The sequence below is a fragment of the Molothrus aeneus genome, chromosome 6 (assembly GCF_037042795.1).
Source record: "Molothrus aeneus isolate 106 chromosome 6, BPBGC_Maene_1.0, whole genome shotgun sequence".
NCBI classification, from domain to species: Eukaryota; Metazoa; Chordata; class Aves; order Passeriformes; family Icteridae; genus Molothrus; species Molothrus aeneus.
This window is the reverse complement of record NC_089651.1, coordinates 51,637,847-51,782,025: the sequence shown is the minus strand read 5'-3', so window position 1 is coordinate 51,782,025 and position 144,179 is coordinate 51,637,847. Positions and strand designations below refer to the sequence as shown.

General features: G+C 37.8%; 2 long non-coding RNA genes across 2 annotated transcripts; both read left to right on the top strand.

The window, feature by feature from the left end:
• Positions 1 to 40,129: 40,129 nt before the first annotated feature.
• LOC136558324 (uncharacterized) lies at positions 40,130 to 116,674 on the top strand. Its single transcript, XR_010783853.1, has 6 exons — positions 40,130 to 40,194; positions 40,440 to 40,466; positions 40,850 to 40,953; positions 98,558 to 98,660; positions 115,719 to 115,784; positions 116,564 to 116,674. It is a non-coding gene; the product is annotated as an uncharacterized lncRNA (long non-coding RNA).
• LOC136558325 (uncharacterized) lies at positions 57,419 to 81,903 on the top strand. The gene is made up of 4 exons (XR_010783854.1): positions 57,419 to 57,441; positions 60,643 to 60,717; positions 61,197 to 61,265; positions 81,846 to 81,903. It is a non-coding gene; the product is annotated as an uncharacterized lncRNA (long non-coding RNA).
• Positions 116,675 to 144,179: the final 27,505 nt, after the last annotated feature.

Sequence of the window (144,179 nt, the reverse complement as noted above, 5' to 3'; positions counted from 1 at the left end):
TGCCATCAGCTGCCTGCATGGTATGTTGGCTGCTTTGGATTAAATTCGGAGGCATGGATTTATCCTCTGAATTGAATAGAGAGCCAAGACTTTCCTTTTTGAATTTTCCAGTGGGATCTGATATACTGAAAGATAGTGCCTAGCACTGAATTCCCTTACTCCCTTACTGGATCTTGCCCAATTTAGCTACAATGTAAATTATCATACTTATGAAGCATGGCTGATAATTATATGGACATTTTTTAAAAGAAAAAGGTCTTAGGAATCAGTATGTTAGCAAGAAGCTTATTCTGCATAAGATTCCTGAAGGATTATGCTGCAGAATAAGCAAAAGAACCCCATTACACTGTCCAAATTATCATATCATGAAACATTACATTTTATATGCAAATAAATAAAAGCAAAAATCTTAAAGGAGAATCAACAAAGCAAAGCTGTAATTTGCATTATTCCTGGGACTTTTTTCTTGCCTTCTGCATAAAAAAAATTATGAAAGAAGGACAAGTAACTTACCACATTCAGTGGTATGGTCTGGGACATCTTTATGATAAGCATTATAATCTCAGGAGCATGTAAGTGAATCCTCTTCACACACACATACATGCTGTATGAAGTGCTATCTGGAGATCTGTTTTATCTTGTTTTGCACCTCATATTTTCCTCCCTACCCCTAGAAAAAGCAGGTAAGTAGCAAACATTAGTAACTCATGTACCAATGTAAATGACTTCACAGAAAGAACAGGGTAATTTTGCAGTTGTGATACCCCTAGTGGAAATAATTATCCCCAGTTTAAACACTATAAATCAGTGTTTAAGGAGGTGCATGTTAAAATAGACTTTTCTGTTTAGGGCCAAGTCTGCTTTCTCTCAGGAGTTAGTGCCTGAATGATAGGTTTTCTTGCTACTGCTTTTCTTCATTGGTCATGTATTACTTCTTCCCAGCTTGCCTCCTGCTGAAATAATTGTGGTGCTAATAACAATGTGTGGGGAAATGACCAGATGTGCTAGTTTTTTTAGACAATTATACTAGTTTTTCCAATTTTCCAGACATTTTTTCATTTCTTTATTAACTCACCCATGCCAGGAATTGGATTTTTCCAGTACATAAATCCTAATTAGCAAGCCAGAGAATTGAGTGCTCCATTTTACTCCTGATGTGTCATTTCCCCTCTGTTTTTGGTTAATTGGCATTTTAAAAAGCCAACTCTTGTGTTTTTAAGGGTAAAAAAGGAAATACAGGAGTATTTTGGGACAGAAATGAAAATATGGTAGAGGGACAAAAAATTAAAAGAAGTTGAAGTTGGGATCAGGGCCTTCTGGTAGCTCTGGGATTGCAGGACATGGAGACCTGCAGAGTGGCTAAGCTGCTTGAGGTTCAGCTTCATCTTTCTGGCACTAGGGGTGAGTGAACCCCATCCTGCTGTGCCCGTGCTGCTCTCTGCTTGCTGTGGGCATGGAGTGATTTTATTAAATGGTGCTGGCCCTGAGGAGCATCTAGAAAATGATTTGGTAGAGCAAAGGCAGGGTTTGGTGCACTGCTGATGTGAGTTGCTCTTACAGGCTTTCCTTGCAGCCTCCTTTTCTCCTTATCAAGGACCAGAGATAGAATGGAGTAGGAGGAGGAGGCAGAGGCTTGTCAGGAGTGAGGGTATCCTCAGATTTTGAGTCTAAGGATTCTTTCAGCCTTAGTATGTGCTTAGGATGCCCTGAGCCTGTGGGAGGGGTTGGTGGAGGGTTGTCAGGGCAGGAGGAGTGGTTGTGAGTCTCAGGGAGGATGAAGCGCTGTGTCTGGAGAAGGGAATGGTACTAAAAGGTGCTTTTCTGGATAGATAGGATTACAGGAAACAGAAGAGGTTTATGAGGTTCTGAGATTCAGAAGAAGGAAGAGGGAAGTTATTCCATTTATGAGCGAGGTAAAAAAGGTTGTGTGTTCCTGTTGCCATTGGTACATTGCAGTTTGAGGCTAAAAAAGATTCTCTACAAAAGACAAGATGACAAAGAGGAGGTTCTTGCCACTTTGTACTGGGCAGTTTGAATCCTGGGGGGAAAAAGGGGAGACTGTGAGTAGAAGGTGGTGTCCTTTTATAGCTTCTACCAGGGTGCTATAAAGGACAAAGGGAAGGGAAGCAAGCCTGATAAATGCAGTTCCACAACTTAGATAGCAGTTGGTAAGAAGGGAAATAAATAGCAAAACTTTTTCTCAGCTAGGAAGGGGTAACAGTTCAGATCTTGCCCCATCTCCATAGAGGTCCAAAACTTGGGTCTTTTGAGGTTCAGAAAAGGATGATTAATTTTTTTTCTTTTTCTTTCTTTTTTTCTTTTTCTTTCTTTTTCTTTTTTTCTTTCTTTTTTTTTTTTCTTTTTCTGTGCTAATGCATTAATTGGTTCCAGGCAGACAGGGAACAGTAGAGCCAAGATATTGCAAGCAAGACTGCAGTCCAGGTAATTTGAGGGCTGTCAGGAGACTGAGAAGCACCAGAGGTCATGGTAAAACCTGGAGTCTTTCATTTTCCAAAATGTTTCATAGGTCCAAGAAGTCTGAACAGTCATGTTTTCATGTTTTTGGGTGCTCAAATAGAAAGAAGGAAGGAAGGAAGGAAGGAAGGAAGGAAGGAAGGAAGGAAGGAAGGAAGGAAGGAAGGAAGGAAGGAAGGAAGGAAGGAAGGAAGGAAGGAAGGAAGGAAGGAAGGAAGGAAGGAGAGAGAAGGAAGGAAGGAGAGAGAAGGAAATGTCAGAGTACTTTGGAGTTATTCCAGCGCTGCTATGCTGCCCTTAAAGGGAACCTCAGGAAATTGCCTCCTAACCCTGGGGACCATATTTCTGTCTCCTGGGATCATCCCAGCTGGACAAGATGAGTCCTTGGCACTGCATTCTGCACTCCCTGACCTGAGACACAGGAGTTACCTTTGCTTCTGACCCAGCTGGGTGCTGGTGTTCCTGGCTGTATGTGCCTTTCCCCTCTAGCCAAAGCCTGGGCCTGTTATTTATTTACTACTCACTTTGGTTGTTGCTGTTTTAAAATATGTCATTGCAGAATTCATGCCTAACAGGTGCTCTTCCCTTTTATCTGTCCAACTGGATGTATTGTCCTCGTGTGAGTGCTGGGAGAAAAACAGCCCAACAAGAGCCTTTGGGGGGTTGCATGGCCAAATCCAGCACACTATCAGCAAACCACAAGAGCTTTCATATGAGGCTTTTATTTAAAGGAACTAAAAAAGCATGCTGGTTTTAGTCATAATTATTTCTCTTTTTTATTAGCTTTTAGGGAATGAACAACAGTTCAGTGAGTTGTGTTTGTAGCAATACAGGTTATGAAATAAATGTATTTCATTATTTGCTCATTTTGCAATGAAAGACTCTCCAAATTTGTCTCCTAAATGGTTTAACTCAACATTAGAAATGATGCTGCCAAATACCGACTGATTCAATAGATGATGACTTTCAAATTCCTCTTTTACATGGGGAATGTGATATAGAACAATGACCTCAATTTTCAGCTGTGTCCTCAGATTCACCTCCTTTTTGGCTGTCTCTTTTTCTTTTTCAAGTTATCATAGCTTTTCAAGTCCTGAGGGTCTTAAGAGGGCACTAATATTTAATAATTAGGCACTATATCTCTGATGGTTCTTTTGGTGACATCTTTTACAACTAATGAGCATTTAATAGAATGTAATTAGAAGCTCTGATCCTTAAACCTTGACCTGTCTAGACCTTGTATACAACTAAGTGACTAGACAGCCCTTAACACTCATTAGGAGTTATCTGCACCCCACTTTACAAAGCTATGTGAGGAAACTGTTTAGATTTAGCCTCAAGCCACCTGCTTCCTAATCTGTTGCTGTGCACTCAGTTGATCCTGCTGTCCTTACAGTAACTGGAAAGCTACCAATGATTTCATTTTAAAGCAAATATTCTAATTCTGGAAGCATAGGATGGAAACCTGGTTGCTGTATTTGGCAGTATGAGATCTTCAGAAAGCATGTAAATAGGAGAGATTATTTTGATGTTATGGAGAAACATCCAAAGGTAGTTAGGGAAGTTAGCAAAATGTGTTGATACAGTATATTCATCTGAGATATATTTAATAGGGCTCCTTTTACAGGTAATATATTTGTCGTCATATTTCTGGAAGCCCCTTATATCTTTAAAGTAAATTAACTCTTTTTGTTACCGATTTTAAAAGAATTTAATTAAAAAAAAATTTATATGCATTTATGAGAACCAGTCTATTTGGCATGCCACCAAGAAACACAGAGAGCAGGCTTCTTTCTTCTCCATTAATTTTTTAATGTATAAGTGCCTATATTGTCAAATATTCTTGAATATATTTTACCTAGTCCATATGCCTATTTTGTCTCTTTGTCCTTTTTCTCACTTTAGTTTCATTCTAATTGCATAGACTAGTTGTTGTCTGAGTTTTTACTCAGACTTTGGAGACCATTACCATTCCACATGTCTAGGGGTTTTTTAAAGATAAATGCAACAAATCATGTAACAAAGGAAAGGAAAAACAAAATTCTCAGTGTTTCTTTGATAAATTTTCAGTGGCTTAGGAAAAGGATCCAAATACATTCTTAATACATTTCATCTTAATCCTTTCTGGAAATGATTATATGTAACCAAATGCATCCATATATAGAAGACAGATTTTTTTAAAAGAAAGTGTCCAAATGATCTTGCTAATGCTGATACAACATTTCAATTATTTGTCTTTTGAAAAGGGTTCTGTTTTGAGATATTAGTTGCAAATAGAGGAAATGAAGTGTTGATGTAGTAAGGAATAATTTACTGTGTCTGGAGAGTTCTAAAGCAAAACATCTGGATCAATTTGTTTACAAAGTCCCTGCAGATAAAAAGCACTATCTCTCCAAAGGATCAGTTTGTGCCCTTTCTGAAGAATCATTAAAAAAAAAAAAAAAAAAAAAAAGAAAATTTGTTATCATACACAGAAAGCTCTTGGGAATTTGTTAGTAGGGAATCCAATTGATGGTTTGAAATCCTGTTACATAGGATATCAGCTAGTTGCTGAAAATGTCGTGTGGCTTTGTGATCTTATTTAGTCTGTCCTTCCCTGTTTCTCTGCTTCCCCCAAACCCTTCATCTTAAAAAATAATATATTTTAGAAGCTGAGAGTAAGTACAGCATGTTAGAGATATGGCAGAACTGGATGTGGAATGAAAAATAAAACCTTTGGTTTCATATGGACATGAACATCCTCTCATAACTGAAGCTTTTTGAAGGTCCATCCCTTGGTGCTATTGAATTTAGTGGTAGGTAACCCCTGACTTAGACATAGGTAGTTTGAACTTGTGCTTGAAATGTTCTTTAGCAGAACAAAACAAGAACTTTCTTGTATTCACCTGTCACAACTTGGAAGAGCACAGAATGCTCTTTCTTGATACTGCTCCTGCTATTGAAAGGTAAAAGGTAAAGAAGGTAAAGAAGGTAAAGAAGGCTTTGGATCCTTCTTTAAAAAATGTAGCCACAGCAATTAATATCACATTGGTGAAGTTTGCAATGACTTTATCAACAGGTTAAATTACAAGACTGATTTATTTAGAATGTTGGTACTGTCTCCTTATGGTACTATAGATGTTCTGCAGGGTCTTTGAAAGGCTTCTGTTATATTTAGTACAAGCAGCAGTTTAGCTGTGTTAGCAGTTAGTTGGTGCTGGAGGTCTGTACCAAATACTCAGTATTTTCAAGAGCTGCTTCATGCACTTCCCTGACTTATGTTTTTGGTTTTTTTTTTTCCCAGATATTGTGTTCATTTATAGGAATTTTCATGGAAAGTGAGCCTGAGCCATGGCAGATAAAGACTTAATGGATATTTCCCCCTAAGAGGACACTTTTTTACAGATCTTGTATGTTACCTTGATTTTTTTTTTCTCTTCCAAGTTTGCCTTTTATGGATCCTTTTAGTTAAAACACCGATCCAAAATACTAACACTGAAATTCAATTTTGTGATTAGAGAATTTGCATGCTCACCTTCTTCCGTTACTTTCTTGAAAAGGTCAGAAACATGGGCTGGTAATGTCTATATGGCCATCCTTTTTCAGCTCCAAGGGCTTTCTTAGTATTACATCTTTTCTGCTGTTGAGAGAGGCAAAACCTCCATCCCTCCTGGGGGATGTTATCCTTGGAGTGTCAAGGGAATGAAACAACCATGTAGAAGAAGAATGGCCCTGGGACAGAACATGGGTCTCATTCCATCCTAAGTTTGGTCATGAATCTGAAGGTTGTGGTTCAGACAAACTTCAGAGCCATTTAAATTCAATTTCAGCTCAGGCATCCACAAAGCCCAGCTGAGAGTCCCGTTGTTGTTGACAGTATACTGAGCTCATAAAAACAAACTGGATCATTATATAAATCAAAAAAAAGATGAAAGTAGAATCCACATCTTCCAGCTTGAATACTAAAAGTCTGCCAGGAGGAATAAAAGATACTTCCTGTAAGGGTGATGAGTTGAAAGCCTTTAGATTTTTCTTATTTTACATGGTAAAGAGAAGGGGAGAATGTCCTTATTAATCCCTATGTATACGAATGCTTTCTCATTCCAACAGGTTTATTTAATATTAGCAACCTGTTCCTACTATTTTAATTCATTTTTTGACACCAGCCCTGAAAAATGATGCTGGCTATCTCCATCTTGGGGCTCTGAAAGGATGAAGGAGAGTATTTTTGTTTCCCAAGAAAACACAGCAAAGTCATTATACTTGCCTGGACTAGATGTCCTGCTGTTTCTAGATCATGCAGTATTTATTTAATTCTGTGTTCCCTTGCAGAAGGAGTGTGTTTTCATGCAGATGCTGTGTAATCTCTCAGTAGTGTGGAGGACATTGCAAAGATTTTTGTGCAGTGTTTGTATTTCTTGGTGTGGAAAAGCAAAGTGTGTGCATATACCTGGTTAATTAGGTGTCTTTATACATTTGTTGATACCAGTTAAGCATTAGATTTTATGATCTAGCAACAGTAGGGTCTCAGAAGTCACTACATATATTTTTTATTATAAAGTGGTTTAAGCACTAGAACCAGTGTTTTAGGTTTATTTTGCAGATGTGTTTTCTTTCATAATTCATTTCAGACCAGAAAAACAATTTAATACATTCTTTATTTTGTTGTTTTGTGAAATAATCTCATATTCTTTTGATAATTGCTGGAGAAATTAATGGAGTTTTTGGAAAAGGTTTTATGATATGTAAGAATTTAGAGTGAGATCCAAAAAAGCACTTAGGTGCATAAAGAAAAGCTTAGGCAGAATCTAGATACCCAAATCCAAGGGAGTGATCCAAATGCTCTGTGCAGAGACCCAGAGACTGCACTGCTGAGGCTTCTCATGTTGCTGAGAGCCCAAGGTTCTGCTGCTGCACGTGCCCCAGAGCTGTGTCTGTAGCGCAGAGGATGCAGTGTCATGCAGGTGTGGCAATACAATGGGCATTAGAAAATGAGCTGCTGCAGCCAATGAGGCATGGAAGACCTGATACAACCAGCTTGTTACAGTTTTGCTCTTACAGACCTGGCATGCTAGAGAACATGTGCAGTCCACAGAGAGCAAGAATTTGGTGCTGCTGTACCTGAATGCAGTTACTGCTTGAATTCAAATTGCAGAGGCTTGTGCTTTCTTTCGTTGATGCAAGATCTATTTCAGCCTTATTGAAAATGGAAAAGTGATAGAAGGAGAATTTTGAAGGAAGAAATCAGTAAATTTTTCATTTTCTACCTTCCACAAATAAACTAAAATTCATTAATTATGTTACTTACAATTTCTAGAGACATAATGTTTTTATGCATTAGCAGTGAGAAGATACTTAAAAAGGGTACGTGGAGCTAAGAAACAATAGCAAAAGGGTTTCAAAAACTGTACTGAGATTCATGTTTTGTCTTTGAAATGCTGCTAGTTTAAATTTTACCTGTCTACTTGGGGAGCTAAACTGTCTTGGCAAGGCCAAGATTTTCCAGGGCTTTCACTGCTTGTGGTGATTTATAGCATGGGCCAAAGTCCATTTGCTGGACAGGGGCAATGCCTGCTCAATATGTTAGGAACTACACAGTTTGTCTCACTGATGTGTTGATTGCATCTCATTCATATGTGAGAAAGTGGTTAATTCTTTTACTCTGGTGTCTCCTAGGAATTAACCCATGTGCATGAACTGTAAAGAGAGCACTTCTAGGTGGAAATATGAGTGTGACCCTCTGCACAGGGGAGCCTCCATCACACTTTTTCTTCTTCCCTAGTAGAGCTGGGGAGCAGAGTCTGGTGGAACTGACCAGTCTAGTATAGGTGACAGCCCAGTCAGGTGTAGAAAAGGACTTGAAGGTACAAACTAACATCATTTGAACCAGAAGTCCCAGGGATTTTGTTATAGGAAATTATTAAAGAGTGACTTCTTCTGATAAATTGCCTCAGATTAATTTTCTGCACAAATTCTCAGACAAGTCTGTGCAAGACAAATCATACCAGAAGTTGCTATCTGAGGGCTTAATCTGGAAGATTTGCATTTAAATTCATGCTCTGCTGTAACCCAAACTAGCTTCTCTGTGTAAGTCAGTCTTCACATCTGTCAAGATACTGGAACTTCCTTTTCTAGTTATTCTTAAAAAACCCCAAAAATGTATTAGTAAGCATAGTTATTTGTTCCCCCTGCCATCCGAGGCAACTTGAAATTGTCACTGAATGGCAATTTCTGCTTTTAATACAGATGACACGGTACCCAAGGTTTTGAATAAATTACACTGACTGTTAAATTAACTGGCACTAGAAGTCAGTGGCAGCATTGTAATGAACTGTTACTAGATCATTTACAGTCAGGGAGCAACCTTATAGCATTTACGTGCATATGCTGGTCTACTGACATGGAAATTGGTCTGACACACTTGACCTGTGTTAGCTGTGGAAATTCTAGACTGAAGCCAATTGCTACACTTCCCAAATGCCACAGGCAAACCTGCTCTAATCCGGGAATCTCATTCCATGATATAAACTTCCATGTACTTTGGAGCGCAAAACTAGAATGTATCATGCTCTGTTAAAATACTTGTTCTTCAGTGGATGTCTTCACTGCATTCCAGCTGCAGGAGAGAGGAATTTGAAGATGGCTTACTTGAGCCAAATTTTGCATTGTTTAATTGAGCAAAATATTCAAAGGGCAATATAGTTCAATATCTTTTCTCTTTTGCAGTTATTTAAAGTGACATGATAGGCAGAGCTCTTCCGCTGTCATATTAACCTAGAGAATTTACTTTCATAAATTTCCTTCCCAGATCTCCAAAACATGTATTCTTCCATGGGACTTAGAAGAGAGATCTATGTGCAAAAGAATGTTTAAGATTGACACTGATCTTGTTTTGGAACACTGCTGGGAGTCTATGGGTTTCAAGGAAACACTTGAGGACAGCAGCACATACTCATAGCTTTCTCCCACCTGCCCTCCCACTCCTTGACAAATACCTAAATCTGTCATACTCACTGCATTTTACTCCTCATCTGTAAATGCTTTTAGGCAGAAAACCATGGATGCTTTTACCAAACCCTGAAGACTGGGGTTGAATTTTGGGTTCACTAAAATGTTCCTTTAAAAAATTTAGAGAAAACAAAACAATCATTAAACCATCTGCATTAAGCACTGTTGATAGGTCAGAAAAGAACTGGGAGTAACATAGCTTAAAAATTTTCATATAAATTCTTTATTTATACAAATAACCTCAGAAAACATTGCAATGATGGTTTTTACAAACCACTGTTTTGAGAATATAATTCCTGTAAATTACTATGGATTAAAAATCTACTTTAAAGTTATTTTGGGCATGTTTAAAACCACACCTCCTCCCTCTGTTCTATTTTCTTCTGGCAGATAAGCAGCAAAGTGACTATATTTTAAAGTCATTCTTTTACTGTTATGAAAATAATATTTTACATTACTCTGTCTTGTTCCTTACCCCCAAGGATCTCAAAGCATATTAGATACCATATTGTATCTGTAGCAAGTGGTTTGCTTCCTACTGAAAAATATCCACTTGTGAGGCAAATGCAGCAACACATCAGAGTTCATTTGAGGGGTCTATTCTGAGGCCCAAGGGGAATTTCTTTTGGTAGGAAAGGCAGAATTTCTTATGCAACTGAATTTGAGCATGAACTTGAGGAACAAGAGAGGCAAGGTCTCATCCCCATCCTCTTTCTGTCACATGCAATGAAGAATCTCACCAATATGGCATTTGATATGTAGATGTAGCTATGTTGATTATTTGTTGCAGAAGATTGAAGGTATTGCTTTTTTTTTTTTTTATTTTTAAGAACTAAAATGAGAACTCTTCCTTTACTTCTGCTAAAGTAGGCACAGGGTAGAAGAGTGTTAAACCTCATAGTTCAGCCAGTTTCTGTTAATCAGCAGGAACCTGGGAAGAGCACATATTCACTCTGTATCTTAATTGCTGACTAAAATGGTTTAGATAAAATCCCTTATCAGGACATGTATTCCAGTACTGAATGAGTGTGTACAGCACATCAAAGGGGTAAGGAGATAGCATGTTTTAAAATCCAGGTAGAATGATGTCAACACAGCTCTGTTTTGGGCTCAGTAGTCCTCCTGAAAGATTTGGATGTTGAACCAATCACATATAATGAGTGGAGATCTGGTGTGAACTTAGCTCCTCTGAGTGATTGGCAGGGAGGCTCTGAGCTGGAATAGTCTTGCTCTTGTGGAACAGAGGACTCCTTGACTAAATGGAAGGCCTTAGATTGTGTGAATGGGAGGGCTGAAAATTCCCAGGAAGCAATTTGTTTGTCTTCAGAAAGAGTACATGCTAAGCATGGTTTCTGGCACTATTTGTATTGATTATGTAATAGCAGGTTGTACCATCTGTTTGGCAGTGGTCTATCATGCTGCTTGCTTCCGTTGTATATTTCTATTGCTAACTTACCTTTGGGTTTCAGTTTAGGTTTGAAGTAATGGATGTTTCAAGAGAAAAATGAGCCCTGATCCTCTTCAGGTCTCTCTTATATTTTCTTGAAGTGTCTTTCTTCTATTTGATGGGTGGACAGCAGCATTTCTAACAGATGTTTTTCACAGGCTATTGCATAATTATTTTTCAAGTGGCTTCTAAAAGCAGATGTTTCCATGTCTTTGATCTTTCTCCTCCTGACACTTTAACACAAACAGCAGATTCCACTGCTGCTGTCCTTTAGGTCCAGTGAAAGAAAATACCATAACAGTGATGTTGATTTTTTTCAGCCTATTTGGCAATAATAAACATGTGCAGGCACAATTCTTCTCCCTTTCTCCCTTGTCACTAGCATTGCTTACAGATACTATCTCAGGCTTTCGCTTTTAGAAATGTTGCCTTTCTCCATGACCTTTGTCCATAATTTAGTATTTGATCTTTATTTTCTTCTACAGCTTTGTTTCTGGTAACATTCTGAGTGTGCAACTGTGAATCTTTTACTCTCTGGAGCTTCAGTGTATAATTTTTTACCTCATGCCAAGGTAAATCGCAACATCACTGTGGCATCTTCATCACTGTGAAGACCTTTTGACATGATATTTTTTTCCCAAATAACCTCATTTTATTTTCCTCTCTTGTGAATAGCTATTCAACAAATGGACTTTTTCATTGTTTGCAGAAATAACCCTGCTTTCTTGTAAACCATTTTGTAAGAGGACTTCCTAATTTGACTACTTGTTCCTCAAAGACTAAGGGAATGCAACTAAGAATGAAATAAAGGGCAGGCCCAGACAAGTTTCATCCAGCCATAATTTATAATTACAAAAGATGAACTCTAGCTGTTGGTCTAAAATTATGATAAATGTTTGAATCAACAAAACAAAAACTTTCTAGTAAATCTACTCTCTGTCTTAATTTAAACCTGATAGATTTTCCCTCCAGCATGTAGAACGTCATCTGATGATGTCACATTGCAGCTACCTGACAGACATTCTATTCTCATTCTGGCTTATTTACTAATTAGTGTGGGTGTAGTAACAAGGATTCTGTTTTCATCTGTACTTCCTATCACTGACTGCAGCCCTTTGAGCCATTCAGCTGATTGTCAGCCCACCTTCCTCTCCACTTATTTAACTCATATTCATTTTCTGTAAGAATTGTATCAGAGATAGTGTCAAAAGCCCTCCCAAAGTTAAAATAAATTTCATCCAGTCTGTTTGTCCACCAGACTAATCTTATCATAGAAGAGGTGATTTCCTCTTCCTAAATCCATACTGACGAGGGGCTGTCACTTTTTTGTGCTGAGTATGTTTGGAAATGGCTTTCAAGATTGGCTTCAACACCTTCCCATGGACCAGGGTGAGGCTGACTGGTCTGTAGTTCTCAAAAATCTCATTCTTATTCTTCTTGAATACAGGAATCAGAGTTTTTCCCACATAGAAACCTGTTCTGAGCACCCTAAGTGTTCATAGATAATTAAGAACTGTCTCACAATGGCATTGGCCAACACAAATGTGTGCATTTTATAAAGTCCCATGGACTCATAGGTGTCCAATTTGGTTAACTGTTTCCTGATATTAGTTACCCTTGGTGGAAGAGTAATCCTTGGTCTAGACTTTCCCACTGGTGTCTAGGGACTAGGATACATCAAGGTAAACCTTTTTCTTCTATTAAAGACTGAGGTAAAGAGGGCATTGAATATAAAATCATGGAATCACAGAATCAGAGAACCGTAGAACAACACATGTTGAAGGAGATGTTGTAAGAACATATATATGGTCCAACCTTTTGCAGAAAAGGGAGTCTAGAGGAGATTATCTAGCACCCTGTTCTCTTGTATCTTGAAAAGTTCCAGTGATGGGGACTGCACTGCACCCTTTAGGAGGTTATTCCAGTGACTGATTGTTCTTATGAAAATGAAAAATGAAAAAGGTCTTTCCTATATCACAATGAGCGAGTTGGCCTTTTTGATGTACCCTGTATCTTTCAGCAGCTGGCCCACTTTTCCCCTGGTTTTCCTTTTGCTGCCACTGTACTTGTAGAGGCTTTTCTTGTTCCCTTTCCCATCCTTCAGCTGCTGGTGGGCTTTGGCTTTCCTAATCCAATCTCTGTGTGATTAAACACTGCCTTTGTATTCTTCCTAGGTTCACCTGCCTCTCTTTCTACATCCTGTATACTTTCTCTTTGTGGATGAGTTTTTTCAGGACCACTCTTTTCATCCATTCAGGCTTCCTGCCACCTTTGCTTGAATTCCTGAATGTGGGAACAGACAGTTTTGGAGCATAGAGGAGGTGGTCTTTGAAAATTAACCCTCTATCCCAGACCCCTCTTTGCTCCAGGACTCTCCCACAGGATTCTTCCTAAACTACTTAATCAGGCCAAATCTGCTCTTCTGAAGTCTAATGTTGTGATTCTGCTTCTTGATGATTCTCTCTCCTCAGGATCCTGAATTCCACCATCTCATGGTCACTGCAATCAAGTTACGCAACCTTCAGGGCCCTGACCACTTCTTCTGTATTTACTCCTTCTGTTTCTGGCACCAGGAGGACAGCTTGAATGAATGACAGGTCTTTACTGATCCCAGGAATCTTTGAGCCTTCTCTTTCCCAACAAAAATTTGAAGCTCCATGAAATCTTGGGTTTTTTTTCTGCTTTTTCATTTTCTTCTTTCCTGGGTTGGTGATTATCTTAGTGTTTTAATTTTCTGGCAAAGTTAGTGATCACATCGCCAACAAAAACAATTTTTATCAGTTTTATAATGACATAAAAGTTTGATGAAGAATGAATTTGCATTTGACTTTTCACATTGTTGTTCTTTTCCCTGAACTATTTATCCTGTATCTAATTGTTTTTCCTGCTGTGTGATAAGTCCTGATGACCACAAAAGGGTGGGGCATGACAGAACATGTAACAAATGAAGATGTACTTTGTTTCAATTTTTCTGTTCTCCAGGTATCTCTTGAATTATCTACTCATTAAGATGTTCTACTTTATCTGGTCTTTCTCATCTGTTTTTTCAGGCTCAAATTTCTTTTTAAAGTGCTGCTAGGCATTCTTAAGCCAAAAAAAAGAGACATGTTTACTTCAGCAAGTAGAGATATAAATGCAGTTGTGCAAAAGGAACCAACTGGTCAGCCTTGTAAAACCATGGGAAACTTTCTTGCAGATTACAGAAAATGAAAGAAGAAAGTTTGCTAATTGTAGTATATTTGTTAACTATGTGGAACAGTCTAACCATAATCCCAGCTGTACCAAAAAAAAAAAAGGAAAAAAAAGGCTAGTGGCTGCTGTACTGTAGTATTTCCTTCTTTTCCAAAGCATAATCCAACTTTTTCTTGAATTAATGTACACAAGTCACTTTAACTGCTGGCTGCATAACTTTTGGCAGTTTGTTTGATATTCCAGCCAATATTTGTATAAAAAATAATCTGAATTGTTTATAAGTTTGTCCTTCTGTCTAGAGTTTATTCCATAATCTCTTATTTTGAAAACAACTGTACTTACAGGATGCTATTAAGTAGTTTGGACATTGCATTGAAAAGCTGTGGTTAGTGGGCAGGAGATTCTTAGAAGTTGGAATCATTAGACACATGTTTATCAACAGTTGAAAAAGAATAAAATAAATGAGGCAATTTCACCTAAATATTCTCATGTACTATTCTAATTGTGCAATATGAAAATGATTTAAGCTTTCACAATTAACTCTTTTTTGTTTTCTAAAATTCTTGGAAATATAGAGTTACAAAGAAATAAATGGCTTGTTAATTACTCTCTCCACATTGAATGTAGGATGGAAAGGGAGCTAACTATGAGATGAGGTTGATGATTATTATGACTATTTCTGCTGATTCTTTTTCCACTTTCAATGTGTGTATTATGTTGCCAAGGTAGGTAGGAATTTTTGGACTCTCATAATTACACATTCATGAAATTTAGTAGTAAGCTGGTGTCAAGACTGTATGCAAGCATGTAAGCAACCCTTTCATTTGCTTAAGACTATTGCTTAGATTAATCTTGGCTTTGTGTTTGATTGAGAGGAAAGACAGTAGATGGAGGGCATTGCCATTTTTGAATCTGACCTGGCTCTGGCTGAAGTCAATGATGCCTCACTGTGCAAAAAACCCCTCTGGACTGTGTTTGAAGATTTTTATTTGCCATCTAAAAGCATTGATGCTTAAAGACTGGATGTGACATGGTTAGTTAGTGCCATGGTTTAGTTGATAAGGTGTTAATAGATTGTAGGCTGGACTCGATGAACCCCAAGGTTTTTTCCAAATGAATTGATTCTGTGATTCTGTGGCATTATTTTGTGTCTGGGATAAATTGCTCCGTGGAATAGGTTTAACTAGTTCAGATGCCACATTTCACTGATATTTCTGCACAGTGCAGTAGTTTTTGGGAAGGAAAGATATGAAATAATTTTTTTTTAGTCATCAGAGAATCCAAACGGGGCATTTATTCCTCATAGCCATAAGACTAAATCTGTATGTGAATGATCCAGCTTTGTTCCTAGGCAATAAATAACACATGCTGCTAAAAATAACCAGCCATTTCCACCAATTGTTTAAAAAGGGGAGAAAGGTTTTATTGAAGGGGCAATTAAAATTCCGAAATAAAACGCTTAAAAACTCAGGAAATTGCAAAATGAACCTTCATGGTTCTCTGTGTATTTTCACGAAGTTGCAGGTTTTAACTGCATGGTATTTAACTAACTTAATGGTTTCAGATTGTCTGGAATTTATGTAACACCTTTAGAGATTTTTAAAGAAAGTGAGGTTCAGAATAATTATAACTGATAACTCACTGAAGATGGGTGAGAAAAAGGAAAAAGGTAGTGACTAGCTTTGGAAAGGAGGAGAAAGAAATGTTAGAAAGAACAGACTGATCAATATAAATACAATTTCCCTCCAAATTCTGGAGAAATTACAAACAACCTAAATTCAAACACATAGCATACACAGACAACAGCACCCAATGTATGAACAGTCAGTAACTAATTGCATCAGTCCTCTGTGTCAAGCCAATCTACAACAGAGCAGCAGATCCTGGATACTGCAGAATTAGCAAGATTTAAAATATATACAGATTTTAGTAAGATCTTTGATATTGCTTTATATAACATTCTAATGAGAATAAAGGCAAATATTCTCAGTGGGTGCAAAAGAGGCTTACTAAGTGCATCTAAATACTACTTTTTATTAGTTTTTTAATGTATTGAATGAGTATCTGTTGAGGACTCCCAGTATTCAAGGTTTTAAGTAGTGTCCTTTATGATGATATTGAATAGGCTTATAAAGTTTGCAGTTGATACTAACTCTATATGCACTAAAGAAAATAATTAGAATTCAAAAATACATTTAGAAATGAAGTTCAGAGATTGTTTGACAGACAAGTAGAAGTTATTGCACTTAGCCAGGAGTAATCAACGGTGTAAATGCAGAATGGACAACCCAAGTAGAAATTGTAGACAATCTTTAAGGTAACAGTGGGTCTGAAGCTGAATGCCAGTTGACAAGATGATTTTAAGGAGAGATCTGAATGAGTTTGGCTTGATTAACCTAAAGAAGAGAAGACCTAAGAGAGGACATAGTGGGAGAAGACCTAATAACATCAACTGTGACAAGAAAGGTTCTGATTAGAAGTAAGGAAAACAGTTCTAATGGCAAGGGAGGTGAAGTGCTGGAACAGATTGCTTACTGTTAGCTTGGAGCACCCATAAACAGATGAGACAAACAGCTGTTAGGAATGACATGGTTACAGCTGATCCTTCTGTACTGTGGGCTGGGGAGAAATGGGTAACCTCTGGAGTGACTCTGTATTTCTGTTTATGACATTTTCCAGCAGAAATCTTATTAAAAACAAGAGTTGCAAGTGGAGCACTTGTGATTCCTGCCTTCTACACACTGAGTATTTTTACAGCAGTGTATCTGCAGTATTCAAGGAATCTCCTTGAGTAGAAAGACAGTGGCAGTTCACTTTATTTAGCAGGTATAAATTCACTCAATTACCATTCATATTGTGTGGTGTGGGTTTGGCCCAAAATTCATCAACAGGCAGAATGGGTTAATAGAAAGGGCAGGCAACCAGTCTTGCTTTGCCGCTGACTCTTTTTGTAATCCAGTTTAAATCCCTTGGGCTCCCTTTGGATTCTTTCCCATGTTTTTGTTTTTGTTTTTTTTTTGTTTTTTTTTTGTTTTGTTTGGTTTTTTTTTTTTTTTTTTTTTTTTTCCCCCCTGTATTTTTTTCCCCTACATGATTCAAGGTCTTGCTTGATGCAAGCACTGGTAAAAAGGGATTATGGCACTGTGGGTGTTTGTGTAGCACCTGGTATTACAGTGCTTGAACTTAATTCAATATTCAGTGTGCTACTGTAACACAAATAATAAGCCACAATAACAGACACTGAAGACCACAAGTCTTCCTGTTGACTCCAGTGGAAGTAATTGAATCAGGCCTTAAATGAATGAAAAGGGGATCTTAAAAGCATATTCTTGGTCAGTAGTCTCTCCAAATGTCTTCACGTCCTTGTGCCATCCTATTCTCCCGTTCCCATTTCCTTGTGTGAGCTGTCATCTTTCTCTGATTTGATGTGTCCCTGCTGTAGCATTTTGAAATACAGATTGCATGAAATATGCCTTTCATATGAGCATGAATTCTAGTTTTGTTCAGACATGTCTGTGGTCAAAATCTGATATTCTCTGTCTAGTCTTATAGTTCAGAGGCCACTCTTTCAACTTATCTAGGAAAGCATATTTTCCTAGAGAACTGGCTAGTACATGAGGTATATAGAGAATGGAATATTTTAAAAATCATGTGTAACTCATACAAAAATGCAGGGCTAATAGCACAAGTCATAGCATGCTCGATTTCAGAATCTATTTTAATCTGTTTTTTACTTTTCCTGTCATTTAAAGTCAGTATTTCTTTAAGTTTTACATAATGTATTTTTTCATTGGGGAAAAAAAAAATCAGAGTCTAGCTAATGGTGAGACAGCTTAAAAATAATTGTAACTAGGAACTGGGCCATGATTAAAATTGTTCAGCTGTTCGTTTTATTGTTTGTTCCCAAAACCTTAAATGCACTCTCTGAGAACAATAACAACAGTTAGCATGTAACTCCGTATGGGCCAATTCATGCAATCCTCTCTCAGCCCTTTCTTCCTGCAGAAAAACTCCTGTTTAGGGGACTTTGTAAGGAATTCAGGGCTGGAACTATCTCTTCTAGCTATTTTGTAATTATAACCTGGAAACTACGGAGGAGAAAAGAGAAAAAAACAGAAAGAAGAAACAAAACGAAGGGTGCCTTACCAGGAAAATTTGAGGGAGTGAATAGAACAGAGCAGAACAGGCTGTGATAGCCCCTTTGAATAGTATCTGCATCTTTGTCAACCTCTGTGATATTTGTGTGTGGGATATTTACTATTGGGTTTTCTACAAGAGGGATAAATCTGTGCAGTGAGGGTTCCTAGTGATAGGAACTGCAAGGAAAAATAGAGAGAAAAATAGAGAGAAAAAAGATGATGGCCACTTGCTGCAGTAACACAAACTGGTTTCATAAGTAAGAAATCATATTTGCTGTCAGTTGACCTTAGCTGAGTTGTGGAAGATGGCAGCTTCTTCAGGCAGTGGCTGGTTGACCTTCTTGGTTGCTTGATGTGGCCTTTTTGAGTCTACAGAACTAGGCACTTTTGATGTTAAAAATGGAGTTTTCTCCGACCCATCTTCTGAAATCCTCTTCTGTATTTCCATTTGCAGAACAAATTTTTAAGACTGATGGTGAAGAGCAGGGAATTGTAACCTGTTGTGGCTGAGCTCAGAAGTGATAAGCCACATTTAGGGTGGGATTCTCAAAACTCCATTGCTGTTCAACAACTGCTGGAAGATACAGTCTTGCAGGTAGCTGTGAAAGTTGCACCCAAAGTGCCAGTTTAGAGCCAGATAGAGTATGTACAAAGATTATATAGTTCACAATGCCTTTTCACTATAACACCTCTTATGATATTTATCTTTTGATTTCACTGAATTTCAGCTGGGTTACCAAGTGTGTATGGGATGAACAGTTGGGTCCTTTTATTACATAATTCAGGAAGAACTACTGTAAGCATAATTTGAACCTTTTCTCTCAGGAGAAGTACTGAAACCTCATTCACGTTTTAAGATGAGTAAGGATGTGGTGTCACTCACAGCAGGAACCTCATTTAGAGCCCATTGATGTCAATGGAAACACTTCCCTTTGCCTCAGTAGGCTATGGACCAGGAATATGTGCAAGAGTAAGTGAACTGAGGATTCTGCTGACTGTATCATACAGTATATGCTGTACAGTTTTACTAAAATAAACACATTTACTTAGCCAAAATACCTAATGTTTAATTTAAAAAACATAATAGAAAAAGAATGGATTTTACTTTACTGATGTTTTAAGCTTTAATTTAATGTAACATAGTGAAAAAGACACCAAATATTCTAGTTTTGTTTCATTAGAACCAGATGGTCCATGAAAGACTTTTGGCTAAACTAGAGTTGGGAAAGCTTATAAACTCTGACTAGTCTGAAAATGTGCTCAAAATTGCTATATCAGATGATGTGCCCAGTGTTATAATGTGAAATTCTTTGGCTGTTTTACTAACATCCTGGTAAGGTGCTGTACAATTTAGGCAATTACAAGAAACTCTTTTGGATGCTACTGTCATTATTGTTCTGCTTTGGAACTGGAAAAACAACAAAATTGCTCTAATGCAAGTGAAGTATCTGAGAAAACATCACAGTGATGTTAGTGAAGAACTAATGAGGAAAAAGGATTGATGTTATTGACTTATTTTTTTTATATGATGAGACAAATTTGTTTGTCTCAAAAAATTAAAACCCCCAACAAAATGCCCCAACCCAAAACCTCATGACCTTCATCCTGAAAGAATTTTAAATCTTTTCTCTTTACTCTAACAACACTGCTGGTATGGTAAATATACATCCCCAGCTGACAGTGATCATCCAGAATATTAACTCCAGAATTAAATATTAAAATAATAATGACCAGGAGTGATACATGCAATTTGAATTTACTTCAGTATTGTTTTCACAGCAGTACTGTGGCAGTCCTTCTGTGTCCTGGAAAGTATCTTGTGTGCTCTGATGAGTGGAAGGCAGACGCAGTTTTGATGAGGTAGACAGGTTGGAATTGAAAAAAATTGCTCAGGAGAAATACAGGTAACCTGAAATGTATTTCCTCTTCCTAATAGAAATAGAGAGAAAAACAAATGCCCGTAATAGGTCACTAGGGTTCAACTACATTTAAGGTCAAAGATAACTTTCATGGCATTCTGCTGTGACTTATATAACAGATTGCTGATTGCAATTGAATAAGAACATATCACGGGTCTTTGGTTGCCACTCTTAAAGGTCTTGATTACATTATACAATAGTTTCATACCTTGGGCATTAGAAATGGATTTTCAAAACTTTTTTCCTGTGATTTCCTACTAATCCTTCTCAGGTGAGAACTTCTTGCCTTGGCTGTGTTAGTGGCTTCATTGTTCCTAACTAAGCTGTTTTCATGCAGGAGGCAAACAGGATCAGGTTCTCTGGGCAGGTATATCTTAGTTTCAGTACTGAAACATGGTCTTGCTCTGTTGTGCAAATACAGATTAGAACTGGTTTTAATAGGGCTACTGACCGAGTAAAGGCTGGGATGGAAAGTCCTTTCAGGAAGACAAACTACCTTTACAAGAAAACCAATTTTGCAACCATAGCAATATGAGGGCTACAGTAGGTAACACAAATGTTCAATTCAGCAGCATTGTATCTCTAAAGAAGTCAAAGTTATATATGTTCCATGACATTTAGTTGCTTTCTAACTCCTTACCCAAATCCCTTGTAGCTCTGCTAGCCTGATTTTTCCCCAAGTAGCTGTATTTGTGTACATATTCATGTATATGTAGGTGTGTGTGCAAACACATATTTTCATGTGTATGTCGGATAAGGGTTGTGAATTTATATCACTGATTTGCTCAACAAAGGCAGGTGGGTCTATATAGCCCAGCAAATATTGACAAGTCCTTTGGTCTTTTGTAGTTTCACAGTAGGGTGCTGGCTTAGGATTTTCTCTGCTTTTAATCTGTCTGGACTTAGGACATGCCTTTTCCTTTGAACATTGAGGTCTAGTGAATCAGGCACCCCTGACTTTATACATTGTAATTTACAATTTTCATCTATTAGGGAGTTTAAATGAAAAGTTTTATTGCCTCTACATGCTCAACCAGACCCTTTCAGAATTAAAGATAATTAAAAAAAACCTTAATGATGATTAAAAGGCATGACTTGCACAATTCTCTGTACAAAATCATAGAATTGTTTTGGCTTTGCCTTATTAGGCATTAGCACTTATTTGGAAGATAACTTGTATCTTAGTGAGGTTTTTGAAAAATTACTCTGTCTGTCAAGTTTGTCAGGGAAATTGAAGCAAGAAAAACTTAATGTGACTTTGGATTAATATTTCTCAAGAGTGTCTATGTCATAAAACCCAAGATATTTATTTGCATAATTTGGCCTTAGGATACAGGGAGGAGTGGGGAATAGGCAGAGGAAAATGTACTGGAGGAGTAATAGAGATTTTGATCAGAGAGACTGTCAGAAGCTTGTGAATTTGCACAGAGCTGTATGTCTTAAAAAAATTAAGTGGAAAGAATCTTGACTCAGATGTCTATAACCATTTCTTATCCGTGACCTACAATCTGTCCTTTTAGAAAATACAAACTGTTCAAACCTCAAATTGTAAAATCACTGTGGAAATCAGAGCTCAGGCAAAGATTTAACTTTGGTGCAAGAAATGAATTTTATTAAAAGATATTTTATATTTTATCAGTGGACCTTGTTGTTGATCCGTTGAATGAATCATGTATCCAGACAAGTCGTGCAAAAAATTAAATCCTTCCCTTTAGAACTAATGTGTGTCTTTGCATTGTGCCCCAAGTATCTAGCACCACTGGTCCCAGAATAGGGACCTCGTGGAGATCCTGACTTGTGCTTTTCTCCCTGCCTTCTGCTCTTGCTTTAGAGAGGAATGAAGGAAATTCTAGAAGAGTCAAACCATCTCTTCTCCCAGAATATCAACTCAGTGCTGCAGGTCTTCATGGTTCCAGCACAAAACCAGCCACTGCTCAACCAATTTTAAGCTTAAGTGTTCTCCCTGGACCATGTACTCTGAAGTGGCCCATGCACATGGACATCTGTCAGCCACTACCTGCTCTGAAGGGATTGACCTATACAAGGAAACTCAGATGCTGTAGAATGTCAAACACTCATTAGTCTTCCTGATAACAACCTTGGGCAAACACAAATGACTGTATACACTATGCTGAGCAGTGTAATTACTTGTATTTGTTTAAATGGAGATGTCAGAACAGGCATCTTGTGGCTTCAAAGTACTTTGGTTGTAAATATGAAAGATAATATTAAAAATGTCTTAAAAGACCACTTATATAATAGGTAGAGACAATTTCTTCTTCTTCCCCACTCACTTTATAACTTCTCTCTTCAATGTAAATAAAATTAGAACTGGTGGTCTGGCAACTTTGACAGTTGTAAGAAATGGTTATTGCAAATAATGTAATGATTTACTTGTGGCTCCATTTTTTGAATTTACATTTTGCCCTTAGGTCAGAAGATATTTGAAAGCTGATGCTACATAAACCTGTGCTTTTGTCCTAGAACTAGCAGATAAACACATGGTAAATACTGAAGCGCCAAACAGAAAAAGCTGTTTTGAGAGTTTAGGTTGGAGTCTAGGAAGTCAGGAAAAGGGGGAAGGAAATACAGGCTTTTTAGTGATTGCTTTAAAGTTATTCTACATGTTAGCTCACAATGAGGTTCTGTAGCCCTGCATATGAGGAAAAAGTATATGGTAATTGCAAAACAAATTAGAGAAATATCCAACAGTCCCTTAAACTGTTTGAATCCATTCAATACCAAGAAGTGAAGAAGCCAGACAAATCCATGGCAGTGTTTTAGACTAGCTGACCTAGTTGAAGGCTGCCTCATAGGTGCTTAAGGCCACACATGAGGTAGTAAATGCAAAACCCTGTGAATGGGCAGCCATGTGGACCCTCACAGCCAAAAGAAAAGTGCAATTTATTTGAAAGTTATAACCCGGCATGACCATACTGACCAGGAATTGTCAGGACAATGTGCAGCAGAAATTCTTTCTATGTTTCATTAGGTGACAAGGTGACATCATGCAGAGTGTACTAGCTCTGGTGTTGACTTTGTGCCTGGGGGAAGCTGTTGGAGAAGAGAACAAGGAGGAATTTTTGTGCCACTGCATTCATTTGGCATTGGGAAGCTCAGTTCATGTATTCAAGTCGTAGCTTCTAAGGGCAGAAGTGAGCATGGTGAGCGCTCCCCGGACCTGGTGTCGCACAAAATTTTGAAGAATCATTGCTGCTTCTGCAATCTGTTATGTAACTCTGTAATAGCTCCTATGCCAATGCATATCCACAGACAGGATGGTTTTAACATGAATCAAGCCAACCAGCCAGCCAGATGTTTTGAGGCACATAATGTAATTATTGATATGAAAATCAAAACAAGGTACCATATAAAGGCAGCCACTGTTAGATCATTACAGATGAGACCATCAGTCTTGTTGCTGTAACAAACTCTGTATTCATTATTTTTGCTTAGGATATTTTTTTCTTTGCCTGAATTGGCTGTTCTCTTAATGAATATTGCAAATCATAACCCAAATTATATGCCTTGAGCTGTCTTGATTTTTGATTTGCAATGAAGGTTTCAGGAGCTTGATTTGTGCCATTGCAAAACATTTCCTGATGGAGGAAAGGGGGAGACATGGCATGGAGGGGTGGAGAATTCTGTGTGACCAAGCAGTGAATCAGATCTCTGATTCTGATTACAGAATAATCTCCATGCTGTGTTTGGACTTTACCCTGGACTCTCCTTCACAGGAGGTAATGCTGATTTTGACAGTGTTTTCATAAAGACTTGAAGTGTTTCAACAAAGAAATTAAAGCTTTTACTGCTACTGATGTATGTCAACTCTGTTAGTATCATAAATGGAAAATTTTGGGGGAAGAAGTGAAAACATCCTGGAATTTTTTTTCCAAGCTGATATAAAAATGGAATTTTTAAACTTACTTTCTTCTCTCCAGGTAATGTGTTTTACGTTTTGAAAGATTGTGGATTAACTTCTGGTTGAAACCACAGCAAAATAGAAGAAAAATCAGAAGAAAACCATCAACCCCAAATGTCTGCTAAAAGCTACTGAGACATGTTGTTTCTTTCAGTTGGAAAATGTCTATTTTTCAATTAAATCATATGCATATTTGACCTTTGTACAAAAAAAGCCATAAAGTTTTAATGACTGCCACGAGTTGCAATAAAAGTAGAGTCCCAATAAAACAATTATGAAGAATTTTAAAGACAAATTAATTAGCTCAGAATCCAAATTTTTCTGTACCATAGCATGCAGCAAGCATATATGTCCAGTGGCAACTGGGAATACTATGCAGACACCTGTTAACATCTGTTTTTCTGTATATCATTTACTGTCCAAGCATGACACCCTCATTGTCACATTGACCTTAAACTAAAGTCAGTCATGAAATAAGAACAATGAGTCACAGAAATTGCTTGGATCAAGCAAAGGACCAAAAGCTCTTGGAGCTGTTCACCTTCAGGGCATGCTTTATAGCCCAGCTTCTTGAACAGATATCTGGGGAGAATTGGGATGGGTTGGCCTCTATGAGATGGGGAGATGTTGTGCAATAGGATCTTCTTGCTGGCTGGTTCTTTCATGTGGGTGGAGTTTTGTTGTTCTTATTTTTATTGTTATGGATTGTGAGATGGGGAATTGTTTTTCCATTAGCAAAGGCAAAACAACTGCTTTCAGTGTAGAGTGACCTTTTTGATTATGTACATGAACCACAGACAAAAAGAACACAATAAAATACTCCACGGGCAAACATAGTGAGCTTGACTCATCACTATGTTACTCCAGATCTGTACCAGATCAGTTCAACTGAACAAAGATGGAACTTTACCACCCATACTATCTGAAGAAAAGGAGTCTCATTCTGCCCCTGACCAGAATGCTGATTTGTAGAGGATGAACACTGCTCATTCTTCATGGAGAGAGAATTATTATCCATGAGGATCTAGAATGTGAAGAAAAGCTTGGCCCAGAATACTGAGGTGGAGGATATATATCATGTGGTATGTATATTGCATATACAGCATGATGTATCCTGACATGGCTGTTTTATGAAGAATGTTCTGAACAATTAGACTAAACAAAAAGATCAGTAGAAGTTGCGTTTTCTAGTTCACAATGACCTTCATAATATCAGAGAAGGTGTCAGCACTTTGACTGTTTTACAGAAAATACTTGCAACTATGTCAGTTCTAGGAAATAGGCCTTCTAATGGGTAGTGGCTGACATAACACATATGTCACACTTATCCTTGTTAGGATGTTTTGAGGCTTTCCTTTGAGTAGCTCCCTACCACAGAAATAAATCATCTCCTCATAGAGAGCAGATGAACAACAACATGTGAAAAGAGGATTTATGGCTGTGGCTGCTTTTCTGACTGCCGTAGGTGCCCTGCACTGCAGTTCCATAGTGCCTCCTAGAGGCACTGGCTCTAGGCAGGGAGGCAGGAGCTGCACTATCGCTGATGTGCTGGGGCAGCTCGCAGTGCCAGTTGTGTGTTTACCAGCGTGTTGGCTGATTTCCTCCGCAGCTGTTGTGACTTGTGAATATTTGATTCGTTTAATGCGATAGAAATGCTCAGTTCTTGGCCTCTTAGCCACTGTAGCGTGTCTGTCAAAATGAGATAGTGCTCTATGGTTTCTGCCTTCCCTTTATTCCCTCACTGTGGATAGCTACACCTTCCAGGTGAAAAAAAGGAATCCTTGTTTTCCAGGAGATGGCAAGTCTAGGTGAGAAGTATGCAATTCCGTGAAGGACAATCACAGAGCAGCATGTTGATTGGCAGACTTGACTGCATTGTAAACACTTTTAATCTTCAGCCAAATTAATTGCTTGCAAAACCCAGACAAATTTGTTTCAGATAACTGATTCCAGTAGGCTGTACTCCTGAAAACAAAGAGAACTGTACACTGACTATGCAAGCCATGGCTGTTGTCACAATCTCTAGATAGATGCTAGTTAGGAACATTTTCACCTTTGTCGACACTGGGTTACTTCCAATGTATAAAAAAGAATGTGGAATGCTGATTTACCAGAGGATAGAAAAGGATGAGTTTGGATATTTAACCTGTCACTTCTTTTGGCACTTGGGATCCAGATGGTACATTTCTGGCACCTGTATTGTCCAGGCTTTTTTTTTTCTCAGTAACTTGCCTCATTCAAAGTGGTTAGGACTGATATTACATGACACTCTTTTGTACAGACCATTAAACATTTCTGAGATGGGTTAAATCATTTCAGTGTGCTGCAAGGTTTTCAAATACTTTCAGAGAATGACCCATTTCTGAGCAGAAAACCTTCCTGTTGGACACATCCCTTCTGTTCACAGCTGCTTACATCATTGCTTCCCATCTGTGATCCTGTTGTCCATTTACAATCACATTGTTTCCCTGTCCAATGGGGAATGCAGGATAGGACTACTAAGGAAAGCAGAAATATTTAATGTATCTTCCAACAGTCTTTACTGTGATAAATGTTCTTTCTGAATAGAGGCTAGTCATTCTGGATAATGCTACAATTGATTTGGCCAAACTGATGAACTTAAAAAGTTCATCATGCTACTCCTGCTCATGCTTCTATGCTCCTTTCTTCCTGTGTATCTTGGCTCCTTGCACCCACTTGTGATTTGAGCTCCTGTGGCAAATCTTATTTATAGTTTTCATTATGGTTCTGGTATTAGGATAAGGTGTTTTTTCCTTGTCCGTCCAGAATCAGAAGAGGCATCTGGGGCTTTATCAGGCAATTAAGCAGAAGTGCAAAGCAGAAGCAAAATCAGTGTAACTGGATAGCTGAAGTGTAATGGGAATTCTGTCAGAACTGATCCTTGGTGAGTGGTAGTTATAGTAATAAGGATATAGTACAAGGTAAAGGATCAGAAAATATGAAATTAATGGGTTTATCTTGGTGTTGCCTTGCTTGTCATCTTCTTGGATCAGGGTAAGAAGGGTGCATGAGTGTGACACAACAATTTTCTGTTAAGTCTTGAGGCATTATAGCTTGGATTGGATAGGCTTTTGAAAAAAACTTGTTATTATTTTTTATTTTTATTACATTTAAATAGAGGTTTGACCTGGAGTAGAAGGAGACAGATGGTGTCTGATGGCAAAGCTTTGACCCTGATGGTGACATTGTATTTGGCAAGAAACCAGTTCTTTCTAGGTTCATGTGGATGTACCAGACTGTTTTAGTTTTCTTTTCAATGAAATCCTCAATTGTCACTGAGACTGAAGGGAAGACTTGATAAACCTCTGTATTGTCTCAGAAAAAAAAAATTCTATTGATCATATATGGTAACATCCAGTTCTTTGTGCAGGCAGACAGTGCGGCAAAGGGGAAAGAAAAGGGAAAGCAAGAATATATATTGGGTGAAAATAGAGCTCAAATGCAGATTCTGTTTGATATATATGAGCAAAACTCAAAGGCTGTCAGGAATGTGTAGTGCATCAAAGCTGGCTGTGTGTGAAACCAGATGGGTTTGTAGCTGAAACAGTTCTATTTCTGAGGATGTCGAAAATCTGCCCTGTCTGAGTGCAACCTACTCCCCAGGGGTGTTCCTCAAGCAATTCTAGGTCTTGGGGCAATGAAATGCATTTATTTTTCTAAGACAGAATGTTGTTGACATTTACTTCTTGCAGGAAACTTGGAGGCGCCATATTTTGACTTCTGTTTAGAATGAAGACTTGTTTGGAAATGTGTGAAGTTCCTCCCTACAGAGCAGAATGTCCAAGTTTTTATCAGCTGTAGCAGAACAGTGGCACTCTCTGGAAATGGAGACCTTATACCAGATCTGCAAGGTCAAGTTAGAACTGTGCCCTAAATTGTATTGCTCTCTAATTTAGAACTAAGTGTTGAGCAATAGATTAACTAATGGGAGTCATTCATTCTGCAAAAGTGTGCTTCTTATTCTCAGATAGGAAAAATTTAATCATTTGTATCATTCCCCTTACTCTTGAAGAAGTCTTGAGGTTGTTATAAGAAATTTTGTTTGAGCATTTAAAAAAAATCTTATTTTTTTATTCTTTGAAATTGGATTAAGGATGGTATTTGAATGCAAACTTTTTATGCTGAAGTGTGTGAGGCTGAGAGTGGCAGGTGTAAACTAACACCTACGACACACACCTGTAGCAACAGCTAAAGGACAGGACTCTATTCCTTTACTGAGTCTCTTCTGAGGCACTCTTGCTGTGAGACTGCAGGTGACATACTCTATCAAGGTCTTCAGACATTCAATTTGCTATTGTTTCTCCAAACTTCACAATCCTGATTTTGGAGAACTGACCATTAAATCATCTGCAGTCAACTGACTGATCCATCATGTTTTAATTAAATCACTTTCAACAATCCTTATGAACAAATTCTGTTGTAAATTTTCTATTTAGGAAGTGTTGTCTATGTAATTTCAGATATTTGCCTCAGAGATAGTGCAATTAGTTTCTTCTTTATATGTGCAATTACAGATTTATCTGTGATAAGAACTCTATTACTAGTGTCCAGTATCTGTATCTGGCATGCCTCAGATTCCACCATAAATGCTGTTTGCACTATAAAAAAACAACAGAACAACAACCAAAAAACTTGCAGAGTTAAGAAAGAAAAAAAAATATCCTCAAACAAGATAATGTACATTTAGTTTATGGTGCAGTCATGCACCTTTAGAAAGAGTTATGGGGTCTGTTCTTCTCTCTATGAAACTAAGTGATGAGGCAAGTCTTGGACTTATTTTGTTAACAGAATTTGAGCAGGTAAAAGCTCTGTGTTTTAGTGTAAAATTTTGTGTTCATGAATAATTTTTCCGTGAACTGGTACTTTCCCACAATGAAGCAGCTGGCTGAAAGTACAGTTTTCCCTGAGTTAGATGAGATTGTCAGTATCCAGGAAGATTTTCCCTGGAAGTTTTTCAGCACTGCAGGGATGGAGAGGTCCCTTGGAAGCTCTTCCTGCTGATACATAATTCAGGCTGTTGGGAGCTCTTTGCTATATGTTTCTGTAACTTCCATGATCTGTAAACCATACTTGTGTGGTCAAAGTATAGCTGAAATGGAAAGGGGTGTTTGTGAGCTTATAACTGGACTAGCTGCAGTTTCACAGAAGAAAACCAGCTTTATCTCTCTAATCCTTCTGCTGGCAGGCAGGACATGAAAAACGAACATAAGACACTGTACCTATTTATTACTTAATTTTTCTCCATAAATTCTAACCTTGTGGTTAGAAAACCCAACAAAATCCAGTAATTCTCAAATGTAAACAAGTAGAAAAATAATACTCCAGAGTGCAGGAGTTTGTAAGTATCCAAACCCTAAATATGTTAACACAGCTGCATGTCATGTGATCCACAGCAGTTGTAACACAAAAATATGTGAAATGTTTGAAAATGTCCAGAATACTGCAAATTTCTGATGATCCCCTAACGGAGCAAGAGCAAAGCAACAATTAGAAATCCAAATGGAATGAATAAAGAGTTGTGCTGAAATGATACAAACAGCTCTTTTCCTTAGCTAATATTTAAAAGCTCCAACTAAAGCCCTCCCACAGTAAAGCTGTGTAAGCTAGAGGTCTTGCAATGCTTTCTGAATGTATTACTCTGCCTATGAGCAATCCAGCTGTGTTTTAAGGCATTCTCATCTGTTTGGGTTTTTGGGGAGGTCAGTGTGCCACAGTTCAGTGAGAGGCAGTTCCTTCAGATGTTGCTGAACAAGGTAGCACAGAAGAAGAAATATTCTGGCTGTGCCAGTGTGGTAATTCAGCTCGCTGTTGCTGGTTTCTGAATGTCTTGTCTGTCTTTAAGCAGTGTGTTCTGAATGCAGCTCCACGACTGAGGATGTTTGTGGCTCCTGGGCAGTGGCTGGAGTTCTGTGCCCTCCAACTATGCCCTCAGCCATAGCTGGGCTCCTGTGGCAGGTAAAGCAAAGCACTGGTGAGAACACCAGCTCTGTGTGCAACATTTAGAAGCTAAAATTCATCATTAGCCAAGAAGCTAACCAGTACACTTTGAACGCCTAAAGTGGAGTGAAAAGGACACAGAAAGTCACAAAACATGGCAGAAAGCAAAAACAATTACTTAGAGAAGTATTATGGAATTTACTCAGTCATAAGTGTTCTCTGCATGCCAGGTCTTCTTTCAAAGACATGATGTTTTTTCCACATAGCTACTGTTTAGTAATAAACCTAATAACCTTCTGCAAATAGCTTTTTGCCCCTGAGCAATAAATGCAGGATTCAGCTATAATGATAACTGCCGGAGATTAGAAATTAAGCCTCCATGAAAAAGAGAACAAAGGAAATTAAAGTGTATTGAGTAACATTTACAAAATAATTTTAATTCCATGCAATTTCAAAAGCTATGTTTCCATGTGTTAATAATGTCAAACAAAAATTAGCACTACTTTCAGTTTTCTTTTTTTCCCCCCTTTTAAATATATTTTCTTCTCATCTCCACTACTTGAGTAAGTGTCATTTCTTGATTTAATCCTGCTCATAATTTCTTAAAAGGCATTTTATGAAGTAAAATTTTCTACTTAATAAAATTTCTATTTGTCTTATTCTCAAACTCTGATGCTGAAAGAAATTAGTTATTTGGTACATTCAAAGAAAATGTTGCCAAAATATATGGTGGTTGGTGTTGGCTTTTAACGGGTTTTAACTGTCTCTTCCTGGAAAAAGCATACTTGGAATTAAATTTCAGCAAGCTCAGGTGCATAGTTACAGCATCTTTTCTTAGGATCTGTCTTCTGGGATAGGGTTTGCTTTGATTCATGCCATTATTCAGCAAGTGTGAGTGACTAGTATGAGGTGAAAATATTCGATATTGATTCTCTGTCATATTAGAAATCATTGCTTCTGATAAATGTATTTAAAAGATATTTTTCTACTGCTATCACTGCCAAGAATCCTGGGCTGGATCAAAAGGAGTGTGGCCAGCAGGCTGAAGGTAGTGATTGTTCCCCTCTGCTCTTTGAGACCCCACCTGGAGCACTGCATACAGTTCTGGTGTCCCCAATACAAGGAGGACATGGAACTGTTGGAGTAAGTCCAGAGGGAACCTTGAAGTTGTTGAGAGGACTGGAGCATTTCCTGTAAAAAGATGAAGAAAGTTGGGGCTGTTCAGCCTGGAGAAGAGAAGGTGGTGTGGGCACCTCAGGAACCTTCCAGTGTCTGAGAGGGTCTGCAGGGAAGCTCTGAGCAAATTGATCTGGTGGGAGATGTCCCGGCATGTGGCAGGGTGGATTGGGACTAGATGGTGTCTAAGGCCCATTCCAACCCTTCAGCATTCTGTGGTTCTGTGATGTTGGCATCTCTATAGGTGTACAGAACTTACCAAACAGAAGGGCCATTTCTTCACAAGCCTTCATGAATTCAGGTATTTGATACTACGTTTCGCTGCTTGTCCAACCAATGCCTTGTGGAAATAGTGCCAAGATGCAGAAAAGAGCATAGATTGTAGAAATGAGTAGGAATGGTGCAAAGGCTGGATTTTCTCCAGAACTTTTCTGTAAATCAGGCAGTTGATCTGAGATGCAGTGCCTTGATGCTTCATGTATACAAGCATTTCCAAATATGCTACTACCATGAGTATATGTGTGATCAACACGATTTATAATATATAACAACCCTTATCTAGAATAGTTTGGTATTATATTTACCAGACCTTTTGCTTTACTAGAGTCAGGATATTCCTGGTTGAAGGACTGTTCTTTCTCAAAAGTGTGTGTATATGTTCTAGGAAAATAAGGAAATATACCTTCTAGGAAAAAATTTAGTGTCAAAAAAGGTCACTTCTGGCATAGAGTGAATTATTTAGGATAATTTGATTCTTATCTACCAGAAAATTTCATCTAGAATACTGGCAGAGGTGAGAAGGAAGTAGGCCTTCTACCTCCTCTCTTGGTGGTTAAGCTGTTCATCTGCAAGGATGGATGCTGTGGTTTAATTCTGCCTTCTGCTCTGGAGGTTTAGATCCTGCTGTCCTGTCTCTTGGGACAGGACATGAGCAATGAGCAGCAGTGAGGTCTGCTTCAATGTGTTCTCATTTGCTCCTCTTTGCACATTTTTGCTTCAGAGGAGCTCTCTGCAGGTCTGATGGCCTCTCTGCCAGGGGCTTGTACTAGTCAGCTGGCTTTAAAGATGGGGGCCACTTTTGGTGGTGGCCACTTAAGTGCTGCATGCAAAGTGAACCATTTTCAATACAAGGGGTGAGAACCTGTCTCACAATCCTTCAGTAATGAGTCACACAAGTGAAATCAGATCATAGCTCAAACCCCTGCTCTGTCCAATCAAGACAGAAATTTGAATTTGTGTTCCTAACTCCCCATAGGAGTATCTCAGCAATTACTTTTTGTATAATTCCAAAATGGAACCAGTTCAATAAGCCACTTCATGTAAACCACTTCAGTGATAGTTGGGAGTGAAAGAGCAATAGAGTAAGAATGATTCTTCAGCCTTATGTTAATGGTACTCACTTTGGAAGCTGCGGCTTCAATACAGTAGGAAGCATTCTTAGTATAACAAAGAGTGAACTGTATATAAAAACTCAGAGAGAACAATCCCTTTGCAACAATTTTGTAAATCTTGGATTGTATTTCCTTGTCTTTTATGTTTGCATTTTCCAAATATTTGTATTTTCCAAAAATGCTTCCTCTTGAGACACATGGAACATTTCATGTCAAATGAAGTACAGTGGGCTGGGTGGGGATGGTAGTGGTTTTGGTGTGGAAACCTGGAAAAATTGTGAATTTGGTTCAGTTTGAACAACATTCTTTTTCAAATGTTTGGCTTGGCAGCTGAACTGAAAAACCAGTTATTTGACAGCCCTAAGCCCTCTTTTGCAGTTGAACCCTTGTGTTTTACTAGGAAAATTAGTCCCTGGAGCTGTTCATGCATGGCACAGAGGCATGAAATGGAAATCCCACTAAAATTTAGGGTTGTCTGAGTTTTTTGGTACTAGGGGAACTCTGAAGTGAGATTAAATGATAGCATCCACAGTATGTGCATTACTGGACTCTCCAAGGACACACTGTTGTTTTCAGAGATTCCCTCTGTCACTCCCTTGTCAAAAAGATACCTTTGATCCTTAAGGGAAATATTAGGAGGAAAGTTCTTGACTTGTGTGCATTGTTAGCTGGGAACAGAGACATTCCTTTTTTTAACTTGTTCATTCCATGATGTGAACATTTTAAATGAGGACAAGCAAATTGAAAATTGCAAGCTTTTTCCTAGATGTTGCTTATAATCAAACATGCCCAACCATGCTCTTAAATACCTCGTAATTAAATATGCAAAAATAGAGACTTAATTTGAACATGTAAATTAATCACATGTTGTAACAATGGAAATTCATAACTGAAAATCCATTAGCAGACAATGCTGTTCCTCATTCTTTTGTTTACATGTTTATACTAATCACGCAAGAGGATTTTTGGTGCATGTCACCCTTTGAAAATCAATTCTGTATCAACTTAGGAGATGTGTTCCCATTTCTATTGTATAGCTTTGCTCTATAAATGCAAATAATTGCAAATTAAGCCCCAAATGTCTAAAGAACAGCAGGAGTGACCATTATTTGATGTATGATGCACATCATGTCATTTCTGTGTCACTACTCTAGGGGTTAAATAAGTATCATGTTTTGGACATCTTAGGAAAATAATAAACAACGTAGCTCATCCAAAAAACATCTGCTCATATTTTCTTTGTTAAATAGTAGACAAATATATTTAAAATGTGTTTTCAATTGTCTGCTAAGAAAATAAGTTTGCATAAAACCCACGCTTTTATCCTGAAAAAAATTGTGAATTTACCTTCTGTGGCAATTTAGAAAAAGCCAAAATTTATGCACATTGTGTATTTAGCAAGTAAAGAACTCAGTTGCTGTGGTGGACTACATTAAACATAGATGGATGAGAATGAGGTCAGTGGAGTGAACACAGGCTGTACTCCTCAGAGCTACTGTGCATGCACATGGCCTTAAAGATGTTTACCCAGTGGAAGTCTGTACTTGCCTGTGTGTTTCAGTGCCTGTGCATGATAGGCCTTGAAGCTTTGCCTAAAAAGCACTTGTGAAAGAAATATTCTTTGCACATTTGTATTTTAGTTGAACACTAGGAGCACTTCAGTTGACAGGGTGTACTTGACTGTGAGGATCTGAATTCACTGGAGGGTTTGGGCTCTTTATCACCTGATGGCCATTCTGGTCAGTAAAGCCTTTTTCAATGACTTGGGTCAGGCCTTGGAATCCCCCTGCATCAGCTAGTGCTTACTCAGTTGAAAATACTGCCTTGAGCTTTCTCACTCATGCAGGAAAAGTTCTTCTCCATGGAACCTCTTCTCTGGTTTTATTGTATAAATCCATTTGATCCTCAGTGTCCTGCGTCTTAAGGTACTACACAGCTGTCTTCTGCTCTTGACTTCATGCCACCCTCATGTTACACCTCCCAGCAGGTGAGCCACTTCCACCCTGTTGCTTTGTTAATCTCTTTTAAATAACCACTTTTGTTATTGTGCTGCTTAACAGGAAATACCTCTACAGTAATGCCTCTAAATCTCTTACAGCCTAAAATGTTGCCATATGCTTCTTAAACTTAAATCTTCCCATATTGCCCTATTCTATATGCTAACACCATGTCTACAGACACTGCAGTGAGTTATAGTGAAAAAAAAGGAGGAAATTTTAAAGGAAAACTTCTCACCTTCTTGCATAAGAAGTGCTAAATTCTGATGGGAAGCACTTGGACATACATAACAGCTTGGACTGGTCACCTATCAAACAGGGGTCTAAATAATGAAGGGGAGCCACACTGCAACAAAGTGTACTAAGTGTGAAGATAGGAAAGCATTCATAAAAATGCAGCAAACAGCTTTGTCATAATTAGTGGAAATGAGGTCACAGCCTGTCTTTCTGTCCTACATGAACCTTTTCTTTATTATTGTGGCATCACAGCTTATGAATCTGAGTTTTTAGTGGACTGGTACCATGTCTCAGTTGTTTTTGCTTTCTCTTTTCTCACAGTAAGATGCAACTTAAATTCCTAAACTCAAAACCCCCAAAAATTCAACCCGCAAGCCTCAGTGGTATTTGGAGTTTATGTATTCTTTATCCAAAGACCTTTGCATAACCAGATACTGGTACATTTTTTTAGTGAAATTCTTAAAGCTTTGGGATTAACCACTGCTTCTTGCAGTGATATGTTTGAAAAAATGTCAACTATGTATCTGTAATGGAGGGCTGTGTAGTTGAGGTATGTCCATTTTCTGGAAGTGGTGTCAAGGTCTGGATTGACCTCCAGCAGGGTCCTGGCTCCAGCTTGAACAGTCCCATGGTGACATCAGAACTTTGGCATCTATGTTAAAGCATTTTTTCTGTTATTGCCATTATTTCAGAGAAGAGCTGATGATCTGGCATGAATGAATCCACTACAGACATATCTGCTGGAGTAAGCAGAGAACTTTAAAGCTTTATGAGTTGTGAATTGCATCATTCATTTTTCATAGGTTATTAATTCTGAAACTTTTCTGTTGCCTACAGCAGTAGACTTGGATGTGTATGGGAGAACTTCTTCAAATTGTAGGCAGAGACTTGATTTCTGAAAGACCAAAAAGGAAAAATACAGCAAAACCCTTGTTGGAACAAGAGATCCAAAAGTGCTTAAAGAGGCTTGAGAGTGAAAGAAACACATAAAGGGTTTACTAGGCTGGAGTTAAACAGAACTAAGTAGGATTTAGAAATGTACTTAGAAAAAATAATCCTCAAAAAGAAGAGAACAGCATCCCTTTCCACCCAAAATCAAAAAGGAACACTATTAAAATGTTCTTAAACTTGTTCTTAAAGTATTTAGTTTCTTTTAATAACACTCATGATATGTTGGGTGGTCCAAAAGGATTGTGTGTGTATTGGCAAACCACAGTAGCCTTTTGGATGCTCAATCTTCATCTAAGCGTGTTTCAGATCCATGTGTGATAAACCTCATTTGCTAAATATGGGAGGTTGATCTATTCTATAGCACAAAAATTGTGTATGATGTAATGAGAAATCTCATTGTCAGGAACCTTTTACGAAGATATTTCTGAAATGATGTGATTGCTTTTCTTCTGGATCCCCTATACAATCTGCATTGCCATTCATTTTATTATGGAACACTATTGGGAGCAAGCAGAAATAAAATCCAAGACCAGGCCTTTCTTTCCATTATATTTTTTTTTGGACAATATTCTTGTTCAGGTACCGTGAATGGGAACATCATCCATCAAGAAGCATAGGGTTCAGTAGCCAGAGTCTGGAGCAAAATAATCTGGCACTGCTATTCTGGGCAGTGGATCATTTGTGGCTTTAGACAGACAGAGCACATGATCTTTCAATCTCAGTTTCCCTTTCTGTAATGTAGAGTGATGAGAATAATTTACTTCTTATCTGACACAGTATTTCTATTTACTATAGACAGATGAAATGGTATGGAAATAGCCTTAATGAGGATTGTTTAAAATCAGATCATACCCATCATTCATTCAATTTAATTGTTTCAATTTTTCAGTGAAGAAACAGAGTTCATAACTGAAGATACCAAAACATTTAAAGGTTGGATTTGTATTCTGGAGAGTATTCAGAATTTCAAGAAAACTACCCCCCCACTGTTTCATTATGAGAAATATTCTAAAGGCTTTCCAAAAGTTTTGTCTTTATGCAGAACCACAGTCTGTTTATTTCTTCATGCCAAAGATGAGGTTTGGCACAGGATTGTCCCATACCCTTGCCAAAAGCTCTCCTAAGAGCACACTCAGTTAGTTTATATTACTACTTTTGAGAAAGGAAACATTAAAGAACCCATATTTTTAATACAGTATAAAGGTCCTCTGAAGGCTGAAAATGCCTCCCTCTGGCCCCACCTCACTGCAAAGGACTAGGGTATGTGAGGGAAAAAGGAGTCCTACAGTCAAAGAGCTGCCTCTGTGTGAGGCCTGGGAGCAAGGAAAGATTCATGCTAACCCTCATTTCCCTGCAGGCTACATTTTCAAAAAGTACTTCTAAGTGTGGTTGCCCAAGTGGAGACAACCATGGCTTCATTTTCAGCAAGTCTGGGCACTCTAACACCTGTTGACTCCAGTGAAGGTGGACCTAGGCTGCCTCCTGCCAGTGCTTCCAAACTTCTGCAAGTGCAGGGTACCCAGTGTCAGGTCTGTCCCTCTCCCTCTGTGTCCCTGATGCACTGAGGCATTGCCTTTGCAGCTTCTATAAAACGTCACAAAGCCAGAGAAAGGCCATGGCTATTCTATTTATGCATGTAAATATAACTTGCATATAACTTGCATTTTCTCTGCTCTTAAATTGGTATAACCTGTAACTGGTGTCTGCAACCTTGGGCCTCTGCGTGCTACCTAGAATGATGCACCAAGTGTAATTTTTAATTTTGACTTTGGCATTGTCTTATATATTTGGGTAAGAGAGATTTGAGACAGTTTGAGGAATTGTCTGCTCACTCTGCTGCAGAGAGACTGCTGATCACCAAACCATTTCATTTAAATGCAGAGGGTTTATTTTTTACGCTTCTATGAAGTCTTGAAATCTGAGGTAATACAAAATTTGAACAAAGAAGGCCATTGTCATAGAAATGACCGAGTCTGCAGACATATTATGCACAGAGTGAGAGAGCATTTTAGGTGATTTTATGATGATCATTGTAAAAATGTGTGTATGTGTACCCCTGCATCTGTGTATCCATTCATCCACTCAGAACTCAGACTGTACATTAGAAATGGAAGCCAGCTGTTAAAGCTGTCAGCCAGCTGTGTATCTGCCTCCTCCTGGGGTGTCCGTTCAGCCCCGCAGGCTGCATGGGGCAGGCACAGTCAGCTATCAGAGAACTCAGCTGCAGCATGGAAGACACTTCTTTCCATTTGAGTTCCCCACACCATATGGCAGCCAAATTTAATTTTCAAATATGCTTTTTCTCCCCTAATGAAACTGCCACTTCCAGAATTTCATGTTCAATCATCTTGTTCAACCACAATGCCTCTTCTTCCTCCTAGGGAGGAGTCCAAAGAATTTTCATTAGTTGGCTGAATATCTAAATGTTAGGGATGTCTGTGCAAAATCTGTGTATTAAATCTGAATGTCCAGTCTTGCATCAATGGGATCCTTTTTCTTTTCTGTAAGAATAGCTGTCTTTGAAACCTATCAGAGTTGCACTGTTGTGGATCAACCTTCAGTGTCCAGGCCCTTAACACTTTTTATTGGGAGTTAACACTAGGGTTACAAAGCATTTCCAGTATGACATGAAACTGAAGCCATGCTAAAAATTCTTAAAATATTCAAAGAGGGAGTTATTTTATAATCTGCAATTCTGCTCAATACTGGTATTTCTGGGCAGAGTAAAAGTGGAAAACTTTAATGTGTAGATCCTCCTGTCATGACTTCACACTGATACTCAGATGTCAGTCTTTGAAGAGCTTCATCCTCTTTTATGCTGTAAATAAATATTTTGTTTAGTTAACCTGCTGGAGGATTTAAAAGGAAATCAACATGTTCTGTAGACTCAAAAAGTGAGGACTGTTTATTTGTACATTCTGACTCCCTGCATATTGCAGGCCAAAAAATATTTCTCTGTCACATCTGCACTGAGGCCAATTCCTTCCCTGTTTGATTAAAGTGTGACCTGTAGATGTAAACTTGTGAACACAATTGCTTTTGTACTGATGCTGATTTTGAAAAACAGTTGCTCTGAGCTTGAAATGAATAAAATACTGTATCCTATGGCACTGGATTCTCTGGTTTTCTAACAAGGCAGTGTCTAGGAAATTCCCAACAGCTCTATTCTAATAGATTCTCTGAAGCTTAATAGGTTATGTTCATACTAAACCTTTAATTTATTAGGGTTAAAATACTTATTAACACCATTCTGTTCACCCATCCACTGATTTTCCTGCCTGTTTTTAAGAACTTAATTGTTTCTGAAGTGTCTGCTTTTATCAGATGTAGTTGGAATTGGTTCTGAAGTGATTGTGTCCAAAGGATTATTGAAAGGGTAAAATGCATGGGACCATTCATGCAGACCAAGCTTGACTGCATAAGATTTGTTTCCCTAGGAAATCTGGCACCTGTTAGACATATCTGAAATTCTGTGGATTTTTGGTATTCTATTCTTACTATTCATTAGAGAAGGAGAGATAAAGTTTCATCAGATGCAAATCATCATTCCCAGAGGATATCAGCAATGACCGATGGAGCAATTTCTTTCTGACATTCTGGCTCTTTCTGGGGTTGTATTGCGTCATGGTGGCTCTTTGATATATGTGTTTGAAATACACTGGCCTGATAGACTGGAAATGAGAGTTAGTAAATAGTTTAATTGTTTGTCATGTTTTCAAAGTACTTCCTTATGTCAACAGTCAATAGGCAGGATGCAAGTGAAATGCTGAGACTCTGTTTGCCTTGACTGCTGTTTGTATTTGCTATATCTGAAGATGCTCCTAGATCTTGTTACAAAAATACTTTTCATTTAGAAATTCAGACCTCCTCTGATGTAAGCCCCAAACATTTCCATTTCTAAGTGCAAGAAGCTGATCCCTATGTAATTATGAAGTGATGCCAGGTCCTAACCACACTACCTTACCTACCCTAGTCCTTTGGAAATGTTTTACTTGCAACAACTTTATATACCAAACATGTTTGTTTAATGAAAATGTTGTTATGATAACTATAAACAACATATTTTTTATATGACTAATGTTTTCATGAAGTTGGTTTCATTTTCACAGGTCACTGCTTCCTTTTCCAGCCTCACAAACAGTTTTCTCAATCATTTTGGGCACTGAGTTGGTACCTCAGCACTTGGATTTGTGTCATATGATTTGATCTTCTTTTCAGTGTTCTCCTATTTGTCCCTGTCCATGTGCTGTTTTTTCTGACACTTTTTTTTTCCGTCATGTGTCATTTTATGACAGTGTTTCTCCATGATGTGCTTGCTAAAAGAAGTGAGATATCTGGAAAAAAATTAGACTTGTTTGTGAAAAAAAAAAACCAAAACAACTGACCAATAGGCTACCTAGAAAGTAAGTAGTTTTACTTTTTCTAATTTCTTATGTGTGTGTATGTTCTTATCTTAAAATCTACATTCATGACTTTATCGACAGCATAAGGCATATTTTGTAAATGAGCTTAAGCACTCTATCAAGTTGTAATTATTCATGAATAGTCTCTCTTTATTGCTAATGATATGCATCACACTAGCAGAGTTTGATATACTGGTTATACAAATAAAGTTCATCTGAGGTAACACAGTTTATTCCTTTCTCAGGCATCCAGCCTGGATCTCAGCTGCAAAGTAAGTACCTCTCCACATCTCATTACCAAAATAGCAACCTTCTTAATCCTTTGCTGTGAAGAACAAAGGTTCGATTCAGTCTCTGGAGCAGAAATAGGATCTTATTAATGCACTGGCAACTACAGTGTTGTTATTTTTGTTAGAAAAGAGAGAAACAGGAATTTGCTGATATATGTTAGATTAAGGGCTGTTATTGTTTTGAGATTAATTGGATTGTTAGCCGGGCCTTTCCGATGTCAGCTGAAAATCTACAAAATACCTTGCAAGTTATTATTCTGGATGAGATCAGGAGCTACTTCCTGGAAATTAACTTCTATTCTTTGTATTTGTTCTGAAAGAATCACTGAGGCTATCGGTTAAATGGTGTATTGTTTACTGTGCAGGGAGAAAAAGTTCTTGTGTTGGTCTTGCCCAGAGTGCTGGCCCTGCTGGACTCAACCCTCCTGCCATCCAGTGGATTAAAGCTGAGACCCAAGCCACCAGCAAGGTACCTCATGCTCAGCCTTTGGGGAGGTCTGTGCATTGGCCCCGTGTCAAGGCTTGAATGTGTTACAGCTGACATCTGAATTCACATTTTGGAGCGTTAGAGCTCCAGTGATGTTTTATGGAGTCTTTTCTTTCTTTCAAAATATTTGCTGTCATGTAGTGTTGGGCTGCAGTGGGCTGTAGCATTTGGGATCCCTGTGGAGTAGACTGTCTCAGCAGCTCATCAGGATAAAAGTTGAAATTAGGATTGCAGAGAAGAGCCAGAGAAATTCCACTTGGTGAATTAAATGTTGTTGCGCTTGAGGACCTGGAAAAGGGTTAGTGATGTATCTGGGTGAACTCCCAAATTGGTATGAATGACAGGCATAGGAGGTATTGCTTAGAGCAAAAATAAATGCAGTGTAACTGATCTGTTGAGACCAGCAAACAGTTTCTGGAAATGACTGGTGCTTGATAATTTTTAGTGATAGGCAAATGGCATACTCCAAATTACGTGTGGTCCATTGTGTAATTCTGTGTGGGTGTGGACCTTTGCAGGTTATTGGCCTATGCCACCTGGCACAAAATGTGTTTGTTTAAGTCTTAGCATGTAGAACTTTGGGTGTTTGTCTTCATGTGTATGTGAAAGGTTCAGGGTTAAGTGAGGGAGAGCTAACCAGAAACTGAGATCAGCAGAAGCATTCTGGATAACTGTTCCCAGGCCTGAGTAATGAAGACCAGTAAGATGGTATTTGCAGTGAACCTCAGCTCTCTGCTTCTCTTCCTCATGGTTAGGACAAACCCTGTGTTTGGCCTCCAGGAGGTATGACAAGATGTGTCTATTAATGGAGTATGTAGTCCGAGACTTGTGGCTTGAGTGTGTGAACTTTTTTTTGTGAGTTGGAAGAGATTTCTGAGCATAGTCTAAGGCAATTATGTAGTATTAATTGCTAATTTATCCTGATTGTCCATGTCACCAGAAGGCTTTAAGTATCAAGTTCTGATAGAACAAGAATGTTTGAACTACCAATAGGATATTTGGGCCCAAGCCTGTTCTCTGTTATACCACTGCAAATTTGGGATACTTGTATTGACTGCTGAGTGACAGAGCAAAGCAGGACTGGACCTGAGAAACGAAGCTGTGAGTTGCCTGTGTGTGCTTTGGGCAGTGAAACAGCTGACTGAAGAAACAGCTCATGTACTGCTTGCATTTCCCCTTGATGATTTCCAGCTGTCCTCTTATCCCTGGCATGCAAAACATTAATTAGTTTCAGCTTATGAAAATAAGTGAGAAGCAGTGTGTGCTACCCACCTTATAGTGCTGCACATAAACAAGGCACTGCAAACAACGAACTGTGATCACAAATGCTAAGTGACATTGTTATTAAGCCAGGGGCTGAGTAAAAAGAAAGTTCCTTTGTTGCTGAACATAATCTAGATGGTTTCTCAACCTGTGCAATAGAGGAAGACATGCTTACATGCAGGAGATCAGTGTGTATTGCACCTGGACCATACATCAGAGTGTCACAGACATCATGCTTTCATCTCCACAGGTCTTTAAGTATTAACTGAGGCAAGAAAAAAGCAAAGAGCTAAATAGGACAGTAAAAGAAGAAGGCAGTATTATTTTTTTTCAACCTGTAAACACATATTTGTAGGATATTAAAAGTTTGGGGGGTTTCATCATTATAGCTCTTGCATGTTTTCAGATTAGGGTTCCTAGATGGCTTTGTCAGAGAATATGAAGAATTTGTAGGTATAAAATGTATTCAAAGAATTCACACACCTTAATTTTCAAACCTGTTAGTATATTGTCACAAGACTGCCTAAATATATTTTTATGCTGCTGCAATAAGATCTTCCACTATCTTGCTACCCAGGCTGAAAGGAAAGTATTAGCAGAAAGTAGCTGAAATCAAGAGATGCAGGAGAAAATGCATGAAAATCCCAATGTCTTAACACCATTGCTAGTCCTAAAGAAAGATTTTGCTGAATTGGCTGGACTGCTACAGACTCTGTTTAAAGCAAATTGAAAAGGACAAACTCAAATTTAAGTGAATACTAGAGACAGTGGACAAAGTTATGCAAAAGTTGGAATATGTATGGATGCTGCAGTCATGATGGAAGAATTTCTGCAAAAAGGAAAAGAAGGTGTTGACAGGCTGGTGTTGCCCAACTAGAAGTGTTGTATAAGCCTGGAGAAATTATCCCTATGATTTAAAAATATAAATAATAAATGAACTACAGATACTTGTATGGAGAAGAATGAGTCTGGACAAATCTACTACTAAAAAAATAATGATTAATAAGATTACTTGGAAAATGAATCATACTGGGGTCATCAAAAACCAAAATTAAATGAATTGTGGTTGAAAGGTCAAATAGGTTTTCTGGTTTTGGTCATAGAATGTAACTGTGATGAATTTCTGTTATGATGGTGGAGGAGAAAAATGAGAAGAAAGCAGGAAATGTTTGGAAGGGTAGGGAGAAATGGCTTGTATGAATTCTCTGTCTTACATTTAACTCCTGATGCTATCTGAGAAGTGCTGCAGATCTCCAAGCACGTAGTTTCCACTTGATTTATTGCATTAACCTAGATATGCAGTGGGTAGAGGTGGAAGAAAAACCTACTGTTATGTGTTTTGCTATAAAAATGGTGAGTGAAAAGTAGCCTGAGACCTAGAAAGGGCTGGAACAGACATGATGGAATTGCACAGTAGGCTGGGACTGTAGCTGAAAGTGGACAACATTCAGAAGCAATCCAGTTATTATCTCCCATTTATGCTTTTTACTATAGAAAGATAAAGCAATATGATATTTGTGCAATGTAGAAAGTGTAATTCTATTGAAGCATCTGATGCTTATCTCATTTCAAAGATCGGCGCTGTTGTAGGAAATCTTGCAATCAATTGCTTAATTGACATGATCTTAACCAGAGGGTTTTCAGAGTGCTGAATTTAAATATGTCTCTCTCATCCATTCAGTAATACTTTGTGAGGTGATGGTATTCCTTAGGGACCTGTCACCCTACAGAATATGGGAAATTAAATTAATGAAATGAGTTTGGTAGAGCTGATTTTATGTTTTCTTGAGGAGGCGAATCCTGAAGGAACACATGCTTTTGAGCAGGAGATCACTCTGTCCTCTTAGTGAAGCAAGACTTACTGTGAAGTAGGGAAAGTGTCAACCAAGAAGAGTTTTGATACTCAAAATAAAGAATAATCATATCAATCCAGAAGCAAAGGAAACTACCATGCTCTGGCAGGCTTTCCAAATTAGTGAGCAAAGCCAGCCTTTACTGAGCTGTGAGAATATTGCTCAAGATCATCCTGCATTTCTACTCCTGACTGCTTGAATCACTAAAGGTATGTTAACTCAGGGTTTGGCAGGCACATATGAACTCACTCTGTCCATGCTCCAAGCTGACTGGATGAAAGCTGCCTGGGAATGGGAATCTGTGTAGCCATCATTAGTATGTGGCTGAGCCTGAATTGGTAAATTGTGCTGGGAAGCAGAGTATATTAGCTTGGGATCAGAATTAGAGGGTTGCAGTTACCAGACTTTAGGATCAGAGGTAGCTTCTACCAGGGCATCTTGGAGCATTTGCAGATGGAATTGCATCTTTTTGCAAATCTGCCATGGAATTGCATCCTTAATATGTTAAAAGGGTTAGCCAGATGTGATCTGGAAAAATGGTGCCCTAAAGATAGGACATTCTTTTAAAAGAAATCTTGAGTAAAAATCCAGTGCCAAATTCCAACTTTAGCAATTTGTTTTCAGATGCTTTCTCTCAGGTCTAAGGATTGATGTATGCTAGTGTTAGAGGGAAAGACTTAAAACTGTGTATTTGAATCTAAACCCAACTGGTCCATGGAAAGGACTGTGCACAAATGAGCACCTTGCAGTAATAGCTGCCTGAATTAAATGTCCCTCCCTATACAGTCCATTATGCAAAACACTTGTTCCCTTGTTTACAATGAATGGAAAGTGCTAGTGGCAGCTGATTTATCTGATGTTTCAGGCTCCTGAATCACTTAGGTACTTTTGAAGATGTTCTCTTTCAAATGAATTTCTGTAATTTATTTCCATGCCTCTGACTTTCAGAAAAAAGCCCTGTTCCTAAATAAATCCAGGAGTGTTTAAAAATTATTTTGTCCTTAGCCTCAGGAGTCCATTAGTTGCTGTGTTCTAGAAGCAAATGAAAACAATGCATTCTGTAGGATATAAAACTACTCCTAACTGTGCCAGTGGATCACTGCAATCATTAGGTTAATACCAACTATTATCATCCAGGATGCTCATCTGGTTTTACTGAGCTTTGTTAAAGAAATGGAAATGATTAAAGTCATCCTGTCTGTCCCTCTAAAGTTCTGCCTGTGAATGAGTCACTGTTTTACAAATGGGTGTTGCCAGACACTGATATTGAATAAGGCTCCAGCCATCAGAGCTCTGGGTCCAGCACCGCATTCTTGGAGTCCAGACTGGAACACTGAAATTCCCATTGAAATCTGTGGGAATTCTGCATGGCCAAAGCCCAGCTACCTTTACGGCTGGCTGAGGCAGCTTAGAGAGAGCTGTAGCTCTATGCATGTAGTAGCCTGGGGACTCAATATGAATTTCATGCATCTCTTCACTTAGTCACTTGAAACCCAAGACGGAATTGAGGATACCACATTCCACTTAGGCTTTGTTTGCTTGAGGTCAGCTGAGTGCCCACTGCTGCCTCTGGACGTGACACCTTCCACCCCACTGGCAGAGCTGCAGCTGTGGTTTCTGTGCTCCCTGGGCACTAGAAGTATTTGCACACAGCAAACCCCAGTGTGTCAGCTGCCCTGCCCTGCCTGCTGCAGTGGTCCTGGCTGGCTGCACCAAGGGTGGAACATGCTTCAGCCTTTTCACAGAATGGAGCTGTTTGCATGTCCTGAAAGTAAAGAGCTCCCAAAGATCTTCTTGTGGAGTTGCTCACAGTAAGCTGTGTCTTATGGGCAAGGTTGACCCAATGGTTAATTTTGCTTGTTTGCCTCACATATGAGGCAGGGATTGAATAGTCCTGGCTTTGGGGAATTTCACATCTGGATTCAAACTCTTTATGGCTACTGTTCCCTAATCTGTGCCATGGGCCGTTCCCAAGTCATAGTTCTGTACTTTTCCAAGCTTTGTGTTTCATATCGTCCCCTCGGGGTCATTTGTAGAAGTGGGAGGGCCAGATTGGTAGTTGCAAGAAAGAGAAGTCTCATCACTGACGTCAATGCAGCTCTTCCACTTTAGCAAGGGATCAGGCCCATCTACCAGTGTCACGGTCTGCTGGGGAGGAGGGGAGGCAGCCTCAGAAGTGTTGGGTTTGCAGTTCGCCAAGTGACAAACAGAGAATCTGAGTGCGGTAGCCAGGCATGTTACAAAACACACTGTTGGAGAGACAGCTCTCTCTGGAGGCTTCAGCCTTGATTTACTTACTCCTGGTTGTTGTCCTGATATTCCATGCTTTCAGACCATTTAAAAAAAAACTCAGTGTATGGCCTTCTGTGAGGATAATTGGCTGAGACCCCTTGTGGGATTTCTGGGTGGTTTCATGTGGTATAGGAGGCCAGTTGTTGGCATAGCTGCTTTTGTGCAGCTGAGTAAGGCTGTAGTGGAAAATGCAAGGCTGGTTGCTCTGTGTTACCAAATGTATGACTACACATAGGTTTAAGGTAATTTAAAGCTTCCAAATATTTTACAAATCTTCAGATATTTTAAATAGTTTTGAAAGCATGAATTTAAAGGAATGATGCTGAATTGAAGGGAAGGGAGTCTGAAAACTGAGTAAGGCAGAAAAGAGCTAGGGTTTTCTCAGGTGCAAAGGGGAGTAGAGGAGGGGGGAATGGCTACAGAGCCTTTCAGAAATCCACTAGTGCTGTTCCCAGAACTCTGCCTGTTTTGTGCATTTCTTCTCCTGTGCTTTTGCTCATCTGAGCAGTCTCTCCAGAAATCAGCAACTGGAAACACATAAAAAGTAATTCTCTTTGCCAGGTAAATGGGAACAATAGTTGAGTGGGAAAGAATGAATCACTGCCATTAACAAGAAGACTAGGGTTGCTCTCATCATCAACACAATGCAGTGTCTATTCTCAAATGTCAGGGCTAATAACTCACCATTTACAAATTAGACTTAACCCCCTCCCACACAAACCCACATAGCCCTTGCTAGCCTTCAAGCTTAGGTCATAGCTGCCTTTCTCTGAGGGCTACCAATAAAACCTTCAAAATACATATCCTCCAGACAGTCTGACTTCTTTCAAGATCAAATACTCCTCCCCTTTTCCCTTTGGATTTTGTTTTAATTACAGCTACATCACTGAAAATGTGGAAAACCCATCTAAGGCCCTAATTATCCTTAATGTAAGAGGGCCATTATTGTCTACAGATGAAATGAATAATACAACCAGTAAGAAAGATTCCAAAGTTTTGATTACCTTAATAAATTCCTAAAAGTGAAGGAACTCACAGATCTTTATCCAATGCAACCACAAATTATTAATGCAGGTGGGAGTATCAAAAGCTGGAGTGTTTCAGCTGGCATCTTACAACATCTGTTGAGATGCTGTTTTTCATCCAGTGTACTGATGGATTATAGCTATAGCCGCCCAGAAAAGGTGTAACAAGGATGCCAGTTTCCTAGATAACCATCATGTAGGTGTAGAACATGAGATGCTGCTAATTTCAGATGCTCATCAGGATATTAATAACCTCCATACTTTGAAAGTAATGGGCTTGTTTGAATTCCTGGTCCTGAAATATAGACGAAATCTAGGATATGTTTTTCATTCTGAATGGCTTGTAAAGTGAAGTTAAAGCAGGTAACTGGAAAAAAGGACGCAGAAACAAATTTGGGACTTGTTAGTAGACTTAGCAAATTCTGATTGCCCAGTCCAACACCAGCAGTTTTTCATTTATGAATAAATCATTCTTTCTTTCTCTGCAGATTGAAAATTCTTCAAAGTGATTTACATGCAGTTCTTAGCACAGCTGTTTGCTGGGGGTGTGTGCTCTGTGTGGGGGATCTATCAGCAGTCTGGCTACCTCTGTGTGATCTTGGGTAAGGCCTGGATAAAAATCAAAGGCCAGATTGTTCTGTTTTTCAAAATGTGTTGCCTGGGGCCTGCTAATTAATAGAATGTCTAGGAATGTCATACATCTATTGAAAAAAAGTGTCTCTTGAAAATTGCTATTGTTTTAATTGAATGTTGTCATTTTCACATAGTGACCAATATCTCAGCCTACCACTCTTCTTGAAAGAGCAAACTGGAACATGGGAAAACTGGACACTCGTAGGAAAATGCTGTCTGTTTTTAAGTTATTTTTTAGCGTAAGTCTCACAGAGTCATAAATGCTCTCACATGTTGACTGGGGGCCTTATCCTGAAATCCAGACTTGTGTTTCATTCTTATGAGTTATTCCAACATAAGCCAGTGCTGGAGGCTGACTGTAAACAGGGGTTAGAGAATTGAGCTGATTTTGACCTAGCAATGGAGCATAACTCTGGAAACATTTGCCGGAGATACGGCACTTTGTGTCACGGACAGGCCAGCTGAAACTCTGAGGTTGTGCATGTCAGTAGGCATGCAGGGATGTCTACCAGTAAGTGCTTGCAGGATTGGGTGGTAGGTGGTCCTAATTTATTTGCTGTTTTAACAAAAATCTGGGATTTGTTATGGAGTGAGTTAGTTCCTCTGGGAAAGGTGGGTGTAACTTGTCAGGACATGAAGGATAACTAACCTCAGACATTTGGGAAGTTGTGTGTGTGTGTGTGTTTTGATGCATATGATTTTGTTATGTAAAATAGTGAGGCTCACCCCCTGCTCTGCCTGTGGGTTTCTGCACAGTTCTTTTGAAGGAGAAGGGTAGCTCATATGATGAGGTGAGAAAGAAGATGAATGGAAATAGAAACCAGGAGGAATCACTTCTTCAGCTGAATAGTTATAAGTGCTTCTAGAAATCAAAAATTTTTGTCCTGTTTCACTGGGCATATACGGGGAAAAATAGAAAATGATCTAAAGGTTACATCTTGATTTTTACAAATTTATTTGGCCACAATTTATTTGTACGTGATGAGAGACATTTTTTATGATATCTGACTGTAAGCATTCCCTCAGTGCACCACATGCTGTCAAAAGAAGCTAAAATTCTTCTTTTTCTTCTCTCTAAGTCTTGGATTGGAAGCTGTTTTCATTTGATTTGTTTCTACCAGTGCATTAGAGCAAAGGTGTGTGCTTTGGTCCATGGGTATAATTTTGAAGGCTTCTTATGTTGAAAACTCTCTCAGTTGGCAAATAGATCATTCAGTGCTATGTTTTCTGGAACCCAGCAAAGATGATGGCATTTTGGAGGCGGAAAGAAGCAATAGGGAATGAGGGGGAGTATCTTTTTATCTGTCAAATGCAGTTGTGGTATCTCTGCAACACTGCGCTTTAAGTGCAGTGTGCTGGTCTTGGCTTTTATGAGAGTTCTGGAAGAGTTTTGTGCACTGCACAGTCTGATTGACAAAGAGGTTTTCTGTCCTCGCATGACCTTCTTTTAATTTAAAAAAAAATTCAATAAAAGTTCAGCCACACAGCAAGGGATGAATTTAAAGACTGCACACCATGTGACAGTGGTAAAACTTTCATAATAGCCGTCATATTTGTTGGTTTAAAAATCAACTTCATTGTCATAGTTAATAGTTTGCAGCTGCTGTAGAACAGAGGCAAATTGCTATGTATGTGTCAGCCTTAAATGCAAGTAAGATCCACTGACTAGGAGGACTCGGTTAGTTTTTCCTATCTATTGGTAGTATTGCTGATCATCATCTCTACGCGATGAGAGGATTTCATTGCCACATTTCAGCACTGCTGAGCTGATTATGTGATCTTGCAAGTAAAATAAACTTGTTTTCAGTGTCCTGCCAAAATATATTCCACAACATCCCATTAAAAAGGCTTCCAGGGTCATGCATAAGTAGGTGCAACCCCCTGCAAATCTATGGGATATCATCGGCATTGATTTAACTAATGAAGTAAAGTTATATAAAAAGTGTTAAAGAATAAGAATTTAGCACCTAATGTGAATCTTTTTGGAAGATCACAAGGTAAGTTCTCTGCCAACTTATAACACATGAAAGTAGTTATAATTTCTACCAGGTTTGTATCAGATGGGAATGGGAAGTAGATGAAACAATTCTGTCTCTGTCACGCTGGTGATGTGCAGAAGGTGTGAAAAGTCAAAATAGTCCAGTGGTGAAAGTGTAGCAAGCAGGCTGGGCAGGCAGAGGAGGAATATGTGAAGTGTCTGTTGATTATCTTGGACTGAAGGCTATCCAAGAAAGCCTCCCCATGGCATTGGAAGTTGTGGCAACCATAGGAAATTATGTCTAAAGGGATCTGTTGTTCACTTAGGATGGACAAACGTAGTGTTACTTTGATTTAGGGGGATCTGTTGTTCACTTAGGATGGGCAAACGTAGTGTTACTTTGATTTAGGGAGATCTTACTTTACTTGTCCTCCTCCTCACATTATCTGCTGTTAAAGTAGAACTGAATTTAAATTGTGGACCTGAGGCTCCAGAATGATGTTTGAGGGGTATCCCTTTGAAGTGATCTCAGAAGGACTGTGGTTATTTAAAGCAGGGTATCCCTTGGTGTTTCAGGCATCTGTCTCAGTGGAGAAGTCACAGAGTTCAATAGGTGCAGGTCAGGCTGCCCAGGATGCTGTGTTCTCATGCCTCAGGGTCAGCTTCTCCTTCAAGAAAGTAAATAGTGGAGCAAGAAAGGCTTAATGACTAAGCTCACAAGAAGACAGTACTTTTAATGCTGAAGTCAAAGACTCAGAGTCTAAATGGTGGGAAAATTTCCCCAGGGAAGAGGCCCACACAGTCCTGCACTGGATTATTGTTAGTGCTACTTCACTTATTTGGTTGAGATTTCTCATGTGTTTCCTGGACCAGAACCTGACCCTCAGGTCTCATTTACAGTTCAGAGAATTTCAGTTTGGCATTCCTGTGAACATTGTGTAATTGCAATAATTTCAACTCTTGTTATTCCTTCAAACTTGGATAATTTGTCAATGTGCTAGTTTATTTTATTCACATAGAGACCGTCACTAGCACTGAAGTCTAAAGTAAATACATGGGATATCTAGTTAATCTATGGGGTTTTTTTTCTGCAGGCCTTCTCTCTTTATTGGTTGCTTTGTTTTACAAACAAATGGAAGTGCATACAAGACGGGTGAAACCTTCAAAGCACCCTGTTCAGTGTGTGAGGGCTCTAGGAGAGTGTCTCTGGAGTCTGAAAATGCCACACTATAGGTACCTCCTCCCATTTCTGAAGTATATTCCCCATCCTCTTGATGGAATTTCCTAGCCCTGAGGAGTGAGGGACATCTGGGCTGAGCTCTGGTTATTTGTCAGCCAATTCACAATTAGACAAAATGTCTTTCCATAGAAAGAGTAGAGAAGGAAGGAAGATCATAGAATCATAGAAAGGCTCAGGGTCCCATCCAGCATGGGATTGAACACTTGTCGGGCATCCAGAACTTCTGTGGGAAAACTGTTGTGTGTCTCACCTCCCTCAGAGTAAAGATCTTTTTTCTAACAACTAATCTAAATCTCTCATCTTTTCATAGAAATGCCTTGTTCCCCCTTGTCACTATATGTCATTTAAAATGTCATTCTTCCTCTTTTTAAATAAGCCCCCTTTAAGTACTGGAAGACAGCAATGAGGTCTTTCCAGAGCCTTCCCTTCTCCAGGTTGAACAACTCAACTCTCTCAGCCTTTCTTTGCAGGACAGGTGCTCCAACACTGATAACTCTCATGGCCATCCTCTGGACTCACTCCAACAGGTTATGTCTTTCTCATCCTGCAGATCCCAGAGCTGAATGCAGAACTCCAGGTGGGGTCTCATGAGAGCAGAGTAGAGGAGCAGGACCACCTCCCTTGACCTGCTGGCCACACTGCTTGGGTGCAGCTCAGGATGCAGTTGGCCTTCTGGAGTGTGGGCATACCCGAGAGAGACTCCTCTCAGAAAAGGTGGGACAAATGTCTGGAAGATAACAGCTATAGATGTGTTGGAACTACCCCTTTAGTATTAGACCTGCATCTATTTTTCTGCCTTTTGGGACAGAGGAACTTGCAAGCTTTTGACCAATAATTCTCTGTCTCTGGAATCCCTGAATGTTTCCTGAAGATTGTGGACAAACAGCCATATTTTTCTTTGGTGGCAGTCATTCGTTTTTGAAGGAGGCTTCTTCATTTAGGCCTACAAGGGCAGTTGGCCTCTGTGATTAGAGAAAGAGGGTGGACTTTATTTAATTAAAAGTAAAGACATCTGAAATGCAAACATATGCTATCATAGTAGTCCTTGAGCATTCTGTTATGATCTGTAGATATGAAGCCAATGCAGTCAAGGGACTGTAGGTGCTGGCTCTACTTACCCTAGAGCAAACGTGTAAAATAGCAAATGGACTCTGTCCACAGCAGTGTCTCTATTTATTAATTAGAGGGGGAGTGAGGCAAGAACAACATAAGAGATTTTTTGTATTCTGCTTACAGTGGTGGAACAGTTTGTAGAGATGGTGATCTGTATTTTATCTGCCTGCTCATGTTGCCTTCCTTCTCACCTCTAAACATTGACATAACTTTTCAGGGTAGGCATGAAGTAAGTCTGTTGAACATAAATTTTGATTTTTGTCATTGTAGCTTTGCCTGGAACAGCACATAATCTATTGGCATTTTGGATCTGCAGGAGAAAGCCAGAATGTTTCCACCATCAAAGGTCTCTTAGAGTTGTTGAAAGAAGGCTGGAACAGTCCTGGTTTTTGGACTTTCTTTTCTTAAGGTATTTTTACTCCTATCTGATTTCCAAAGAGGAGTCTGATTTTCATTTTACATTGCCCCACCCCTGTGGCATTTTTGACATTGGCCAGAAATGAGAAACCTTGAGTTGGAAAGGTGTCATCAAAACAATGACTAGATATACTTGGAAGAAACGTTTATTATTTGGCTTGCTGCTGCTGAGAGCTGCTAATTACTAAGCAATTATGACACAGACATAATATTTCACTGTCTAAAACTGCCTCTTGGGTTTAATATCTGTCAGAAAACAAAAAGCAGAAAATTTCTGAGGAGTCCAAAAAGGGCCAAGAGATGTATAAATATTTCCTCAGGGCATCCTTTGCTACCTTGGACTTCAAGGCCAGGAGTTTGGCTATCACTGCCTCCTTAGAAAGCATTCTTGGCTCAAATATCCTGATCCATCTTTTTTCTCCTGGCTTTTCAAATAATCAAATCATAAAAGCAGGGAAGTACATTTTGCATCTGTAACTTCTGTGATCTTTGGATGCTTTAGGAGTCAAAACTCCACATGGATTTGCCACAGCTGAGGGCTGTGTGTTTGACTCAGAAATCCTTTTGCACACAAATTAGAGGGCAACCAGTGCAAAACAATGTGGTTATAATGCATTAGCTAAGCAGGAAGCATGGAGATCTGTCTCTGCTGTGTCAGGAATCAATTTGTCTGTGGAAATGGCATGGCACACTGCTTGGGAAGACAATGCTGTGAGCAATGTTCAGTAGGCTGGCGGCCTGAGAAGGTCCTACAGGGGCACTGTCAGTGCATCAATAGGCCTGATTTATCACTGTATTATATTAATTCTACTCCATGGTGACTCCATTCAAGTGACTGAATTTATCATAGGGTAAAGCTGGGGGAAAATAGTGCCTCATTCCTCTTGCTTTTTGCATGAATTTCTTCCACAGAGCCACATCAATACTTTCAGTTCTGTCCTCTTCATACCCAGCTGTGACAAGGTGGGAGCTGAAAGCTTCTTATTATTGCATAGAGGAGCTGGGATATATTCCTGGTACTGGCAGAAATTTCTGAACCCCAGATTTGCCAAGTAATCCTTAAAAATGCTTTCTGGTGAAGACAGACACATGAATCTTACAGTGTGGTTCTTGAGAAGGCACTTTGAAAATGGGATTTACTGTTGAGGTGGAACTCCAGAGGCTGTCACACCACTAAGCTGAGAGTAAACAGAGAAGAAAGCCTACATGAGAATGCCATGAAAGTGGATACAAATGAGGGAGGGAGTAAACTCTTGCATCCAAACAGAGTTTAGCATTTGCCTGTAACATGCAGGTGCTTTGCCAGCATGAAGAACAGAAATGAGAAGTGAAAATCTACATCTCCATGTTCATCTTTCAGCAGGCTTCCAAGCATGCACATTTCGTTCAAAAACACTACCAAGCTGTTTATGATACATCTGTGCCAACTGCAATGTTTTATGTAGTCATTGAAGCCAAATCACTGTGACCTGATGTGACTCAGTTTTCTAAAAGGGTGCATCTTGAGAATTTTCATTTTCTTCAGTTCAAAGTGAAACATTAGGAAAAGTGTTGGAATGGATCTGTAAAAAGGGCAGCATTCTTATGCAGAGGCAAGACTACCACTCAGGCAAACACCAGAAGAAAATCTGTCTTGGGTGTGTTTTTCAAAATGAGCCTGAAATGTTCATTGGAAAAGTGTCAGGAATATGAGACTTAAATGAACTCATTTACATGCTCTGATTTTGCCTGTATCTGTGGTATTGGGAAATGCAATAATAAATTCTAAGTGCTCCGTTCCTGAAATTTTAGTTCACTTTTCTTTTTTTTCTCTGCATGGACATTTTTATAGGAGTATATGTGAAGTCTCAGTTTTTTTCTCTCTGGTTTTATTTTTTCCCTCCATATTTCTCTTTGTTCTTCTCCATATTTCTCTTAATATAAGTTTTATACCTCTATGTGACTTTTGAACCTGTTAAGGATATGGAGAAAAATTAAGTGAAAGCTTTTATCTTTTCTTGGTCTGCTTTTTAAAATTTTTTTTGTCTTTTCTTTTGCTGCTGTTTTTCTTGGATTATAGAAAAACTCTTCTTTATATATTTAACTGTTTAGATATGTCCTTATGCATAGATCATGGTTTATTATGCGTTTTATTCTTGTTTCCTCAAATACTGCCGGACAAATCAACAGTAGAATTTTCCAAAGTTCTTCAAATTGAGGTCAGATGCTTTCAGGATCATAAATCCTCTGGGTCAGCATTAGATATTTTGATACTTGGAATTTGTCACCATCTTTCTCTTCAGTAGCACTGCCTGGTTTTAGCTTCATCTGAGATTGAATTGAACAGTTAAGCATTGTCAGAATTTATAATTGACAGTTGGATTTATGTGTGATAATACTTACCAGTGATGCTGGGCTGTTTTATTTTTTAGAGCTTCCCACTACAGCAGACAACAACAGACACAGATAAAAATGGCTCGTGTTGTTTTCCCATGCAAGCCATGACAGTTGTTAATTAAAAAAAAAAATATAGTGCTTGATGAGAGGCTTCCTTCTAATGAAATTAAATTCAGTATCATAATGGATGAAATAAGGAGGAGGAGATTACCCCAAATGACCTATGTGTCTGAATCCTTATTTGAAAGGAAAAAAGACTTTTTTGAATGTACTTCCAGATAGTATCTACATTTCTTAGAAACTTGCAGGGCTTTTTGTGGGAAACCCCCAAACTATTTCTATGTGGCTTTGGCCAAAATTATTTGGTTTTCTCTTACCAAATTTCAAAAAGGTTGAATAGTTGGCTTTTCTGAAGGAAAGGCAATACTTTCCATATAGAAAAGTCCCATTTTTTTTTAGCATTGCTTTTTTTTTTTCTTTCCACATTTCTGACAAGCAAAAGAGCACAAAAGTGCCTGGAAGTACAGTTCTTATGTCATGAAATTTCAAAGAGAAAATAAGATTTACAGTCTCTGGGTTTTTGCCTGCTGCAGCACCAGTCAGTGCCAATACATCAGGCTCACAATTTGACATAAATACAAACACAGATTAGTGTTTCTTCCTCTGCAACATTGCAAATACCATTATGGCTAATTGCCATTGACACCAGTCAGTGAGGAACAGAGGCTGCAGTTGCCTAAACAATCTGTACTATTACTTAAAGGGATCAGCTGCCCTTTTCATACCCTTCTGCTGCAGTGATTGCTGCAGTGTTCATGTTTGTGAAAAATGTGTCAGATAAGAAATCTTTGCCAACTGAAAGCTAATAATATGAAAAAAAGAAAGTTAATGTGGACAGAGAGAGTGGCATAAACTGAGATAATGTAATTTGGTTGAAGTCTGAATTGATATTGCTTTGAAATTGCAGTGCAGTCATGTTACATGCTTGAGATTAGGCAGTGTGGGTGCCTCAGGGAATTACAGGTGTTCAGTTTTATGAGGCAGTTCTGTTTAAAACCAGGCTTGCATGCTATACCTGCTGGGTGCTGTGCTTTATGGGCTGTGTCACCAGGACAGCAGGAAGGGACAGCCCTGGTCATGAATCTTTTTCCCTAGTGAGTGAAAGAGTCTGTGCTGGTCTGTGTTGCCTTTCCTAGACACATGGAAAGGGTTCTCAGGTGGTGGGTTTTTTCCTATCCTTGTCTCTGTAGACTGTGAGGATACATTTACAGAGTCTGAAACTGCTTTTCAGAATGCAGGAGTACAGTATTGTTGCTGTTCTGTCTATTTCTTATTTTAAACCAAGGGATTGTTCCTCCTGACTTCCCTAAATCAGGCTTGGAGCCTTCAGTTATGATTGAAATGAAGATGAAGGCTTAAGTGCAGGGATTAGATAGTTAAGATGAGGGTTTAGAAAATACCCATTTTATGCCATGAGATAATTTTGTGATATTTCTGTGAAGAAGGCTCTTCAACAAAAACTGGAAGGAATTCGGCCATGAGGAATTCCAGCAGTGAGAATTTGAGATGTTTGGGAAATCAGGAGCAAACTGAAACTGAGGTCTTAGAAATGGTGGTATTTTTTTTTCTGGTGCCAAAAAGCAAGCCAAGTTATTTTGTCCTGAACAATCTGTAGATTTAATCTCTCTTGAAGTGCCCAAGGGGTTCTCTGACAGAGTTTTGGAATCTGTGGTTCTCCTTGGTGCTGTGTTTTACAGTTTCATAAAAAAACACTGAAGCTGATTTCTGTAATGGATAAAGTGGAGTTCAGTATATATTAGATCTCTTTCAATAACTAGAAACCTTAACCATTTTGTAAACAAAGACTCAGTCCAGTGTGAATATGCCTAAAAAAAGAGAAATTTTATTGGATTGTGGAAGTAGTGTATCTTGTATCTTCTTCACTTATTAAAACATAAGGCCTTAATTTCAGAGTTAGGAATAAGAAAGATGATAAAGATTAGCACTAGATTGGAAACTATGAAGCCTGTGCCTAACTCCAGTGAAAACAGTTATGGCCAAGTCATTTTGATGGAAGCATGTGTGGCCAATAAATTCAATGAATAGATATATGTAAACCCATGGAGGCAATGATTACATGACGAAACTTGCGAACAATATTTTAAGGTGTGTAAAGTTTTTTCATTTGCCCTGAAGATGTCTACTATTGTATAGATTTCCTTTCTCTTTCCCACACTCTAGGAAAAGTGGAGGCCAGAAAGAGCTTGAAGACTGAACATGGTATGTCTTTAAAATCCAGCCATTCTTGTGCACATCTGCCAGTAGTGGACATTCACCTTTTCTTTCCTGCTATGGGAAGACGTCATTCAGTTCAGGAAATATCAGAGAAGTGACACAGCTCTGGCTTAGCACAACAGTGATCCTAAAAAATGTGGCCTTGAAAATCTTATTGTGCTGGCAAGCCAGGATCTCTGAGCATTCCCACTGCATACAGTCTTTGACTTGGTTAGCAAGGACATTGACAGTTTAATCTTTGCCCTTCTCCTTCAGTTAGAGATGTAACTAACAGTGGGAAAAGCTAATGAGCAGATGAACAGCAGATATTTTGACCTTTCAATATTTCTGAGATATTTAGGTAAAGTGAGGTAGGTCAAAATTTTGTATAGAGAGCTAATGCCTTTTACTAGGTGAAATGATAGAACTGGAAAGAAACAGCAACTCTCACTTGATCAAAGCTTGTCACTTTTCCCCAACTTTTACTTTAGTTGCTCCAGTGATGTCTGCAGTCAGGTAAAGTCACTGGTTTTTGTTACCATTAGTTATTAATTAGGTTTAAAGACAGAAGACAAAACAATATAACCATCTGCTTTGTGTGGATGTTGCAATGTGAAATGATCCTGAGGAATATACTCTTCTGTAAACTGATACTGTGTTTTAATTTGTGTATCTATCATAAAAAGTATTTAGACTTACCATCAAAAATTTGGAACTGTGATATTTTATTAGGAATATGTGTACTCAAATGTATATTTGGGTGAGGATGAAACATATTAACAGTGTGATGTTTGTGTCAGGTTACCCTTATTTTGCAAACTACCTGAAGTTATGTGTCTCATCCCATCACTACCATGTGCCATCATAGAAATTCAGTTTATTGAAGTGTAAAATTCACTGCTATTCAGGAAACTGTTTCTTTGAATTCCCTTTTCTCTGTTTTTAATAAATCTTGGTTTTGGCTATGATCACTCTTGCCTAGGTAATTTTACAGAAATGCCTGTAGAATGCTGAGAAGCTAATCAGCTTTATGAAGAAGACCTTCAGACTTTCCAGAACTTAAAAGTTCCTCTCAGTGCCAATCATTAGACAGGAAAGAGGTTATTCAGTTATTTTTTTTACTAAATTTTGCCTGCCATCAGGCTCCAGTGAACAAACAAAAAAACATACAGGATCTTGAGGAGTAAAAGAAGGCTAAAAATTGGTGTTGGTGGGTGGCCATATAATATTTTAAAAAAGATGAAAACAGTTTAATTTATGCTTGGCTCATGCAGTGAATGAGGAATGCCATCCCTTAGCCATTGTGTCATTTGGAGCATTAGTCACAAAAGGAGCTATGTTATTTGCTGATAATATCTGCATGTGGGAAATCCTCAGAGGATTTGTTAGGATACATCCATGACTGGCTGGATTCTTGTGAGCTGTCTGGGGCAACCAGAGTGTGTTGTATGGGCAGCTCTCTATCTGCACTAAGGTAATTTTGGCCTGTAAAAAAAAGCTGTCAGACATGCTGGACTCCTGTGTTGCAGGTGGTGTTTCAAATGCTGCAGTACCTGGATGGCAAAGTCCTTAGAAGTGATTCAGTGGGTTAAACCCAGAAATCTGAGTTTGCCAAGTATTGTCACAGATAAATTCTTTCAGCAGTTCTTCTAAGACAGCTTATTAAAACATAAGGCCTTAATTTCAGAGTTAGGAATAAGAAAGATGACAAAGAATAGCACTGAATTGGAAACTATGAAGCCTGTGCTTGACTCCAGTGAAAATAGTTATGGCTGACTCATTTTGATGAGGGCGTGTACAGTGCTAAGACAGTGGCTAAGACAGAAACTAATGGCTTCAGAAAAGGAATTAAAAAGAATTCTTACTCCTATTAGAAAAAAATGTCTGATTTCCTACCTGTAAAAAAATTCTCAGAATAAACACAGCTGTCTAATATCTTGAGGTAGAAAACCAATGTCTTCATGTTTTCTGTTCTATAAATTTAGTATGTCAGGCCCCTTGCATAGTAGCTCATAGGCATTTTCCACTAAGCCAGGTTGCATGGTGTGCTTGAAGATGAAGTTTAAAGTAGCTGTTCCAATGGCTACTTTCAGCCTGTTTGACAGACACTTGTACAGGGTAAAATGCACAGCATAATTTCTGGCTGGTCTTTCAGCAGTAAAAACCTAACATCAAATTCATAACTTTATTAACACTTTAATTACTTTGTGACCTCATCGTACTAGGACCAGGTTGGGTTCAGGCAGGGGACATGATGCACTGATTATAGGACACATTGGCAACCTGATATCCACATGTAATGTGATGTGTGATATATGTCAGCTAGAATTATATATGTGAATGCCACATTTAGGGAGAAGCACACTTCCTAAAACATGACAAAATGAGAAGCTAACCTCAATTATTTTCTTCTATATATGTACATGGACATAGTCACTTACTGAACTGAACTTAAATAAACAAATAAGACTTAATTTGAACTTGGTAGAAAGTTCCAGCCTCTTTTCAGAGAAAACTTTGCCATTAGGTCTTAATGCATAATTAATTTTTCTCTTTACTTTCTGAACAAAAAAAAAAAATTAGAAAGTATTTCAGATTGACTCATAGTGAAAAAAATTGTTTATCTCACTGTAATGAAAAATACAAATGTAACGCAGATAAGACATTGTTTCTGCTTACATTAAACATTTTCTACACCAAAATACTTTATTTCATATACTTGTGGGATTTTTAATTCTCCTTAGTTTTAAGTACATTTTTAAATAAAACAATTATTTTGAAAAGTCAAACCATTAAAAACAAACAAATATTTTCAAGGCTTTTATGTAGCTCTCTGCTATCATCCTAGCTACATTTTATAGCAAATAATCTACTAAGTGGGTTTTTTTGAATGTTGATTTCTAAATGATTCCTTTAGCTGTCCTGGTCATTTTCTGATGGCTGCTTGCCATGGTGTGATGTGTTTCGCAAAGTTTTCAGAGAATTGTGGTGCATACAGTTTGTGCACCTGAAAAATAAATATGGATAAATACATGTGAAGGCCCTTCCTTATCTATGGTTGGTGCAGGCTGCAGATTAGGCTTGTCTTAGTCTTAAACATCTTTAATTTCCACAGGGTAAGTGAACCTTCAGGCTTTGTTTTCTGTGCTTGGAAGGGAATCAGACTAACACTGCATTATCTAATTCTTCATCTCCTCTAAATTTCAGGTCTCCATTTAGTTGATTTTGGAAAGCATGAAGTGTTTGAGAGGATTAGAGACAGCAGAAGAAGAGGAATTCAGAGTATGTATTGAGTAAAGGGATGTTGACTGTGGAGGGAGATTTTGGAGCTTGTTGTGTTTATGGACAACTACATTGCAGAGTTCATTTGAATGCTCTGGGGTTCATAAACTCGTGTAGCCTGAGAGGCAGGGCCCATTGGAAGGAGTCAGAATTTCAGTGCAAATGATTTACCCAGCTGTTAAGATAACACCTAAAGAGTTAGTGGTAAGATAATTTTTTTAAAGGTCTAATTTAAATTGACAAACACACTGAAAACTGCAGATGGGCTCAAGCTGAAAAGTAGAGTGTGTGAAGCCTTTCCAAGCTCAGGCAGGTTGGAATCTAAACCTTCTCCTACTGCTCTGGCTTTTGGTTGCTTTTAAATTCCTCTTAGGTTCTTTTTTATGTCTTGTGTAAATCTAAGGTAGTGGGAACATCTGGTTACAGGGGATTTACAATTGTTTGGGTGGGTATGTAATGAGATTTCACTTTTTCTCAAGGGGAGCCCTGATTCCTGAGCTCAGTGTCCATTGATGACTAAAAGTTTGCTGACTAGCTCCCAGCTCCAGGTAGGACTAGTTCAGTTCTACTAAAATTTCCAGCATACAAAGTACATGAATTTTCAAAAGCTTTGCTTCCATCATTTCAATGTGGGGCTGGTCTGCTCTCAGCCCCAGTGTGATGGCTTGCAGTGAAGAGGCCTCAACAGTTGCTCTGTGTATTTTTGGACAGTGTAGAAATATTATTATTGTTAGACGCATATAATGCCATTCAACTCTTCATGCTACAGAATTGACAATTATCTGAGTGCTGCTTTTCTTCTTGAACAGTATTGAAGCAGTAACTAAAATTTGGACCAGTAGCCAGGAAGTCTGCAATTGATGGAGAGACAAATACTAAAGCCTGTTTTGATTTCAGCATTCCTCATTTGACATGTGTTTACCTAGACAGTGTGTGGTCAAAATGAATTGTCATTTTTTGCTACCCCAAGTATTTGATGTGTCAAAACTCCTGTGAAAATAGATAAACAAAATCTGAAATTTCCAGATGGACAGATGTACTGCAAGCAATCTACTCATGATTCAAGTTTGAGAATGATTTGAATCACTTGTTGCAATGCAAGCACATGTCTCAAAATATTAGGACTTGTATCACGGAAGACTTGCTGTAATAGTGAAAAAAATCTTAGTTTCTACTCAAATACGTTATGTGTTTTGATTTTGGTGGATCTGATTTTATGTAATTCTCCACATTTTCTTAGATGTCCTGCCATAGGAAAGCAGTGGAAAATATTCCCCAATGAACCCAACACAGGCAGATAGACCAAAACTGTCCTTGGCAGTGGAGGTCTGCTCTATTCCTGTTCTGGTGAAATTTTGAAGACTGCTGTTGAATGTATTTTCTGTGACTTATCTTGTAGACTTATACATTTCTGTGATGAGTACGTTAAGAAGCAGACTGAAGGCCCAAAGCTTGACTTTTCATATATGTGCCCTCTAGTAGTCTTTGAGATTTTACATACTTCAAGTTAAGAAATTAAGTAATATTGTTGTTGTTCTGTATGTGGTTTGAGAGATGTGGTTTGCAGATATTTAAAATCTCATGTGTGGACCTTAAAAGTGTAGATACCTGGAAGTGGCAAGTGCAAATTATTTTGGAATCTGTTTTCCTCCCTCCTTTATTCCTATCCAACTCTGTATGTCATGTGTGCCTACCAGGTAGAGATGCAGAAATGCACTTATAATGTGTAAGTTCCATATTAGCTCTTTCTGAGTGAGCCATACAAGCTCTGTAACTCTGTTCATTACCTGGAATGGTCAAGCTATTTTTTGTGTGGACTAGAGAGGAAGTTTACATCAAGATGACAATTTTGAGTTTAACTGAGGTCTGGAGAGCAGAGGCTCAAGCACTGAGATTCTGATACTAGTCATGAAATTTCAACAGCTTGTATAATTTTGTATATTACTGTTGAAAAGTTCATACAAACAGCTTCTTGAATTTTAGAGAAAATCTTCCCTGTTTCTTTCTCAGCTCAGCCCTGAAATTTCTTACAGTTATGTCAATTTTACATAGCTTTCTTTTCTGAATTTGGTCCTCATATGTAGAGTATAAAGAAAGACTCATATTCTGTGTGAAAGGGAAGAAAACTACATTGCACTGGAGCCTCAATCCATATCTCATGTCTTGCCTTCATACAAGAGCTACTACCCCTACAGTAAAGGAAAGCTGAAATATCCCCATATCTGTCAAAATGAATAGCAGAAATTAAGAAGAAATTATTTTCTGACACCATACTCACAGACACTTATTTCCTGAAAAATGCAATTTTGATGCTGAATTCATTGTTCTATCTTGCATAGCTACAGGAATTATTAGTAGTCATAAATGATTCATTCCTTTTAAAAGTCCACTGACTCAGTGACAGCTAGGAGCAGTTTGTTCCTCAGGTCCACCACAGATAACACAACAAAAGTCTTCAGCATTTTTAAACTTTGAAACATTTGTGACAACAATATCTGAAAAAATTTTACTCACACAGCATTTTGTGTGGTGTGGGACTTTGAGACAGAGGAGAAAAAAGTACATTGTGTAGTGTATTATTCCTTTTTAAATGTAGCCTAAATTATGTGTGTCTAAGTTAACACCTATTTTCATCTATGCTTTCTAAATGTGACCCTTTTGTTTTATTTAATGTTCATGTTTTGAACAGAAGGTGGGAGGAAGAAAGAAGGAAACAATGGACTGAAAAAATGTAATTTCCATTGTAAAAAGAGAGTGGTGTTTGATACTAGCTGGTGCTACACAGATTTAGCTCATATTTCCACATTTTCTTTAGTGTAGGTCTTATGAATCTTATTGTATACAGTGCAAAAAACCCCCTAACATATTAAACAGTGTCTTGCATTTATATAAATCACTACAGCTTTGTACTCTGCGTAGGGGAACTAAGTATATTGGGGGGTTGGAATAGGATCTCTAAGGTCCCTTCCAACCCAAACCATTCTATGATTCTCTGATTTTGTGTGCTATATTACACAGGTATAAATTTTTGTGTGTGAGTATCTTGGTATGTATTGGTGAAAATCTGCATCTTAGATACATTTAATAATTTTATGTGGACATTGAACAGGGGAAGGGTTTTAGTGGACCATTATTTGAAGTCTTCTGCACTGGGGATGAACTTCATCATGTACTCCCATTCCTAACCTCATTATCTTTCATCATTAGCCAATGATTACTTTTTGCTCCTGCACTTCTTTCAAGAAGCTCTTTCAAGGCTTTGTGCAGCTGATTGTAAGGAAACTTGTTCTTTTTTTCTTTCCTAAATTAATTCAGGCCTCTTTATTTCCCTCCTAACATAACCCTGCAGTTCTCCAGTTCTTACCTCATGCTAACACAATTCATAGAGAGCAGCCACATTTCATCTGTGCTCCCATTTTTTTCTGTCCTCCCAAAGTAGACTCTCAGTTCCCTAACAAGGATGACTGGACCTTCCTTCCACCTCTTCTGGTATGAGTTCATCTTTGCACACAACGTAAGACAGAGCACTGTCTTCAGTTTGCTGTTATCTTTTATAATGACATTAATACATCCCAATTTCTATTGGAAATACTTTGCTTTTGCCATGGGCTAGTATCACATTGTACTTTATTATCACTCTGGTGACTCACTGTAATCTTGTGATTAAATTCTATGCCCAGGTCTTCTGCTGGATCTTTCATTTCCAGCTGACCAGAACATTTTTTGTAATGGTACTTATTAGTCACGGTACATTTAGTGAAGAAATATGTTGGCTATCATATTCAGAAATAAGTAGGTCCTACCATATTTGGTAGCTTGTTTTTTCCAATATGTCTCAGAAATTTATGTGTCCACACAATGATACAATTGCTGATAGCCATTTTCCTTCCAACAAAATATTAATGAGGCCCTCATCCTGGTTCAGATTTGATCCATGTGAGGCGATGGCAAACTTCTGACCCTAATTCATTTTAAAGTCCTTCATTCAAATTGATTTTGACCTTAAAAGCTATGGTTTTGTCCACGTTACTACAGATTTTTATTTGCAGAAATGTTCTTTATTAAACTATGGCAGTATTCTACTCCTGATTTTTTTTCTAGCTTTCAGAAGATTATCATATATTTCAAGATCCACTTTCCAGTAATGAATGTTAGTCCACCAAGTCTTGTTATGGCTTTACTGTATAATTTCAGGTCCTCCCCTGTTGGTTTCACTTCCTCTGGTTTGTAACTTTGCCACCTTTCATTGGTTTCCAAATGGCAAAGTTGTCTCTGTGTTACCTCACCCATTTCAACTCAATTCTTTATAATCCTTTCAGTAACTGAACTGTCTCCATGACTACTCCTATATTCTCTGCTTATGTTTTTCTCTTTTCTGCTTCTGCTGATATATTTTTTTTTTTTTTTACTGAACCCTTTCAACTGTTTTTCTTTTGCCTGTGTAGCAAAGTGGGATTTGGAGAGTTGAACATGACTTTTTTCCAGTTTTCTTCCTTGGGTCCCTTAGCTTCTGAATGGTGATGCTAGTTTGAATCTTACAAAATCAGTCCCTCAAGAACTCTGGTAGAGGCTGTTTCATGTGGGCATTTTCTCCAAATGCTACCTGGTATATTTATTTTATTTTATTATTTTATTTAAGGTATATGTCGGACCTGAATCATAACATGGTTTGGTTCTTTTTTTCCCTGTGGCAAGAGGTTAGAATATTTGTAGAAATATTGTCATTTACCATAAAGGGATGTAAACAATTTATTCCCCTGTTCAAGAAACAGTCCCTCAAGAGAGTGTACAAAGTCCAGAATCTTGATTTGGCAGCAGATTTATTTAATGTAAATCTCATGTAAGCCACAAAGGAAAGCTGCTTTTGGATGTAGTGTATACACTGACAAATCTCCTTCCTGTCATCCTGATCCAAAGAAATGTCCCTATGGAAATACCTCTAGAGAGACACATGATCTTCAATTGGCAATCCTTTTTTTTTTTCCCCCTTGGATGCCTGGCTTTTTGCCAGGAAAGACCATTTCTTGATTAATCTGAAGGCAGTTTGCATTTATCCTATTTCTGATTTCTTCAGATGCCTCTCACTGCTCATTCCAGCTGACTGGACAGCTGGCTTATTCTGAACAGAGACAGGTAATGCTTCTTTGTGGAGCAGATGTCATTGAACACAGTGCATTCCATTAGGTCTGCCAGATATCTCTGACTTAGTCAATAATTTTCTGTTTCATTTAAGGGGCTTGGGAGGGTATAGGGGATCCACCAATGTAAGAATACATTTGAAAAGAAATTAAGTCATGTTTAGTTTCATCCCCTAAATCCAGTCAAGTCTCCAGAGAATTCTAAAATCACAACTATTTGGTCGTCAGCCTTCTAATTAATTAGTTGCAGGGAGTGTTACTGGCTCCAGTAGATGCTACATCTCTCCCAATGTTTAGCAGTGGGTCATCATCTTTTAGAAGAATTCTGCAATAGAAGATTCTGGCACTTCATGATCACTTTTTACGCTCTGTCTTTAATGACTGGTTCATTCATACAAGAACTTGTGTTTTGAAAGTGCAACTATTATCACAAAACTCAGAGATTATATTTCCTTATGTGCAAATTGCCAGAGCAGATGTAAGCTGAGTTTATACTGTGGATGAAATTTGCAGATTTTCACTTCTTATAAATTTGAAAGCTTTGACATCCAGAAAAAAATTCCTCTTGTACTTCTTTCTGTGGGAAGAAAAAAGAAAAAAGAAGAAAAAAGAAAAAAAAAAGAAAAAAAAAGTGTGGACGGAACATTTTCCACTGGTTTATTTTCTGTCTTTGTTCCCATCTACTTACACTCAGATGTTTTCATGTGGCACTTTGGCATATACAGGTGTATAATTCATGCTGATTCTTTTGTCTGCTTGAAACAGACTTTTGTCTTTGGAAAATTTGGCCCTATCTATTCATGGACATTTTTGACAACTCTATGTATTTTTTTTTTTCCTGTTGTTTCCATAACCTCTCGGTTGGCCAAAGGGACACTGTGTTGACACTACATTGGCCAAAAAACCTCCTGCAGTTTCAATTGGCAGGGTTATTTTCCAATTCCTTCTCTTCATTACTGGGACATGCAGCTAACTTTATGCAGCTTCTTTGTTTCAGCCAAAAGATGGGAACGTTTTGTGGAGAGAGAAAAGTGTGCCCTCTTTACATTCTGTTTATTTTACATTTGAGGTGTCCTTGAGGGAGGATGTTCTACATCACTTCATAGTTTTAATAAGGAAGCTGTCAGATTTTATTTACTGAGCATTATTAAGTGAAAGGATACAAATACTTCAGTCCAAACATCTTTATACATTTTTTCCAGCAACTTGCTTCACCACATCAGTTTTTCAGAATCTGTAAATGTAACACACTTTAATGACACATAATGGGATCATAATGTGATGTAATGAAAAGCTTGTTAGTCTTCAGCACAAGTAAATAAAAGAAAGAAATTCAAAAACCTTGAATTTAATTTGTGTTTTTTACTTGCATGTTTTTCTTTGCATATCTTAACATCTACTGCGTATTCCTCTCTTGCCTACTTCTGTTTTTTTTAGTGCTGCTTTTCCTGTACTCTGTGAGCTTGGAAATAAATAGGTAAAGGGGAGAGGAGGTAAACTGGGAAAAAAGAGTTCCTGTCTCGTATTTACCACTTGCAAAAGTGGAGACTGGCCCCTTTCTGATACAGTGTTTAATTTATTTTTTAATCTGCTTTCATAGTAATTTTTCTTAATAGCTTATTCCCTCCAGCTGAAGCACTGAAGGCAACAACTTCAATGCTCAGAGAAATCACTTGGCACTGAGAAATGACCAATTACTTGTTAAAACAAGGGCAGGCAGACTGTCCTGCAGCAAATCCATTGCCATAACAATGAATTTTGACTGATTAGACTTTTGGGTTTTTTTCCTTGTATATATATTTTTGCAACTATATCTGCATCTATATTTCGTTAAAAGCTCAACACCCTCTTCCTTGTCTTGTTTCTCTTACCTTCCAAAAGATCTGCTTTCTTCACATTTTGGTCTATAAATCTTGTAAAAAGTGTCTCAGCATGACATAAATCTCACACGTATAAAGTGTTCCTGTTAATGTTCAAAAAATGAAATGCAGTTAGACAAGTCAAAGGTGGCTATCTAGCTACTTGCAGAGTAATGAATAAACTACACTACTTTGGTATAGGAAGTTTATTTTACCTACAAGATGGGCAATGTGAATGTTAGCTAAATTCTAGGATTGCTGAAGACCACTCATTCTCATTCATAAAAAATTAATACCTTTCATTCAGTATCAAGCAGCTGAAATTGTTGACAGTAGATCTCTTTTAAGGTCAGAACAATGTATCTTTCTCCTCTCCTAGTTTTTAATGATGTCTGGAATTTCAAAAGAACCTATGGGATTTAGCAACAATTTCCCTTTGAAGGGCATTTGGATTTGAAAGTCGAACTCTTCTAGGTTCTTTCAAAAACGTAAGCTGTTATTAATAAACTATCATCCAATGCCTGTAACATTACATCAGACTTTAGGGGTTTTTTAAGTCCAGGAGACCATATGGGTAGTTTATTCTCAACCACTTCTAGGAACTTCTAGCTATCTTACCAAATATTTAAGAAAATTTGTTTAGGAGTGAGAGATCACTGGTAATTTGTTGTCCATTTGAGGAATTCAGGCAAAGAGGGAGCACTCATTATTTACAGAACTGCTTTAATGAACTACTGAGCACTGTAATGATAATCTGATTTAATTGTGAAGGTGTTCTTATAAAGAGAGATTAGATTTGCTTTAATTTATCTATTTCTTCATATCTAAATGATTTGAAAGAAAAGACCTACATCATAAGTAAATTGGAGTAATTTTATAACAATATTTTCCATGAATAACTGGGAAATCATGATAGCTTTTGGAGATCTTCAAAGACATCTTCCTAATGGTAATGTGCTAATATGAGACGTGCTAATATGAAACCATTATGAAATCCTATTTTACACCCCTCGTATCACTTTTCTATGGGAAACTGCTTTTACCAGGATGTGTCTAGATTTATTGTGGAGAAAAATGAAAGTGTTTAAAAAAAATCTGTCAAATAACTTTGCAGTTAAAACACGATTGACACAGTTTCAGGACTAATTCTTCAAGTGTATGCTTTGCACTTTAGAGGGATGATTCTTGAAATAGTAATCTTTCAATTAAAGAGAAAAAAAATACATTATTAGATTTCTTAGGTTAGGTCTCACGGACAGCAGTTGTGAATTCAGATCTCCTTCTGTATGATATTACTGTGATTGAGGCAATCATATTGTTGAGACAGGTCCTGCAAATGTTTCCTCACTGTGATTGCTACCAAATCCTAGCTGCCTGCTGCCTCCTAGAATAAACATATGGCAGGAAAGCTGCTGGTGGAAATTTTGTTTTATATTCAGTGTAACAGGGTAACAATGGTAACAGTTGCCACTGTTCAAAGGGAAACGACTTATTCAAAACAAAACCTTAACCTGGCAACCTGTCAGAGTGAGACAAGCAGTGATGCCAGTCAAAACAGCAAAGGCTGTACTGTTCCTCCTCCCTCGGTCTTTCTCCTACTATGAAAGGCTGTATTATGTTTACAGTGTTTATTTTATCTCTGAACCTTTTGCTGATGCAGTTCTCCAGTGCTTTTTTATAGTCAGCTCCTGCTTAGGTGGAATGCTTGAAGAAGTTGTCAGTCTGTTCTGTCTGTTACTGTCGTGCCTGTGCTGCACTTCAGTGCCTAAAGTTTTACTGCGTGTTACACAAAGCTTCTGCCTTGACTGGAACTGGAGAAGCTGCTCCAAGAAGGGTGGGATGTAGCTGTACTGTGTTGGGAATAGGTAAGAGAAGGAGCAGTGACAGCCAACAGCTGCAGGGGAAACTCTGGCAAGGCGTCCAACAACATCTGGCTGCATCTGGTGATGCATCTGACAAAACCCCTATCATCCCCTCTATCACACATGGGCAGAGGGAGGTTTTGGTTGGGTCAGGGTGAGACTGCACACCAGGCAGCTCAGCTCTTGACTGAGGCTGTTATAGTTCAGCAGTTTGGGCCCTCAGATCCTGCACTGTGGCAGAAGGAGGAAGAGCCAGATGCCACCCTGGGGCACCCCAGATTTGAGGTGGAGAAGCAGCTGACCTCTGCTATAACTCTTCAGCCTAAGCATAGAGCAGAAACATGAAAATTAAGCTTATCAATACCTCTTGTGTGGAAGGTCAGTCACCTTAGAATGATACCACTTTCTGTGTATAGATTGGATAAGCCTTTACTGCCAAGGAGATCCTAAAGGGAAGCAGTCAGCTGCTGTCACCTGAACAGCATTCTACACTGCAGTGTGCTCCTTATAACACACTTCAGCAGCGACTGTAGCCCAGGGCAGATTAAAAAGAGATGAGCATAAGTCAAATTGTCAGTCATTGACTCTTTAAAAACAAGGTCTTCCATGTTGGTAAGGGCAATAAACAAATGAATTACCCAAAAAAAGAATCACAGATACTATCTGCATTCATTGGAGCCAATAGTTCCCAAATAACCTTCTTAAGCCAGGAAGAAACTTAGCCAAAGTGCACCCAAAGGCCTGACCTTTGCCCAGCACCTCCCATACCTTGGTGAGTGACTTTGGCCAGGAATGAGGCAGAGAAACATTGGCATTTCGTCTGTCAAAATATTATTCTTCCCCCATGGATGTAGGCAGTCTTTTCAAAATATATTCAATTTTTATCTGCAAAACAACAAGAAAATTTCCTCACAAGAGGAAACTTTAAAATCAGCTACTCAGAAAAACAGCTTATTTGAACCAGACTATTTACAAATCCAAACAAATATGCTTGGCCAAAATACCAAGATGGAGGCAAATAAATATTTCTCCTGCAACTGCAGGGTTTTAGATTTAATATCCTTATGCCTCATTTGGTGAATTTTGTGGTTTCTTTTGCTGCTGCTGTTATCTTGTCCAATGTATTTGCTTGTTAGGGACTTGACCATAAATTTGGATGGCCTGTGTAATGGAAGGGCAGGAGGAAAGATGCTGGATGTAACCACAGCTGTATCAAAGAGGGAAATATAGTTGAAAAGTTAGTGTGGTACCTCCCTGAAGTACAAGCACAGCTTTGTGTGGAGCTCTCTCTGTTAAGATGTCAGGGAATTGACCACTGGTGCAAGGCCACTGTCCAAAGTTCTCCACAGCTGTCTTTTGATAAAAGCATTTCCCACTTTTCACTTCATAGACAAAGGCCAGGGTCTGATGCCACCTGATAATACAGACCAAGAAAAATGTCAAGCCATTGCAGCTGTACCAGTTCTTACCAGGACAGAGCTGGTCATGAGTATTTGATGTGGCAGACAGAGGCTGTGAGTGAAAGAGGCTATTCGCTGGCGAGCCTGAGTCTCCCTCCTCCTATTCTCATTGCAGTCATTTTACTTATTCATTTTCAGCTGAAAATTTTTATTTGGAGCAAAGTAATGCTGTGGTTACTTTCCCTATCAGCCTTCTTGCACCCACACTAGGAAGGCCTGTCTCCTTGCTCTAAAGACTTTTTCTAACATCTAATCTAAGTCTTCTCTCACACATGAAGCTAATTATTTCTTGCCATCCTTTGATGGAAACAGGATATGTGATGAATTTAGAATTTTTAAAGTCAACATTGCCTGATGTTTATAATTCTGTCTTCAGTCTTCTGTTTTTTCCTGATAGGTCACATTTTATAATTTTCCCCTTGTTCTTTGTTCTCCTCAGGACTCTTTCCAGTTTACCACATCTTTCTTAAAATTGAGAGACCAAAATAGATGTAGCAGTGGCTTTACCAGTCATTAGTACAGCGGATAATTTCCTTCCATGTTTTATGTAGAGCTTTATTTTTAATAAACACAGAATTATATTATTCTGTTTTGAAACGTTCATCTACAGTTGACTCATATTCAGTCTGTGGTCCAACTTACCCAGTTTTTTCTTTTCCAGCCTTCCCTTTTCAGTACTGTATATTTGAGTTTTTCTTTTATTGCAGAACTTTGAACTTCATAAAATTTCATCTAAGTGATTTCATTCCCCTCTCCCCACTAATTTATCACGCTTACTTTGTATCTTCTCTTTCAAATTGCTTCAGTCTCCTCCACTTCTCTTTGCCCAAGTTTTAGGACTATTTCCTGTTCCACCAAGTTATTAATGACTCCAACTGTTCTGAGGCCTTCTCAAGCATAATCTAGTTTGAAAATGAGACATTGGCCTTTGCTTTTTTCCATAGAGTTGTATACTTAAACTATAGCAATAATATCTAGAGAATGTTCCACTAGCTCGCTTAGTGAAGAAATTGTTTTTGAGAGAATATATATATATATATTTATATTTATTTCCCTAAATTTATCCTTTCTATTTTTTTCCTGGATATAAATATTCTAAAATATTTAAAAATTGTTCTTTGCGTTCCACTAATTTGGTTTCTAATCATCTTGGATGAAATTCTTCAGCTGGTGGTTAATTAAGTTCATCTATAACACAAATCCTTTTTGGGTGAATAAGATTCCTGGTTGGTGTTTGTTCTTTACACTTTGATGAGCCAAGGGAACACTTTGTACAAAATGAAGTGTGTTGCTTCTAAAAGTACATGCCTTCCTATCACATTCTCTTTCCTATGCTCTCTCAGTTAGGACTACACAATTTTCTATGGTTTACAATATTTTTCTAATTGCATTTCTTTCATGTGATGTTTTTGGCTGCTTACTTTCTTTTCATTCAAGCCTTGCATTTGAACTACTTATTTTTAAAATGGCCTCTGTAGATTTAAATGTTTAGATTTTCATATTTATCAAAATAGACTCTGGATTTCCCTTGAATATGGGTGGGTTTAAAATGTTTCAGTTTTTTAAAATTGTCCATTTTATTTGTCTATCTACTTTTTATTTAGTTTAGTCACCTTGGATAATATGGAGCCCATATTGTATTTCTCCCCTAGCATCAGTAAAGTTTCAGATTTTAGTAAAGTTCCACAAGTAAAGTGCAATATTAAAATATGTTCAATATAAAGGACTATATGTATTGCTAATTTTCATAAATATTATTTTCCCTGGCTCCACTAAATCTTCCTTATAAAGAACCATTGACTTCAATAGTGCTGGAGTATTTTCTAGTTATGTAGATAGATACATCTAGTAATTTTTGTGGTGATTTTGTAGAGCAAGGCTTTACTGTGTAAGAGTCTGAACAATGGGATAAGACTGTTAATATAAATACAATAATGCACAGATAACGTAATGCATAGTACTTTTTTCAGGTCCTAATTTTAATGAAGCTTTTCTGAGGCATTGAAAAATATTTCCACTTGCGAACTCAGCGCAAATACACTTGGACATTAGACAATGTTCTCTCTTGGGTGATTTCTTTTTCAATATTATGTCTTCAAATAAGATTTAATGAGAAGAACTTTTGCACTACAATGAGACCAAAGCCAATGTCTAGAATGTGTTTGTTCTATTTTTTTTGTTGAACACTGGCTTTTAAGAACTGCTGCCTTTTATTAATGATATTAATGATAATAGCCTTCCTCAGGGGTCAAAATGTCACCAGTGCTGCCTGACATCTTTGTTGGTGACATGGACACTGGGATTGAGGGCACCCTCAGCAAGTCTGAAGACGGCATGAAGCTGTGGGGTGCAGTTGACAGGTTGGAGGAAAGGATTTCACCTCTCCAGGCTGAGAGAGCTGGGGATGTTCACCCTGGAGAAGAGAAGACTCTGGGGAGAGCTTTTTGTACCTTCAAGTACCTATGGGGGCTATAAGAGAACAGGAGAGGGGCTATTTATAGTGGAGTGATAAGAAAACAGGGAATGACATCAAACATGCTAAAGAGAGTAGATAGGAGATGTTTAGGTTAGGTATGAGGAAGAAATTCTCTTCTGTGAGGGTGGTGAGGCACTGGCACAGGGCACCCAGAGAAGCTGTGGCTGCCCCATGCCTGGTAGTTTTGAAGCCCAGGCTGGATGGGGCTTGGAGCAGCCTGGTCAAGTGGAAGGTGTTGGAATGGGGTCATCTTTAAGGTCCCTTCTAAGCCAAACCATTCTGTGATTCTATGATACTATATGATATGAAATAAAAGTAAGTCAGTTAGTTGAAAGTAATCTGTTGCAGCAGACATTAAAAATCATGAATCAGATTAATCTCAGTATCAATCTGTTTGTCCCAACAAACAAATTATTATTATTTGGTTTTAATTGCATTCTGGTTTCTAATTTTTAAAAACCATTTTCTTAATTTTGTGAAGCTTGTTTTTCAGTTGCGACAACTTGAGATTTAGTTATTTCATTTGAAATTAAATTTTCTCTTCTTTAGGATTTTTAAGACCTGCAGATTGAAGGAAAAACCAAAATTGTTGTAAACCATTCAATAATTTCTTCCAATATTATGTTATTTTTAACCTCTTGGTAGGAAATACTTGTATTTTCTGAAATTAATACCTGTTTGGTCTCTGTGTTTTACTTCTGTGTGTGCCACTTAGTTTCGGTTTGATTCTGAGCAGTCATTATGTTTCTTGAGTATAAAAAAGTCTAGGCAAAATGAAACAAATTACATTTATGATTTATAACAAATATTGCACAAATAATAAGGGATAAGGGCTCACTTCAGTTTAAAATATCATATATCTCTAATGTCACATAGTTAAAAAAATTATTCTTGTTTCCATATTTAATATGTTTTGAGTTGATTGAAATCTCTGTTTTCCAGCAAAATAGTTTTATGTAGCTCTGTTGCAGGTTATCTGCACTGAGGAACCTGATTCACTAGATGTACTAGAATGGGACAAAGGATTTAAATAGCTAATATTAAAAGTTTCTTTGTGTCATGGTTTCTAAAGTAACTGAGTCTCAGGCTGCAATCCACATTAAAGACTCCTACTTTCTTGCAAAATTTCATATCAGTATTCAAAAATGTTGTGCCTATAATATTTATACTCTCTAATAACTATCTTTTTCTTCAAAAATTTATAATACCCTTTTCTTTCCAGAACAGCCTATTATTTCACTGGTGTCAAATAACTTATTTTTTAAGCTACATTATTTGTTTTTATTTGAAGATTTGTTAGGTTAAGTGGTTTCTTCAGCCTACATTTATTTTCTCTGATATGTGACATTATCCTAATGATAGCCTTCATGTTGAAGTCCTATGTTTGACTAAGTGATTTTGCTGAAACTGTAAGATAAGATCAGACAAGGTTTCTTCTCAAGCCATAATTCTAGTAATTGAATCTGTTTGTGTGATGTGTATTGGCAGAACAGAATGACTAATCTTGCAATGAATAATTTATTTGATAAATGTAGATTCTCACTTTACTTCACTACATTTTAAGAACAAAGCAGATATTTTGAATTATTCATGATTCAGATTTAACGAATTTTATAATTAAAAAAAGATTGTTATTGATAATTTCACTGGGAGTATTGATTCAGATAAATTTGAAACTCAAATGTAATTTTAAGTGTTTAATTTCTGGTGCATGTAAAAGATGGCTTTTGCTAAAACATTGGATAAATTTTTGAGTGCCTGGCACCATTGTTCATCATGAAGCTTTAAAATATGGTTTCTATGAATACTTTGCATCAGTTGAGGAGCTCACTGATATATATATATATAGTATTTGTACCATATGATTGCTTGAGCATTTGTGGAAAGCACATATAAACAATATTTGAACATTTTCAAGTTGTATTTGTTCATAAATACATGGGAAGGGAAACAAACTATTAATTTTACATTATTTTGGCTGACTTTATAAATTATGTAATTGGTAGCTGCACTCTGTTGCAATTCAGATCTGCCAGCTTCAGTGGAGGAAGGCTTTGCACCAAGTGCAGAACTGGGGGGCTGCTGGAACCCTGGATGCTGAGATTTTTACCCTTGACAGGTGACAATGAGGAAAAATCAGGCACAGCTTTCTACTCTTCCAGCTGAACCTTTTGGCTCTGGTTCTTCTCCTGAGTCTGCCTGCTTTGTGCTGTGTCAGTGGAAAACTGTCCCAGAGTTACTCCATGTGAGGCATCCCGGTGACAGGTCTGTGCTTCTCCTTGCATGATTTGCAGCTTAAGGAGATTCATCAAAAATCTCACTCACCTTGAAGTTGGGCAGCAATTTACTGGAAGTGCCAGGATTTTTTTCTCCCAGGATGACAAATAAAAATTATATCTCTGCTTCCATCTTTTGCCTGTAGTTTACCAGAAGAAGGTGTGAAGATTTCAGGTCATGACAAAATCTTTCAGGAAGACAATGGGGTGTGAAGTTTTGGCCCTGGGAGTCTGTTTGTTGTAATTAGATTGGTGGGAGAGATTTTTGCTTGTTTTCTGAAGGGAACTCTCTATATAGAAGATAAAAACAAATGTTTTTAAAATAGGAATTCCTATCTGGAAAAGTTAAAAATGCAATTCAGTCTTCAGCTATTCAAATGCAGGTCAAATCAGAACATATTCTGAACTTTTTGAATAGAAAAGAATAAGTGCAGGGTCTCTAAAATGTTATGCTAGAAATAATATTCCTGAAGAAAAGAAGAATTGATTTCCATCTAAATAGACAATACATGCTGCACATATTTCTAGTATTTGTGGGAACATCAGGACTACTTCCAGCAAAAAAAAGTTAATGTAGTTTTGTGTCTCATTTTAGGTTTATTTAGTTTGAGACAGACATACTGATCCTCAGTGAAAACCTCAGTGCTAAAAATGGTAAATAATTGAAGATATTTTGTGGTAAATATTTTAAGAATTTCATCTGAGTTCTTCAGACCTCACCTCAACTCTCAGTATTGTCAGTATCCTGATAAAAATGTGTTTTCGATCTCTGGCATTCCAAGTTTGTAAGTAAATAATTCTGTCCTTGAACCAGAGTGTAGATTAATTACTAGCTGGACATAGTTCCTCTTGACCAGAGAATATGAAAGTTTTTAACAAAGGGAATATTCATTAATCTTGTGAGATGTTTTTTTTGGAAGACAAATATGTATTTCTGAGGGGAAAGGAACACTTACAAGGTTTAAACAGAGGGCCAAATTTTCTGTATACTTGTGTATCACATGTTTCCCAAACAAGATGATATAATAGCTGTGTGTCCTTGTAATGTCAAGTGCAATGTCTGGCTACTATGAACCAGAATATTTATTTTGAGATAGTAAAGGATTAAATATGTATTATCTGACAGTCCTGTTTTAACAAGACACTTGAAAAAAGCAATTGCTAACAGTCTGAGGAAAATGATTTAAAGGAAGACAATGAAAATATGTAGTAAAGTAGACAGACATACATCATTGATGGGCTGTGTAATTAAAATCAGTGGCTTCTCTACAAGGAAGTTTGATCAATTTAGGAGGTGGATGGATAAAACCAGATGTATATATGGTTACCTTTATTAGAGTTTCCTACATTTTAAAACATTTCATTTAATGTGTTTTAGTCATGTTATTTCAGCATTAGGTGAAGCAATGTCAGTGTCGCTCTGGCTTGTTTGCAGCAAAAGAAATGTTGCTCCAGAATGTTGCCTTATTTGAGGGAATGCCCTGGGTTCTCTTTAACTTCCTTTATTATTTAATTCATATGAGGTATTATGGTGTGTCTGTATTATATGTAAGTTCCTTTGATACACAGAATATCTGAATCTGTTACAGGTTGTTGGTGGCAAGTTTGGTTCAAAACCTTTAATTTTAGAGCACTCCATTGGTCATAGGAGTCCTTGGAGCAGTTTATCTTATCAACAAAAGTTGTGAATGCTTCACAAATGCTAAGGAAATTTTTGAGTTGTAGACTAATCTGAGTTTTTCAACTGTTCATTCCTCAATGGAGTAAAATTAGATAATTTTTCTGTGTAATGGAAAACCCCATTTTTCATTTAAATTCATTTTTGAATTTAAAGGGTAAAAATTCCTTCTGACACAGAATATTTAGAAATATGCAAAATCTTTCATGAACAGCTCTAAAGCTGGTACTTTGGATCAGATGCATTCTAAAACACGACAAGTTGGAGAAATCTAAAGAAAAAAAAAGAAAGATGGAAATATTCAGGACTGCTAAAGACTCTAGGTCCTAAAAGCTAAAATTATGAGAAAGGAAAAATATCACAGTAGGAAAGAATAGGAACAAAGGGCCACTTAATAAAGTAAGACTTAATGAATGAGTTTGCCACTGATTTATGTCCACTAGAATGGCTGTGCTTAACACACCTTAACAACATTGTTTGCCATAGAAGTATTTTTGTGCACAGTTGTGTATGCAGTACAATAAATATTTGGTCATTATGACAGGAGCCAACAGCAGAGTTCAGGGCCATGGGTGTTAGGAGAAGAGTGTGAGGGCACGAGTGTTTGTGTGTGCCATCAGGTACTCACAATAACCAAGCCCACAAACCCATATCTTTAACAGTTACTGCCAGGTAATGCTGAGCTACTGGGAGCAAATGCGTGAAATGAATTTCTTGCTGCCATCTTGTGTCTAAAGGCTAAATGGCAAGGAAATTTCTGGAGTTCCAAGTAGTGATTTTACATTCAACATCAGGTTGTTCCTCGTATTTCTCTTAACGCCAAAGCATAGACAGAGGCTAGTCCTAAAATGAAAGTTTTCAAGGTTTGCTCTTATGAAGAATGGGAAAATGCAATTTAGCTTATGTAAGAGATTTTGTGAATTTTTTGTGAGAAATACTTAGTAGAGTGGCAGTTCAGGTGTTAAAGGTTGCTTTCCCCAAATGTATTCCCAGCAGAACAGAATTATGAGACGCCAGGAGAAATAACTAATAATACTACCATGATAGACAGGGTGGAGCCCATGTTTGCAATATTGGTATCCCTATAAATTTTCTTCTTGAACCCATACATGGGACACCTTCTAGCAGCATGCTTGTTGTGCTCCAGAAAGACCCCAAAGGGCTGTTACCCTGTTATATATAAAATCTAAAAGAACAACATTGTAGCCTACAATAGGGTGCTTTTCAGGAGTATCCACAAATCTTTGATGAAGATGACGTTGCCTGTTACATAATTTTTTGTTAATTCCTCTCATGGTTTTTTCTTCATTCCAACTATTCTTGTTCATGAACCTTTGCTGCCCTGAGTTCCCTTTTCCATATCCAAACTTTAACTGCAAGTCCCATCCAAACTTCAACTCTTTCCCTTCTCAGCTGAACTGGAGCTTTTGGCTGATGTGAAGGGCTGTTACTCTGTGCTTCTTTGCAGGAAAGCAGAGCCATTTCCATTTGTTTGCTAGAAGGCTGGCTGTGAGAGACAAGCAGAAGCTGGCTGCATCTATGGCAGTTTTGGAGTTAGGAGTGCTTGCAGTAACTGCTGACTGCAATGATGATGAACCCACCCCACAGAGCCATTCACTGCACCAGCTTTATTGCAAACATCTGAGGAGACTCTGACCACGTTTAGCGTGTAATGAATGAAGACAGTGGTTGCAAGAATTAATTGAAGGCAATACAAAATCTGTTCACCTAAGTGGGTTGGTGGGAAGGCACTTCCAAAGCAGAGGAAAAGGATGATCTTGCACTGAGAACAACCACCCTCTGTGTTCCTTGGTCCATGCTAAACTCATCATCTAGATAATTCAGTCCTTTAGCAAATGCTTGACTTTCTTTCCAGGCTGTACTTGCCCCATCATGAGTTTTTTTGCCAACAATGAATGACCATGCCTTTTTGGGTAATTTTTTGAAGATCCATATCTTTCCTGCTCTCCACACACCAAAGCATCCGCAGTGCTTTTCCAATTGAAACAGTTCAGTATAGGAAATTGGTCCACCTCTTTCTACTCCCTGTCAAACAAGTAAACATCTTGGGGATACTTGGCGTGAAAAAAATTTGATTATATTAAAAGTAAAGACAGTCAATGAAACTTAAAGTTTTTGGCTTAAATCAGTGATGGCTGAAGTCTGTTGATTTTAATGAATTTCTGTCTGCAGAGATGAGGGCTGGAATTATATAAGTGCAAAAAATATCTCTTCATTCTGTAGGCTCTGGAAATACTGTTGGCGTAAACCACTGGAACAAACTACCCAGAAGTGAATTCTTTCTCTCTTGACATTTCTAAATAAGACAAAATGCCTTTATGGAGGATATATTTTGTTCAAACAGAAATTATATGGCTCACTGCAAAAGTACCTGGATGAAACTCTGTGGCCTCTGTTATACAATCAGATGTCTTTTTGGATCTCAGATTTAGTGATCTTCAAAGTTTTCTTTGTCTTACTTGTAGCAGTCCCACGTTGTTGGTTATATTTCCTGCTTTTCAGCAAAGACTGTAGGCTTTTGGGGAGCCAAAGCCTTTCTGGAAAATTGCCTACAGAAGGACTGTAGAGAAGCTAGTATGTGGTTGAGGGCTACTGTCCCACTCTCAGTAATTCTGAATAGTTATTGACATATTGAGTGACTGAAATAAGAAGTCATTCTCCAAAGAATATGGAAATCACTCTAACATGCTTAAGACATGTGAAATATATGCATAAAACATATGTGAAATATATACATAAAACATATGTGAAATATATACATAAAACATATGTGGAATAGCAGACGTTCACTCGATATGGGCTGTTGTTAGGGTTCAGTGCTGACTTGATTTGAGATGACTTTCAGGTTCTACTTCTCAAAAGCTATTTGCACTTTTAAATTTTTTAAAATTTTTTTTATTTGCAGCTTCAGTCACGCATTGCAGAGTCAGGTAATATTTGATTCTGAATTTATAACTTATCGTTACAACTCTGAACTTTGGACATTCCTATATTTTTTGGAGCGGAAAGCTGGCATAGAAGAAAACAATCTCCTGAAAAAACTGTCTGGACTTGAAATCTATTCTCAAATTGGATCAGTTTAGCCTTGGCAAGTGGCCATTGGTAATCAATCTTCTGATGAAACAGGGATAGACTGGCTCCTTTCCTTGGGTTAAATAACTCAAACCAAGATTTGGTATCAGTCCTTGGTGCATAAGTATCAATCTGTAAATAGAGTTGGCCACATTTCTACGAGGAGATATTTTGACAAATACAGTGTTGTCTGCAGATCTAAATAGAGTCTGAGGGGAAGGGCAGAATTTACATTTCAGCTGACCTTAAGGAAAGAATTTATATCACACAGGATACAGATAACTTAATGCTCCAGAAATGCACTTGCTGGGGATGCACTTTCTGATGAAAGATTTTCATGGAGTACAAACAGAGACAGCTAGATGCCCTAGAGCAGGTATTCTTCACTGATATAATTTCAGCATAGTGAGGTAAACACTTTGCTAATGTAATGCTTAGATGTGTCCTCTGTCATAATAGAGGAAAATCCTAAACTTTTGTACTGAACTGTGGGGGCTGTTATTATTACATTTTAATGTATTTCAGAAAAAAAACTCAGTGACCTAAGAGAAACTGTAATATGCTAAACAATTGTGTTTTAAAAGCAGTACATAATAAGTGCAGTTTCCATACAAGCTCAAATCCATGAGAACTCACAAGGTTTTTAGTGACATTATGACTGACATATAATAGCAATAATATTAGTTCCTGTGTCATCCTTATGCATTCTGTACATGTTTTGATTTCCTGATACTGTTTTCCAGAATGAAATCTGGAATGTATTTCTTCATTTCAGAAATGAAGAAGTACTCTTTGTATACACCTCCTTGAATTTCTGCAAATTCATTCTTATTCACAGAAAATTTATTTAAAAAGAAGTACAGACTAAAAAATTTGGGATTGATTTGGAATTAATCCCAAAGGATTAATGCTTGGAAATCTTCTTGCTGCAGGTTCCAGCTTTAATCCAGGCCAGACCACTAGTGAAAGTCTTTTAGAGCTGGTAAGAAAATATCTTTCAGAGTTGATAAGACTATATCAGATGTGCTGATAAGAAATTGGACACATTGGATCATGGAACCCTGATCACCCTGCAATGAGGGTGACCTTTTCTAATCTCCTTTTACTGATCTGAGCTAGGGTCACTTGACAACATCCCAGAATTTGGTTCCTACTTATGATGGATACCTCCTGATATCTTAAGTTGTATTCAATAAGCTGGCACTCCCTCTTCTCTCTGCTGGAATCTGCATGATATTACAATCTGCAACGTGTGTTACTGTGATGATTTTTTTGATGTGCCCAAGGCAGGAGTGAGAAAACCCTTGGAGGTTGTCCAGCCTGATAGGAGAGAATGGACTGACGCATCTTTAGTATTGGGAGCTGCTCCAGAATATGATCTTCTGGCCCAGTCAAGCCTCTTGCAAGGGTAAATGTCCCAGATTGCCTGCTTGCAATTTCTTCTCTCTCTTCCCTTACCTTATGTGTGCAGATGGCTCTATCTGGAGTATGTATCTACATTAGTGACACATTTATTAATTAGTGTGTAGTGTGTAAGGAATGCATAAGATTCACTTGTATGTCTGTCCATCCACAGCAGTACAGAAAGTCCTATGTTGCTCCTCAGATAATGGACCTTACCCAACTTGTAAACCAGTTCTTTAACAAAATAACAGAATTGATTCTGAAATATAATTTTGAAGTCATTGTCTCCTAATGGGGTGGATTTGCTTTGAGACTTCCCCTTAAAGAGAATTCCTTTGTCAGCATGACAGACCCATTTAACAATATATGTCACTGGAAATAAACATAATGTATTTTATTGGTGTTCCTACACATTTAACTGTGGAGGGAGGTGAGCTCAGAAATTGAATATGCAAGGCAACAATTGACAATGTAATGGACAGCATCTGCTTGGTGTCCAGACAAGGATTTGCAATGCTTTTAAAATGGTACAGTACATAGCAACTATTTGATGTGCCAAACCACAGAAGATGGTTGATGATGCTTATGGAGTGGAAGATACTCTGTAAGTAGTCCCTGTAGTGTATTTACAATACTGTACATTTTGCACATGCTATTTATTATACTGCTTGTTTGTAGTCTTTTCTTTCCGATAGTATATTATCATGAACAGAGACCCTTTGGGAAAATTTTCCTTATTGTGTGATAGGAATTGTACTTCGTGCTGTCTCCTTCTTCCATAAAATAATTTTCAGCAATGGACAATGCCGAAGCATTTTATTACCATATAGAAGAGTGTACTGGAAGCAAAGTTAGATGTAGCAATATAAAAAAACCATAAACAGTGCAAACAGAAAACCAAGAGTAACACCCCAAACACAAAGAGAATTGTAGTCTTCAGGGAAAGGGAAAAACATCAGGGAAAGCTGATGTTTTAAACATCTTCTCCATAAATTATGTTCCTTATTTCTCCATTCATTTTTCCCCCCCATCCCATCCCATCCCATCCCATCCCATCCCATCCCATCCCATCCCATCCCATCCCATCCCATCCCATCCCATCCCATCCCATCCCCACATTTCCTTTGTATTGACTTTTCTCATTCTGACATGCCCATAGTTGAGTTTTCTGCTGCAGTGACGACATGACCTGGCTAGTTGCGAACTCACCAACTTACTTGCCATGAGCAATGCCAGAACCCAGCATATGCTGGACACCCTGGAGGTGGGAGTGCAACTGCTGTGCTTCTAATAATGTCTACACTGGATGCTACATCCCAATGGCATTAAAACATCTGAAAGCTTCCAGGGGGCTGCCAGTGTGCTTTGTTGTCCAAATTTGTCAGATCCTTGGGACAAGAGGTGACTTGGCATTTGTTTTGTATGTGGCCAGATACCCTGCAGCCAGATTGAGTGCTTGCCATGTAAATCTGATCCTCCATTAAAACTCTGTGAGAAATCCTAAATTTTGCATTTTTTCCCTCGGTAATTTATCCTGAATGATCCCTTGAGTTCTGTTCTGTTTTCACTTGCACTGGTAAACTTAAGCAAATTAGTTGAATTCTATTACAGGGGAGCTAATGTGTTTTTAATGTTACCCTCAAAACCAATTAAAACAAAAAAAAGAAGTTTGTCTGGTGTTGCCTGATTTGAATTATTACAGGAATATCTAAGGTCTACATGTGGGTTAGTTTTCAGCATGAAAAACCCTACAGGACTGAGACTTCTGTTCTTCAAGTTCTTAGGCAACTACTTACCTTTAGCCTTGTGAGTGTCCCATTTGAAGGTGGAACTCTTGCTTAATGTTAAACAGGTATGTAAGAGTTTGTCAGGCTGAAGTCTGCAACTTCCTTCTCCTCTATGGTTTACTCTGTGTGTTTGCTAGGCAACTTTAGGCAAAGCACCTTTATTCTGTTTACATCAGCTGTGGATCCATTTCCCTGTGTTTGTGGAAATCCACATTTGGCATTTTCAGAGATGTCTGAGCCAAGCTCAAACCTCAGTGTTTGGATATGGGGTGATGGTAGACACATGTCTTGTCAGTTCCCCAGTTTTTGTTATTTTTTAAAATGTATTTGATTATGAACTGGGCTTATATAATGAAAACAAAACTTTCATTAGTCTGGTTTGGGAGGGACTGCGGTTGAAAATGGGAAAGAGAAAAGGATCATGGGGATGGAGGCAGGGAAGGTTGAGGGAAGACAAGCAACCAATGGTGCTACAGCCAGTGAGGGGAAAAAGTCTGGAGCAGCATTTCAGGGATTGTTCAAGGGCTGGGTCTCTCCAGCTCCTTTGGAGAAGTGGAATGGTGCTGCAGATGTGTTTCTGAGTCTGCAGTTACATTTCTGCCTGGGCATGAGGCACCTTGAGCAAGGGGCTTTGGAAGCCTGAGAATCCTAGAGCTGTACTTTTTAAAGGCTCCTTTCCTCTCATGCTTGCAACTTCCCAGTGGTCAGAAGAGGATACCTGGTCCCTGCTGTAGCTGGGCTCCTCTGTTTTCAGGGAGAGTGAACAAGGGAGCTAGAAGGATCAAACTGAATGGGAAATAATAGTACCTTCAAGACTTCATTTCAGATTAAATAAGAATTATTTAATTTTGATACTAAGATTTTTATAGATTTGATGGTACCATGGGACCTGATCAATGGACAGCCAGGGGTGAGCAAAGCCTGTCCATATTTATCTTTGCTAAAGATGTATTTCACAGGTCGGAACTGCAACACTGAGTAATTACAATACATGGATCTTAGCCAGACAGTCTTGGACAGAGTGGCTGACCAGTTACATCTGTTCTGTGCCTTCTCCACAATACCTCTTCTGAGGTTAAGAGAAGTAATGAACTTAAACCAAAACTGATTATTTATGGTGATATGCAGAGCATGAAAGGAAATAGGTTGTGGTTTTCCTAAGCCTAGAAAGACAGAGAAACTAAACTGTAGGTGAAATCTCTCTCTCTGAAGATGAAGGGCAAGATTCTCAATTGATGTACATCTCTGCAACTTGGCATCAGTGAAACTATGTTGATTTACACCAGCTGAAAAATCTGGAAGGGAACAATGCACTTTTTGTTTAATTTTTATGTGATCGTCAGACCATCCGTCACATTCAGTTGAAGAGGAATAACATTTGGTAGATGTTTAGTCTTGATTTTTTTTTTTTCCTGAAATGGGAAGTGAATTAAATGAAGACAGAATAAGGCATTTTTATTATTTGGGCTAGCTGAACAGTCTGAAAAATATTAAATTTAAAAAAAAATCATCAAATAAAGTATTTGACATCACAGCAAAATACAGTTAAATGAATTATTTCTTAAAAGAATTGTTAATAGGAATTTAGAGAAATCAGTTGTGCTGGACATGACTGGATTTGCAAAGAGTTGGCTGTGTGAAACTGTCTGGCTAATCCATCTCTTCCACAGCATATGTTATATACCCCCTGCCTGTTGCACATGTATCATCCACTGGCATCATTCAGTGCTGAATGTCATCAGGGGACCCAAGGTACAAGGATTATCAGTTCTGTTTTAGGGACTGGAAGGAGATTTGGGCTGGTGTCTGTGTCTACCTGCTGAGCTCATTTTGCTGCAGTGGTGGAAGCTGCACATGAATTGCTGCATGCCCTTTGCAAATGGCTTGCCCTGAAGGGAGGGTGGTACAGTGGTGGCTTACACAGAGACAGTGTCACTGTGCCAAGGCAACAGAAAGGATTTATGGACTAAGGTCCCGGCTCACCCAAAGGAACCAGTGATTGTAAGGGGCTGCTTTCTGTTTCTGCCTAAGCCTGTTGTCAGAGGTGGTGGGGATAAACAGGCAGTGCCAAGCTGCTCTCTGTCTCCTGTGCAGGCAATGTTTGACTGTAAACAGCACTGAAGGCCTGGCAGACTTTTTGACTATCACAAGATTTGCATCAGTTTTGACACAGACCAGGAAAGGACTGGTGGAGCAAAAGTTTTGGAGCGGGTAATTTCCTCATTTCATTGAATTGAAACTCTGTGAGTTCCCATTTGGGACTTGTTCCGCTGCTGGGGAATACATATATTAAATTACCATGATTCCAGCCTGATGCTAGGTTACAGTCCAACCTCTATTACCTTTAAAAAGCCAGTTTTTTAGGGTGCTGTAGTTTAATATGGAAAAAATATTCCTAATGTATTATTCTCAAGGCTACCAGCCAAGTTGTGCAAGCCACCCTTGTAGTCAATGACAAATAGTAGTGTGAGAAATGTGCTTCCTCTTTCATAGGCAATTTTGTAATTTCTAATAATGATAATGTGCATCCAAAATCAGAAAAGAATACAAGTATGTGATGTTTTCAGTAAGGCATGTGTTAAAAATCCCTAAATCTGATCTTGGAAAGTCTCAGTGGATTTAGAAACACTGAAAAAGCCAGGCCTACCTCCCAGGCAGCATGGCTCGGACAAAGAGCTGAGGAGTCCAGGAACAGACCACCTTGCTGCTTAGCAAGGCAGATGGGACAGGGTAATTGTGAACCAGCCACCAACCAGCCTTGATATCAGGGGATTCTCAATCTGAAACAAATTTACCCTCTGTTAACTTGAGGTTAACCCAGTGTGAACTGTAGTGGGAGAAGAAATGCCAATGAGCAAAAACCCCTTTTCTTCTGCACGGGGAACTGATCTTAGAAAAAAAAGGAGATTTTCTGGCAAATTGCTTCTTGAAGAAAATGGAGGAGAAATGTTCTTTGGCTCCTCATGATGGGTGAGCAAAATTTGAGTGTGCACTTTTTTTTACCTACAAACTGCATGTGCAATGTGTATTTTCTTGTGCAAGTGTGGAAGGCAATCTAATGTTATACCCTTTACCAAGGGAGGCAGTTCATCTGGGTTGAAAGTGGAGAGTTTCTTCATGTAATATAGCAGCTGAAGTGAGTGAATATTATGTGGGTTGTGCTGGTACACAGTAGTACACCAAATGTTGCTCACACAGCTTTAGAGGTGTTCCGTCTAATTCAGTGGCTGCCCAACAGGTTTAGTGCCAGAGACCTATATAAGAATATCCTGCTCTTGGACACATAGTTCCTGAAAACATAAATCCCTGTGTGTGGTTACTGTACAACCAGCATCTGACTCATTGCTTCGCAAAGCACTTTTAGTTGCTTGGGAAACATGAGGATATGCACTACAGAAACCCAGAAACTGCCGTGCTCCTCTAGCAGTCTACAACCTTGGAGCTGTCAAGAAAACTTTGTTCTCTGTTACCCACACCACAGCCACTAGGAACTTCATGTGATGACCCACACAGAGCCCTGTATCTCCAGCCACTCTGAATGCATCCCCTTGGTGTTCCAGCTGATGGGGAGCCCTCAAGAGGTGTTATTAGCGCAGGCCACATCTATCATACAGTTTTCTTTCCATACAGCAGGGGGTAGTAAAATACTCAGAGACTACATGTGCAAGAAAAGAGCATCAAATAGTAGAGCAACTGAATGGAAAACAAACAAAATGTCTATTTTTAAACTGAGCTAAATCCATATAATTTTCAATAGGGAACCTTTTGAGTCCTTGTAAAACAAGTTCCTTAAGGGCTTGAATGATGCTATTTAATGTGTAATGACTTGGCCTGTTAAAAACCCAACATATTGATTGCTGCACTTTGAGGATGAAAGTATTAAACATTTTAATCGTGCTGTGCATGTTTAGGATGCAAACAAAAGTCCTCATTGTGAACCTGCCAATTAAAGTAGCTGCCAATAGGGAAAGGAGACATGCCTGTGGCTTTCTTTGGGTTAGCTGAGGTCATGGCTACAACTAATGCAAAGGTTCTTAAAGAAGTTTGGCATCTGATTGCATGAAAATCCCAAGCAATACTCCTCTCTTTCTATTAAAGATTTTGGAGCTGTTTTGGACTGACAACAGTGTTTACAGAACAAGATCAAGGCTTTTTTTTTTTCCTTATATTAAGAAATATATAACACTTAAGAATGCAAAGGAAAGTCTGAGATGTTAGTGCTAGAAACCCAGTTACAGGACTGTTCTTGAGCTTCAGAATATTGTACATGATCATTATATAGTCCAACAGGGAGCTCATAAACCATCAAGGAAACCCAAGGGAAGCCAGCGGGAATAGTTATGTACTTCTAGAAAAGGAGTGGTTTAGAACTTCACTTACAGTTTTGAAGTAACAATTTAATTTCTATTAAGTCATTGCCTCCATATTTCTATAGTACCATTTACCATTTAGTACACAGAGTAACATCACATTTCTCTTCCAAACAATGTGGAAAAAAAAAATCAAACTTCTTATTTCCTTAAGGATTTCATAGATATGCATAACCTGTGAAATTGGTTCCTAGTCACGTTCTTACACCAATTTAGCCTGATAAGGTCTAAATCCCAGCACACCTATTCCAGTGTATGTTAAGAGCAATCTGAATGGCAAACACCCAAGGTACACTGGTGTAGAGAGCTGTGAAGAGCTGAGTTTGGCTCAGTGTTCCCTATTGCAAGAGGAAATCTGTACTTAAACCCATGTATGACATGGGATGTGTTTATTTTACATTTGTGCAAAGGTTTTTAAATTTCCATCTAAATTTTTGTCTGTATTTTTGTCTCAGCTGATGTGGCTTCATAGGAAGATTCTGAGGAAGACACAGAAGTCCTCTGGTGAATGTATACTGAACTTGGGTTATATAATGATTTGAATTTTATTGGTAACTATTACTAACGATTCTGAAGTAAGTTAAAAAAAACAACCTGGAAGCCAAATCTACTTTATTTTCAAGAATCTCCAGCTATCACTCACATATCCTTGCCAAATGTGTCATTTCTCTTAGCAACAGTTTAGATGACTTTAACAAGTATTTTTAACCTGTAAAAGAAAGTCATAGAGCTCACTTCTGAAATCTGAAGTTCTGTGCAGATACCTAAGGGCTGGATTCAGTGGTAAATTGCTTCCACTCCTGACAAGACCATGGAAGCTTTCCTTGCAGGGAATGCTTAGTAATCCAGTGAAAGCGGTTTGGATGGATTTTTGTCTTTCCAGTTGAATCTGGCTTTACTTTCTTTCTAGTATTATAAATTATTGTATGTGTAATAAAACATGTGCACCTCCTGAGAAAAATGTCAATTCTACAGAGAAAGAGGCTGATTCAAAGATAACATTAGCTGTAGATGTATTTGTCTGTAATTAATCCATACTTTAAATTATCACCGAGGTTATCTTGGAGCAATGGAATCTTGGTAGCCATGGTTTTACATAAAATGTCCAAAATTTCACTTGCAGTTTTGCCTGCAGACAATTTGTAGTGCAGTCTTTAATGCTCTTTTAGATCCCTTTAAAAACAGATATTTCTGGAATGACAGATGCATTGGAGATAGTTAGCTGGTATTAACCCGCCAAAGTAAAAAACTGTCCAGTCTTTTGCATCCACCTTGTCAGTGGTTTCTGTCATCCCTGTGGGTTGTATAATGCAGAGTGATGTGGCAACAGCTGAATCTGGTTGAATGTGTGCCAGAACCACAAATATGTTGCTGAATATAATGTACCTTTTTTCCATCTAATGAGCAAAAGCACAGATGATACACAGGGGTTCTCACATCCCACTCTATCTCTCATTCCCATCTTTGGATTGCCTACCAAGTGCTCCAAGTGCAAACTAACCTCTGAATTTGATATACCAGATGCTGCTATCTCATTTAAACTTGTGTCTTTTTAAAACATATAAATACTTAGCAATATCAGTTAGATAATCTCTTTACTCTTAAAATTTATTTAATTGGATGGCTCAGGCATACCTGCAATGAAATCTCATTCTTAGTGTCGCCTTCTAAGCCTTCTATAGCATCCTGTCCTCTTCAAGGCTCTCTTTTAGATGCTGAGTTTCATGGGGCAAGCATTATTTATTGCTTGTTCAGTGCTAAGCACTCTTTCACTAAGTTCAGCTATAAACTTCCAAAAATGTACTTATAATAAGAGTTTTACCTGACCCACTGCCTTATAGAACAGTTCTGCCTTACAGAACAGTTACTGTTCTGTAACTGTTTTTTGATCTTTTGAAGGAGTCCTTTTAATACCACTGTGGTTTAATTCACCAGTTCTTGAACTTTATTCTGGATTAATAATTTTCTAACATTAGGTTTGGATTTAAATTTAAAATAAATTTTCAAAAGGTCATCTTATGATGAGATACTTGTGTAGCCATCAAGAATTAAAAAGGAAATGGATATGTTCAGTTGTTCCAGAAGGCTCCTGGTATAGATATAGGTAACCTATAGTTAGATTTGAAATTAAAAAACAAAAAGGGAGAAGGCTTGAGAACATATTTTTGTGTCAGATCCACATGACTGGCAGGAATAGGAGTGTTGATATCACTGGGGGTGAATATCTTTAATTTTTTGGTTAGGAACTGGGGAAAGATAAGGTATCAGAAAGGAAGGTTGTACCAAGTCTGATTTCTGCTGGATTTGGAAGAGTTCAGAAGGAAGCTAGTGTAGTCATAAGCAAATATTTTATTTTCAGTATTCCTGGACACATCTTCCATTTAAGGAAGGCTTGGGATAAGGCTGGGGAACTGGAAAAAAACATGTCAGAGAGAGTACTATGGCGTAGGCAGGAGCATATGCTTCATATTAGGTATTCCAGTACAGATTCTTCCTCTCTCTACAGTACATGATAATTTTAGGGCTAGGACTGGAATCAGGTTTCCAGAAAAAAAGGTAGAAAGCCTTTTTATTCTTGCATTTTGCAAGGCTGGCAGAGATAGGATGAAAGTGTGCATAATTGGGAACAAATGCCTTATAATTGGATTTACTATACAAAGTGGTCTCTTTAAAAATATTAATAATAATAAAAAGAAAATAAAAAGAAAATTAGGCTTAGGTTTAGGGTGGCATTATGACCTAAAAGAGGGAATCTTCCTCTTCTGCCAAGCTCACTGTTTAGGATCAACAAAGATTATAAAGAATGTTGTTTTCTAATGAATCTCAATTTTTCTTAATGAAATGTTCACTCAGTTTTATTTCTTTTTTTTTTTTTTGTCTTAAAAGCAGGATTTAAGAAGAAATTGCCATTGACCCTAGCTTGTCACTGGGTCTGGAATGGCTTCAGTGGTAGGAATGCAGGCTAGCATCATGAAGGGGGAATGCTGTTATTCCTTACAGAATACCCTGTTCACTGGAGTGGGAAGGGTTATTTGGGGAGACTATTGGTGACTATACAGTTACTCTCTGTAATGCTCTTTAGCTGCAAGAACTAGTTTCCTGCCCATATAATAAGTGGGATTATGTTTGGGGTTTATATCATATCTGGGAAGGAAAAGGTTTGACTTGGAAAGTTAGGATGACAAGTTATATCAATAGCTGATGTTTCGTGTTTAGAGATTCTTGCAGGGATTAGTTCTACAGTTGCTTTTCAGGTTAGGTTAGAATTAATTTAAGTTTTGAGTGTAGAAAATAAGTCTTGAAGAAGTCAAGGTCCTGTTGGATTCTTTATGTTCTCAAGTGATAATATTCATTTCTCCACATGCCATAAATTTCTGCTGGGTTTCACTCTAGCTGTTGGTTACCTGGCTATAACCATAACCTCGTGAATGTGTAAGGAGTGGGAAACTCAAATGCACATTGTTTCCAAGAAGTTATTAAACTCCATATTTCTGTAGAAGTGCTTACAGAAGAAATTGTTAATAATGAACAGCAATAGATGATGTTCACCCAAGGGTTCTAGAGAAGCTTGGAAGGTGGATTACTGTAAATAACTGCTTTGAAGGACCAGTGAACAGGAATTAATATTGTGTATTGGCAAAAAGTCAATATGGATTTTTTAGGTCATGCCTCACTAATGTAGTAGCATTCTTCAGAGAAGTCAATAAGCTTGTAGATAAAGGAATAATGGTTTATTTAACCTATTAGGTTATATCTTTTAAAGAACCTAAGTCAGAGGATAAAGGAAAGAGACAGAAGTCAGCAATAAATGGTCAGTTTTCACAGCAAAAGGAGGTTACCAGCGAAGTATCCATGGGATTTGTCCTGGGGCCTGCATTGTTCCCAATATTAATAAATGGTCTAGAAATGAGTAGGAGAAATTTTTGAGGTATCTTAGTTTGCTGACAATACTAAGTTATTCTAAATGGAATGATAGAATCATAGAATAGTTTTGATTGAAAGTGACCATTAAAGATCATCCTGTTCAAACTCCCTGCAATGGGCAGGGGCCTTTAACTAGATCAGATTGCTCAGAGACACATCCAACCTGACCTTGAATGGGAAAGTTGTTCCAGTGTTTCACCATCCTCATTGTAAAAAATTTCTTCCTTGTATCTTCTGTAAATCTACCCTCTTTAAGTTAAAAAACAATCACCTTTTTCCTAAGTTCAACAAGCCCTACTAAGATGTTTATCTCCATCTTTCTTGTAAATCATCTTTAAGTACTGAAAGACTGCAATAAGTCCTCCAAAGCCTTCTCTTTTACAGGCTGAAAAACTCCAGTCTCTCAGCCTTTCATTGCAGAGGTTCTCCATCCCTCTAATCATCTTTGTGACCCTCCTCTGGACTTGCTCCAACAGCTCCATGTCCTTCCTGTGCTGAGGACCACACAGCTGGATGTGGTGTTCCAGGTGGGGTCTCACCTGAGCAGAGGGGCAGAATCCCCTCCCTCCCTGCCCTGCTGCCCACGGTGCTGGGGATGCAGCCCCACACACAGGTGGTTTCTGGGCTGCCAGTGCCCCTGGCTGGGTCATGTCCAGCCTCTCATCCACCAGCACCCCAAAGCCTTCTCAGCAGAGCTGCTCTCCATCTGTTCATCCCCAGCTCTGACACCAGAGTTGCCTGAACCCTGGTGCAGCACCAGCACTTGACCTTTTTGAGGTTTATGAGCTTGGCAAAGGCCCCCTTTTCAAGTTTGTCCAGGCCCCTCTGCATGGCATTCCATCCCTCAGGCATGTCAATTGCATTATACAGCTTGGTGGTGTCTGTAAATTTTCTTAGGGTGAACTCAGTTCCACTGTTTCTGTCTTTGGTGAAGATATCAAACAGTTCTTTTCCCAGTACAAACCTCTGAGGGACATTGTGTGTCACTGATCTCCATTTGGGCATTGAACATCCATTATACCACTGAGCTGTCAACGACCACCCTCTGGATGTGACTTCCCAACCAATTCCTCATCTACCAAACAGGACATCCATCAAATCCATCCCTCCCAGTTTTGAGATAAGTTTCTTTCTGGGGGACCATGTCCAGGGCCTTACAGAAATAGATGGCATCTGTAGCCCTTCCCTTGTCCACTGAAGTGGTCATGCCATTGTAGAAGGCCACCAACACTTGTTCTCCATCTGCCTTAGCACAGCTTCTATGAGGATCTGTTCCATTAGCTTTGTAGGCACAGAAGTGAATATGTAACATAATTTTACTGTGAAGAGTTATAGAAAGGAGTAGTATATGTAAAGTGAAACCAGGAAGTGTCAATTTTTTTAATAGGAAAAAGACATACTTTTGCTTCAAATCGCATTTTTAAGCTGTCAAGATTCTTGCAACAAGATGCTGTGGACAGTGAAAAAACTCTCAGACTTGAAAAGTCCAAGAAGAAACCATTAAGGACTATTAAAGATAGAATTGCTACATCTGGTTAGTTGCTGCATCAGCCACAAATCCCAGGAGGCTGAAAAATATTCTGGGGAATTAGTGCTGTATATTACACTGTTCTCACACTCTTTCCTGGGATCTGTCTTAGACACCATCAGGAATGGCTGCTGGGTAAATTGGAAGCTTGATCTGGTAAAATAAAATAAGGGAGGGTCTTTATGAATTAATCTTGTAAAAAAAGAACCAAATATTCAGTGTATCTGATTATGCATAGGTGTTATTTGAATTTTCCAAATACTGCCATTATCAGTGCATAACACTTGCTACGCTTGTCATATTTCTATATGTTTAAAAGGACAATACAATTGCTTTAGTAAGATTAATTTGGCACTCTGCACTCTGAGAACCTTTTCATATCACTTTATTTGGAATCAAATAAATTGTGTATTTTTTTCCTTTTGGGTAACTGTCCTCTGTTCCAAAGTCAAAACTGAAAATAGAAAATTAGTTAATTAAAAGCATAATATATGTTACATATCATGAGCTGTCTTGCAAAATAAATTTCACAGTTGCCAATCAAGCAAGCCCACAAGCAAGACTACTCAGGTTTAAGAAGCTGCTCTCTCAGATTTCTTTTTCTGCTTTTTCTGTGATTATAGTAAATTTACCACAGTACCATCACTCATGCTTTAGGACAGGACCCTCCCTGGTGGAAATCAGCAATAGTTCTGTTTAGGCATTTAAAATAGTATCAGAGAGTCATGAAGGAATATTTGGTCCTTTTAGTTGCATAAAAAACCTAATAGAAATACTGTGTTGCTTATAAATAAATCAAAAGAGTTTGCAAAATGTCAGGTGCAGAGAATTTTGTGGGAGATGAGATCCCCTTTGAAGCAATATGCTGTATACTGCTGGTTATAGGCTTTCATTAGCTTTATTAGCTTCAGCTTCTTAATTTGTACTCCCGCCATCAAGTCCTTCTCTCCATTCTCTCACAGACACTCTCTATAGTCTGGGTGCAGGAAGCTTTGTTGCTGTATTTTGCAAACACAGTAGAAAGTGGCAATATTGTTAGACATGTCCTTGGATGCCCTGTGACTTGCAGCAGCAGCAGGAGTGATGATCTTGTATTTAATATCAAACAATAGCTCACTATAGAATTTTCTAAACTAGAGTTGGCTTCTCACCATGTCCCAGTACCAAGCTGGCATTTCACAATAGAGGAATCAAATATCTTTTGGCAGCATCCGATGTCATCATTGCTTAGGGCCTGATCTCAGAATTTGGCTGTCATGAGTCACTTCATCTACTCAGTTGTGTAAAACAGAAAAAATGTGGGCATCAGCAGTGATGTGACCTTTATACAGTTTTCAACAGATTGAAGGAAAGCAGAACTGTTATTACTAATTTTAAACTGCTAATGGGCTTCTTCAATCCATGAAGCTAATGAAACTCTATCACCAGAAGTATACACCATATTACTTTAAAGGAAGTCTCATTTGAACCCAAGAACTCACAAGCAAAATGGCAGTGGAATGTGCTTGGAGAGAAGTGTTGCACCTCATTTTGCACTGTCCTGGGTAGTGTATTTGTTGGCTTGAGGGAAGGACAACTCCTATCTTCCTTTTGGCATATTAGCTAGAGTTGCATTGAGAAGCAAAAAAAAAAAAGATCACTTTTGGTTTCAAACATCACATTTGGTATTCAAAATTATAGTTTAAGTTGAAGATCTACTGAGATTCTTCAGAAGAAAATATTCTGTATAAAACCTCTGCGGCTATTGGGATAAAACTGGAATTTCTTTCACAGCTTGTGATCTGGCCAATTTGGTCTGCTTGTATTATACAATATCATTTGTGGAGCTTGACCGGTATAATAATTGGGTGCTACTTAAGTAATATTTGAGTAGGAGTTAAACTGTAAGTGAATTATGGGATGATTTCATATGGTGGTCATCAGCCACAGACTGTTATGTGAGGAAAATGGACCAGAGCTTCATATTCTGATCCTTTCCTATATTCTTCTACCTTTAGTAAAGTTATGTTGCTCCTGCTTCCTGTCTTATACAGGTACTGATCAAAGAGAAGAATAAAGTGTTTGTATAAGAAAGAGGATTTTTTAATATAAACATCATATTAATAAACAGTAGGTGTTAAAAGATTACCAAATTAAATAAGGCAGAACAAGTTTAAGATTTCAGAGGTATCTTCATTGTGAGTTGTGTGGTACATGTTGATGCCTGAAAGTCCATTCTTTTGGGGACATGCATAAAGTTTTTAATGTTACCTTTCTGACTACGATAGCTGCAAATAAAATTTTAAAATGTGGTGCTTAAGGACTACAGCAGGAAAAGATTTGACATACTAGCAGTTTGATAACAGTCTGCTAGTTGTGCCAGCTTTCAGTTTCCAAATCAAACTTTTTGTCTGTGTCCTTCTGGTGGTCTTTCTTGGAGAAATTGCAGTGGTGTAGTTGGACCATGCGGTTTCCTCAGTGAAATTGTGTAGGTCTGTTCTGATCTGTTCCCACTTGAAGCCTGGGGTTGATGAAATGTTCAGTCTCCTTCTGTTACAAAGATCATAGTCATTTCTGCACACCTCATGCTGTATTGTATATACTCAGAACCAGAATTTATCTCTGGCAAGAGCTGTGCTTCCTGAATTATGTTTGGCATGCCTGTTCTCAGTTGTGAAGTATTTATCCATTTCCTGGTGTCAGCTGCTGAATCCAAATGGATTATGGTCCCTTTTAAATAAAATCCAATCTTGTCATCTGCTACTGAATCCAAGAATTATTATCACTTGTTTCATGGGCTTCTTATCAACAGCTTATTTTGGCCTATTCGTCTTGAAACATTTTCATAACACCTCATCAGCACCTGATTTTGCTAATTCATGATGTGGCTGAAGTTGAAGTGAAGGTGTCTCTGCCATCTAGTTTGATTTAGATCTATTGCTGACTTAATAATATGAGCAAAAATGGCAGCTGAGCGTCTGTCTGCCTTTTTCTGTAATAAATGTACATAAAGAATCTCTGCATCTGCTAAATGATGTTGCAGATTGCTTTCCCTTCAGTGGAAGTCTTTCCAAATAGTCTCAGAAGCAGCAAGAATAGATGCTTGTGGTTGTTTTTCCTGGCATATCAGTGGTGTATGGAGATACCTCGTTTCTGCTTCCTCTGTTTCTGTCACTGCAGTTTATAGGTTAGCCATTAATTTTTCTGTCAAATTGCAGTGTGGAGCATATGTGTTAGATGGCATCTACAATACATGGCACCTGCATGCTCCATACTGTTTGCTTAGTTCTGTATCAATACATTATCATTATATTTCTTTCACTGATCACTTCAGTTGCTCTTTCAATGAGTGGCATGTTTAGACTGGGTCTGTTGCTTTAAAAATGTAGGATTTATTTGCTTCTATTCTTTCTGAGATTAAATGTGAGTGCCAAGAATGAGAATTCTGCAGTATAAACAATTTTTTTGCAATTACTTATTCAGGTAAAGGCAAAACAAAACACTTTTGTATCTGCTGTTTTTTCTACTGGGCTTCTTGAATATGTTGATAATCTGTTCCAGCATTTGGGGGCATTATTCCAGCAGGATTGTCCTGATCATCTTCCCCCCACTATAGCCCCTCAGTGTTATACCAATGATTTTTTTTTCTCCTTCCATTATAAATTCTGCAGGGAGACTTAGTTCTGGTGTTCAGTTTTACTGCTTGGACACAGATTTTGTTTGGAAATCCACCATACCTGGCATCACTCCATGTTGATGATTTCCTTTGTTTCTCACCCTTATTTTGTCTCTTTGTAAATTGTGTTTTCTATATTGTTGTGGAACTCACAAGATCGATCTCTGCTGTCATCTTCCATATGCCACATGCTGAGTAGTAACATAAGAAAACAACACATTTCTTAAGGCTTTAAATTGCGAGAACTGTAACAGAACTGAAGCCTTGTGGCAAGCCAGTGTTCCCAGATGGGAAAGACTACATTTAAGGCCTTTGGTGCTATTAATTTTTAAAGGCTGCAAAGAATGAATAAAGTGTGAGTGAGGCCTGATGGCTGACAGGGATGGAGGGGCCTGAGCTAACCGTGCTACACCAGTGCCCCTGACTTCTCCCCTGGCTTCATTTTGGAGCAGTTTCAACATGAGGTCAGGGAGGCATTTCCAGTGGGAATAGACTTGCCAAAATATGCCTTTATACTTCAGTGCTGTGCTGGCAGTGATGCGGTGCTCAGCAGGTGGAGGGGCTGTTACAGAGATATTTGCACTGGGAGAGGTAGGATTCAGGTGCAAGGTTGTTGAGCTATTTTGAGTATTTTTCACTCTTTTTAGCCCATTCTGATTAGCTGATATCTGAGGGCAATATTTTTTACAAATTTATGATGAAATGTAATCATTCTTTGTTGCAATTCTGTCTATATTTACAAACTTCCAGTTCCCTGAATGTCAGAAGTAAACATGAGAGGCTCATTGCTTTAACAGTCTCCTCAGATAATTGTCTACCCTAAGCCCCTCTTTCTTGCTTCATTTCTTTATCAAAATCATCCTACATGCTTTCTAGTTGTCTCTGGGGCTTTCCTGCTGCCTGCTCTATCTGTGCCTGTATTTTTGCCCTTTCTCATCCTTGGTGAACTCAACTGAACAACATTCATTGCCCCGAGTTTGAACTTAGTCCCTAAGGAAAATTGCAGTGGTTGGTTCTTTTACTAGGCCTCTGTGTTGGGTGCTGACCTTCAGTGTTTTTTCTCTTCCATGTAAGTGTTGTAACCAGCTTTTTACATTTAGCCTACTACGTTGTATTCAATAAAATGTGACCCCCAAATTCAACTCTACTATCAGAGAGATTAGCTATTCCTATTTATAAATGTCACTGGGGTTTTTTTTTTGTGTGCTGTCAAACTGCAGTTCTCCTTTCCCCCACATCAAATTTTACTTGTTTTGCATAGACCCCATGTTTCAGAATAGAAAATAATGGACTTTTAGGGTCACTCAGGGAAGATATTTTGTTTTCCCAGGTTTCTGGGCGGGGCACTTCAGCCAATCACATTTCTTGAAGAAGATCTCAGACATTTCAACTTGGCCCTATTTCCTGCCAACAGCACCTGGCAAGAGAGCTACGTAAGTTAAATTGCAGATATAGTAAAGATTTATTTTAGGTAAAGGCTGTTTGTAAGATGTTTGTGTGCCAAGTTATGTCTGGAGTAAACTTTTATAGCAAGCACTAAATCAGAAGCAAGCAGTACAGAAAGAATTGTAAAGGGGAGTGAAATAGAAAGGCTGACAGATCTGTAACTGTAATAAAAATGGTTGTGGAGAATTCTATGGCATTAACTTAGATAATTGCCAGAGTCGTAAAATCCAGATTTTTCTGTCTTCAAGACTCCTGGGAGCTGCTGGAGAAGAACAAAATTAAATGTAATGGTTCATATATAATTCAGAATTTTGTTGCTTTTTATCATTCTCAAAAGAGTAAAAGTGACCTACTTTCTATATGTTGTAGTTTAGTGGGAAATTCCCCTGACTCCCAGTGTTAGCATGCTTGTTCTCCTCTTAAGCAGGTGCTAACTCCCATCTCTGCTTTACTACTGCTGGCATAGTATGTGCTAAATGTGTTGTGACATTCTTTCCTCTCAGTGTATAGTGAAGATGGTTGTGTTCCTTCCCAAATTCCAGTTTTGTTAAGCTTCTGGGATTAATGCAGGATCTAAAATAATTTTCTGTATGTTTCTTGTCAACCACAGTAGAAGTGATTAAATAACAAGCTCTCCTCTAAGACTGATGTTTTTAGAATCAGTAAGTTATATGTGATGATGACTTAAAAGAGAAAAAAAGATAAAGCTAAAAGACACGGATAAAAAGGCACCACTTCTTCTTTATTTGTTACAATATATATTTGGAATAAAGTGTGAAAGGATAATTAGAAATCTTCTTGGAACTCTGACAAGAGTCAATATTAGCTTCATTGTAAGGATGGATTAGAACTGGAAACACTTCAATCCAAAAGGCTTCTTCCATTCCATGTTTACAAAATCCAAGGAGGACAGTCTAAAAAATCTGTGTGAGGAAAACTAGGAAATTGGACTTAAGGTTACACATCAAGGCTGTCTTCATTTACAGTACAATACTTTAGAAGTATGCTAGAGAGAGTATGAAACCAATCAGTTCTGATCCTGCCCTCCAAGAAAAGCCAATATTTAGTTTTCTGGATCAAGCTCTCTGTGGAGGAAAAGGAGATAAACTTAATGAGTTTATACTTTTCCATCATGTTGCTGAACTTATCAATGATTGAGTAAATTCATAAAATTTTTCACTTCTTTTCCTATTACCCTCATAGAGACAGATAAGAGAACATGTTAATCCTCTTTTGCTGAAAAAGGAACTTTATTGACCAATAAGGCATTCTGGGCTGTAGGATGGACAGTGCTCTAGTTATTTTTCCAAAGAGAATTTGCTACACAGTTTGATTCTCAGGTATACATACAAGAAGAAAAACAAAATAATGCTTTTCATTAAATGAAATGTATCCTTTATCCTTCCTTTCATTAAATGAAATGTTTGCGGGGAAATGTTTGAAAAATAATCATGGTTTTCTTTAGCCATGTTCTATTTAGTTATTTATTTGAAGTAAGCAGTTTCCTCCAGCTATGGATATTAGACCAGTTAGCAAGAGGACTTGTTCATATATTTTTACCTTTTTGGTCCAAGTCTTAGGAGTTGGGAGTTCGGTTCCAAAGGGAATGAATTTACGTATGCAGGACACGTTGTTCAAGGAGCTAATACTTACAGTAAACAGAGGTTGCCTAACTGTTGAGTAATGCTACAATAGTTATTTCCAATATTTTGCAAGAAACAATGTTCATGCAATGTTTTACCACTAGCAATTTGTTAGTGGTTTTAATTTAATGCCAAAAAAATTGCTAAGTGCTGTAATTTCAAAAACATGGAGCATCACATATTGGGAACTACACCCTCTTTATATTTTTGTAAGGTAAGACATATATAAAAGATGCACAGGTTTTTTTTTCTCCCATTATTGATACTTTAAAATCGAAAAAGTGTAGGAATGCTCTTGTTACATCACAAATAATAAATTATATCATTGAAAGGAGATGCATGTGTGTGCAACTTATGTTGCAGGTTAAAGAGAAAGTCTTTAAAAAATGCTTAAAAGAGGTCTTTCTCCAATGAATTAGGTCAGGAAGGCAGATACAATCTGAAGTGGCTTTATTTCATCTTCCGTTTTTGGAGAAGTGATGTGTTTACATTGTAGTCAGGTCAAAACTAGCAGTACTACAGGTCTATATGCAATTCTTTGTGCAGTGTATTACATTTATTGTGATTAATATTTGAATAGAAAAAAACATAAAGTGAATGAAAATAAATTATCTGTAAAGTGTCCCTAGATCTCCCTCACTCCAGATCCTATAAACATTCAGAATACTGCTCTACTTAGTGTAGAGCTACTTCTTTGTAGCTTAACAGTATTGCTGGAAGTTTTCCTTTCCACTGGAAATAGGAGGCAATTTCCTAGTGCAGGTCAGCTTTAACAAACAGTCCTATTAATGCAATTATCACCAAGTTCTTCCATTTGAGATAGAAGCAAGTTCTTTCTTATTTTAAAGAGGGATAACTAAAGGATAACGTGGATGAAATTCTTTTGAAATGTCTTACTCTTGTTAAGTCACAGAGAGAAGCAAAAGATTTATCTCCTATGCTTTTGCTTTCTCTATTGCTGTGGCATTTATGTAGGTATGCATATCTATATAAGTTTACACATATTTACGTGTCTATATTTAATAGAGACATAGTCCTCAGCTAGATTTGATTAAAACCTACTTTTCTCTAATTAGACATTTGAGTCCAAAGTACTGGACACTAAGCATGAATATTCTGAAGGGGAGCTAGGAGTTTCCCAACATTTCTTCCACCAGTTTAACAACTGTTTGATTGCTGGTGCAATCCTATCATTATCACCTTCTTTAAAAATAGCAACATAATTGTTGGCCTGAAGTTAGTAAATTCATGTGTATTTTTTCATGTGGTATAATACTGTGCATACATGCATACACACAGTTTTTTTCACAAAAGTATCTACATTGCATTAGGTGTTGTGTGTTTTCATTCAGTTCCAAGCTGATTGGTCTTTGCCTGCTTCATTTTGTTAAAATCTGAATAAAATTTTAGGTGGCCCTTTGGAAGGCTTGCCTTCAATGAGGGCCTAGAATTTAAGATATGAGACATATTAACTGGTTATTATTTCCATCAAACTCACTCCCAGTTAACATCCACTTGTGCATGTCCAACTATAAAAGTAGGTTTCTCCATAATTTCTCATTCCTCTAATCATTAATTTTTTAATAACTTGGAGCAGAACCTGTACCAGGGAGTCTGTGTGGCTACACCTGTACTTTTTAGTACAGAAAACCCAAGAAATATTTAGGTATTCACACTAATGTCACCCTCTAGATCTTGCTTTGCAGATAATCTGTTCCTTTAAAATACTCCATGTCTCATATTATTTGATGAAACATCCATAGAAGAAGATTGGCTTTCCATACACATGGTGGTACATGGAAAAATATCTGTAAAGGTTTGTCAGACACCTCATGAAATTTTTGATGGAATGCTAGCTTGTTAGCTTAAAGGCAAAGTATGGAGCCATGTCTTGTAACATGGAGAAAAAAGCCCGGTACTGATACAATCACGTGAAGGAAAGAAGCCTGTGCAGGAAATCTTTGACTCTAGCTAAAGAGGCAGGTTAATTGTGATGAAGATGCTGGCAAAGACTGTGCTTTGGGGTGGAAAAGAAAGCATACAGTTTTCTGGAAAATGACTGTGAGAAGGAGATGAAGACATGCCGAGCAGGACAGGTTCCAACCACCCAAATGCACATCAGGGGTGTGAGTGCTTGGGCAGATATCTGCAGCAGTGCAAGACATGATGTAATCACAGATGCAGAATGAAATAGCTGTTCTTTGTTGTGAAAAATGGTCCCACATCCTTTCTTTGGTGTAGTTAAAAGAGCTTAAATAGAAAGCAAAGGAAGATACAAAATAAAAGAGCAGAAATTAGTGCAAAAAATGCAAAGTGATGAAGAGGAGCTAATGAGGTGGATTGAGATGTGGAAATGGTGTTAACAAAATGAAAATAATACTTCTGTCGAAATTATATATGAGAATGATGGGAGTCAAATGAGAAAGCTGAATGTAATTCTGTTATTATGGAACTGAATAGCATGAAAGGAAAAATGAAGGAAATGTCAAGGAGGCAGCAGATAAAAGAAAGGTTGTGTTAGGGTGATATGTCACTGAGGAAATTATTTTCACACTGATTGGTGTATTTTCTCCAGTGTGTTTCACTGCTTATTGCCTTTCAGAACTGATAGCTTTCTGATGATTGGATGTCAGAATATTTTGTTCCACAAAGGAAAGATTTGCTTATGGGATTTCATATACCTGTTTTGTGTGCTATTTCTTGTCATTAACCATGTCTTCTTCCTACTGCCCTTTAAACTTGATGTAATGCTGGTTTATACATCTCCTCCTAAAGAAACACTCGACATGAGCAAGTCATAAAAGTATTCTACAGAGTTTGCCAACACTTGAGGGCAGGAACACTCAGACATTTTTGAATACTTTGGTTCTAATTTAGCACTAACTGGAACATACCTCATCTCCACAGTGTTATTTTCTTTAGAAAAGAACATTGGTTTCATATACAGAACAAAAGGATGATCATTAAAACCCATCTGTGGGCCTCTTTAATAAGCAGAAGCATGAGATAACCCAGAGAGCTTTTGCACAGCAGTACATTGAAACTTCATGTCAGCAAAGTTTGCAATGCTCAGAGATTGTTGGGAAGTAAGAAAGTAGAAATCCTTAACTGTTAACCAACTGAACCAGTAACCAACTAAAACTCAGTCCACACTCTAGCAGATATGAATGTGTCCTTTGATACTGCATTCCTGGAATCCCTGACCAGTATCAATGAAGTGTCCTTATTTGCATACCTAAACGTTTATGGGGAACATCTTCCTCTAGAGGAGTAGAAATACATTTGACATAAAGAGTGCAGCCTTTTCAATATCCACTTGACACACACATATTTTTCCACCAGTGGACATTGCTTGGACCAGTACAGCTGTGAAATACACAGAAGAAAAGCTGGTCAAGAAAAGGAAAAAATTACCTAGCAGGAATACAAATTTTGAAGCATGAATTATCAAAAATTCTCATCTTCCATGTGAGGGGATGCTAGAAAATTTTATTATTTTAGATTTAGTTGCATAGGAGCTGGTAAAAATTCAGATTTAGATATTGGAGACACATATAAACACTTTACCATATAATAAAAAATTGTACTTAATATATGAACCATTATTAGTAAAATTAAAAATAGCTGGTCACCCTGTTTTTCTGGGTTGTGTGTAAGGTTAAAAAAAGTCCAAAACTGCACCATTTTGCTGTTGAAAATGGGTGACCTTCATATTTCTTTTCCTGAAGGTGAATGTATATGAAAGAGATAAGCTAGAATGTCAACTAGCAATATGTCAGTTATGGCATGTGGGTTGTTCATATCCAGGCTGTTGCCAATTCGAAAATGCAAACTAAATGAAGAGCCACTTCTCCATGGTGTAAGGTGGAAGAACCTACATTGCATTCATGGCAGGACTAGATGATGTACTATAAAAGGCTGCTGTATTTTACCCCTTGATCTCTAGAATACTGTAAGAGGGAAAAAAATATGGGGAACCTTGAAATTCAGAGCCAATTATTCTTCCCAAGTTTTGTATGGTTCTCAGGATGGTGAGTAATGGGATGCTGTTCTGCACAGCAGCACAGCTGTACAGCTACTGGATTTGCTTCAACAAAACATCAACTTTTCAGTAAAAAATTGGCTGCAAGAAGATAACAGATGTACAAAAGAAAATAGGGAAAGAATAACTCTTAACATCTTTATATTTTGTTTACTAGGAATTTTTAAAGGGAGAAAAAGCTTAACTGTTATGGCAAGTTGATATTTTTGCCCTTATAAACTACTTTTATTGTACTAATTTGTTCATATTATTGTACCACAGATAAGAGCACTGTTGTCACAGCTTGGCAGGTTCACAGTCAACCTTCCTTTTCCAAATACTTGTATCTTTGGTACTATTTAAGTGGCAACAGAAGCTGGCAAGAATCTATGGCTACACTTGTTCTTTTTAACTATGAAAAACACTCTGGTTAACTCTTGTCTTTGTTTAGCTTATTGTTTCAGTTTCTTTGAAAAGACAATGGCAGACATTTTATGGGAGCGAATTATGGTTCAATCTCTAAGAAGTTTATTTCTGTTTGCTAACAAACTAGTCTTTTGGGGGTTTTTATTTCTTATAGTAGCAGTCATGGACACTAATTCCCAAATATGGGCTTGTAATTCCTGCATCGGGTTATAGTCACAGAAATATAAAAGGCACAGGAAGTAGGAGTAGTGACATAATCCCACAAGTGTTACAGAAAGAGAGGTCATAATGCCCTTTAAGTGAAGCTGTGACTGGAAATGTTCAGGACTTACTGTCCCAGTAAACCTATTGTCCTCATTATATGAGCTCTTTGTGGGCACCAGACAAACACATAGCAGAAAAGCTGTCTTCTGCCCAGAAAAGCTTATTTTCTAATTTACATCTTCTTTGAGCAGCTACTGTCCACAATAAATCTCAAAAAGTTGTTTTCTCTTAATAGTGCATTAGAGTTTTCACTGAAGCAAGTGCCGAGCTCGGGCAGCGCTGACCTGCACCTGCTCCAGAGTGTTTCCACTGGAGTGGCTCTGGTGCTCACAGTCCATCCTGTTCCTGCCAGTGCCATAAAAGCTGTTTGCAGAGGCAGGGAAGGGCAGGGAAGCAGGCTGTGGTACTTCCTGAGAACAGCTTCCCAGCTCTGTTAAACTTAGAAAGTCAGGGACTTCTTGAACCAGAAATAACCATGTGGGTTTGAGGTGTCTTTGCCTCAGGGGATTTCTCTTCCAGGAACTTGTCTAGTTTTCTATTGAACCCATGTCATCTACACTTGGGGCAGAGTGTTCTGGTCCAAAATTCCATATTGTTCTGAATGTGACTTGTTTTGCTGGTTTAGAGGCTGGTACCTGAAAAGTTTCCAGGGTAGGAAAGTAGTGCTTGTTAGGACAAGCAGTACTTTCTAGGGATGGCCCCAGAGTAACCAAATGCACACTTTTTTTTACAGAAAAAAAATGATGAATATTATGATACTGTACCAATGCTTTAAAAAAATTGTATTTTAATAACTAAAATCTTCTATAGGTGCTAGCTAACCAATATAATGTCAGGAAAAGTCACTAGTGATGGGAAAAAACCCAAAAAAACCAACAAGAAAGAGCCTCTAAACAATTGTTCTGCCTAGAAGACCCTGTGTACATAACCAGATAATCTTGTTCACAGCCTTGGAAGAAAAGACAGACAAGCGTGTCTTTTGTTTATGCATCACTGTATTTTTTACATATAGTGGTTCAGGAATTACATCACACAAGGTTTTTACTCTCCATCTCCTTTTACAATTCACTTTTAGATATGCTATGTCTACAACATAGTTACAAAAATTATTTAAATTGACCTACCCAGAACATCATGCTGCTGCAGCTAAACTGTGCAACTGGACTCCTAGTTTACTGCCAGCAGCAGTGTTTCCTTTCCACTGTGGTAAACTGCCAAGTAAACATACACCTTAATTTCCAAAAGTGACCACAGGAGTCTTGATTTGCTACTCTTTTTTCAAATGTAATTTTCACTACTTGATAATTTGAATGAGCAGTTATCAGAAAGAGGACATTGAAACATTTGCATATCTTGCAAGTGAAGTTTTGCATGTTGTAAAAACAAATTCACTCTATAGTTTCACATGAATGCTTAAAATAATTATTAAACAAGTCTTTGTTTTCATGCTGGGCTGAGGTTTCCTTCCACATCTGTACTAAATTGTCCTAAGGAACATTAATTCAAAAGAACTAGATTGTCTTTTAGTAGCATGGTAGGGATAGGCAGATGAGTCATGAAGAAGATTGCTGTTATAGTTGATGTCAGGAAAAAAACCCCCAGTTTTATGTATTATATTTCAGCAAGTAAAATACATAAAATTTGGTCTCTTTAGCAAGATCATCTGGTTTCACTAAGTCTTGTGTCACCCTTTGAGCAGTCTACCTTCTATATCTGAGGGATGAAATGCTAGAATATTAAAAAAAGTTAGAAGTTTTTCTGCCAGTGTTATTGCCACTAGACAATTTTCCAGCATGTGATTGATGGTTAAGGTTTCTGCATCATACATAATAATTCCAGGTGACTTTTGCAGACTGCATTTAAGTTGAATGGCATCTGATGTAATTGGATGAGCAAATTGTCCTTTATCTGAACAGTGGACCCTGTACCACCAGTTCCTGCAGGCTTTCTCTCCAAGAAACATAAATAATTGTCTTTTCTGAGTTATTCCTTTACCTTTTTTTCAGAGGGGTATTAGATTTCATCTATCTTCCTGGGAGTGAGGGAGAGCTGCGTTACACTCTTAGAAATAATCTATGTTACAAAAGAATGCTTTTCTTCATAGTACTATTTTGCAAAGTATGTATGTGTGGCAGGAGAGTTACTTTTATTTTTTGAACTCGAGGCAGATAGTGTATAAAGTGTATAAAGTTCAGTGGAAGCCCATAATCAAATCCTGTCTGACCTATTATATAATAGACATATTATACATTAAGATTTGAAGAAACGACATTAGTATAATATAGGAGGAAAACCCAGTGTGAACCAGCCTTCTTGAAAAGGGATAAAAAATACATTAATTTGTGATAATACTTATTTTAGGGAGAAGGAAATGAGCCAAAGTAGAAATTATATTAGTCTTTGCAGTCTTGCAAAGAAGAGTGATGTATATAAAAAAGCAGCTAAATAATTGTGAAAGTTATGCTTTGACATTTGTGTTCTTCTCTCTTAATTCTATGTATGGCCACATGTAACTATGGCAGGTGAAGCAGGTGAAGTCAACTTTTTGGAAACAATTCTAAAAACTTCTGGTTTCAGCTGCAAATGTCAAATATCATCCTAGTGCTGTTTCTGATTTCTCTCTTGTGATGGGCATTGGCAAAAATCCAGAGAGCAATAATGTAAACTTGATTTTCAGTTTTGAGTTAGACACATAAGGAAGAAATTTCTGATCTATAATGTAATTTGAAAACGCAACTTATACTTAGACAAGAATTAAATATTCTGTCCATATCTGATTTGCTTTTTATTGATGATCTATAGATGGTGTGGCCATTATTTCTGTGAAAAACTGCTCAGTTTTCTTCAAGCATTTCTCCCTATGCTGTTTTACCATCTGTTGATGAATATAAGTAAATATTGTTATTGTAAAGATAGTCTCTAGTCTGGCCTGTAACGTGTGATCCAAATTAAATCTTGGCTCTCTGGGGAGTTTGTGATTTTTAGTGGTTCTGAGTATATGTGACTGAGAGTATGTATAAAACCCACAAACCACCAAGGTCATTTTTATTTATTTATTTATTTGCTTTGGAGACCCTGCCCCTACTTGGGAAGGGGGTGCTAGAAATCTGGGTGCATGAGGTAAGTCCTTCTTACATATGGAGTGAATTAGGAAAGGCTGAGAGAGAAAAATACTGCATTTTCCAGCGTCCATCATTATGAAACTGGAATATGTGTTAAGCAGCTGCCAACTTTATATGCTGAGCAGAATACTGACAGTAAGCTTGTCATCTTTAAGTTGCTCATTTTACCAATATGTTTCTCTTTGGTCTTGATGGAGGGAAAATCTTAGGCAATCTCAAATATATTAAGTAGTGAAGCACACCAAGTTAGAATTGTTTAAATGGAAAATTTAGCCACATTAATAGTGCATCATCTTTTTTCTATTAAGAAAAAAAATAGCAAAGGTTACGGGACAAAATTTAAATAAAACTAAGTTAAATAAAGACAGAGTGGCCCCATGGTGGGAAGAGAATTAGCCTAAAACAGCTTGAGAGGAAACAAACACATAGCAGGTCTATTTTCTGTATCTGTAAATAAATACAAAATTAAACACTGAAAATTGACCTAAGAGGCTCTCCTTGATTTTGGAGGAGATAATTCATTGGAAAAGTCAGAATAACAACAGGCATAAGTCAGGTGTAGTTGAAAAAAGAATTAAATTCTTAAATATTATTCAGAAAAGTATTTAAAATAACACCAACAGTGTGTGGAATGATATTCTTTTGGGCTGTAGTTGTCTACATGATATAATTCTCAGTAAGTAAAGGAAAACAGGGGAAGGGCTCACTTTTCTGATTTTTTTACAATGTGAAATTCAGCCATTTTTCCAGATGTCTCTGTACAGATGTATCCAGTTGGGCAAGCCAAAAGGGTATTCTGCTGTTTCATTGAATAGAGCTCTTTGTAAATTTAGCACACTACATTTATATAGTATTTGGCTAAGCAGCTACCTGAACTGATGCAGAGAAAGCAGATGAAATATACTCAGATTTAGTATCTTGTGCTTTCACTTGTTCTGAGAAATATTTTTCTCACTGAAATGTGAAATGCTAGTGTGAACTGAAATTAGGTCCTTAGAGTAAGAAAACATCTAGGACTACATTTTCAAAGATATAGAAAAAAAATGACTGCAAAACATATTCTGTGAATCAACCATATAATTCCAATATGAATAATTAAATAAATTTTAATGGCATTACTAGAGGATGAATTAAGCAGTTCCCAACTGATTAAAATGACATTGTGCACTTTGAAACAACACTGAATAAAGCACCAGATTGGAAACCTTGTGAAACCTTGTGATCAGAGAAATATTCATAAGTTCTGATCAAGTATATAGTAAAGACAGGCCTGACTCAGTGTCCTTTGTACCCTTATCCAAAGTAAACCGAAATGGTGAGGTATGTAACATTCCTGTTTTTAATGTATCATTCAGGATAACTTCCATGATTCAAATTAACGCACCATGAATACTCCTGGCTTCTATTAGGAACTCTATGTCCCCTCTTCTGGACAGCAGAAATTATTTTAATTGCATACCCTGCATGCTGGCATAAAAGAAACATTTTCACTTACTCTCTCAGTTCCACAGTTTAACTCAAAGTGTTAAAAGTGCTTCTGCTAAATATAAACCAGGTTTTCCACTAGCTCTTTTATATTTTAGATTTCTCAATATTTCTCAGTATTTCTCTTGATTTGGCAGGTCAGTCTGTTTATGGAGGCACTGACCACGATTACCTTCCGTTGGTTTTGCTTTTGCAGGAGGCAATAAGAACTTTGTAGAATCAGAGTTTTTTCTTAAGTTTCCAAAGTTCTTCTAATTGAGAGATGAAGAGAGACAGAAAACTTGATGGCTTTTTAACAAATACATTTTAAAGTGTATTTGCATGATGGCAACATTATTAATTGAAACTTTTTTAAAGAAATATCAAGTTTGTCCTAATCTGTTAAAGTCCTATAAAAAGCAACACTCTAAGAGCTAGTAGTCTAAACACGCTAATATAGAATAGGTCTAGTTTAGGAACATAAAGTTGGTGAGGTTCAATCTCAAGTTGCTTCTTGAGTCACTGCTGTGATCTACAAAATAGCTACCATTTGATAGTTCTGGTTTCAGCTTTATCTGAACCATTTCAGTGTGAGAATTGTACGGGAAAAGTACAGTTCTACTAATAAGACAAAAACTGACAGAACTGATTTTGCTGTAAGCAAAAGTAAGCAAAAAATTGCTGTGAATTGGAATGAAATTTGTTAAGTATTGGCACCAGCACAGCTTGTTTTAGTACTACAATTAGAACGAGTCTGCAGCCTTCATATATCCAAACTGACATCAGTCTGGAATGACTTTTCCAGAAAGAGTAGTATGGTGAAGAACAGAATAATGTGTAGGCATCCTCAGCAGTGGCATGCCAAACAATGAACCATGTGGTTTACTTGTGCAGTTTTTAAAAAAGGAAACTGCTACAACTTGACTGTGTTTCCCTACATCCACCCAGAAGGCTGGACAGCGTGCAGAAATGGATAATTTAAGTGTGTAACTGGGATGCATGTTTAAGAAAGATCTACCTTACACCATAGTATGAAATGATCTCATGATGTGTAAATAGTTTTTCCAGATTAACTATAATCCTGAAATTCAGGAATATTTTAAATCACCCTGATTATATAGATAGATTATAGTCTTTATGTGTATACACATGATATACATAATTAGAGAAATGTGCTTCATTCAAACCAACTGCAATCATGAAATTACTTTTTCCCATTAAACTTCACAGGAGGCTGTGATTACATCCTTTTTATTTTTAATATGAGTTCTCTGCAATTCCCAAGCTCTCAAATGTTTCAAACCAGCTGTAGTAGTAGGACTTTTAATTATACTCTTGCTTAGTGAGTGACATATAGCTCTTTCTCAGTTTGAATTAGCCCTGGAAAAACAGATAGGAGTAATATGAACTAAAAAATTAAATGCAGAACAGCTGTGGACAGAAATAAATGCCTTGATTGAAAACACTCCCCTGGTAGTTTCCTTGAATGTTGCTATGGTAGAAAAATTGCATTTTTATTATAGGTTTTCTAAAGTGACAGGTGTTCTTTAGAGCACCTTTCCTGTGCTTTTACCTTTAATTTTAAAAACTAGGTTGTTAGTTTGCAAGTTGCTTCGATATATTGAAAAAGACAGCACATTATTTTTCCTACAGTGACTATGTGTAAATTTACCATATGTAAAATGCATCTGGACAGAATCTTTTTGGGAAAGGGTCTAGCCTGCATTGGGTGGAATTTCTGATGGTTTAGAGGTTATTAATAAGCTTCTTGTAATTGAAAAAGAAAAAAACTATTAAATGATTGAACTGAAGGTGATAAGCTTTATTAATTAAAAGTGTATTTTTTGATAAATTGTATTTCTCTTTTTTAAAACTTTTAATTTTGAAAATACGAACATTTTGTTTTAAATATATAACCTGTGCCACTATAAATATACAAATTTTTAATTGAAAACTTTATATTTGATGCATTTTTACTTAGGGTAAAGCAGGTTAATAGTATCTGAAAAATGAACCTGAGCCTTATTTCCATCACAGTAGCAATTTTTCAGTGCCATGGGAGTTTTTAGAAAATAAGCAGGAAAAGTGTAACAAAAACACCGAAACAAGTGTGTCTTAAAGTATGGTCTTTGGAAATGACACTTCCAACTTCCCAGGTGCAGTTGGATTGTTAACTGTGTCAGCAATTGCTCAGAATCCAACAGATTCTGGGTTTGGTGCTTCTCAGCTCAGTAGGACTTTGTGTAAGCAACCACACAACTTTGAAACAAACAACAACTTGGGGCAAGAATCCAGAACAGTTGCAAAAGCATAGATTTTTCTCTTTGTCTTGAAGTAGTTGTGTCATTGCTGAGCACGACTTTTCATAATGGGCTATGCTTCTAAATTCACTTTCTGTCAGCTTTGTCTCGTTCATACTCAGGATTTAGCTAAGTGTTCAAATAGACATCACAAATCTCTGTTGACTTCCATAGCTAACCAATGACATGAACTGAAATTTAGAGACTTGCTTTTGATATCAGCATGATATTAGCCTGAGATAAGTGTTACAATGCTTGCTGGGGACTCGGTATGATTAGAGACATGCCCCTGCAGAGTTGGCTGGCAGAAACTGTGGCAGCATGGGGCAGAAAACATCAAGTTCTTTGGAATGGCAATATTTTAGAGGAGTGATAATACTTGTTTCAGCTCAAAACCTCTTAAGGACATCCTTTACTTTGGGAGGTTGAAAGTATGTACCAATCTCTCCCTGAAGAGTCAAATGGGAAAAATTTCTCCTGGAGAAATCCAATCCAAAAATCTAACTCACATGTGTTGACTCTCTCTTCTGCTGGAGGAACGTGTCTCTCTTAACCAGTTACAGAAGGTGTCACAAGCAGCTAGTTTAGGTACCTAACTCTGACATGTGGCTTGGGAATATGTGTAAAATACCCAGAGCAGTGTTTCAAAGACATTTTGAATGGTGTCATTTTTGTCCATTTCACAGGACATACTACCAGAAGAAACTGGTAAAAAAAAAAAAACCCACCAAGCTCCTTTTGAAATCTCTGAATTAATGCTCAAACATGCAACACTGCTAATGCTGAATACCCTTTTTGCATATTTTTTTTGCATAAGAAGTTTCTACAAGCCTATGTAGTTCTCTTGAATCAAGCAATATCACTACTCAGAGTTTAAATTCTGGATTCCTTGGCCAGATTTCTATTCTTTGAAAGGTTATAGCAGTCTTCTAGCTGGTATTAATAAATAAATGTGATATTTTCCACTAGAAAAGATAGCTAAAGTCAGAAAATTTCAGTTCATATAGCGTAAATGGCTGCCATTTCTGTCACCTGCAGCTTCTCAAAGATTGATACATTTGTGGTTTTTATATTGCAAGATAAGCTTCATGAAGCTGTACTAGAGAAAGAATAGAGAATAAAGGCAAATGTGCATTTTCCCATTACATCTGAGCATAAATCAGCTTGCTTCATATTGCTTCCAAGTTTTCTGTTCTTATTTTGGATTAAAATGAACTAGTTTAAACACAAACTAATGCAATTATGGAGAAAAATTATTGTTCTTTGATTTTTGTGTTTTGATAAAAGTGATGCAGTTTTTTAAAATCTGATGTTCAGCCTGAATACTTAGGCTATTTCAAGGATCGTGTCATTTAGCTGTACAACAGCTAAACTTTCACCACCAAAATTTAAACTTGAATTAATACCTTCATCCAGGCTGTCTGAATGTAAATTGAGCATGTTCTATAAGATCCTAAAAGTAGGCTACAAAAATGCTGCTTTCCTAATTCCATTTGATTTAAATGGATTCCTATGTAGTATTTTCAGAATTCCTCACCACAGTTAGTTTTGTTCTGGAATTAGATAGCCAGTTGCTTTTTCAGCTGAAGCAAAACAAAATAAACAATGCAAAATTGTCCTCAAAATGAACACTGACAATAAAAGCCCAGCTGCTGTAAGAAGAAGCTGTTAATTCTTACTGGTGTAGGGATAAATCACAAACTCTAAAGGGCTTTCCTAGGATACATCCAGAGAGGAGTGGGAGGACAGTCATTGCCTTCCTTTACTTAGGCAGCATGAGAAGGACATCTCAGCCAGATCTTGGACATGAAATTTCTTCCCACTAATGAGAACTATTTTTAAAGCACTTAGAATGTTTTGTTAGCTATAGCAATAATAATGGAGTTATTAATATAGCTTCACTCTGTCTAGACAGATCTATATCTAGCTGAAAATGATGAGAACAAAAAGAAGAGAAACAGATTTATTTCTGAATTCAAACATCTCTAATTCCAAAAGTTTCACTGAGTTCCCACCACCCACCATGCTGAAATGACACTAGTGTACAAGAAGTTGGCAGAACATGATGCTTATGGCAAGTGTGCACCGTTACTTTTTTGGATTGCACCAAGCACTCACTGTCATGTTTAGCAGCCAGGGCTCAAAGGTTGCTCAAAGGCCAGAGCTGATATCAAAAGTCAGGTGGCCCAGTTACACAAATAGAACTAGAATTTGGTGCGAACCAAACAGATGTGTCTCCAAATGTGAGAAATAAATTTGTAACGGGTTCTCAAAACCTGACTGAAAGCCCACACAGTCTTGTACCTCTGTATGTAAACTCTGAGATAAGGTGTGCTGACTTGGAAAGGCCATGAAATAGAGATGATGCTGTGAGAGAGGAATTGAACTAGAAACAAGTTTCAAACTATGGCCTTACATAAAAACCAGATATTTTGGAGAATTAGAACTGTGAAAAATGCATTGAAGCAAGACCACGTGGGGTTAAATAATGGATGATTGGTGTTAGAAGTGTTAGCAGCATTGTGTGGCAAAAGCTAATAGGCTGAAAAACATTTATGACCAGGAAATAGGTTGCTATTCTGATAGAATAGCATTGAGTTTTGCATCTCTTGTGTCTCACCCTGCTACGAGACTGATAATGGAATAAAATCTTTTAAAACACCTCTCAGTTGCCCCATCTCTGTAGAGCTGGGAGTTTCCAACACCCAAACTCCTGCAGATCAGCACAACTCACCTGTCCTGTCCCCTCTGGAAACCTATGGCCCTGTACCTTTGCTCCACAGGCCAAGCAGCCTCACAACCTCTCATCTTGCCAGAGCAAGCAGGTGCTCTGTTCCCCCTGCAGCAGCCACGTTCCCTCCTGCTCCAGGTAATCTCTTACAAACCTGTGCCATGTGTGACCACCTACCCCCAGAGAAGCTGTCCCTTCCTTTGCTCAAGGAGAAGCTCTTCCTCTGGGACAAGCTCCCTCAAGTCAAGGAGCTGCCTCAAACTTTCCTGTAGAGCAGACTGCCTTCTTCTTGCCTAAGGTGCTATTTTCCCCCTACCACCTACCAGGTTCGTGGTTTAACACTTATCCAGGATAAATTATAGCTCTCATGTAGTAACAGTATTGTGCAGTTTTTATACCATGTATTGTCTGGCACTGGAAATTTGGGTAGCTCCTGATGACAAAAATGATTCCCCAGACTAACTCTCACTCATTGAACCGTTCATTCTTTTCCTAATGTTTAAATGTGCATTTCAAAATTGTTTCAGGATTTTGTGGGTCTTCCATTTTTTTCTGCTAGAATGTCAAATGCTTCAACTCCACTGAAAGTAAAGAGCATGACTGCAATGTTGACCATTTTTCTTTTAGTGGTTCATAACCCTCCTCAGGCACAGTGCAACTCTGTGGAAATATTCAGTGGTTTTCCATATTTCTGGATGTTTTAAACTCTACTTATTACTGTAATTTAGAACTCTTGTATTTCCATCAGTGAAAAAAAGTCTTGAGAAAATGTGCTTGCAGAGCTCCTCATTGGGAGGGGAAGGAAGAGGGAAATACTGGGTATCAGTAGGGGTGGCAGTGTTTTACTGTGGTGAAAGCATTATGCTGTTGTTATATCCTTGATGCCAAATTGGGAAACTGCACAAGGGTCCTCTGCTAGCTCAATCCAAGTTCCCAAATCCTTAAATCCTCCAAACCTGTATCCCAGCAGATATCACCCAGCCAGCAATCTCATCTTCCCTGATCTCTATGTACCAAGGCCTTTCCATCCATGATCAGTTTACTCCAGTACTATTGTTGCTTTTTCTTTGCCAGGTCACCCCAGACTCCTGAGATTATGTCTTGAAGCTTTCTCTTCCACTGTGTCCTGGATACTCATCTGTAAGTTCCCTTTTTCTGTCTACATTCAAATCCTTTTCCACCTGTGCATTCACCCCATTAACCTCGCTCCCCATTCCAAGTCTCTGTGTCTGTAGGAACAATTACTGACAGGTCCATTTATGTTTTTAAAGCTATGGATTTATGAACCTTCCCCATGTCTTCTTTCATTCCCTTGGATCCTAGCGCCTGCTAGCTGGCTGAACGTATCCCTTTCTTGGATCTGCCCTCAGAAATAAACATGCCCCAGCCCTTGTTTCTGGCAGAACTCTAAGAAAACCTGGAGTCTGGCTGCAGTAATCAAAAATCTGCTCAGAGGGCAAAGAAAAACAAGAGAAGTTTGGGATGAAGAGTCCATATAGAGCCCTGTATAAACTGCTGTCCTTCAGTTCTTGATTTATTTTACCCCTGGTGCACACTTTGCTCTTGGTTCTGTAATCACTCGGGGCAAGAAGGTCAGCTCCTAAAGGCCCACTTAAATCAGCATCTGTGGTCTAACTGATCAGCGTTACATAAGATGAACTTCAGCATAACATAACCGGTCCCAACTGAAAGGTACATTTCTCCACAACATATGCAAAATACATGATCATGTGAAAGATGAACAAATTACTTGGCTTCCTTCTCCAATTCTGTAATCTCTTCCATGTGGGAACATGCCTGCACTCATTCAGAGCCCTCATGGCCTCCATGGAGTTCTGTCCTTCCCTGCTGTGGCTCTGGCCATGAAGCAGTTTGACACAATCCTTGAAATGACTTTTCTGAATCTCTTGTTTCCATAGGTTGTTTTGTGAGGCTTTAATGAGGCTGAGGGAGAAGCAGAATGAACAGGGAGAGAGGAACCTGGGTTTGTGCCAGAACATGTGGTGGATAGTAGTAGTCTGATTTCTAAAATGGAGGTGTTGCAGCCAATGAGGTCAGTATTTCCCATATTAATGAATTTTAAGGTTGGCAAGAAGCTGCTTAGACAAACACAAGAAGCGTAACTAGGAAGGATAAGAGATACTCTGTTAATATTACTCTCCCCACCCATATTTGTATGTACACAAAACCCCCGCTGTTTATTTTAAATTCTACTCAGATTGAACAGTGAGATGACTTTAAATGACCAGTTTGGCAACAGTTTGGAAATATTATATCCAGAGAGAATTTTATTCCCAAACTGAATTATATGTAGCAAACTGCAAGTTAATAATTTGGCCATGAAAGAAATAATAAGATAAAAGTATTTCTTATTATCAGTCAGCCATGTGTATTCCAGAACAATTAGTGGTTTTGATTATTTGGATGAGGTTTCTGTGTTGGCACTTGCTGGGAATACAGCAAAGTGACAGTGAAAAAGAGTAGTATAAAATTTAAATTCTTTTGATACTGTCCAGAGTAGCAATATTTTTCCCCCTGAGTTATTGACCTAAACATCCATTTTGATTTTATTTAATCCTGAAGGGGATGACGCTTCAGGCTTTTTTTTCTTTTTTAACTAAAAATGAGTTGAAACACTAATTTTCCCAGGTTTCTTAGCTTTCCAAAGCCTGCTGAAAGGAGACAGTATTTGTTTATACCAGACTCTTCAATTTTTTGAAGGTTTCCATTGGAACCACTGTAGAAAGATAAAATGTTTTGCACATTTACTACTGTATATTCTGTTGTAGTTCTAACTTCAACACCAATATATTTCCTTTGCATTTGTGCTTTGAATTGGTTTCACTGATGAAGACACAATAAATTATACATAAAAAGAAAGTGATCTTCTAAGACGATGTTCATTAGGCAGTTCTAACTTGTAACGCATCAGAAACCATATGCTTTGTGCATTGGCTCACAGCTGTAAAACTGACTTGAAATTACCAAATGAAGGCTTGGTGCCAGTTTCCAGTGAAACCAATGAAAAAAACTTCATTTATTTCAATGGTTCAGAGTGAACTGTGCAATATTCACAACTACAAATTAAAAGTTTTTGGTTTTGAGCCAGTCTCATTTTTCCTTCTGCAGGTTTGTAATGCTGAAAATATAGGCAAACCCCCTCCCCCCTTTTTTAGTGTATGAAGATATTAAAAAATCTAGTCTGTTTTTCAGTCATTTTAGTCCCTTCTGTTTTTTCACTGCAAACCAAGTAACTCAGGGCAGTCAGGCTATAAGGAAAAGGAGACTGAAGTGTCAAGTGTTTCTGGTCACACCTCAAGTGATACAGAGAGCAGCACGCCTGTGTGAGCCCTCATAGCCTCTCAGGGGGTTGGAGGGGCAGGTGCTGTCCATCAGTGTCCATGGCATTGCCAGACATACCATTCCACTGCAGATTCCATTCATAATCTGACCCTGAGCTCAGGTAGTAAAAGGAGAGACCATTTACTTTGTGGGGAGAGGGCTGTTCAAGCACCAAAAGGGCATTTTGGGAAATGTTCCCAAAACATTGTTAAAAATAGATGTAATTTATTATTATTATTGCTCTATATTGTATGGAACTGTCTATCATCTGCACTAGGACAAAACTTGTAACATGCCTCCAAATTAATGATGGAAGTCTTCCAAACTATTGAAGGGATTTCTGAGCATACATCCTCTTGAAAGAAAAGTGCATGAGTGGTATCTCTTTCACATATCTCTTTTTTACTTTCTGAAGTGCTTTTCCAACTTTTAAAAGATTTCTGCCCCTTTTAACCTTAGAAAAGAGGCTAGGCTTGTGTCTTTTAGACTGAAATTGTTCACTGTTTAAGAAGTTTGAGCCTCTTAGCAGGGAGTTCATGCTGGACTTCAAGTGAAAACCTATCCATAATCCTGGAATCATCATGAAGCAGAGCATGTTTGAGGCATTTACAGCTGCCTGGCATTGTTGCTGAGGGACAAATTCAAATGGCTGATCTGTCAGGCTTGTCAACACCTTTGAAATGTTCTGCCTAGCCTGGTCCCTCAAAAGACACCTTGGAGAGAGACAGGGAGCCAAAGTGACAGACAAATCCAGAGTCCACCTACTTGTCGCATTTTCTCCCCTTGTTTCCTTTCCTATTTTATAATTGCCTTCCTTTTTGCTTGTTCTTATCCCAACACTAATGTTGTAATATTGGTAAGTGGTTTAATTAGAAGATTTATTAACTTGTGTTTTTAATCTTTTTACTGAGAAAAAGTACCAAAAACTGAACATCAAAATAAAAGCTATTACACAATCCAATAGTTGGGTGCAGTCTGTCCCCTTTGAATTCCATGGCTAAATTCCCATTGGCTTTCATGGGAACCTATTAAGGAACTGGCTAATGTTATTTTGTAATATGTATGCCACATGGGGTCTCAATTTAGTCACTTAACTAAAGGCACCCAAACAAGTGGCCTTCTTTTTTATTGATGTGAATGACTCAAGTAACTAAAGGGGAAGACAAGTGCCTATTTTTAGTACGTCCACAGTTGAATATGGTAACCACAGTCCAGTACCATAACATCATTTATATGGGTTGGCATTCATCAGTCACACTGGGAATGGCTTAATAAAGAGTGCTTCAAAAACACTTGTGTTGTGTATATCCCATAAATCTAAAGTAAAAGCAGATAGCAAAAGAGAGAAGTAAATATGAAACAAAAATCTGTGATTTGCTTGACAAAACTAAATTAATACCTGTCTGAGGCTTTGTTTCATGTTTGTAATTAATCACCTTTTTCAGTTAATTTCTAATATTTCAAATAATGAATGTCTTAAAAGTATAAAGCAATTTAAACTGTCATCAGAGCTGGGATAGAGCTTGTCTGGAGCAGCATTCTGCAATTTGGTGAAGATCCAAGTGCTTAATTTAGAGCAAAAAGAGTTCAATGGTCTTGGTTATTAAACACCAAACTATAAACAAATGCTTCAATATTTGGGAGATTATGACCTCCAACATCACCTAATTTTTAAAAATTAGGTTTCCAAGTGACAGTAATATAAACTAAGACTCTTAGAATTTACAAAGCCATTGTTTGCTCTTTTCATAGGATGAATATTAAAATTTCTCTTGTCTGTTTGAGGATTAAGGCCAAATCTGATTTTTTGTTACACCTTTGTAAAGAAAAATTGCAAGTTCCACTAGTTTTAAAAAACTGTATCTATTGAGAAAGTATGGTCTTTATAAGAATAGATGTATAAGTATCTCCTGGCTTTAAGTGTTAACCAACATATGCATCACACAGAGCATATGCATACGCCTGTCTCTTGAGACACCATATTTTATTCCTTTAGCATTTTGGCATGTGAGCTTTGTGATTTATGCACATATATATGATGAGAAAAGTCTCATAATGTTTCCCTTCTCAGTGACACAATTGTGCTGGAGTTCTTTGCTTTTTGACAGCTTTCAGTGTGTGATTATGGGTTAGACTTCTTTTGGTAAACCCTGAACTATTCTTCATTTCCCCTGGGGAGCTGTGTACAGCTTCTGCATATTTATATCCGTTCTCCATTTTTTATTTGGATCTTCTCAAGAAAGTGACAGAATTACTTCTGGCTTCTACTTACTGGTGTACAAGATGCCTTTTTGTTTAGGACAAAGGCATATTCCAGACTTTTCTAGTGTCCACCTTTCAAGCTTCAATCTTACAGGATGGGAGATCCTAATCTTCAGAATTATCTCTGCCAGTGGTCTTGCTTGGACCTTGTTTGGGTCTTCGAAACCCACATATGCTTGGTCAGGTTGTGTCATCCTACTTCAACAGAAGATTTTGTCCAGCAAAATTTGGTAGGGCTTGAGAAGATTCCTTCACCCTGAAAAACTTTGTTGCACTCTTCCTTGTTTTTTTTGGCTGTTAACCCCAGAATCAAGGCACCAGTTAAATTTGCCAGGAAAGTAATTCCAAGAAAAAAGGTACTTACCATATTCTATGTCTTTATCCCAGGAGATGTCTGGGTCCTAGCAGGTTGACTGTGTCACTGTTGTCACAGTAGCAAGTCCACTGTGAGTAATGCAGTCTTTATAGACAGTGTGAGTACACAATCTTTTGGGATAGTGCCAAGTGGTTGGAAGCAATCTCTGCGTTGTCACAATTGCTGGGACATGACACAAACCCAGGCCCTTCACCACTGACATGGTGAATGTCCTCAACCCTTTGGGCATCTGTCTCCTGCACCAACTATCTGAATTGATGTGTTAAGAACACATTTCCCTCATTAGCCCCAAGATCCAAACCAAGATTTCAGTACCAGCAGAAGTTCCTTTGTTTCTCCTCTGAATAAAAAGTGCATTTTATGAGAGGCAATGAATGCAAACAACCATGGGTGGGCAGAATGTCTGTTGGAAGCTCATTCTTCAGCAGAGACAATGCCTTTCTGCATTGCTGCTGGGTCTTTTGATAGGCTTCAGAAAGAGCAGAAGAAAAGGAGTCCTTGGCCCTTAGTGATAACTGCCTAAATTTCATTCCTAGAAATATGTGGAGTGTATCAGGATGAATACTTACACTTCTTTCAGACACCAGCTTGACATGTTCTGCTTCTGTGGCTGTTTTGTTATCTTTTATCTTTCTCCAGGAACAAGTCAAGCCCTGGATATTATTGAAAAGACTAGTGTGCCTTTTCATAATTGATTAATTGAGTAAAACTTGAAGGTGGTGCTAATGACCTTCACTTACATCCTTTCTGTGAACCTGCAGCAACTTCCTCACTGACATATCTGTCAAAGATGTGTTTATTATTGAACAGTGCTTCCTTTGGAAGGATAAGACAATGTTTTTCTATCATATCCATTCTTCATGGGAAGTTTCTTTCAAGAGCTATCCTTATTTCTGGGTCAGAATTCCATCTCAGTCAGAAACTTAAATTTTGTCAATTATTAATGTCTTTCCTCCACACATTGAGTGCTAGTAAAGCTCTACCTTATTTCTTGTTTCTCTTCTTATTTCTGATTTCTGACAGGATAAGAAATTCCAGGTGTTTTCTGAGGCTCTTTCTGTCAGCAGCTTAACGATCTGGAGATGTTATCATCTTTGTGTGCAGACTATTCATACAGATGAGAGGTTGTCATGGCCTGTTTTGAGACTGCAGTCAGGACTGCACCCATGATTGGAGAGAATGCCACTAGCTCTTCAGCTAAGTGGGTGGTAATGCTGAGAAATTTCACCTTCCCTGTCATCTGATGAGCATGCCTGTGGTGCTCTTTTCAATTTCATGAGATCTTTGGCCATCCGGGAGCAGCTGGGAATGGTGCTGCACTTGGCAGTGTTCTTACAATTTTTATTGGTATGAAGAACTTCCATTACCTCTCTGGGGTAAATATGCAGCCTTCCTCTGGGCTCATGTTGTGTCAATATACATGTGTGCAACCACTATGAAATAGAAAACCAGCTTATTTAAAAATAAGACATTTTCTTCTAAGTATGTGTAGAGATTTTCTGCTTGCAGAGGACATAAAGAAAGACAAAGAATAACCTTTTCCTCCAGACAAAAGAGTGGAAGGGAAAATAATGTAGAAAGAAAAATTACATGGCAGAGAAGAGGATATTTTCCCTACCTTCTTCCATGGCATGACCGTATTTGTGTAGTACATCCATTTGATGGTAAGTTGCCTCTCTTCCTTTTCAAAATCTGCATGTCAGAAATGCTAACAGAACTATTAGCACATTGAATGGGCCATCATACTGCTTTTGGGAAAGCATTAGCCAGGGATGCTAAATCTCACTTCTTGCTTTCAAAGTCTACCACATGAATGAATATCACTAATCATCACTGTTAGTCATTAGCAAGTAACCACTTGCAACTACTGGGATCTAGAGGCAATTTTTTTCCTGAACTTGCTTTTCATGCTGACATTTGCTTAATTAGTAGCAATAAGGCAGCTATGCTTGCTACTGGGGTGAAAAAAATCTGACACCTGCTGCATCATGGGTATAAATATTTCATAAAGATCCTATATTTTCAAGTGATACCCAGTAGTTCAGGGTTTGACTCTTAGCATAAGGGAGCCCTTGTCGACTGCTTGTGTTAATTTTCCTGTTGCTTGCCTTCTTCCAGTGCCCTTAGGAAACTTGCTTCACTTTAACCCCAGTTTTATGGCTGTCTCCTTTTTTGCATCATAGATAAGAAAGATTTTGTGATGCTTTTCTGTGCTATGTTTAGAATCTTAAATTCAAGACCTGGATTTCTCGGACAAATTCAAAGTTAGTCAGGACCTCCCAGGGTCTGTCCCCCAGTAAGGACAGAGAAAAAGGAAGCCACTGCAGTGGTTGAAGGGCTGAGTTATACAAAAGGTTACTAAACTGCCCTGGCACCCACCTTCTTTCTGAGCCAGAAGCAAATTTGAAAAAGAAACTGCTGTGCATCACTTCCCTAGCAGAACATGCTGCAGACAAAAGGAATCGAAACCACAACTAGAGAATTGGATTTCCCCTGCTTTCTCCAAAATAAATATTTGTTTGCAACAAAAGCAGCCGGAAGAATGAGACTTGTACCTTTGACACTAAAAGCTTGTGTGTTTGTGCCAGCTGCAGTAGAGGTATGATCCTCCACTAAGTGCTACCTAAGGTCAGGCTGAGCTCCATCTCCCTCAGCTTGTGAATTAACATCTTCAGCTACTTGTACTAAACCGAGAGAGGAAGAAGACCTAGGGAGTCCAGCAGGAATCTATAGCAAGTGAAAAGCAAAATGAGCAATGAGGCTGCCTCTTGGAGTTGCTCCCTACAATTCTCCTTCCAAACAGCAGCGTCATTTCCTCCACAGCCATTGTCCAGCAGCCTCATGTGCTGGCTTTTGGAATGAGCTCCAAAGAGATGAGATTGGTACAAAAGTTCTGTATAGGGGCCCAAGCCCAGCAGGCAGCTCACAGCCATTTTCTGGATAAGCAGCTCCAGGAGATGGTTAGCAAGAAAAAGAAGAGCAAAAAATGAAGGTGAGTTCTTGGGAGTACAAGGAGTGTGTTCACTTCTGGATGCTGCCTTTGAAAGGATCCATGCATCTCTTAGCAGGGCTCATTCTTTAAACAAGCCCAGTACTACAGATCTGTGCTTTGAGCAGCAGCTTAGCAGTTAGAAGCTTAAACTAGAAAGTGGACAACACTGGTCACAACACCCTTCCCCTCATGGTTTGAGTGGGTTTACACACCAGTTCTCCATTTTCTCAAAGGTGGCCGAAAAGAATATATTCCTTCTGTGAGTGGTAAGAAAGGCAACAGATTACTAGTAGAGGACATAGTAGAGCACTGTTGCTAGCTGATGGACTCAGCTGGAAAAGCCTTTTCTGAACTCTGGAGAGCTGTTCATCAAGCATCCTCATAGGGAGGCTGTGCATGTGACAGATATTCTTGTACTTTGAAAATTGAGTGCCCCATAACTTGGTTTTTCTTTGTTTTTCTTGTATCTTATGCTTCACTTTTTGTATAAAGGTGAAATAAAGAAAATATATGGGACAGAGATTTGCCATTAAAGGGTCAATTTTTAAAAGCAGTTACCACATGAGATTATCTAGAGCACCACAATTATGGCCTTTCGCAAGCTGAGGGAAATGTTGTGGTGTCTCATATGGCACCATTTGCTAACACTTAGCCAGAAGAGATTTTTATGGCCAGCAAGCACTCTAAATTCATGATGTTTAGCTTCACTTTTTTTTTCTTGTCCACTTTTCCAGTTCTCATTTTCAGCTGTTACCTGGCATGAATTTGCACAGAAGAACCTCCCCTGTCATCTGAAAGCCAGAAAAATCCATTCGGATTAGGAGACGGAAGGAGATTTAGAAAGAGTCTCTCTTGGATCTTGCTTTTGCCTTCACAAAAGCCATATTTTTATTATGCCCTTACATAACCTGTCCCCTGTTTCAAATACTGCTTGAAAAAAACCTCATTCGTACAAGAACATGACCAGCTGAGTAAATAAAAAAACCTGTTGAACTTGTGGATTGTACTTACTGAGGTCCTAACTATTTTGATACATGTGCCTGCATAGCAATACTTTGGAGAGAAATTGTGATATTGAGACACATGAAAACAGTTGGTAAAGGCTACAAGTTAACCTGAAAGCATATTCCTGGTAACACAGTTAAAGGAAAGGGAGAGGTGCTCAAAGGTAAATTCAGGTCATTGGCATCTTCAAAAACAAGACTTGGATGACTTATAAAACAAAGTCATATGCAAAGAGGGAACAAGTCACAGAAACACCAAATTTACCACAGTGTCATGAGAGTGGAAAGGAGGAAAAAAAATGACAAAAAAGAACTCAGCAGTAAAATGAATATATTCATGCAGTGTCAGTCTCTCCAGACAAGAAATGGTGCCAAGCAGAACCGCATCAGCGTGTGGCCGCTTCTTGCACTGACACTAAAAACATCTGTTGAGGTACAGTGTTTATACTGTCTGCCAAACAAGAGTTTTTTAATCTTAAAACATATGCTGGAAATAGGAAAATTTGGACAAGAACAAAAAGAAAAAAGAGGGGTGGGTGGCCAATAAATTAAAAGTGAGAAGTGGGGAAGGACAGATTTGAGACAATGTTTTCCACATAGTGCATCATAGTTAATTCAAGTCATCTCAGGTCACCAAGGAAAGCAAAGCTCATGAAGGAATTCTCAGATTGCTCAGAGAAGTTGAAAGAAACAAAGTGATGTTCTTCATGTCAGGCTTCATCCTTTAAAAATTGGGTTTTGAACAGTTAACCATAAAACACAGGTTTTAACAAAGGTTTGGGAATACATCTAATTTGAGATGCAAGAACTGATACTGACAGCAATACTCTTATTTTTCAGGCATGCATATCTCACATTTTTTGCAGAAAGCATATATTTAAGCCCCACAGCTGAGCCAGGGCCTAATATTGGTTCTTCAGAAATTGTGCCTCCAGCCTATTTGGTTAAACACTTATCAAGTAAATGTGGATACATACAATGAGTAAATTATTTAAAGATTATCACCTTCACATTTATCTCTCTAGTTGAAGAAGCTAGAATGCAGAATTCAGAAATATTTCAGTGAGAATAATTGTCAGATATGACCAAAGTAGTTATTCCATTATTTCTAGGATATTTTTCAAATAAAGCCCCTGAGTATTCCTTATGATAAAATACTCTCATAGAAGGCAGCTTATTTTCATTTCTGAAATAAACTATATATTTTCAAGTACATTATTTGGTGAAGATATCTAAGTGTTTCATTTCCTGAATATCATAAACATGTGTGAATAGAAGATTTGATTTTGTGTCACAGACCCTCCGAAGTGAAGAAATCCTTTCATTCAAATGAGCATCTCTCTGGTACCATTTCAGGTTTACAATATGTGCTATGTGTCTAAAGACAGAAACAGACAATGAATGCGCTTCAATACAATTTTCCACTCAAATAATTCCATGTGAATTGTGCTTTTAAAAGAAAAAATGTGCCTAGAGTAAAATTCAGGCCCCTTAGAGATCAAAGAGGAAACTCCCACTCTCCAACAGATTTGAGATTTCAAATCTAGAATACTTGACTTTCAAGTACAAAAGATTTATGCTTAGTGAATCACTGGATATGGTAAATTTCATGTTTTCAAAATCTACATGAAATTAATTGTGCTGTATATCTTTCAAGATTTGCTTTACTTTATTTTTGTTCCACTTCTTAAATGTTATATTTCTGAAAAACACCATAAAATATTCAGATGGATGGATTATATACATCATGGTTTACAGAAGTTTTTGTTCCTTCTAATATGTCAAATGGGAAACTTTAGACTTTGGATTGTGGTAGATTACACCCACTGTAGACAATTTATTTCTGGGATATAAAACATTTTGGAAAATATGAAAAATACTAAAATGAGGTGATTGGATGAAATGAGAGATGTTTTCTGAGGGCAACACTTAGAGCTACATTATTTTCTGCCTTATTTGATAATTTTTGGCTTTGATGGAGTTCTGTATATTAGGTCAGTATGTAGCTGAGTTTTATTGGACTTGTAAAAATACAGAGATTTTTTGTGCCCAGATAACAGTTATTTTCAAATGTTTTTGTTTCTTCCTGAATCATAAGATAATATTTTCTATGATCATCAAAAAGCAAAAGACAGTTTAAGCCTATGGATATCTCTCCCTTTGTTGTCAGTGCATCACAGTTGGAAAAGCTGCAATTAGCACAGGCACTGATGAAAAATCTCATTGGTTCTTCTGTTAAAATGCTGGTAACAAATTGAAGTTATTTCTTCAGGATTGAAAGACAACAACGTTTAGAAAGACCACTAAGATATAAAGTATTCTAGGCTGAATTTTCAAATCAGATAATTTCTGTTAAAGTTCAAGATTATTCTGAGGATTCAGAGCTTTTTTTCCTCCCAGTAGGAGACCATCCAGTGATCTGCAACAAGTGGCAACATAGATCACGTGGAAATCCATCTTGCAAAATCCTTCTTCCAGTGAATGTTGTTTCTTGTGAGACCAAAGGTTTGGCTGAATCTTTGGTATTTTTTTAACACATCCTCACTTTTAGGTCTGTGAACTAAATTTGCAGATTATTTCCACTTTAATTTTCATTATTATTTCTCAAAGAAAGCTGACTAACCCCTTCTTCCTTGCTCAACATCTGTTTCTCTTCTTTGGTGAGAATCTACACACTGCTCATTGCAATATGGAAGCCTGAGCTGTCAGTGAAATTTTGGTGACTAAGAACTGTTGACCTCCATGTCCAGAAAAATTTCATACATAGTGGATTAAATAAATACATATATTAACATGTGATTAGAAAGTTCATCCTCTGCTACTTGTCTGGGCTCAATTGACCATAATCAATGACTGATTTAGGTATTTGATTCTGTAAAAAAGTCCCAAAACTCCCCAGCTGGTGTCATTTGCATTTTCTTCAAAGCTTTAGACAACATAAAGAAAAGCAGTTTAAGGTTTCACCAAACTGTTGAGTTTTGAAAAAACATTTTCCCCTTAATTTGAACCATAATTTTCTCAAAGAAAATTAAATTTAAAAACCAACTGACATGTTTTTGTAATTAAACAGAGTATTGAGCTATGCAAACAATAAAGATCCTTGTTTGAAATTAATTCTTGTCCTGCTTCTGGGATTACCAAGGGAATAAAATTATAGCAAAACAAAACAGAAAAACCTGCTACAGCCTAGAATTTGCACTTTACCGGAAGCAAAAGGAAATTTAGACTTAATAGTTTAGAGTTCCATTCTGTCTCCAAAAAGCACGATTCTAGAGTTTGTTATAAATTTGACAAAATGAAAAATCTCATCACTCCTGTCATCAGAAGCCAAAGTTGTACCTCTAATTTTTATTCTTTACAGCTCACTTGTTTACTTTTCTTCCTCTGTACCGAAGGGACATAGTGAGGTGATTCTCAGGAATGGGAAAATAAGAACAGTGCATCCAGTCAAGAGATATTAATTATCTAAATTTTAGAGGAAAAGATTCCTCCTAGGGCAGGAAACTTGCCTGGAAGTAGGAAAGGTCTCATAGAAAAGTATGAAAACTTTTAGGTTAACTCTGTTCTTTTATATTTATTTGAAAATAAAAAGGAAACCAAAACCTCACAAACTAAACCACAAGAGGCAAAATCTGACCTGTGACACTGTGTTTAAAACCCCAGAAGCTGTTTTTAGAAACAGGTCATATTTCCATGAGGAAACATTGCTTGTCAATTAACATAGTGAAACACTCAAATTGGCTGCTGAAGGTTAAGTCTTGTAAGATGTCACGGTATTAAATATATCAGTTTTGGGGTCTCAGTCTTCTGAGGGTGTCTGTCTGCTGTAACTACCCATCAGTCATTTGCTCTGTTGAAATCTAACCATCTGTTTTGTGTTGAGCCTCTTGAATAAGCTACTGCTCCCCTTGTTCTTTGTGTACAGAGCTGCCTTTTGGAACACAATATTTGGTCAAGTTCCTCGGCCTACAGATTTCTTCTTCTTATCCAGTTGTCCAGCCCCAAGTGCCCCAGTTGTGCTTGGGCTCTCAAGAGTCCAAAGTCAACATTGTAGAGGCATGGGCATGCTGAGTTTGTGGTTGAGGGCACATCCAAATATTGCTACATCCCAGATTTGGTTCAAATACTTAGCATAGCCCATTTATTCTAATTAAATAAATTATATTTCTCCAAAGGAAAGAAGAATGGGGAGAGAAAATGAGCAAGGATCAACTGCTGAAGTGTTCCCTGTGTCAAAAAACATGAGCATTCCTGTAACATTACACTGATTCTGTCACCAGGGACACAGCGGCCCAGTTTCAAGTTTTTGCTCAATGCTCCAAGAGTCCCAAGTCACAGAGCTATGCCCATGACTTAATACTGCCAGCATTAAGCAGATTTTCTGGGGAAAATTTTCAAGTACTTTTTTTTTTTTTAAATAATGTTTTCTTCAAGTTGAAAAGTCATATTGCCTCCCTAAGGGCCAGAGGCTAACACGTGGAATAGATATCAATGGATTGTTTTCATCCTACAAGCTAATCACCATGTCAAAATTCCTTCAGTCTCTTCTTTCTCTATTGAGAAGTTTTAAAAATAAAATTTCTTTGCTATGCCACCTATCAGCTAAATGGTTTGTTGACCGTTTTTATAAAGTTTATGTGTACATTTAAAATGCTTAAAAATGTGTCAGAATGTTGATTTATCTTGTTACTTTATTAATTTTTTTTTGTTCCAGCTTCAATTTCTTCGGGCTGGCATTCAACGATATAAATTTTCAGCGAATGCGTATGGTTATTTTATATCCTTTTAAGACAGGGGATTTTGCTGTATCACTCACTACATAATAAAATAAATGGAGGAAAACTTCTCAGAGCGCATACTGCCAATTTATCCTAGAATGTCTCGGCTTGTACTGGCGCGTGGCCTGACCACTGCAGCAGCACGGCGTGCTCGCCGCCGCGCTCCGGCCGCGCCACTCCATCGCCAGCTTGCTGTGTGGCCCTGGGCAAATAAACGAATCAACCTTGGTTTTCCTTGCTCTGAAGGATGGCAGAGCTCATCTCCAGCGCTGGAAGAACAAGACTTGTGAGGGTGGAATGCATGAGCAGCGCGCTTTGATCCTGCAGCTGGGTACTGGGCAGAGCGCTGGCAGCCCAGCCGGGCTGGCTGTGCCAGCTGGGTCCCAGGCAGGATGGGCAGGATTCACTCTGGGAGCCCTCCTGCTCTGTTGCTGGCCAGGGGCTGTGTACAAGTCATGAACAGGACAGGACTGCTAGGAACACGCCTTGAGCTGTTTTATTTTTCAGCATCAGTCTCATTATATGGTTGTGACAATGGGAAGATGCCATCAGCTCACATCCCAAGTAGCAGACCAAGGACTTAATGTTACAACTTACTTTATAAGTTCTTTGACCAATCACACAAAGCAAAAGCTTATTGACAGTAGTTCCATCCAACCACTGTAAGCACGCGTACCTTTGATTAAAACAATGCTTGCTTATTTCAAATACAATACCTGTTTGTAAGCCTTAAAACACAATGCACAGAGCTCCATTATTAAGCTTTAAACTTCCTAATATATTGCTAGATAGTTTTTTTTTTTTGCTTAGGGAGTTATTCTAGACAAGTGTTAATACGCAGACCATTGTTCTATTTGTCCTTGCTTTTCTACATTTTGCATAATTTTTCTGCTGACCTATCTCATGGCTGCTGCTTAGCTCTAATCACAGTTCTGCTGTCTCTGAGGCCTGCCTTTTGCAGCTTTCCCAAAACTCTCGGATTTTATGGATTCCCACACTGCTGAAGCCATGGCTTCACTGAGCTCTTCCTGAGTGTTTCATAAGTTAAATGAACCCCAGTGAAGTAACTGTTCATGATACCGTGGATATGTAAAAATTTCTAAAACTGTAATAGAAGAGCACACTTTGTGAGTATTGTTGACAATTTCACTACCATGAAGAGAGCGTTTCCACCTATTCTAATATTTAACACTACTTTCAAATAGATGAGCAGATCATATCTGGGTTACAATATGAGCAATATTAGGATCCAAAACTTAATTCAACTTTTTTTTACTTTTGCAAAGTGAAAACTTGCATTTGCCCCATATTGTGGATGACTTGGATCTGCATATAATATTAAATCAGTTTTCTTAGGTCACTAAGTGACAACAAATGGAGAACAGAAATAAACCAGTAAATTTCAGCAAGAATCTAATTTTTGAAGTGTTACAAGTCTAGAGAAAATTTCTGCCTGGATTTTCAAAATTTTTTTAGAGATAACCTAAATTTTGTCCATATATTTAATCATTGTCTATTTAATGCAGGAAAATTTATTAATCTCTAATGTAAGAAAGTCTCTTTCTACTTTTCCTTTTTCCTCTTTTGCTTTTTTATTTTTTTTAGTTACTTTTTCCTCTTTTCAATTTTCTTTTTCTTTTTTTAAGGAATTGTTTTCTGAACAAAAATAAAGAAATTTCTAAAACACATTCCTAATTCACTCATTAAAGAAGATAAACTATTAATACTTTTGCCTTTTCCCACCCCAAGAAAGAATGATGGTGCAGGTCAGGATCTGCTACAATAGATTTTATATTTTAGAAGATTTAATCTCCAGGGATGAGTTAATATTTCCAGGGAGTGGCATCTCAATACTAGTTAATATGTCTCCCTCTTATAAATATGATCTCAGATGGTTGAAAACAAAGTTTGAATAATAAGGCAGTTAATATAGTTGGCTCCAAAAGGCACCAAATAATCTCTCCTTCAAAACAATCTCTAAGTGGATGAGGTTCTTGGAAATACTATGACATACACCGTAATAGTTGGTTGTAAACATAGATCTGGAGCCTTGTTCCTGACAATAACAGAAGATGCTAGAAGAAAACAAATTACTCCTGTACATGCCATTGTTGCTTCCTGGAAGGATAATTTCTTTTTCTTTTAATATAGATATTCACCCTTTATAGCCATAGAATATGGGTGTGCAAACTCTGGAATACATTTAGACTCATATAAAACCAAATCAGGATTAGAATTTGCATCTGAATTCAGAATGAAAAAAATTAGCATAATGTTATAATTCCAGAATTTAAACAGCCAACTGGCAGAAAACTTTCTCTGTGACCAGGTATAAGTAACACCTTTTGCCTAAAAGGCAATAGTCTTTTTTTGTGTCTTGCTTTAATGTATTGTAGAAGGAGCCAGAACAATACCTTCATTTATTTGCTGAGAGGATCTTACTTGATAAAGAAAACCCTTATCTCAACATGTTTGCGAAATTAGCTTTTCACTGACACTTGATTTCAATGTCTGAGTTAAGGGACTTCAGTAGTGCCAGTGGGTAGGGAAGCAGAATAGAGAAGGAGCCATAAGAGAGACCTGAGACACAGCCAAGTTCTAGGGAAAATATGCACTATTATGGCTCATTGTAATTTAAGTAAATACAAAAGAAACCCAAGAGAGAGGTATATTTGGAATCACACCCAGAGCACTCATTCTTTTTGGAGTGGGATGAGAACTTATGTACTAGTATCATCCTGTTCTTAATATTAACTCAAAAAACTGTAGCATAAATACCAAAATTTCTGAAAAAAAAAAAAAAAAGCTGCATCTATGTATTCTATGGAAGACTGTCAAATACTGGTGTTGTCTGTTAAAATTATTAGGTATCATCATAGATTAATCTATTTTTTAATGTGGGACTTGGAAAAATTCAAAGAAATCTTACATTGTGTGTGCAAAGGACACACACAAAGTCCAAGTCTCTTTTCTTTGGCACATCTGCAACTTTAATATGTTTCATGCAGTTTTTGATATGTTTTTATGAGAAAATATAAAATGTGTATTCTTATATGTCAAGGACCATATAAACTCATTTGTGAGGTCACATGGGCTTCACTTTGCCCTCAGACACAGTCTTTCCTTTGTGTGTAGAAGATCTGAACCCATCTGTTTTTACCAGCAGAAGGAGAACAAATGAAGCAGTGTTTCAACAACTGAAAACCATCACAAGAGACACAGATCAGCTTAGACTAGAACTAAACCAATGTCAGAAATATCACCACCACAATCCTCCCATCCTTTAACTGGTACTTATCTGACCAATAATGGCTGAAAGCCATCTATCATTGCTTAAACTACATGATGATAAAACCAGAGTCTGGAAAATATCATTACTTGATCTATTTGGTAAACTTTCAAGTATTTCTTTCAGAAGATTTGCCAGGCAAACAGCATAGTATAAAATTTAGTTTTATTTAATTTGTGTTTTATTGCTTTTAAATTTAGCTTGCAAAAAAAGACATGATTAAAGAGCTACAGCTGAGTGAAGGTACAAAGCTTCTGTTGTAGAAATCTGAGTGAGTCTGGGTCTGTAGATAATTTGTAGCTGCATTTTAGCCCAGAAAATTGTGCTGCAGGGGTGTTTAGTGGGTTTAGATGTGTGTCTGAAATCAGCTGGATAGGTTGACAGCAATATCTTACTCGACCTTTTTCTTTGTTATGGCTACTGTTGGCTGTGTCAAGGCCAAAATATTGGTACATCCAGACAGGGAGACCATCCATTCCTTATTTCAAAGTAATATTACAAAATTCATTCTTTCATTGCCAGAATGAAAGAAAGGCTCAGTCAACAAACCAGTCCTTTACAAAAACACAAAATAATGAAACTTTTAATTGATCTTTGTTTTCACTGTAGAATTCAGTCAAAATAAATCCCTTCTTGATGTAAACCTATCCACAAATCTTCCTACAAGTGTCTTTTGGATTTTCTGAAGATCTCACTGTCTTGCAAACATGAAATAAGAAAAAATCCATTTAGGTTTATTTTAAATCTTTTCTCTTAAAGGCAAAAAAGGACAGAATTTTATTTACAGAGATCTTTAGTTTTACATGTGTGACCCAGGAACATTTCTGGACAAATTTCATTATCTCTTCTGTATACAGGAAATGCTTGGTGCCTATGAATGCTGCTAGGTGTATTGCTGAGTTTTGATGGGCAGCATGCAGGACTGGAACATGGAAACATTTTCTGAGCTGCTCTTGGAGCTGTAGAAAAGGAAGCTTCCCAGCTAAGCGGGAGGTACTGCAAAGAGATTTTCTTTGGGCTTTAGGCAGGACAGGTCGAGGCTTTGAAGTCTTTTGAAGGGAAATGAAAGTTCTGCCTCAAAAAATTGAAGTGGACACCAATCAGCTCCTACATTGAGATCACTGCTGGAACACTTTTTCTTTTGTATTTGGTAAAAGAAAAGAAAAGAACCAAGGACTGATAGTGATTTATGCAAATTTGACAGGATTTGCTTCTCAGGGGGAGATTTGATGAGTGCTGAATCTAAAGCCTCTTTTCCAAAAGTGTCTTCATTTCCCCTGTCTGAAAAGAGAGGCATGTGTAACTGAGCTCAAGCAATACCAATTCGCATTTATGCAGCACGTTCAAAATCAAAAGCTCCCAATACTTTTTAGTAATATGCATAGCAAAGATTTCAAAGACTTTTAAAATGCAAAAGGTGGTAAATGCATTTTGAAAACAGCTGCAGACATTGTGAAGGAAATTGTAAAAATGCCCAAGCTTCAATTTTTCAAAGATTGTGATTTTTTTAGTTGTTTTTTTTGTTGGTTTTTTTTTTTTAACTGAATAGACAACCTGTGTGTATGGGCAAATATCTAGGAGAATAGACTCAGAACACATGTAATATAGAGCAGAAAAATTATTTAAAATAAGTAAAAATTGACTAATTAATATGAATTTTTGTATTTTATTTGCTCAAAAATTATTTCTTAAGTACCAGGAAAGAGCACAATAACTGCATCAAGATTTGCTGTAGATAAAGCAAAAAATATTTTAATCCTTCATGATGAAATTATAATAGTAGTTCCAGCATAGTAGCTAAGAAATAAACAGAGAATTTTTTATGAAACAAAGGTAAAATTATAGAAAAATATGTTATGGCAGTTTTAAAAGTAAAAAACTGTATGTTCATGTTATTATGAACATTATGAAAATTTACACCAGTTCAGTTTTCTGAAGTTCTCTCACAGAGTATTAATAATAAATCTTCGTAAGAGAAAATCTTTCTATAGTCAACACTATAATAGTTTTCAACTGTAAAGACAGTTAATTGAAATTATTAATTAACTAATTAAATAAATAATTAATCAAAAAAAGGCTTTTTCTTTGTGATCACTAATGCCTAACCTGCAAAAAATATATAAAAATAAAAATCAAGTGATTGTTATTCCACAGTTGAAAGAGGAAGAATCAGTCTTCTGGACAATATTTTTGAAGATGGGAAAGAAATAGCAGCAGTAATATGACAATACAAGATGAGTGATGCAGTCAGTAGTTAGAACTTTGACAATGCACCAGCTTTTGAAAAAATGCACGGTAATGGTCTTGCATCTGATGAAGTGTAAGACAGTGTAATAATTGCAGGTTAAGTCAATGACAAATTGTTTGCTGAGAAATAGAAATATAAAGTACATATACATCATGTTAAACTAAAAAGGGTTTAACTCAGTAACATATTCAGCTTCACAAGTATCTGACTTCGTGTTTTGGTTCTCACCACTGTCAGTGAGGAAAAAAAATCCATTCTGGAAATCATAAGTACCACTGAGACACTGACACCTCAAAAAAGATTGAACACCATTTCTTTGCATAAAGGACTGTGCATAGAAAGATTACATAGTACATTTGGATGCTTCTAGAGTATACTAGAAATTTTTAAACACTCTACCTTACAGTTGTAGTGCTTTCGATTATTAAAACCTTCTGGGGATCTTCATCTCTCTTCTCACCTCAGTGCTGTAATCAAGAAAATGTTCTCCTTCTGTAGATAGACGTGCAAGCAGAAGCTATTTGATATTGATTCTGATGTGCCTGAGCTACAGATTAGAATTAATTAAAACCATGTGCAACAAAGAGTTTAATGAATTAATTTAAAACAATTATGTATGGAAATTATACAGACAAGCATAATTTAAAAAGTAAATTCAAGTGTCAAATAATTTAATTGCATGCTTGAGGGTTTAATTGCATGCTTCAGGGTGTTTTAAACAAATGATAGAAAAAAATGTTAAGTGCTAACAAAAGTGGTGCATCCTCTAAAGCACTGCCTTTCATTTTTCACATTGTTCCATACTCCCATTCTAGGAAGACTGCCATGCTGTTTCAGAGACACTCCATAATCAGAAGAGGCTTTCCAACACTGGGCCTTTATTTCAGAATTTTAACAAAAGAGTAAAGACTTGAAACAGGCACTGTTAGTGAATCAACAACATTGAGAGTACACAGAAGTGATTAGCATCCTCTAATGCATTTAGAGATTGAAAAATAGCTCAGAAAGCAAAGATATTTAATGCAGAACAATGGGTAACAGGGCACTATGGGCATTAGAAATATGAGATCAGCTCTTCGGCAGGACACCATGAGCTGGTATAAATATCACCAATGTGTCTTCCAGTAAGTTAATTCAGAAACAACTTCTGAACTGTCAAGCAACACTAAAATGGACCAAGGGGATTTGCAGAATGCAAAAGCAATCGAGGTAGCTCCAAAGCAGTAGTAGCTATGAATCACCTTTGATTGACACATTACTTGTAGCAAGGAATTTTTTGATTCTGTTAATTTCATTAACTACAATATTTGAAAATATGCTTTGGGAAACCATGAGGATACAATAACTAGTTGTGGGGAACAGTACACTGACTCATCTCTCACTGAAGTCAATGGAAAAACTCTGATTTACTTCAACAAGTTTGACCAGCTTTATCTGAAACAAACAAAATCTTTGACAGGCTTCATGAATCATGAGATAAAAATATCCTCAGGTTGAGGCTTTGAACTTCTCTGTATGTGAGATTTTTGACTTTAAAATACCAGGGATAGACCCTTCTATTTAACCTTGGACAACTCACACTAGTTGCTGTAAATGTCTCTCTTCACTGCATGTCGGCCAACATTTGGTGACACTGAAAATTATTTGTGAAGAAGAGTGGCATGCCCCAACAGTCTCCCACGCTCACCAAGAACACAAAGCTCTACCGAAACCTCCTTTTGTGTTCTCAGAATTAAAAAAACATTAATCAAAATTATCTCCTCTAATAATAAAAGGACCCATCATCTGCCTAAAAATAAACACTGGAAACAAAACATAAAAACTGCAAACTTTAATTAGAAACACAGAAAATTGAACATGTCTGATTCAAACTTTTGGCTTGAGTTTCTACCCTGAAAATAGCACAGCAGATCTTGGCTAAATGCAGGATTTGTTCTGGATAGGCACCAGGAGCACCCAGGCTTCTCAACACTGCTCAGTCCCGGCCCAGGGCAGCCTAGGGGAGGATTTTCCCAGGTTCCCCTCACCCATGCACAGGAGGGAAAAGATGCTTGCTTTGGCTGATCCACTCCAGACACCACACCAAGCTTCCATCAGCTTAAAGACCAGCCTAGAAAATTTGCCTAAGTCTTGAGTTAGGTCTTTCAGATGTTGTTGAAGGCAGTCGTGTCTCTCATCCTTTCTTCAGCTGGTTTTTCATGCTGTCAATGAGAGAAAGTGAAGCAAACAGTGGCTGTAGTCAGTAGGAAGATAACTGTCCTTTTACTCAGAATTGCAGGAATTTTGACTCCCTTGGTAGTTGTTGCAGGGCACTTGCTAAAATATTCCTGTTGTGACTGAGTGCAGAACTTCCTGTTCTAGGAGACAAATCTTTTCTCTGACTTTACCTTATTAGACCAGATGATACCTCTCTCTAAAGTACCTGATATTTCTATCCATTTCATTGCACTAGTATATATAAAGTCATAAAGAAACCCTGCTTAAATATGGGAATTTTTCTGAGGCTGGGGCTCCTTCTCTGTGTAGAGCCAAACACAATGAGATGCCAATCACCCAACAGTGGGGCTGCTTACCATAATACAAAGAAACAACAATTCAATAGTTTTCCTTAGTAATTTCTTTCCTTTAAGAATGGCATCTAATTACATTGAAATAGAAAGAAATATAGGAAGTAAGATATGGCAATTTAAAATGACAGAATTCTGTGTTACATTTTTTTCCCTAAGTTCTTTAGATGTCTCAGGAATTAATTAAATTTTTGTTTCATGATGGCCTTGATCTGCCAAGCATGTTAGAGGCAGTAGTTTCATGAGGAATCTAAATGACTTCTTCTTTCAAGTATCTTGTATCCCTCATACATACATACGAGCACAGTACACAGAACTGATACTGATTTTATCCAATTTTTCAAGGCTAATCTTTCCATAGCATGCCAGTGAACTGGTAAAGAGGGACACAGTTTTTAAAGTACTTATGAACAATTGTCTTATAAACTTTTATGCAGCCACATAATGGCTAACATCTGCTGATGCTCAAACTACTATGTCATGAATTTAAATCGGTTTGTGAATTCTTTTGTCCTTTCTGATTAACTCTTGTATCTGCCAGGTACAATTTGTACTGAAACATGGGGGTCTAGAGAGAAAGGTTTTAAAATAAACACAGAACCCAACTATTTGCTGGTCACCTAAAACAGCATTGCTGAATCATATGGCTTCTGTGAGGCAACATGTGAAAAAATTTTTTTGAGGTTACTGGCAGATAGATGGTTGTGTCAGTGACTTTGCTGGCCTGGGTTAGCCAAGGATGGGTAACAGCCTAAAACACACAGGTCTACTCTTACTTCCCTTAAAGTGAGCTCAGGCCCTGTAGGTAGGCACACTTCATACCTGTGTAAATATGAAGGACAAATCTCTGTTCTTTCTCTCTGAAAACAATGAGAAAAAAAATCTGATTAACCTAAAAGTCAGTAAAGATGGTTTCTTCTGTGGTTTTGAAGAAAAATAAAATAGGAAATTATTTCCAAAACTGAGATAAGAAATACACGAAGATACAAAACTGAATTAATTAATGGGAGTTTGAGGACCAGAAATTCAGAAAGGAATACAAAATAGGGTGAATGTAAAAAATGCTATCTGAGAATAAAAGTAACAATAACTGAGGTGAAAAAATAATTTTAAAAATGAGAACCTGGATAGTATCATGAAAATGTAGATAAGAATATTTTAAAAAGACGATAAAAACATTTTTATTAATGCATAAGAAAATAGACCAAAATAAAGATCAGGCAAAGGATAATATACATGATTTTTGTGTTCAAATCAGCAGAGACCTGTAAGTTTCATATCAAGCATTCAAATGTCTAGCTAAAGCAATCTGCAAAATATCAGGATTGTTCTGAGAATTTATGGGGTATAGAAACTGGAACAGGCATTGTCTGTCTTACTGGCTGTGTTGCTTAAATTTACCACCTAGAAATTATCAGCACAAAGTACTAAATTATCGATGCATATTAGAGGAATGATCTTTTTAGAGTTAGTCCAAAGCTCCATTGACTTCTCTCTTTTCCCCTGCAGTGGCCAATAATGTGTACTCAGTAAGAGAATAAAAATGGAAAATACTCCAAAAAACTTTTTTCCAGCATACTCTTCCAATCTTCAGTGACCAGTGGCTCAAGTATACTTTCATGTTTAGTGGTCTACAGTGGATTTATAGCTTCTTATTGTGTCTGGTTTCCTCTTGGACACCTGTAACCTTTTATCATGAGCACAATCACGCAGCAAGGAGTTTGGCATCTGATGCACAGGTGCTGTAAGGAACCATATAAGGGAAAAAAAAAATTAAAATGGCTTGCAGGACTGATAGGAAAAGAATGTCAGAAAGGCAGTTCTATTTGCATGACAGAACTCTTCCAGTGATTAAAGAAAAGTGGATGACATGATAAACTGTGATTTTGGGAAGTGATGGATTTTGCCTCATGAGTTTTCATACACAAAGAAAGAAAATAAGTTATGTGTACACAGAGCTGAGAAAAGGAACTATGTGTTGCTTGCAAACAAACAGGGAGGTGGTTCTGACAGAAGCCTGAAAGGTTTTGATGATATTCGTATTAAGATGAATGATGCTACCCCTTCTGGAGGGTTGAATAATACACTTGAAAAAGTTGCTTGTGACATGAAAGGAGAAGGAGTTGCAAGTGTCAGTGAGCGAATTGGTATCAGAAGGAAAAAAATACGAAAAATCTTTCCAGAAATCTCCTAGGGAAATAGAGTTCTGTATGAGCACTTCAGGACAGAATTTCAAAGATATTGCAAATAGTCTTAATTCTCAGATCAGTTTCTGATGCAGCAAGCTGCTTACCTCAGAGAGGTACGTGTAATTGCAGGTTGAGTGGTTTTAATTCTGAACTGAAGTGTAACTACACTGTTGTCAGTGGAATAATGCCAAAGTCCACCACCAGTTAAAGATCTGGTGCTTGTGTTTGTTTTGTTTTACAAAGAAAAAATGTAAATCATAACAGAAAGTTTAATAAAAGACACTCTCTGATAAGCTTACTGGATGAAAGTTTTGAAAAAGTGTCTTGGGATAGTGAAGTTCTGAAACACAGTGGATCCAAAGCAATGGTCAGTTTGTGAGTGAGTGTTAATTATACATGCTCAATGTTAAAATATTTCTTTATATATGAAACACATTAATGCATTTATGTAATAAAACCAGAGCTAGTTGAATGCCTAGATTCCAGAATGGAATTCAGTGGGCTGAAAGTTCAGGGTGCCTGTTGGCCAGTGAGCAGCCATATGAAACCTCACTCTCTTGACATTCAAACTGGATCCTGCAGGCCAGACCTACAAAGGAATTTAGGTTCCCCTTTCTTTTGCAGAATCCCAAAGATGCTTAAGTAGGGGTTGGGAGCCTGAAATCTTTGTATGTCTTGGCTTGTATATGCAACATTTTCTATAGACTTGTGCACAAATCACAACCACGAAGGAACACCTGGGGAGGGAGAAAGAGGAACTGATCTCACAGCTTCATATGTTTTTTATTACTAGGTAACTCTTTCCATGCAGTGTGTGTGTACAGAATGGTTGCCGCACTTGGAGTCTGGCTCCCAGGGAGGGCAGCTTACATCACAGAGTTGGGAATAAACAGCCAAAAGTTCAGCACTATTTAGTAAAACCCAGACCAAGCTACTTGATCTTCAGACATAGAAAATACATCTTTTGCAGTCTGTGGAGTACTTTATTAGCTGTCAGTAGATATGGCATGACTTTCTTTCCAATTTCCCATGGCTGCAGTGTGTCGCCAGAAGTATCTGTTAATTTTGAATATGTTCTGTGTTGGTGGATGGGGTGCAGGACAAGGTTGAAATGTCAAGAAATTAATCTGAAATGTTCTGGATTTCTTCCACGTTGTGGGATCCAGCCCATACTGCAGGTGGTGGTCCTATAAAACAGTTGTTTTTCACAAATCATTCTGCCTTGCTCATTAATTTAATGAACCAGAGGGACATTTCCCTGCAGTCTTTTTTAAGAAAAGGGCTATCCAGACCTACATGTCTGCTCTCCATAGTCTGTAAAGAGTTATACCTCCCTTGTCAATGTATATGCAAAGACAGAGGATTCATTGGGTGTTATGGACCAGCCAGCTGAAAAGGGAGACCAGATCTGGAAGAAGCAGAAAGCGTTAAAGCCATTTCTCGTGTGAAAGTTATTTCACTTCAAATTTCTGAAACTGCAAATTTGTCTCATTTTTAAAGCTCTATAGGACAGTTTAGACAAAAACCCAGATCAGCAATAATTAACATCTACGGAGTTCATCTATTGGACATACTTTGTCCTGTTCATGAAACAAACACAGTTGCACAGGTCAGCATTTTCAAAGATTCCAAACTAAGGCTCCAGGGAGAACTTGCTAAAAGACAATTAGTGCCCTGTTTTTTTTTTTTTTGGGTTTTTTTTTTTGGTTTTTTTTTTTTTTTTGGTGTGTTTTTTTCTTTGTTTTTTTTTTTTTTTTTTTTTTTTTTTTTTTTTTTTTTTGTTAAAGGTTTAGGGGTTCCAACAGTTAATGTAGTCTGAAATCAGAGCAAAAATAACATAATCCCATTTTTGTTTTCTGAGGAAACAATTTAGAGAGAAGGTGCTATCTAAGAAGGTGCGCCAGACAAATGGTTGGATCTTGGACCTAGAAGTTCTTGGTAAGCACCTTCCCTGCCCATAGAATTGCCAAACAGGTCTTTCTGCAGTCTCTCCTCTTCAGCCCTCAGTGTTCGTGTAAACAATCCAGTGTTGATTGAAGAAGACAAAAAAAGGAGAGACATTTAATCTAGATACATCTGGGAAGATACGTTGTTCAAAAAGTTCACATCACCAGGTCCTGCATACCACATGGCAAGTGTTCTTTCTCCCTCTTCAGTTGCACCCTGGCTCTGAGATGATTTCAAAACAGTGTGTTTCTGTGGACTATGCAGAATTTGCTGCCTCTAGCAGATTCACTGCTTCTCCAAAGGAGTCTTTTGAAGGGACATTTCAGATTATGTTCTCCAGTGGTGCTGAGTGTGTGTGTGCTAACAGTCCCCACTGCCTGTTCTCACTGGAAAGGAGTTAGAACAACTTTTGACCCCAAAAATGCTGTAAGGCATGAGTTAAATGATCATTTTGATTCCTACAATTTCCTGACAAACAAGGGCTAACCTATAGCTTACAAATTCAGATAATTCAGCAGGGAGCAGATACTTGGAAAGAAGAAATGATAGATGAGATGGGATATAGAAGAGCTTTTGTACAGCAAACCAGATAAAATTATGTTTGCTCCTGAGTGTCTTTGTGTTGTAAGGTCAACTCTTTGGTGGAGGGAAACAATACTGGCACTTAAACAAGATTAGGAGCAAGAGGGCATGGTTGCAATCCAAGTTTGGGAGGGGCGGACGGTACTTTGAGGAAGGAGAGGAACTAGGGACTTATGAGAAAGAACGCTGTAAGCAAGCTAAGGAAATGAAGGGCAATTTAAAAAAAAATAATTGGCTGACTATGAGCATGAGCTGGCTATTTAAGAAACTTGGGTTCACTTTTGCTTGTGCCAGGTACAAACTGTTTCATCTGCTTCAGGGAATAAGTCTAAGATGTCACAAGATGAAAACCTAGTGTAGTTTGGAGAAGTTGGAAAACTTATGTAAGACGTTATTTTATTCATTTAGGACAGTCTAAAATCAGGTAGTTATTCAGCCCCTGTCTGCAAGGTAGTTTAGTCCTTGAGGAGAGACAAAAAATGCCCAGACTACCCTGAAAGAAGACTGCATCCTTCATTCCCTTCTCTTCTGCCACTATCCCATCCATTGCCTTTCCTCTACAATTGCAAGTCTTTGTGCAGCTAGTCAGTGAAGATGATTGGGAAATGAATCAGTTTAAAAATAAACCTTGTGCTGAGTTAGTTTTAACCTGGATTGGTTTCCTGATCTGGTTCATAGTGCAGCCAACATGGCTAACAGTGTCTGTATCTCGCTTTACGGCCACACTCTCTGCCTTCTGTGATTTGCATTAGCCTTGCAGCTGCTGCACGTGTGCTCTGTAGGACTCTCAGACCACACTAAGGAACACTGTGCTATGGAAAGAAAGGGCTGGGTCTTCCATGTGGGGAAATAACACTGTATTCAACTGGAAATGTTTTACTGGAAATGTGTCTATTGCCATCATTCAGGCTAAGCTTACACAAAATAACTCAGTGACTGAAATATGCATGCCATAAAACTACCTGTGCTAATTTCAGACTTTTCTGTGATTTCATGACTACTATAAATGTTCTTATTCTCATATAGCATTGCCAATTAAGAAGCTTTATAATTTTGTTCAGAAACTATTGTGAAGCATTCTTCCTGTCCTGAAGAGTGGCCCTTTCTAATGGACCTTTCTAATTCTCAGAAGAAAGGTCTGAAAATAGTGAATACAAAAACCATAGTTTTTACTGCATTTAAAAAACCATTTTATACTCATCACCACTGGACTTTACTTTTTCATTTCTGCTATCAGTCTTGCTGCACAGCTGTGCTGTCTCAAATTTAATTGTACTCTAATCCTGCAGTTCTGCCCATCTCCTCACCACCTCTAAGTCTCTGCTTAAACTCTCCTTTTCTCTTGACAGGTCTTAGCAATTTCTGCCTTTGATATTTTCTTTTTCTTTCTTTCTTTCTTTCTTTCTTTCTTTCTTTCTTTCTTTCTTTCTTTCTTTCTTTCTTTCTTTCTTTCTTTCTTTCTTTCTTTCCTTCTTTCCTTCTTTCCTTCTTTCCTTCTTTCTTTCTTTCTTTCTTTCTTTCTTTCTTTCTTTCTTTCTTTCTTTCTTTCTTTCTTTCTGTCTACTCACTCTTTCACTCTCTTTCTGTTTTTTTTTTTTTTTTTTAACATATGACACGGTATCTCCTCTTGCTATTAGCTTGGTACCCTTTCCCTGCTTTGCAGATTTATCCTTCGTGGTTATGAACACAAACACACTTCATGTGTTCTTTTCTGTTTACATCCTCTTGCCCTCCTTCTTCCCAGTTCTTCATCTCCCATGTGCCCATTCTCTTCCCTCTCTTCCTTTCCTTGACCTCTTGGTCTCCTCTCATTTGTTGTTTTCATGGTTTCTAGTCTGTTCTACTTGCTATACCATATGTTAAATATCTCACATCATAAATAAAACACTTTTGACTCCTTCCATCTCTAGCTACTGGCCCATCTGCAGTTGTTCTTTCATCTCTAAGCTTTCTGAATAT